Here is a 121,896-nt window from a genome sequence, read left to right as displayed (position 1 = left end):
AACAGACCCCCCCAAACACACACACACACACACACACACAATGGGCTATTACTCAGCCATAAAAAAGAAGGAAATCTGCCATTTGTGACAACATGGATGGGCCTTGGGGGCATTATGCTGAGTGAAATAAGTCAGACAGAGAAAGACTAGTGTGATTTCACTTATATGTGGAATCTTAAAAAAAAAAAAAAAAGCCTCATGGAAAAAAGAGGTTAGATTTGTAGCTACCAGAGGTGGGAGTGGGGAGAAGGAGGATTGGAGGAAGGTGGTCAGAAGGTACAAACTTTCAGTTATAAGATCATTGAATACTGGGGACATAATGCTCTGCACGATGATTCTAGCTCACACAGCCCACATGGTACATTTGAAAGTTGTTGTGAGAGTAGATTGTGAGAGTTCTCATCACAAAGAAAATGGTTTTCTCTCTCTCTCTCTCTCTCTCTTTTTTTTTTGTATCTATGTGAGATTATGGGTGTTAAGTAAACTTATTGTGGTGATCACTTTACTCTAGATGTAAGTTAAGTCATTACGCTATACAACTTAAATTTACTCAGTGCTGGATGTCAATTTTAAAAAGGGCCAAAACATTCATGAATTTGAAGGCATAGCAATAGATATGATTCAGAGAAGCAAAAATACTTGAGAGAAAGAAAGAGAGAGAAAGAGGAAGGGAGGGAGGGAGAAAGGAAGGCAGAAGGAAAGAAGGGAGGGAGGGAGGAAGGAGGAAAGGAGGAAGGAAGGAGGAAGGAAGGAAGGAGGAAGGAAGGGAGGAAGGGAAGAGGAAGGAAGGAAGGGAGGAGGAAGGAAGGAAGAAAGGAGGAAGGGAGGAAGGGAGGGAGGAGAGTGCGTCAGGGAGCTGCAGAGCAACCTCAGTCTGACGTACATAGAGAGGAAGGCCAAGAAAAATACTTGAAGAAATAGTAGGGGAACATGTTATAAGTCTGATTCACCACAGAACCTCACAGATCCAAGGAGAGCAACGAAACTCAAGCACAAGAAAATGAAACACATGTTAGACAGATTCCTCTCAGCCAGGGCTAAAGAGAAAATCTTGAAAGCAGCACGGGGAAGAAGACGCTTTGGAGAGCCTCTGGGGGACGAGACATAGGAGGGCTTTGCCCACAGAGCACGGGGGGCTGGCCAGGCCATGCGTCACGTGCCCAAAACCCGCGTGGCAGCTGGACAGTGCCCACCGGTAGCCAGAGCAGCAACGTGCTGAAAGGGGAAGAAACAGAAAACCCCACCACCCAAAATTCTTTACCCGGTGACCATATCTTAAAAAAACAAAACTGAAGGTAAAATGAAGACTGTTTCAGACGTCCAAAGGGGAAAGCATCTGTCACTAGCGGCCTTGCACTAGGAGAACTGTTAAGGGCGGAACTCGCAGCAGAAGGAGGATGACAGCAGATGGGAATCCGGATCCTTGCAAGAAAGAGATGGGCACCAGAAAGAGCAGGTGTGTGAGTTATAACTGCTCTCCCATGGTGGGCGTAGCTCCCTTCTGGTACCACATCTGCAGTCATGGCAGGGAAGCGTAGGTCCCGATGCTAGGCCTGGACATAAACACGCCCGTGACACGTGGTACCAGAAGTTTCTGAGCAGTGGGAGAGGACCAAGGTTTTAAAATGTATGTGCCACAGCTGGCCTGGGAGTATGTTTTCCACCCGTCAGATGTATAAAATATAAGTGGAGGGTTCTGTTCCCTTCGACAAGTGCTCAAATGGAAATTTTCTACATTTAGTCCTATAACTGATGTAGCCATGTTTATAGTTACAAATGTAACATATTTTTATATGTGCAATTTCTGAGAAAGAATTTTATCATAATGGTGTTTGTAGGGCACCAACCTGTAGCAATTCTATGAATATCTAATATAACCTTGTGTGGATCTGCTAATTATATACATATCCCAACATTTCAAACTGCATCAGGATATCTGACAGGGTTTTTTTTTTTTTTTTTTTTTTTCTGATGAAGTCTCGTACTTCTAGAAAAAAAGAGCCTTGCAAAAGCACCATCAATGCAGTTAAGCTGAGGAAGCAAGAGTTCTAGCAACAGAACTCCTACACATACCCACCAACAGATGATTGTATGCAGCAGAAGAGTAACTTGATTCGACGTTATGTAGTTCAGTACAACAGGGCGGCAATTTAAAGTGCTTTTGGATTACTCTTGTGCAGGCTTTAATTTCAGATTAATTTTCTAAATTATCAATAATTAAAAACAAATGACAGCCGTAGTGAGGAATAGCTGAATTATCTTTTTATTTTCTCTATCGAAAACTACATTATGAGAGCTTCATCATAGGAAGAGAAGATCCAGTGTATTCAGCCAGAAACTGTAGGAAAGAAAGAATATTCCAAAGGGTATTAGAAATTTAGTAATAAGATATTATGTTATTTTCTGGAATTTATGATACATTTGTCAGTTTTTAAAAATTGATAATTTGCTTTTATCTTATTTTCTAAGTGCACATTTATTTTTATATGCCATTTTGCATTTGTTATTTTGATTATATTTCTTAGGACTTGACTTTAATTGGATAATCTTTCAGCCCCACAAAACCTGTATCTCTACAACACAGCCCCAGTAGGCATTAAACTTTGGTGTGCTATCTCCCTGTACGTATTTTAAAATGTAGCTCTTACGTTAGACACTCTTTTTTTTTTTTTTAAAGATTTTATTGATTTATTTGACAGAGAGAGACACAGTGAGAGAGCGAGCACAAGCAGAGGGAGTGGGAGAGGGAGAAGCAGGCTTCCCGCGGAGCAGGGAGCCCGATGCGGGGCTCGATCCCAGGACCCTGGGATCATGACCTGAACCGAAGGCAGACGCTTAACCATCTGAGCCACCCAGGCGCCCCCGTTAGACACTTTTGATGGAGGTTTTATTGTCTCTCTTCCTCAGGTAATTATATTGGGGATAGTATAGTAAAATCTATCCAAAATGAAGAATTATTTGTTAGAGAAAGGAAGATGAATTAACAAGAGATCCTGGGTCTTATCAAACTGAATGGTGATTATTGGATGAACGGATCATACACAAAGAAATTTAACATTTGCATACTCGGGAGTGAAAGCAAAACTCTGTGATTCAAAGTCTATTTTTATTTTCCTGCCAGCCATGATCATGCTTTCCTCGGATAATGCAGGTGTCTTCTGGAGCTCTGGGTCCTTTGGAAAGGTAGGTTTTCTCCAACCGTCCTTCCCTCCCGTACCTACGATTTCTCTGCCTCGAGAGATTTATCCTTATGCCAATAGTCTCCATTTATCTCTGATCACTCAGGTAAATCCTGCCTCTCTCCACATTTCCACAAAATGTTCATTCATCCTGTAACTTTAATGAACCACCTTGGGAGAAGCTGGGACATTGACCAGCTGTAATTCTAGTCCCATCTTTCACCTGAGTATAGATAAATGGAACTTTTTTGACAGGTTCCAGATAGAAACATAGCTCCATGAAAAACTGATGAACCCGATGGTCCCAATGTCTTAGTGTGAAAGATTACTTTTGTCCATTATACCGGACATGGTGGGAGGAAATTTGCTTCTGTTTCGCCCAGGGACATTGCTCTGGAATTACAAGTTCTCAGATGCCCATCCTTGAGCCACCAGGGACGTAGCCCCAGATGCTCATAAAAGATTCTCTTATCTATTCCTAAGCTTGTACAAGTCTTCACTGTGTTGATTTCCTGGTTAAGTCAGTAACTTATCAGGTAAGTAAAATGATCTACCACCAGATAATGAATGGAAGCAGAATTTACCATCCCTTTAAGTTAGTGAAGGTCGAACAGAAGCAGGGCCTGGTTGGCTTATTCCACAGTTCAGAGGAATGGAAGGTTTTCTTCCTTCTCTGGGGTCCAGAGGAGAAGCAGTGCTTTGGAAAGATGACTGGGTGGGAGATTATAAATTTCCTGCTGAGCTTTGAAGTTCGATCTCCTTTAAAAAAAGCTTAAATTTGTTGGTGATACTTTTCCACCTTCCAGAAACCTATAATAGATACTCTAAGATGATCACTTTGATCTAGTCTTTCTGTGTGTAGAAATGTTATGTGCGGAGACGCTTGTGATTGACATCACATAGGAAAGGGGTATAATAGGACTTGTCTGGGGATTGCTACTCCCTTCAAAGTTAGGACAGGCCTAGGCCCCTCAAGTCATGAAATGTTTGCTATTTCTGAGCCAAACTAATACTTTACTGAGTGCCATTTCTAATCTGAAACACTTTTTTTTTTTTATTTGTCTCAGAGGTAGAATTTTGTGATTCATTAGTTGCATGTAACACCCAGTGCTCATTACATCTACTTATTTTTTTAGGGAGACAGAGAACTTAAGTGGGAGGGGCCGAGGGAGAGAGGGAGAGCATCCGAAACAGACTCCGCACTGAGCGCAGAGCCCAAAAAGGGGCTCGAACTCGTGACCCTGAGATCATGACCTGAGCCAAAAGCAAGTCAGAGGCGTAACCAACTGCACCCCCCAGGCACCCCTTGAACACGTTCTGATGAGCCGGTTACAAAGCCCAAAGGAGACACATCTTGTGTGACGGGTAGGTTCGTGCCTGCATTTCCCAGGAACACACAGGTACAGAAGAGAATACTTATCATCACTTCTTCTACCAGATACGAGTTCTGAGGCTGCTACTCAATACTCTTAACCCTGTGTTGTTTGAAAGGAACACCTTGGTCTGTTTGGACATTCATTTGTAGTTAAAGAGACGACATTTGTATTTCATTTATTTGGAGCTAGGGATTTCTGTAGGTGGCATACAACTGCATAGATGTGTCTGTTCATTATTTATGTAAGTGAATCATTTCTCCTGCTGCCCATTGCTAACTGAACGTAATTTGGAGAATGAAGCAACCTTTGGGCAGGTTAAAATAGAACCAGAAAACAGTTCTCTTGTGGTTCACACGGACTTCTTGCTCGTCTCTTAGTGGGTCTGTTTATTTAGGATGACTGTGAACCAACATCGGATAATGTTTACTATGTACTCCACCCTCTCGCTGCTCCCATCCCAGCCTACATAGACTGAATGGCTATTGGAGAATTTGACACCGGGAGAACTACTACTTTCCAACTATGATGTGTACAGGGGATTTTTAAAAATGGAGAAAAGTCTAGTTTATGCAAAAATTGCTTCACCATCTGCTTGCCCTTGTGCCCGAAATTACTGCAATGGGTATTACATAAATGGTAAGACTTTGTGTATTTATTTCTAAGCAAAATATCCATCACTGACCCAACAGTTTATCCATTTAGCCAGCAGAAACCAGAATGATTCCATACTTTTATACCTAGTGTCTTAACTCAGTATAAAGAAGGAGTTTAGAACAGGTGCTTTGCTTTTAAAAGGTCGTGATTTAATCTACAGACCTAACCTTGTATACACTTGTGCTTTCTCATATGATGAAATCCCTTTCTATCAGTTCCTCCTGACTTTGGCTTTGATTACTCAACTCCATGTGACTTTGGATCTTGCCTTGACTCATTTTTGTCTAAATATCAGTAATTTCCTCTGTCCCAAAAGTCAATTCTCCAAGAACATTTTAACTTGTTTTCTGGCCTTGATTTTGATGATTTGGCTCTCTTTTCTATAATATCAGAGATTAAAAAAAAACAAAAAAACAAAAAACTGTAGCTAGGACAGCTTCCTCCTCTGACACCTGGAGTTTTGCAAGTTTATGGATGCAATGAGAAATGGAGAGAGAGATTTTAATTCAGAAGACGTCAGGGGGAAATGAATGGCTTGGAGAACACTAGTGGTATGTCAACAGAGAAAGATTGTTCATCCTTGGGAGAAGGTAGGAATCCAGAATACATTTTGTCAGTTTGGTTATTGCCAGGTAGAGACCTAGCCCTAAGTGGGTACTGACCCTGTGGAGTCCAGACTCCCCCATGTGCTAAGCCCAGGCTTGGAGGATTTCTACAGGGTTTGCCAGATGTTTCCAAGTAGGTGATTCCTACCAGTAAATATCGCAACTCTGCCCCAACTGCTTGTAAGGGAGTCACCCACAGTGTTTGTCTCTTTTTAATTTGCTTGGAGACCCTAACCTCCCTAAAGCAGTCCCCCTCACTGGTGGTCTCTGGGCTTTGGGAGCCTCTGAGCGTCTCCACAGTCTGCATAGTTTTGAAGCAAGAATAAGAGCCTTCCTTGCTCCTTCCTCTCAGCCCAAGTGTCTTCCCTTTTGTGAGAATCTTGACCTGTTGTTGGGTATAGATCAGGACTTCCTCCTCTTTGTCAAGGTTCGTATGTGTCTCTAGCCACATCGTAGTTATTCCTTGCTTACCTGTGTGCCCCAGGTCTACCACACCATCGGAAATGAGTGCTGTATTCATTTCCAAAGCCTTCCTGACCCAGGGCCTGGTGAATAATAGGTCCTTAAGAATACTTATCGAGTGAATTGACTCTAACAATCTTTTGGACTTGCGTAACATGTTTTCCAAAGCTTCTAAGGTAAACGTTTAACTTATTTAATAATATTGCTATTCTTTAGAAGTGGCGTATGTATAAGAATGTGGAAGTCTCTGAAATTGGTCTCAAAAAACATTTTATTTCCTGTTTCCTGTTTGTGATTTGGTTTCGCAGTGTCATTTCTTTGTTGTTCCTTTTCATTGCAGAAAAAGCTAGGAAAAAGAGGCTCCTAGAATCACATCTTTATCTTTTGGAATTATTCAATGGAATATTCTGGAAAAAAGCCTTATGGCTACATTATACTTTTTCAGCTATAATCATACTTACTCAATCTGTGGTAGTTATATATAAAAAAAAAATGATTGGCACAGATAAGAGCATTTCCTATCTACTTCCACAACTGAATTTCCTGATTTTTATCTGACAAGATGTGTTATGTTGACAAGGTTTAGAATAAAACCTGTTATCCATTGCTCACTTTTCCCAGTACATTCCTCTTGTGGTACATAAGTCTTCTTGCTCTGGGTTTCTTCACACTTGAACTTGGAGAGTGCAGTGGATGTCTGAAGTCTAGTTATACTACCAGAGATTGACTAAACAAAATAAGGGTCCTGAGCAGCTGCCTGAACTTGCACTCTTTCCAAGGGCAAATTCTTCTAAGTTATTGTATTGATTTAATTTGCATTCAAATTGCTCAGAATTTTGGCGGTGTGTTTTCACTTGAATGATTTGCTATCAAGTGGAGAATGAATACATGACATGTACAGGCTCAAGTGTGGAGCTGAATTTTAAAATATTTACTGATTTTAATAGAACCATATTAATACCATAACAAAGGATAAACTATTGCAGCAAACGGTGGGTTAGCATTATTTCTTAAAGAAATCCTAGAAGGAGGCATTGACTGTGAATTATCTTAATGAATTTGGTTTTACTTAGCATAAACATGCATGTTACAGTTTTGTTAATTTTATGTTGTTGAGTTTAAATTATTAATTTTTCATTGTACTGAAATTATAATTTAAATCCGTAGTTCCTTTTGATGCCTATTAACCACAGGATGCAATAACTATCATTTAAATGTTCATTTTATAATCTGTGATGTATATTTAATGTGTGATATGTTTATTATTCTAACCATCTGACTGCTTAAAATACAAATAGAAAAAAACCTTTCACTGCGTGTTTTGGCATTCTTGTCAGTAGTTAAACCTGCCTTGGGGCCTACTGAAAATTTTAATAGTCAGTAATATTTGCACTGTCATCTGTCACCACATGGTGTCAAATCCTGTCCATGTAGCGATTGCTCTTGGCTTTTCTGGGTTAAGAGAATACTAGTGTTTCCTAGAGCAAATAAATACACTGAGACTGCATGTAGATCCCGTTGGACTGTATTCAGGCTAAGGTGAACTTTGTCTATAGTGATATATGTGTCTATAAGTGAAATGGAAAATGGGTTTGTCTTTTCAGGAACTTACTCCTTTTTGCTAGTGTTGAGGCAATATACTGGAGAAGAAAAATGTCTCTATTTTATGGGGTGGCAGATGGCATTTAACAGGTGCTCAAATATTTTATAAATAAATAAAAGGAGGAAACATGAATAAATGAAGTCAGCAGAGACACACAGTGGAAATACACCGGGCTCCTGACCCCACGGTAGAGAGATGGAAATTAAACTCTTCTTGTTTCTTCTTCAAGGTAAAAGACAAGAAATGAGCACATTAAGTTGTTAACAGTTAAAAGGAATAAATAAAATCACAACAGTAAGTATTGTGTATTTGGAACCTACAGTGTACCTAGAATTACATATTTAATCCTCAAAGACCTCTTGGTAGAAGCTACTGATGTTGCCATTTTGATGAATTTGGGAAGGCTTTGGTGATTTTTCTCTATGCTGCATTTTAATTAAGCCCGGAATCACAAACAAGTCTGTCATATAGCCCCACTCGTAGAACATTTGCTTCCTCCTTCATATAACACTTGAGCCAATATTTATGATTTAATTGGTTAGTTATAACTAACATACTCCTAAGAGAATGCTGCTTTTGAGTTGCTCCATTTCCTGATTCCTTTGACTGACTACTTCAGAATTGGAGGTAAATATGAACCATATATCTGCTCTGACATTGCTGGGGGAAAATGGACTAAGCAGTTACTGAGGGAAACCATGGCACATCAGAGAAGTGTCAAGAAATGACGATGCAGAGTGCATGGGGGGACATTGTGGGCATCAGGGCTTACAGAATCATAAGCATTGAATTATAACTTGGTAACTTGGCAGAGCGTTTTGCATCCTAGATGTTTGTACATTGAACTCAGTCTTTCTAGAATTAAAAACAAAACAAAACAAACAAAAACAAACCAAAAAGCCTTAAGGAATGCAAGGTTAATTTTGTTATTTTATGAATTCGTTAAAATTCTCAGACCTATAACATAAATTCTATTCCTGAAATAGTTCTCAAATCATTAAGCAACTTGGCTTAGTTGGAAAAATATCTTCCTTTTCTAATGAGTATCTATACAATAAGAAGATAATTACAAACATTGGATAAAGTCCATTAAACTTAAAGAAGCCTTGTGGAGAGCTGGGAGCCACTGAAAGAGACTCTAGAAAGGCATGAGAGTGACCACAGGATGTGGGGGCATATGGTGGGCTGTGGCGTTACTGAAAGTCCTGGGTGGGTTATGGATTTTTCTGGGAGGTAACAAACTATGTTTAGGTGTGATTACAGATTATTGAACTTTGTCCATGTGACTAGTTTAATTTTTACAAAATATTGTTCTCAAAATATCACATAGAAGATGTGACTTGTGTATCCAGAGATTTTATTTGCTTTTTGTTTGCAGGAGTAATATATGTCAAGAACGAAGCGACTCAGATGATGGAAGGGTGGAGCAGGGATTGAAGATTCAGGATGAATTAAAGAGGTTAGTCAAGAACCTTCTCTGTTGGGAAAAGTGAGTTTTTACTGTAAATCGTCTCCATCTCCTTAATACAAGACACCTTTCATTACTTCCTAGCTAGACTAATTGTTTTCCAAGCTGAAGTGATTTTCTGAGACACCTCTGATCAAGAAATCCTTTGTTCAAGAAGCTTCAATGGTTTCCATTGTATATTGAACAAAGGTACGGAGGAGGAAATAGATTTATTGAATTTCTAGACACTTAATGTAATCTCATTTAACCTTAAGCAAAACTCTATGAAGTAGGTTAGATTGTATAGAGGAGAAAAGAAAAAAAAAAAAAAAAAAGGAAAGCACGCTGCCAGGAACCTCTGGGAAGGAGATACTCATGTATCTTGCTCATGTCTCCAGGATCCACTAATGTCTGGGAGACTTTCCAGACATTATCTGTTGAATGAATGAATTTTACAGGACTGCTTTTATACTCTTTACATTGGTCTATACTCTGTTTTGTGAATTTCATATCCCCATGTAACAGTCATTTACTTACTAGACCTACTATGTACATGTCGTACATTATATAAGCAAGATTGGGAAAATATTTGGCTGTTTTTTCCTAATGGACTTCTGAGGTCTAGCTCCACTAATACCTTACTGAAATTATACAGATGGAATTTTCTTCACCAATCTTTGATTTAGGTCCAAGAGTTTCAAGCCGTGTTTCCTGCACCATGTATGATTTCCTGTTTTGACTTAAAGGCATGTGTGAGGCAATCGGAATTCAGAATCCCTCCAGGTTTTATAGTTTTCCCTGTTCTTTAACAGTTGTTTTGCCTATAAATAATCCCATGATGATTATTGTAGCAATTCACACTTATTGAATCTTGACAAAATATTCAACTTAATTCATAAAGCAATAGCTACCTTTCTTTTTATACTCATTATAAGAATACACAAACACAAATTGGTATAAAAGGTTGTGCATATGGGGAAAAGAAAACACAGCTGACATGGGGTGAGCATACAAACGCACGCCTCACCTCTCCTTCTGCCTGTGGTGACTTTGTTGAGCTAGGACTAGGGCAGGCTCTGTGGTGACCCGGTCTTGATTTACCCCACACAGGGAACACCTCTACTTTCCAGACACCTTCATCACTGATGGAGTAGTAGTAAGGAATATTGCAATGGCCTCTGTACTGGTAGTAAGTAGTAAGGAAAGTGGTAGTAAGGATACTCTTTTAGTATAAAGAGTGAATTTAAAAATTGTGCTTTTTAAAATCGTGTAAGTAAAACGAATTATTGAGGAAAAGTTGAAATTTCTCTGCAGAATTTACACCGCATCTCTAGTACCCAAATCTAATACAACCAGTTGTTTTCCTACCAGAGTTTGGGATTTTCCAGCAAGCAGATATGGGCACTGAGGAATGCAAACAGTGTTCTGGGTCAAGCAACGCATCTTGACCCAGATTCACTTCTGAACAGGAAAGAATGTGAAATGAGTAACAAACAGTAATGTCTAGACACATGGGAACAGATTTTAGGGTTCTGATAAAACCCGGTTTGGGGCGCCTGGGTGGCTCAGTCGTTAAGCGTCTGCCTTCGGCTCAGGTCATGATCCCGGGGTCCTGGGATCAAGCCCCCCATCAGGCTCCTGCTCTGCGGGAAGCCTGCTTCTCCCTCTCCCACTGCCCCTGCTTGTGTTCCTTCTCTCACTGTTGTCTCTGTCAAATAAATAAATAAAATCTTTAAAAAACAAAATAACAAAAAAACCCCTCGGTTTTAGATATACTTAATCAAGTATGACAATGATGGCAGTAATTATTATAATAATTGAGAGGCAGAATGGTGTATGGGTAAGAATAATAACTGAGAAATTAGAAGACTGAAATTTCTGTTGCAGACCTGTGGCTCTGTGACGGGCATGTAGCCCAGACCTCTGATAAGCCTCTGTGCGTGTATTTGCATACTGAGAGGGAACGACTAGGCTCCTCTTAGTTGTACCACTGTGATTCTATGGGATCCATGGCAAACTCTATGCCCACTCTTGCAAGAAGCATACCTAACAACCTTTAGTAGTAAAAGCTTTTTTCTTTTTACAAAGACCACATTCCCTTCTTTCTTGGTTTTATATATTACCTCACCCTTATGCATTAATTAAAAAGAGAGATAGGAAATATGCTAGACACTTTCCTTCCCTTCATGAACATAATATATGCTCTACAGTAAGGAAGTTATGTGAAGACACACACACAAAAGCCAGATAAGGTAAGTATGAGGAGTGTTTGATAGATAGTCCTGATTCTAGAGCACTCAGAATTTAAACACAAGCTGCCTGGCTTTATGCGAGGGGGTCAGAGAATGTGTGTATGAAGGTTTTAAGATCTGCTCAGAGGCTTGGAAGACAGGAAAGGATTTAAGATCCTGGGGGTAGGGGTGGAGAGTGGGGGGTACACTCGAAGTGGGGAAATAGCACACTTTAGAGATCTGTTTAAGGAAACAATCCTTAAATATTTTTCTCTGGCCATATTTCCTCCCTTCATTCCTCTACCTCTCAGCCCCTTTTGTCTTTTTAAATCTCACTTTTATCTTCAAAGCAAATTTATATATAATTTTCTATTTAAAGCCTCACATAAGCCCTAGACCATGGCTTCCTGGAGTGTGTTTCCTCAAAAACTATTCCAACCCATGACAATAGGCATACCATAGAAAAAACTAATCATTCTATTGTAAGGATTAGCTGTATACATAGTGAAATCACCAAAAAATTAGGGCAGTAGAACGGTTGCAGAAAATGACACTGAATCTTGAGCTAAAGTCTTTAAGAAATGAAGGACAGTTGTCCCTAGGGTTAGTAGATGACTCAGATAAGGAGCTTTAATTTCATGATAAGGGATTCAAAGTTGGAGTTTTTGGGAAGGACGGGAGGGGACACTTGCCATACTACAGGCCCAAGGGTAGAGGAGAAGAGTGGAGGCATTCTCTGGTCATGCCAGCTTAGAACAAGGGACACCTACCCCAATCCAGGTCCAGAGGTGAGAAGGGTATGGGAGAACAAACAGTCCATTTTTGAGAGCCCTCCAGAAAGCAGGATCATCAGTAACACACTAAGTTTAATTACTACATTAAGGAGATTGAAATGTTAGAGAGAGGACTGGGTATGCAGGGGATCCTACTGATGACTGACTAGAGGGGCCGAAGAAAGGGACTCTGGATCTCGACAAGTAGAAGCTTACGGGGTGAGTAGGAAGATGTGCCGAGTTATATGGATTTGGCCATATAAGTATGAGTATTGATGGTTTGGATTTGCACACTTTTCTTAGTTAATGGGAATGGAAGCCCAGTTAGAGGGGAATGGGAAAGATTGAGAGGTGAGGAAAAGGAGACAGTGACCATGGCCTCCACCTGAAAAACAGAGAGAAGGGGCATTAGCTCAGAGGAAATGTGAGGTGTTACTGCTTTTTTTCAACTGGGAGTATGTTTATAGATGATACAAATTACCTTGAAGTAAAAGATAAATACCTTACATAGGAGAAGGAAAATGAAGTGACAAGAGAGAGGTTTTTGAGTGGATGAGAGAAGTTAGACTCCAAAGCTAAAGTGTATGGATTAGGCTTTGACTGAAGGCGGCATACTCTATTTGAGTACTTTATACAGTTTTTATTTAATTCCAAGAAAAACTGAGTAATATTGGTATAATTATGATCCTCATTTCACAGATGAGGAAATTGAGTCATGAAAAGATTAAGTAAAAATGCACCCAGTGTCACATAACCAGTAAATAGTAGAGTGAGGATTCAAATCTGGGTTGGTTTGAATCCAGATCATGACTCTTCAATATGGCAACTATCGTTTGGTTAAAGGTCACAAGGAGAATACCTATAAAAGTCAAAGCTGGGGCGCCTGGGTGGCTCAGTTGGTTAGGCGGCTGCCTTCGGCTCAGGTCATGGTCCCAGAGTCCTGGGATCGAGCCCCGCGTCGGGCTCCCTGCTCGGTGGAGAGCCTGCTTCTCCCTCTCCCTCTGCCTGCCTTTCTGCCTACTTGTGCTCTCTCTCTCTCTCTGTCAAATAAAAAAAAAAAAAAGTCAAATTCTATGCTGACAAATTTGTAAATGGCTCTGATAATGACTAGTATTATTAACATTTTTGAAAAATCTCATTTTGCCTCTAATCTATTCAGTTGTTTTATTCAACATGTTATTATACTACTAATAGAACAACTAATCAACATATAAGTACACCCATCCTGATAGAATATGGCATTCTGTGAAAGCGCAGGTTGCTTATAAAATCAGTGTAATTGATTCTCTAGAGAAGAAGCTGAACTAAGGGAAAACGAAAATTCCTAAACTGGATTAGAGACCATGCTGTGGGTTCCTCAAGAGTCCTATGGCCTTTTTCTTCTGGAAAGAGGTAGAGGGTGTACATAGAGAGAGAATGCTGTTCTTTCAACCAGTTCAAACTTAAATATGCCTTGCCTTACTACTGTAGCTACAAATATTTTCATAATTCTACAGTTTAATTACTTACAAATTCAAATGTATCTTTAGTAGTTGAAATTTGAGACCACAGGAGATTAAAAGAATGCACAATATAGACTGTAAAATGATTTTCAAAAGAAGAGCAGCAAATGACTTCAGTTACATTGGCAACTTTGGAGAACATGCATTACACAGAAGGAAACAAACAGCATGCAGTTTTATAAACTTTGATGTATTTGTTAAACCTCAGTCATCTTGTTACATGTCCGTATCTCAGAACGTGCTTTAGAACCCAATCTAGCAGCATGTGTTGATGTGTATGGTTTTGGAGAGCTGAGGCAATGTCTGTCTTTTCTATTGTTTTATTATTAGCACCTATTGTACTGCTTAATATTAGGTACCCAATATATATTTATTAAATTACAGAACAGTGCACACTTTCATTAACAAGAAATCTGTAATTTTGCAATAGTTTTAGCTTTAGGGTGATTTCTGGGAATTATGTCTCATTTCATTTTACTCTAAGGGGTCATATGTATCTACCAAATGAATAAAATCCATCTGGGAGCAACATTAAGTGTTGAGGGCAGATGTTAAAAAAACTGTGTCAGTATAATTTTCATGGGACAGGGATTCATTCATTTCAAAAACAAAATTCAAAATGAAAGAATTGGGAATTGTGTGTGTATCAGAAATATTTTTCTGTTTGATGTGCTCAGTTTCCATTTAGATGTTAGTAAAACAAATAGAATAATTCATTTTCTCATTTGTTGATCCATTCGTTCACAGAAAGATACAATCTAGGAAAACAGTGAATTAATTTCAAAATAATCAAAACAGAAACATTTTTATGATTAAAGGCACAATACAGAAGGAAGCAGAGAATTCTTGTTTCTATACCATTGCTTCTGATCACAGAGAATACAATGATAATGAAATTTAAATGAAATTTGGTATGAAGTTATATTAGAATAAGATATTTATAATACTATCAAAAATACCCCAAACTTTACACAATGTTAGAGTTTTTATTTTATTCAGGGAAATGGATATTACAAGAAACTCAAACTTATGCAATAGAACATTCAGATAAATCTTGAATTTACACAATCAAAATAATGTGAAAATCCCAAAGATGAGGAAAATACTTAACATTTAACATTCTTTTGGAAATGTTTGACTCATCCATCTGTTTCATGCTTCTAATTATGCTAAATATTTATAATTGATTTTCAAGGAATCGATTTCCTGACCAAGAGTTGACTTTTCTGAGAAACAAAAACTTTCATTGGACTTTGGAATAGTAAAGACTATGAATACAACACAAAATCAGAAGAATCAGTTACATCAAATGGCCAATATATTTTATAACATGCAGTCCAAAATTACTCAGTTTTATGTTGACAATAGAACTTCATTTTGCTAATATTATTAGCCATAAATTAATATTCTAAAAGGGGCTACCACAATAATTTTGTCATGTTAGGTAGACATAGACTTTTCTATCCTTTGTCTATTAAATATAAATTCAATGTATCATGGCTACAGAGGTCTCACTGACAGGGATACTGTTCCTAATTAATTGTCTTACTTATCTTAGATCAATTCAGGTTTGGAAATCTTTGTTATAATTTTTGAGTTATTTCTTAGTGGTTGACCTACGACTTACAATAAACATCTTCACCTATCAGAATTGACTTCACTCTTATATTCCCTTAGATCCAATTAAATATAAAAATTTTAGTCCTATATTGTTCCATTACTGCAAATCCTTTTTGTATTAATACTATTAATATGAAAATAAGCTATTAAGAATATCATTTAGAATTTAGGAATGCCTGACTGGCTCAATGTGAAGAGCATGTGACTCTTGATCTTGGGGAGGTGAGTGCAAACCCCATGTTGGGTGTAGAGATTGCCTAAAATAAATAAAATTTAAAAAGAACAGCACTTAGAATTTAAAAATAATTAAACATTGACTTGAATTAAATAGTGTTACACACTTAACAATACATTGATATAATTATTACTTTATATAATCATATCTTTTAAAGGAGTTGAGAAAATAGAGCATGTATGTACTTACAGAATTTGTTTTATTAACATCTTATTTACCATTTCTAGCTCTATTAATTCCTTCCTGTAGCTTTTACATTCCCTCTTGTGTCATTTCCTTACTCCTTTACTCTCACCTATCCCCTTTGCACTATTGTCAAATATGTTACTTTTCTATATATGATAGACCAAATAATATAATTACATATGTACTGTTTATATAATTCCTTTTTAAATGAGTCAAGAAAAGAGAAGAAATATACATTGTCTTCCATTAATTATATGTATACTCACCTTTTCTTGTACCTTTTTTTCTTTTCATATAGATTTAAGTTACTGTTCAGTGTCACTTGCTTTCAGCCTGAAGAACTTCCTATTGTTGTTTCTGGAAGTCATGTATACTAGCAATGAATTCTCTCAGCTTTTTTACATCTGGAGATGTCTTTAGCCTTTCTTTTTTAAGTTAGTTTTCCTAAAAAAAAAAAAAAAGATTTTGATTGGCATTTTTTCACTTTCAGCATTTTGAATATGTTCTCCAATTCCCTTTGGCCTCCATATCTTTCTATTCAGAAGTCAGCTGCACTCTTGTTGGGGTTCATTATACATATGAGTCATTTTTCTCTTATTACACTCAGGATCATTTTCTTCCTCTCTGGCTTTCAACCCTGTGACTATGAAGTGTCTGTAAATCTCTTTGTGTCTATCCTACCTGGAGTTCACTAAGCTTCTTGGATGTGTAGTCTGAGGTTTTCCATCCAACTTGGGAAGTTTTGAGCCAGTATTTCTTTAAAATTTTAATATATTTTTTTCTTTGTCTCTTCTCCTGATACTCCCATTACACATGGGGTGAACTTACTAGTGCATCACACTTCTCTAAGGCTCTTCTTACCTCTCTACCCTTTCTTCTTTCTGTGCTTCATATTGCATACTCTCCATTGCTCTGTCTTCAAGTTTGCTAATTCTTTCTTTTGCCAGCACCAATCTGATGCTAACCTCTCCCAGTGAGTTTATCATTTGGGTTATTATACTTCCAAATCCAGAATTTTCATTTGGCTCTTCTTTATAATTTATATATCTTTATTTATGTTCTCTGGCAAAACATTGTCATCACATCTTCCTTTAACTCTTTAAACATGGTTTCCGTTGTTTTCTTGAACATATTTACAATCACTGCTTTGAAATCTTTGTTTCTTGAACATATTTGCATTCACTGCTTTGAAATTTTTGTTTTCTAGATCTACCTGTGGACCCCTGCAAAGGTACTTTCTATTACCAAATTATTTTCTGTGTATGGATTATATTTTCCCCATTTCTTTGTATGCCTCATACACTTTTTTTTTTTTTTTTTTGGTTAAAAATTAGATAATACACTGTAGAAACACTGGATGCTGATTCCCTCTCCTCATCCTCCCATCCTTAGGAGTTGTTGTAGCTGCTGTTCGCTTGAACCTCTGTTTATTTGTTTAATGACTTGGCTAAACTAATCATGCAGTTTATTTCCACAGCAGTGTGTGGTCTCTGATATTGCAGTTCAGATTTATTTTTCTTGTTTTTAGGTTTTGATCTGGCTACCTATGTTTTGCCCGTAGGTATGCCACTTACTGGTCAAAGATTAGATTTTTACCCTTTATTTGTACGTGTGTGATTTGGAGTCTGCTGTCATGGTTCAGGGAGTTTCTATTTTTGCCTCCCATTCAGCCAGTGATTAGTAGTCTCAATGTTCCATCTTTGTTTTTTCTGGGTTTTTTGTTTTGTTTTGTGTGTGACAGGACATAGTCTTCAGGGATGAGTGTGATTTATCAGGAGTTTTGTTTAAGCTGCTTATTCCATAGAGGATTCATCCTCTGTTGATAGTCTGTGTGCAGTTTGGGGAAAGCTTTCAAGTCTGTTGTACATGCCATTTGAACTCCTTCTGAGCAGGTGCAGTCTAATGTGTACAGGGACTTCCCAACCCCCAGAGTGACTGTGATCCCAGGAGGCTCTTCTTGACTGTTTCTTTTCTTGGTTCTAATAAAAATAGGACTGTTCTGCTATTTTTCTTATATCATGGAGCTTCAGCCTTCTCTTAATTGCTTTCTACAAGATCTTCATCATTTTTGACAAGTCCCTTAAGCATGGAGTTCTCCACTCTTCCTACCAAATGAAGTCAGTCCCCTCTGGTAGAGCTTTGTAACTGTTGGTTCTTATGGTCTTTATTCCTAGGCAGGCACTCCGTGCACGGAAACTGAGGATGGGGACCTGCTACTCCTGGAGTGACATCCCTGCTTTCCAAGTAGGTAGTGAAGTGGGTGGTTGGCACATTCTGGTCTTGTTTTACCTATCCCAGAATAGAGCCTTCCTCCTGTTAGTGGGCTGGGGGTAGTGATGATCAGTGCTCAATTGTTCTCAGCTTGCTACACCTGGTGTAGAGCTTCTGCTCTATGAGTGGAGCCTGGGTGGGGGAAGGGAGAGCTTGTCCTCTTGACCACAATTTTCTGGAAAAGAAGTTTCAGCAAAAATGGACTGGTAGAGCTGTAAAGCACCACTGATAGTCTGCCCCTCCTTGGGTAAAACCATAGTGAGACTGGCAAACTGGCATGAGAAGAAACTCCAGTGTTCCTGGCCATACCTTGCTGGAGTAGAGCATCTGTGGTTGAACTTCCATAACACAAGAGTTGTGGTGGTAAATGAGCTGAGTGTAGCTCTAGTACCACAGATTCTCACTGTTCTTACTGAGAACTAATGTTTGAACTAATGTTATTCCTTTGGCTATATGCCCTTAGGACAATTCCCAGAGACTTTAATGATAGATTGTTTTATAATTTTCATTAGTTATATTGTTGTTTTGCTGGGAGAAGTTCTGCTAAATGACTCTAGTAGCAGCTGGTCCATTGTTTTTTAAATGAATTTCTTTTTACTTTTCTTGAAAGATTCTATCTATTTCAGAGAGAGGGAGTGAGTGGGGAGAGGAGCAGAGGGGGAGGACGAGGGAGCGGGAGAGAATTTTAAGCACACTCCACACTGAGTGTGGAGCCCAATGCAGGGCTCGATCTCACAACCCTGAGATCATGACCTGAGACGAAACCAAGAGTCAGACACTTAAGTGACTGAGCCACCCAAGTGCCCCTGGTCAATTTTTTTGACAAATCTTACATGCTTATTCACCGCATTAAAGATTGTCCTTCTAATAACTGGTCCTGGAGCAATTGAATATTCATGTACAAAAAAAATCTTGAACCATTAATTCACATCATCTCTAAATAATGAGGTGACATGGATCATAGCCTTAAACATAAAATATAAAACTATAAATCTCCTAGAAGAATACTTAGAAGAAAATCACTGTGGTTTGGGACTAGGCAACCCCTTTTTAGGAAAGTTCCCAAATCATGAAGCATAAAAGAAATATTGCTAAATTGTGCTTTGGCAATAGTAAAAACTCCTGTTTGAATTCTACTGTTAAGAAAATGAAATGAAAAATCACAAACTAGTAGGAGAATCTCTTCACAAAGCATAGGCCAGAATAAATAGAAAATCTTTAAACTCTATAATCAAAAGGCCAGGAACCCAACTCTAAATGGATAAAATAATGGACAGACACTTCTAAGTCTTATGTATGCTGATAAGCCAACTATAAGTTGTTCAACTTCATTAGTCATCAGAGGATTGCGAATTAAAATCATAATGAGGAGATACCACCTCACAGCAGTCAGAATGGCTAAAATTAACAACTCAGGAAACAACAGATGTTGGTGAGGAGGCAGAGAAAGGGGAACCCTCTTACACTGTTGGTGGGAATACAGCCTGGTGCAGCCACTCTGGAAAAAATATGGAGTTTCCTCAAAAAGTTGAAAATAGAGCTACCTACCCTATGACCCAGCAAATTTTTTTTTTTAATTTTTATTTAAATTCTAGTTGGTTAACATATAGTGCAATATTGGTTTCAGGAAGTGAAGTTAGTGATTCCTCACATATGACACCCAGTGCTTATCATAATAAGTGCCCTCCTTCATGCCCATCACCCATTTAGCCCATCCCCCACCCACAACGCACTTCCCTCCATCAAGCTTCATTTTTTCTCTTTAGTTAAGAGTCTCTTATGGTTTGCTTCCTTCTCTCTCTCTTTTTTACCCTTCCCATATATTCATCTGTTTTGTTTCTTAACTTCCTCATATGAGTGAGATCATATGGTATTTGTCTTTCTCTGACTGACTTATTTACAATTTCTTGTAAAGATAAACACTTACCTTTTAATCTAGCAACATCCTTCATAGATATTTACCCAGAGGGATGAAAACACCTATCTGCACAAAAACTTGCCCATGAATTTAATAGTAGCTTTATTTCTAATAAGCAAAACATGAAAATAATCTACATGTCCAGTAACAGATGAGTGGATAAACAAAATGTGGTTTAATCCATTCAGTGAAATACTACTCAGTGATACATAAATGCATGCCACAACATGAACAAACCTCAAAATCATTATCTGGAAACAAAAACAAATTGTCACAAAAACAGATTGTCACAATTATATATTGTGATTCCATTCATATGCAATTCTAAAGTGACAAAACTAATCTATGGTGATAGGAAGCATATCAGTGATTATTTATGGCTGAAGGTAGGAGATTTAACTGCAAAAAAATATGAGGGGACATTATATGGTGATAAAAATGGGTTTTGGAATGGGTTGTGTTGGTGTCTGTATTTACCAAAATTCATTAACTATATACTTAAAATGGCGGCATTTTTAATATAAAGTATACCTGAATAAGTTGATTTTTAAATCAGGTAATATGTTATAGGTATTAAAAAATCAGAGTAAGATAATTACAAACTGTTTTATTACATTGAAATTTGAAGCATACTTCACTAAATTTTTCAAATGATACTTAATAAAACAACAAAAATGTGTTTTAGCTGGAGACAGAAATGTACTTATGCAAAGCTAAGTTACACTCATAAGTAAAAATGGAATTTGAATAAAACCATTCCTCATTTGAGAGTCTCATGAGCATTTGGGGGAGAAAAGGTGAATAAATTAATAAAAACTGTGTGTTATTTGTACCATGTTTTTATAAAGAAAATGTCTAGTCTATTTGGAGTTCTATAAATTTAGTTCATGGCTCAATCGTAATTTGCACCTGTGACTTGAAGTTGTTTTCATAATGATGATAAATATCTCCAAGTTTATTATGTTTTTGATTATTATGGTGCTTTTGTTTTCATTTCAAATCTCTAAGATGCCAAATAATTTTAAATAATATTTTTCTCAGGTGTATAATTAATATGTTTTGCACACACATTTGTGGACTGCAGGAACTAAATGCAGGTTTTAACAAGAGGATTTGGTTCTTTTTGACTCTAGTTATTAAAATGAATAAACTTTGAGTAAGCCATCTATGCCCTAATGGTGATTCTTGTTCTATCCCTTTTCTTATTATAATATCCAGATGTGAAAGAAAAATAGCATTTAGATTCCTTGTCCTTTCTAGACTACTTAAAAGAAACAAATCTGATGGGCAAAATAGGTAAAGGGATTAAGAGAGAAGAAGAGGAAGGGGAGGGAGAAATCCATGTGGAAAATGATCCTTTGCTCTTTCTAGGAAGGAATAAGGGCAAGCTAATGCATAAATGTTGGAACTGAGAACACAGTTTTGAAACTGGGACACAAATGTTCAGACCATTGCAATATTATTTAGGATTGTTATTTAATATGTTAAATTATTCTTGCCCTTAGAATACATCTCTAGCCCCTCAAGCCTGAGTTAGGAGCCATCTGGTATATTATGAAACCCTGTGTATAGCCTGTTCATCACACTTCTCACATTTGATTATAATTATACTTTAAAAAGTTTATCTTTTCACTAGGCTGTGAAGGTAGGAGTAAAGTTTTACTCATCTCCCCAATTCTAGAACTACTACATGGCCTGGAACATTGAACTGATATATATATCTTCCTGAATTTCTGGGAGAAGAGCCTGTAGAATAAAGCAGTCATAATCCAGTAAGAACGTAGTTGGGTAGAGGCTGGTTAGGGGGTTTTCTATTGATGAGATTTAAGAACCAAATGCATCATCACCAAGTTCTCAACTAATGCCACTATCAGTTTTCAAGCAAAACCTTCTTTCTGCACCCTCACCGTCAATTTTATGTGACATGATCACAACAGGTATTTATGATATTTATTTTTTACTATAATAGGAAATAGCATGAATATGAGGTCTTAATTCATTTAGTAGAAGCAACATAGGGTAGTAGAATAGTTATTTTCTTTTATAATTGTAAGAGCTAGAGTTCATCAGACCAGATTATTAGAGATTATTAAAATAAAAAGATTGTCTATAAAACTGCTTTCCCATAGCCTTTGAAACATAATGTATTAATTATAAATCCCGATGTTTATACAGTGGCTCAAATTCCCAAATACCAGTTGTAACTGAAATAATAAACAAGGGCTAAGTTGGTTGAGCAACCAACTCTTGGTTTTGGCTCAGGTCATGATCTCAGGGTCATGAGATTGAGCCTCACATCAGGCTCTGCACTCAGCTGGCAGTCTGCTTGAGATTCTCTCTCTCCCTCTCCCTCTGCCCCTCCCACTCCTGCTCTCTCTCTCTGTCTCTCAAATAAATAAATAAATAAATAAATAAATAAATAAATAATAAATCTTTAAAAAAAGAAATAATAAACAGTGGTTACCATTGTTCCCATAAATATGGTGGTTGGTATTATATAATGGTTAAGAGCTTGACCACTGGAACCAGATGAGTGTAGTTGCTTATTTGAATGATAACACCTACTAGCCATGTTGTCTTAAAGAAATTACTTAGCCATTCTGAATCTCAGTCTTCTTACTATAAAATGGGATAATAATAGTTCCTGTATCTTGGGATCGTTGGTAGGGTTGGTAGGTTAAATAGCCTAATGCATTCCGTAAGTTATTTGGCACAATACCTGACAAGAAATGCTCCATACCTTTAGTGTCTATTGTTATTATTTTAAAAATATTCTAATGCATAACTAATGTAAAGGAAAGGGCATAAAATTTAAATGAAAGTTTAATAAATTATTATAAAATAAACATTAGTGTCAAGAAAGGAACCCCTGGGTCAAGAATGAGCAGTGAATGCAACCCAGGAGCTTGTGTTTGTAGCCTTCTGGTTACAACTTCCTTCCTCCCCTCTAGCTTTAACAACTCTCCAGACTTGTATAGAAAACATTTTCCACTTTGTTTCAGTTTTTCTACCCGTGTACGCATTCCTAAATAATATTTCCTGTTGTTGACCTTTATATAGTAAAGAAATCTCAAAAGTCAACAATGGAAAAAAACAAACAAAAATCTAATTAGAAAATCATCAAAGTACATGAAGAGACATTTCACTGAAGAGAGTGTACAGATGGCAAATAAGCACATGAAACGATGTTCAGCATTGCTAACCATTAGGGAATTGCAAATTAAGACCATTAGGAGATATCATTACACAACTATTGAAACAGCTAAAAATTAAAAAAAGAAATGACCGTAGCAATTTCTGGTGAGGAGGTCGAGTAACTGGATCTTTCATACATTGTAGGTGCAAATATAAAATGGTACAGCCAGTTTGAATAATACTTTGGCAGTTTCTTAGAAACCAAACATACACTTTCCCTACCACCTATCAGTTGCACTCCATTTGTCCTGGAGAAATGAAAATTTATGTCTACACTAACACCTGTATGTGATTGTTCATAGCAGTTTTATCTGTTAGAGCCTCAAACTGCAAATGACCTAGATGTCCTTCAGGGTGTGAATGTTTAAATGAACTGTGGTACGTCCCAACCATAGACTACTACTCAGCAATAAAAGGGAGTGAACTCTTGATAGACACAACAACTTGGTGGCTCCCGAGGGTATCGTGCTGATTTCTAAAGGTCACGTACTATTTATATTACATTCTCAGGGACAAGATCATATAGATGAAAAATAGATTAGTTAGTTGCCAGGGATTAGGAATCATAATGGGTTGGGGGGTTTGGGCTGAGTGTGACTTCAAAGGCGGAGTACAGACGGTATCTTTGTGGTGATGGAACAGTGTTGTTACACAACCATACATGGGCGTAGATACAAACACACATGTTATTCTAACATCAGTTTCTGGGTTTTGAAACGTACACCATGTTATCACAACACTGATGAGAGAGCAAGTCACGGCACCTTCACAGGATTCTCACAGATGTGTTTGGACCAAAACGGGTTACCAAGTAAGACTGGCCATTTTGACCCACTGTTCAGATTTCCACAATTTCAACTGATGGGCAGTTCGATTAAACAAAAATTAAAACTGCCATCGCTGTTTTCTTTGACTTTCTCCTCCTCTTTCATTTTTAAGGCAAATTGCTCTAACTCAGAAAAACAAATTAGCTGAAATACTATGCCTGCCGTGAGTGGCTACCCGAGTTCTGTAAAATCACTGAATGCTCCAAGGCTCGCTTTCTCCATCCCTGAAACTGACTAAATTTACCTACTCTCACAGTCTTCCTAGAGAAATTGCAATAGAATAATTTACCCTTAAATATGTGTGTTAGTGTGGCTTTTCCTCATTTTCTCAATCACTCAATAAAGAGTGATCTAGCCCTCACATATTCTGTTCCATAGGCTCATGGAGTTCATTTAGGTGGTTGGGCTGATGAGCTGTTACCCCTTTTATCATTTACGATTCTTTGAAAATTCCTAATGTGTCTTCGTGTTTATTGAAATGGCTCTTGATTCTTCTGAACTGAGGCTTATTACATGTATGATCACTGAAGAAACTCTGAACAAATTATGCCTGCCCTTAATTTAGATTTGTTGTTTCTATTGTTGGCTAAAGACTGGAGTTTTCTAAATAAACAGACATCAGTAGGAAATTCATTAATTAAGTTTATCTTAACAACTCTTTTTAATTATTAAACACTGATGGGCTGTGTATTAAGATTTCTTTGGCTCGTTTGCAGTCTTTGGTGGCCTGGCATAAAGAGAGAACAGAGTCAAGTTTTTCATTTTACATCTCTTGATGTAAATTAGTCACATGTCACGCTTCCACACAATAGCAATTAGGATCGGGGTTAAATGCACATGCTAGCCATCCCTTTCCTTTTTCTTTTTTTACAGATTTTATTTATTTATTTGACAGAGAGAGACACAGCGAGAGAGGGAACACAAGCAGGGGGAGTGGGAGAGGGAGAGCAGTCTTCCCACGGAGCAGGGAGCCCGATGCGGGGCTCAATCCCAGGACCCCGGGATCATGACCTGAGCCGAAGGCAGACGCTTAACGACTGAGCCACCCAGGCGCCCCAAGCCATCCCTTTTCTATGCAACCGTAAATAGTACTTCCATTGATAAATGTAGCAATTGCTCTTGTCTCTTCTGTGGTATAATTGCTGTCTGTTCTTCACTGTAGAGTTCCATCTAGGATGACTAATGTTCTTTGAATCCAGTATACTTGTGGCTAATTTAGGAGGTAGCAACTGTAGAATAGCCCACAGACATTGGTGTGAGATTTTTTTTTTTTAAAGATTTTATTTATTTGACAGAGAGAGAGAACAAGAGAGGGAACACAAGCAGGGGGAGTGGGAGAGGGAGAAGCAGGCTCCCTACTGAGCAGGGAGCCCGATGCGGGGCTCCATCCCAGGACCCCGGGATCATGACCTGAGCCGAAGCCAGACGCTTAACGACCGAGCCCCCCAGGCGCCCCTGGTGTGAGATTTTCTGAAGCCACCCACCAACTATAGCCATGAGACTGGGGCAGGTTATTAAAGCTAAGCTGCGAGTTCTTCAATGTTAGAATGGAGGTACCAGTAACTTTTCCGGGATTTTGTAAAGACTGAAAAGACAATGCATGTGAAGCGTTCAGCAGTAGCTCAGGAAATGCCACCAATGATGAGAGTGATTACTAATATTTCTAATACTGCTATTATTATTTTTCTTAGTCTCTAAGTTTTCAAAAGGCAGGAAGGAATCTCATGTACACACAGAACTGTTTAAAGTGCTCCTAGCTAATGTCACTAAGTCAATATTTTGTTTTTGACAGTTTTTTTTCCCTAGATAGTGCTGTCGGTCCCAATTTGTAACCTCTTACAGGGATGGAGCCATATGTATTTATCTTGCTCAATAAATCCACATCACTCTAACAAATATTTCTTGATTATGCTGCTGATTCAGCTGTCTTGTTTCCCCTAATCCAGTTGAGGATATTCCAGCATGCCTTCTCTTTTTGAACACACATTAATTCAAAATGAAAGAAAGATCATCGCTGGCTCAATTGGCTTGGCCTAATACAACCCCTGAGCTTAATTTTTGGATGAACACTGGTACTTCTGCCATGTCATTCTTTCTTTGGCTCCTTCTGCTGGGTATGATTTCAAGATGACAATTCCCTCTGGACTTTTGGCTGAAGGCACTTGTCACTTCCAATTCATTATTTCCTTGATATTTGCTCACTGCTGGATGTACATCTTTGTAATAGCAAGACAAATACAATGCCTGATTATAAGTTTAGGAACATACAGGAGGGTTATTTTACAGTTTTCAGAACCTTCCCTGGATATATCTTATTTATGCTGCTATTTGAATTTCTAGCAGGTATATTGTCTATGACATATCTCTGTGGAACAACATTAGTCATGGAAGGCAAGTCTGCTCTGCAGATGTTCTTCCTAGTACTGCCTCCTGCATCATGTGGTCTGACTTAAAATGATATAAGCTGGAAAGTTGCACATCTTTAAATAAACAAAGGTTGGCATTTCTTGCAGGAGGGAATACGTAAACAAAAATATCTATGAACGTACCTCATGAATTTTTTTTGACTCATGACACTTCTTGCTAAATTTTGTTTGTATTTCTCATTAAAAAAATGTTCAGGACTGCCAACGACTCTCTTCTCAAGCAGGTCACCAGTTAAATGTTCATAGTCCAGAAGCTATTGGCTTTCATATCAATTAATTCTGCAAAAGACAAAATTCTGGACTGTTGGACAAGTTATTACAGCCCATGAAGCCCCAAACAATTGACAGTGTAGCATGTTATTGTGGGGAGAACAGTGAAGTTAGAATCAGGAGTCTGAACACTTCTGTCTCCTGAATTTGTGACCTTAGTCAGTAGCCTTCTTTGGGCCTATGAAATACCTGCTTTCCCTGGATGATAGGGATCTTGGAAGATCTATAAAAAGTGATAGTATTTAATGTATTTACAAGTATTTTAAAGTACACAGTATTTAATGTACACTGAAAGTATTTAATGTACATAGCACATTTGTCCTCTTGTGATCTAATGCACGAAAGAGTTCAATATTTTAATTTTTTTTTTCTTGGCAATTACAGCCTCCATCCTCTACCAAGCATTCCTTGTGCTTTACTTTTAAGAACAAGAATTCAGTAATTCATTTGATGCACATTTTTTAGTACCTTCTGGTATGAGGCCCTGTGCATGCAGCAAAATCAAAATAGCAGGATCAAAACTAAACACAGAAAGGACTCTTTAATAGGGACAGCATATGGATGTTGTTAAGTTTCAGTGTGTTACAGCTTCATTAGTTGCTGTATTAGTTTATTAATTCATGAATTTTAGGCTAAAATAGATAAACTACAAACAATTATAGTGCAACAAAGATAAAGCTTAACTTAAAGGAACAACTAAATTGAAATAAAAATAGTAACATGAGATTTACCTTGAGAAAGATGAATATTTTAAAAGCTGTTTTCTACATTATGAAAGAAAACCAAAACCGAAAACTCATGTGGCTATAAATTGAGAAATTCAGTTTATTAGCCAGATGTTCATTGTGAAAATGTGAAGGGATCTGGAAACCATGGTATTTGTCCCATTCTGCCATGTTTTGATAAAGCTGGATGTCTGGAAGGCTAGGGAGCAATTAGCTGATGATGGAAGAGCACTTTCCACTTTTCATCAACACATGTGGATTTCCTTGAGAAGACATGTAAATAAAGGTTTACAATGTGTGGTTTGCCCCTCCACACTGTGATGGGCATGAACAGTATGGTCCTCGGGCCGACAGTGGTCCATTAGACTGGACGTCTTTTCCCAGGTCATCCCATTACTTAGCACACGCTAGTTGAGCTGCGGTATTTTTTACCTATTTTCCTTGAGAGAAAAGCTGCTGATGGAGCTTGAACCCTCAGTCCGAGAAGATGCTCAGCCTCTTTGTACTGTGGACCATACGGAAAGTCAAGGTGGAGCCATGGCTGCTCATATGACAAGGTTCCCTTCCTTTCGAAATCTCTAAGGGGTTTAATTTTCTCTGTCTACATATTGCCTTCAACAGAAACTTGACAGCAAGCTTTGTGTGGATTTTGGGTGAGGAAACTTACAAATGACTTCCACCATCTGCATCTTTCTGGTTCTGGAGATGAGAGTGAGGGTGTGCAGTTCACCAGAAGTGAGGTCTTATTCAAATACCCTGACCTTCTGACTCTCTGTTTCATTTTCTGTAACACATCTCTTAGCTCACTTGAACTCAGTGAGTATTTTTTGAGCAGCCAGGTGCTGAGGATACAAGAGTTCCTGGAATTCTCTAAGTCATTAGTATGCTTTCAAGGGCACAAATAAATAATTTCCTATTATTCTAGGAAATGCAGGCTCAGTCAGGTGTGGCATCTCACTATTTGCAACATACAACATGCTTCTCTCTCCTCCTCATTTTTTTTTTTTTTTTGTAGTGTCTTCTTTATCTGGCATCTCCATCCTACCTAAATATGTAAATGCCATCCATATGTTAGGGACATAGCTCAAATCTTACCCATTCCATAAATCTCTCCCATTTTGAACTATTTCAATCCATGAAGTTCAATTCAATGTATCATCTTACTATTTAGTTCCCCTTTAATTGTTTCAGGTATGTTAGTTTGTTTTTTTTTTTTCCAGTTAGACTGTAAACACCTTTAGGTTATAAATTATATCCTATATCTCTTTTGCTGATCCACAGAATTTATCAAAGAGTTAACTACACAATGCATATCTAATAAATACCAATTCTAATTGCTTAGTTAATAGGTTTTTGGCTTTCAGCACCCAAAATGCTCCAACAGACGAATCAAGTATTGTTTCCCAAAATAATGCATTTGATGAACTTAAGTTACTCTTAAGTAGATCCAGTATATCTCCTCTCATTTCTAAATTTAAAAAGCAACATTTACAGTATTATTTTTATGCTTACTATTTCAAGACATGAAGTAATTAACCAGAGATTCTCTTTTAGCTGTTGCAACCAAGTCCAAGTTTAAAGGTGTTACACTACATGACATTATAATTTTGCCCAATGATAAATTGTTTCTAACTTGAGCCCCAGTGAGGAATTTGACCTTTCAGTAAATTTTTACTTTTTAAATAAAAGCCTGCTTGCTAGGAAAATGTTGCAGCAAGTTGCACAAAGAAGAAAGGAAATCCCTTACAAAGTTAAGAAACAAAGCAGGTAGCAAACGTTTCTGAGTAACATATTGAAGGCATCAAAAAAGTCATTGAAAATCTAAAATTTGGAAACTGATGCATAGCCAGACTAACCGAGTATTAAGAGCTCTCACAGGAAGGCAACACTGGAGAGACCAGCACAGGACAGAGTGCTGGGGGGCAACGGAAGGAACTTGCTCTGTCCATCCTTAAAGTGAGGGACTCTCCATGCTGCCCACACCCTTAGACAAGGTATGCATACATGTTTCTCCCTGGGTGAATTCATCTGTCAAGCCTCTGGCGCCCTGGGAGAACAAATTCAGGTAACAGGTGTTACCTCAGAGGATGTCGTGTTAATAGGAGTTATTCATCAAGCAGCAACTACAATTATATAGATTTTACTGTAGATTATGAATCATAGTTTATTAATTAACTGATTCATTCACTAAGGCCCTTATATCTTGCCTTCTATCAAAAATTAACTTGTGATGGCTAAGTCAAGAAAAATGTTCTTTAATTTTGACTCTGCTACAAACCAGGGCCTTTGGGCAATTCAGTCATTCTTTCTCGAACTCAGTTTCCACATCTGAAAATAAAGGAATGGAGTGAAATGATCCATGAAATCTCTCCTTGCATCTCTTTACAACGCTCTGATTTCTTTAATATGCTTAGCAGGAATTTCCAGAAAGGGCGTGTTGTGAATAAAGTATCAGATGAAGAAGGAGGCTATATAAATGCAAAGTAATAATAATAGAAACGCAAAATAATAATTATCCCTGAGATCTGGCTCTTTACTACCAGTGGTGTCATTGGTAGGAAGGTGATTCACAGAAGCATAACCACCATGATTAAGGCAATAAGGAGAATGACTTAGAAGAAGCAGAGCTAAGTGAACACACAGCACAAATAAGCAATCACTAAGTGGTGGTAAACTATTTAAAAGTCAAAGCTACAAGGAAAGAATGAATTTTTGGTATCACAGGATGTAACTTGTGCCCCAGTGAGGAATTTGACCTTTCAGTAAATTTTTACTTTTAAATAAAAGCCTGCTTGCTAGGAAAATGTTGCAGCAAGTTGCACAAAGAAGAAAGGAAATCCCTTACAAAGTTAAGAAACAAAGCAAGTAGCAAACGTTTCTGAGTAACATATTGAAGGCATCGAAAAAGTCATTGAAAATCTAAAATTTGGAAACTGGTGCATAGCCAGACTAACCGAGTATTAAGAGCTCTCACAGGAAGGCAACACTGGAGAGACCAGCACAGGACAGAGTGCTGTGGGGCAACAGAAGGAACTTGCTCTGTCCATCCATCACAGGATGTAATGAATAGAAATTTGGAAGAAAAATGTAGGCTAAATTTGATAAAATCTCCACAATAATGTAAAGTCCTAAATCTTTGGAGAGCTCAGAATTGTATACATTGCTTCAAATAGTAAGACCGTTGGAGAACTTGCAAGATTCCACAACCAGTTTATCCTGAGATAGAACAATCCTTGTTAATGGCTTCCTTACCTCCGTCAGGGCATTGGCAGATTCCCTAATGAGGGTCCAAAGCTGTTAACCTGGCGCCTCAGGCTCTACTTGATGCTAATGGTCTCAGACCAAAATACTTTTCCTTCCTAGCACTCTGGCTCAGTGACCTGGCTTTCCTTTCTCAATCCTACAAAACACACCTTGAGACTTCAACTTCCTTCAATGTGTGGCAGTGGGACTGTTAAAGGTGGAGATGGGGATGGAGAGGGGTGGGGGAATGAGAGGGAGGTACACACACTAATTCCTGTTTGACTTGACCAATGTCCAGTTAATAAATCACCATGCAGATGGAAACATTCTCCTCGGACATCAGGATGGCAACCCTTGCAGCCTATTCTCTGCTCTTGGATAAACCTGCTTGAGGAACTGCAGGTCGAGTTTACTTGATGATCTTTGTGAGGAGAACTTTTCTTACAGTAGGGGCTCTTTACCTGTTAGAGAGTTTTATATGTGCTATCATATTAATTCCTGTAGTTATTCATTTAAAAAAAACAGAGTGTAGACAATGTTATTGAAGGCCATTTAGTCAAGTGCTTGAGTTTTTGTCTCAAATATGCCAACAATAATTAATTCAGTCAAATCAGCAAAAAAATTAATGAAATTCAGTTAAATTACTATTTGGCAAGATTGTATTTAAAAAAATCTTTGGTGGAAATTTTTACACTTTAGTTAATTGTTTTGGCATATTGTAAGAGTCATTTACAGATTTTAATTCAATAATTGCATTTTATATTTAAAGTATATAATTACAACAAATATTAGTTTCTAGTTTGATATTCATATTTCTTCCTATTCTTGCCCATATCTTTTGGGAGATTAGTCATACACTTGGAAGGATTATCTCTTTTTTAAAAATAATTTATTGTAGGATAAAACAAAAATACACAAAACCACACCAATCAACTGTATGGTGAAGCCAAAAAGTCAAGAAAGTAACTGCCAGTCCCTCTAGAAGGCTCTTTCCTGTGACCCATTCTAATTACTCCCCACACATAACCAGTATCCTGATTTTTATAGTAATCACTTTTGTGTGTGTGTGTGTATGTGTGTGTGTGTTTGATCCATGCATGCATTCCTAGACACCATAGATTAAACTCACCATTTTAAAATTTCAATTTAATGTATGCTTTAGGTAAGCATTTAGTTCTTTGCCTGCAGGATATTATCTGTACAGTTTTCCATAGACTTTGGGTTTTGCAGGTTAATATTTATGGTACAGTCCTTGTAAGAAAATATTCCAGAACAATATGATATCCCTTTCTCCCTCCCTCACACCCTCCCTCTCGCCTTCGTTTTTTCTCTCACTGAGGAAAGATTATGCCAGCACATGAGAAGAGGGTGGCGGTCAGTCACTCAATGAGAGAGACCTCACCAGGTGCTAACCCTGCGGGCTCCGTAGCTGCACTTTCCCAGAGCTGTGAGAATAAATGTCTTTTGTTTAAGCCCCCCAAACTGGGGTATTGCTATGAGCCCAGCCAGGGCAGACCAAGACAGTAAATGTTGACCAACCACCTTTCTGAAAACCAACCAAACCAAAACAAAAATGATTTGTAGCATTTGCCAATCTCCTGGCCATGAGTGGCCAAATTCAAGCTACCCAGGTGAAATCCTTGGAAAGAGTTGCAAAGAAATGCTTCTAAGTGGTCCTCATGAGCTACCTTAGCTGTGACTATCATCATTATGCACAACCTCTTTCCCTTGGAACCTTCTTCGTTCTTAAACATATTAAACTATATGTTTAATATTTATCACTAACATTTGTGTCACTGACTCTTCTAGTTGTTTGGGTTGTCTGGGGCCCATCCGCTCAGAGTTCTCAGGAAGAGTGCTTTGCAACAATGTTTCCTGAATTCTGGCAGGAAGATACCGTTATTCTGTGCTCTTCATATTAAAGTAATTTGCTGGGTATGACGCCCTGGACTCATGTTTTTGCCCCTCCCAACCCCCAAGAATCTAAAATCTGCTACTCCCGTTTTCTTGCGGCATAAAGTGATATCAATGAAAAGTTTGATGATAACCAACTCATTGTCTTTCTTTTAGAAGTCACATGCCTTCACCCCCAGAATCTTTCTTTTTTTTTTTTTTAAAGATTTTATTTATTTATTTGAGAGAGAGAGAATGAGAGAGAGCACATGAGAGGGAGGAGGGTCAGAGGGAGAAGCAGACCCCCCGCCGAGCAGGGAGCCCGACGCGGGACTCGATCCAGGGACTCCAGGATCATGACCTGAGCCGAAGGCAGTCGCTTAACCAACTGAGCCACCCAGGCGCCCTTTCTCGTTCTTTAAATTAAAACAAATTTAGTAGAATATATTTTGCTTTTTTTTCCTGGCCAGGTCAAGTATTCTCAGATATGTGGTGTATTCTTTCAATATATAGTTTCTTTTTTTATTTCAAGAGATTTTTATTAAATTATATTGCCTACTATTTATTTTCTTTAGCTTCTTTCCTCAGAGACTTCTGTTTTCTGTATGTTGAATTGTTTTTGTCTACCATCAGTATTTGTACCTTTCACATAATTTTGATCACTTTCTTTGTTTTTAAACATGTTCTCATTTTTATTTTTTTCTACATTTTCTGATGTATTCATTCCTGTGTTCCTTCTATTTTATTCTTTCCACCTAAAGTGATCATTTTTTCTTTTATATCTAGTTATGTCCTGTGTCCTGCCATCTCATAATGAGTTTGTAAATTGTAATTTAGCTCATTTTGAAATAATAGTCACACTTTGAGTTTCATTTTTGAGCGTGTTTGTCTGGGTGCTGGGTGTGCTTATTGCTAGGAGCGCCTTGTTGTCTCTTGTCCTTTATTTTTATGATAATACATATGGGATTTAAGCTTATGCATTTCTGTTGTTCTTTCTGATGTGGTATCAGTTTTGCTGAACTTTGGAAGGCGATGTGTTTCCGGGAAGATTTGTTAGCTTCACAGAACTTCCGTTGTTCTGTATAGTGCTCAGAAATGTGGGGACTTTATTGTGAGAAGGCTGAGCTCTGCTTCACTCCCACCCATGCTCCCCTTTTCCCCCTGGATAGTCTCTTTCTTCCTCCTCCACTATCCCAGCTTGTTCAATTTGGATCCCACTTCCAGCAGACTTTCCTCAGTATTAGATCCTATCCTCTAAAAGAAGGGGGGGAAGCCCGTGTTGAAGTGGACGTCCCCTTTCCCATGTTACGGTGGGCCCAGATGGACCCGATGTGTTTTCTAGCAAATCCTCGTTGCTATTGTCAGATTCTTCTGTTTCAGGTCCATCATCCTCCTTGGTTGGTTTCCTCTTTTTCCCGTGCAGTTGCTACTGACTCTCAGGGCTTGTAGCTGAGAATGTGTTTTGCTGTGTTCTCCACAGAGTTTTGATTTTGTCATCTAGATTCTGTGACTGCTTTGTATGTGGGGATTTGGAGAGATTCAAAAATGATGCGACCACCACTGTCGCCTTCTCACAATCCATCAGTACTGGCTCCTTAACTTAAATATTCTTGCAATTCTTCAGATGCTTATTTTTTAGTACCATGTCACCTATGGACATTTGGTTGTGAATCATGAGATGTGATCATCTCTTTGCCCACAGCGACAGAGTATGGTGTTCACTTAGGTAAGAGGTCCTGACATCAAATTAAAAGGAAAATTGAGGGACACCTGGGTGGCTCAGTCGTTTGAGCGTCTGACTCTTGATTTTGGCTCAGGTCACAATCTCAGGGTCCTGGGATCAAGCCCTGTGTCAGGTTCCACACTTAGCAGGGAGCCTGCTTCTCCTTCTCCCTCTGTCCCTCCCCCTGCTCTCTCTCTCTGTCTCTCTCAAATAAATAAATAAATCTTTAATCATTAAGATTCTTAGGCCTAGGTTTTAAACAAACAAACAAACAAACCGAAAAGGAAAAATGACATTGCAGCAGATGGGACAGCAAATAGAACATGGCTGAAACTAGAGAAACCATTTCTCAAGTGCAGTTTAATAGGCATTTAAATCTGACTTGTACTTTTAAGAGATTGTTGAAAAACTAGGGATGCCTGGGTGGCTCAGTTGGTGAAGTGTGACTTCAGCTCCAGTCATGATCTTGGGGTCCTGGGATTGAGCCCCGCATTGAGCACCCCACTGAGTGGGGGGGAGTGGCTTCTCCCTCTCCCTTGGCCCCTCCCCCCACTTGTGCTCTCTGTCTCTCTCTCAAATAAATAAGACCTTAAAAAAAAAAAGAAATTGTTGCAAAAATAATCAGACACATACACAGAGATGTGTTGAGAACTTTCAGCACAGTTCAGGATAAATAGATAAACATTAATAGATAAATGGACACATATTAGAAGTGACTTATATGTCCATCAGTAGGAGACAAGTGAAAATATGTTAGGCATTTAAAATGATGATTTTTTTTTAAAGATTTTATTTATTTATTTGAGACAGAGGGAATGAGAGAGAGAGAGCACATGAGAGGGGGGAGGGTCAGAGGGAGAAGCGGGCTCCCTGCTCGACTCGATCCAGGGACTCCAGGATCATGACCTGAGCCGAAGGCAGTCGCTTAACCAACTGAGCCACCCAGGTGCCCTAAAATGATGATGTTTAAGTATACTTAATACTTAAGGGAAAGAGGTCTATAATTACCCTTCTCCAGAATTATTAAAGCAGGATGATGTTTTCACAGGCATTATGTAGATATGCACATAGTTACATATATATAGAAAGATGACATTAACTTATGATGATATGATTTTCATTGATTAAAAATTGTTTGGACAAAATTTTTTGTATGGCTCTTTTTCTACATGGAATGCATTACTCTTATAACCAAGAGAAAGAGACAAGGAACACAGACAGTGGGCATGCATTGGTGTTCAAAAGATAGAATATCAAATACAGTCATCATCATTATTTATAGATCCTGTGTTTGCAAATTTGCCTATATGCTAAAATTTATTTGTTACCCCAAAGTCAATTCTCAAGACACTTTCCCAGTTGCTCACAGACACGTGCAGGGTGGTGAAATATTTGAGCTGCCCAAAGAGCATGTTCCTAGTTGACAGTGAACAAGTTGACAATTTGTCTTCTTATTTCAGCTCTCGTAGTGTAAACAGCTGTCCTTTTTGTGGTCTCTTTAGTGCTGTGTCTTTATCATTTTGTGTTTTTTGTTGGTAACTTCTCTGTTTGGCCCTGAGCATAGAGCCGAAATGGTGTCTAGCATTCTTAAGTGCAAGAAGGCTGTCATGTACCTTACAGAGAAAATACATGTGTTAGATAAGCTTCATTCAAGCATGAGTCCTTGTTTGCCACGAATTCATTGTCAACATATCAATAATATACGTTAAATAAGTTATCTTTAAACAGAAACACTTACAAAACAAAGTTAAGTATTGGTCAGTCAATAAAAACATTGTGGCCAGAGGCTTGCAGGAACATAAACCTATATTTCCCCTAGGAGCAAGGAAGAGTTCCTGATTTGCTAAGTGGCCACAGGATCTTTCTAGAACATAACAACTATGAATAATGAGAATCAACTGTACTGACTTGTCCAGGGCTACTTAGCCTCTCCAAAACTACTTCCACGTGTGCAAAATGGTACAGTGGTTCTTACGTCTTGGGATAGCTCTGACTATTAAATGTCATTGTATACAGAAAGCCATGTTTTATGGTTGACACTGAGCCCGTGGGAGACTTGACTCACTCCCTTCTTGAAATGCTCACACCATCATTTATACTGATGATTTTTAACTCTGTATGCTCATACTGTAAATAATTGTTACCAATAATGTATTTTATCTTTGTTGGAACTTCCAGAGTCTCTCGCATATTTACAGAACTTCACACAGTAAATCATATTAGATAATGTAAAAGTTATAGGAATTATTTATGTTTAATAAAGTTGTTGTACATGTTTGATATAGGAAACTATTCCCGAGAGCTGCCCCATGAGGAGAACTTAGTCAATGATACTTGTTTCTGCTTAAAATTCTGCTACTTTTTTTGTCTTTGAATTTGCCAGGAATGACTTGCTTCTTTGTGGGCAGTTCTGAACCCTCGGTTTCAATGTGACCAATTCTGACTGATGAGTAGCAGATGTGTCTCTGAGTGCAGAGAGGGAAATAATGACTCAACTCCTAAAAATCCCTGAAGATGAGGCTAGAACTAAAGCTAAAAAGAGCCATTTACGACCTACCATTCCTTTGAGGCCCGATTTCTTAGACACCAGCAGGGAGCTGAACCCTTGGTAGCCCCTGATTCCAGGAGTTCCACAGCTGGTGAGATTTGGATGGAAGATTCTGGGGATAATTTAGTCAGTGCCATAAAGAAATATGACCACGTAGAATCCCATCCTACTTCATAATTCTTTAGTGCCTTCTAAGTTATTTCAAAAAACTCTTCTTTCATAAAGTTACCTTGGCCAGTGGGTCAAATGGCCATACATATATGGTCATATTTTCTTCCAGATTTAGAATTTTCCTGAATTACTGCGTATTAAGGTATATCTTAGAGAAAAACAGGGATTAGGAACATTAACTATGGCCTAGGGCAGAACGTATATACAGTAATTTAGTACCAACATATGCTGGGACTATAAAGATCCATTCATACATTTATAACTTGCCAGGTATTAAGTATATCATATGTTGAAAAAAAATGCCTTAGTTCCTTCACCTTACTTGTTTTTTCTTTACCTTATTTTTTTCACCTTACTTTAAATATAATCATATGAGTAACAAAACATATTCTTTAGGACTTTTATGGTCTTAAACTGTGAAAAGAATGTGTTCTGTCTTTGATCAATCAAAATCTTAACCTCTGTTGAGACAACTAATGCAGATAGATTCTCCAAATGAAGAAAATAGGAGTTTAGATGTGAATATAAGGGAAGAGGATGGTTTGGTGGATGTGAAATGATGGAGTAATTGGTGGTAAACAAAGGGTCTTGATCTGTGACATACGTGCATATGTATATTGACAGAATGAAGGAGAGAACAAACTTCTAGAGTAAAGGGACAGAAGAGATTGGAATCATGGAGGTAATCAAAGGGTATGATACAGCAAAATGCATCATGAAACTGCAAAGTTGAATCTAGAACAGAAGTATCTGATAATTAACAGTTAACTTTTGAAAAGTTAAATAGAATGTATCTTTAGGAATCCTTCCTATTTTATACAGTGGTGCTAAATGTGCCTTTTGGAATTCTGGTCAGCGTCACAATAAAACATTGGACTTTCTTTGTCTTAAGATGAAAGAGAGTTGAAATTGCTATTGGATTGTTGCGCTCCTGGCTATTCTAGGCTAATGTATCAAGTCATTCTGAGGATATTATTTTGTACTACTTGTGTAAGAATAATTTTTTATTGGATATTAGTGAGACAGTTTTCAGTTGCCAGTAAAAAAAAATACTTCCAGAAGTCATTGGTACATGTGTCCTTTCATTGGATGGAGGTGCTCCTAGCAAAAACTGGGGAGACAGGATATTCAACTATGGTCAGGGCAGGACAAGTACACAGCACATTCTTAATTTTAGGAACATTTTCTTCATTTATCATTCAGAAGGATTTTTAATATATCCGTTTTGTTGTAAACTCAGTATCAAGCACAGGAGAAATCATATAAAAGAAATAGAAGACAGTCATTATCCTCAAAAAGTTTATTACAAGAACTGAGTGTTACAACACTTTAGCACAGCAAGGTCATCTTGACCCTGAAATTTTAATTTATTTTATTTTTTAAAAAGACTTTATTCATTTATTTGAGAGAGAGAGACAGCAAACATGAGCAGGGGGAGAGGCAGAGGCAGAGGGAGAAGCAGATCCCCCACTGAGCAGGGAGCCCATCATGGGGCTCCATCCCAGGATCCCGAGGTCATGACCTGAGCCGAAGGCAGACACTTAACCGACTGACCCCCCCAGGTGCCTCTGAAATTTTACTAGTTTTTAAAGATTTATTCATTTACTTATTTGAAAGAGAGAGAGAGGACAGGGGTGGGGGGAAGGGAGAGAGAGAGAGAGAATCTGAAGCAGACTCTATGCTGAGCACAGAGGCTGACACACTGGGCTTAGTCCCAGGACCCTGAGATCATGACCTGAGCCTGAATCAAGAGCCGGCCACTTAGCCAGTTGCGCCACCCAGGTTCCCCCTAACCCTGGAATTTTAGTGAAATTATATTAAATGCCCACCCAAGATGTAATACTATTACCCAATAATCTGCACTTTTCTACACCCCCCCCCTTAAAAAAAAAATCTCTGGATATTTTTGGTCCATCTAGCAACTTCCGGCTTGGATTTCCAGCTTCTACAGAATTCTCATTTAATTTACAACATGCTACGGTAGGTTTACCATGCCCTGGTGTGGCCCATCCATGGACTATGGCTCTCTTCAGTACTCTGATTCGTGCCCTCCCTACATTATCATTCATAGAAGAGGCTGTGCTTGGGTTTAAGGCAATCCAGTGACAGTCATTATCACAGATCCACAGAGAAGATGAATTAAAATTGAGTATCAGATGTTTCCAGGTAAGGAGAGTGGACTGGCCACTTGTGTTTATCCCTTTCCTAACTATATTCAATGATACTAATTCAACATACATAGTTTATGTATATATTATGTACATATGAACTCACATATGTACTAATTCAACATACATAGTTTATGTATATATTATGTACATATGAACTCATATGAATAAAAAGAGATTATTTCACTATCTTAAATAAATTTTATTATAACAGTTGCAGATTTACAAAAAAATTACCATGATAGTGCAAATTTTGCCACATGCCTCATGCCCAGTTTCCAGACTAAGGAAGCAGAAACACCTGCATTTTTCATTATTTGGTGAAATAAAAGGAGATATTTTAACTCTAAAATAAGAATAGGATGCTATTTGAAACAGCAACAGAGAGCAAAAATAAACTTTTGGAACTCAAAATATACACATTTTATTTTATTAATGATTTTATTTATTTATTTGAGAGAGAGAGGAAGCAAGGTCTCTGGTCTCCTCTTCTAAGGACACTAATCCTATCAGGTCAGGGCCCTACCCTTATGACCTCATTTAACATTAACTATTTCTTTTATTTTTAAGATTTTATTTATTTGAGAGAGAGCATGAGCGAGAGAGAGATCGATCACGAGCGGGGGCGGGGGGGGAGGGGTAGAGGGAGGAGACTCCCCGCTGAGCAGGGAGCCCGACTGGAGGCTCGATCCCAGGACCCCAAGATCATGACCTGAGCTGAAGGCAAACGGTTAACCGAATGAGCCACCCAGGCGCCCCTATTATACACATTAAAAAAAAAAATAGATTTCAAGTAAAGAGTTCATGAGTAAGGTTGTGGAGTTTTTCCACGGAATAGAATATATTCATGTATATTTGCAGATGGAAAAGATAAAATATAAAAGTTAAAAGCTAATTCTAGGAGGTGAAACATGTGAATGATAGGCATTCCAAGAGAGAACACAGAGGACACAAAGCAAAACTCGGCAAAGAAATAATTAAAACATTCTGAATTTTTAGAGTAAAAGGGGCCATTGAGGACAAGCACAATGCATAAAACGATCACCCAGGCGCATGGGAGGTAAATGTTAGAGCCCCGAGGAAAAAGAAATATTCTCAAAATTTTCCAGAGAGAGAAAAAGCAGCCTACATGGAAAGAGTCAAGAATCAAATTGGCTCCAGAGGTCAACTCTGCACTGGAAGCTGCAACATTAAAAAAGACATAGCTTCAAATTCTCGAAGGACAATTACTTCCAAAAAGGTATTTTGTTCACCGGAAACTACTATTTAAGTGTGAGTAAAGACCGACTGGACCTTGTGCAGAGGAGCAAGGCTCCATTTAGCCTCCACACATCCTTTCCTAGGAAGCCATCGAAACCCGTGTTCCATCATCCCCCCCCCCCAAACACAAAAAGGGAAAGAAAGCCGAAAAGGAGAAGGAGCGGGCCCCGGGCAGGGGCACCCTGCGGCAGGCGTCCGTCCTGGCAGCCGAGGGGGTCCGCAAGGCCCCGGGGGCGCCCCTCGGCCTCTGCTGGAAGAGCGCAAGAGCCGCCGCGGGGCATCGGCTCCCTGGGACGGCGCGCGGCCCTGGGCACCTGCGCGAAGGGCCGGCCGGCCCCGGCCCGGCCTTCCTTCCCCTGTGGACACAGCGTCGCGGGACGGCCGGGCCCGGGCTGCGCCTCCGGGAAGGCACGCGGGCGCAGCGAGCGCGGCCGGCCGCACTGCGTGGCTGCCGGGCCGGGCGCGTCCTGCTGGCGGCCACGCGGAGGACGGGCGCGGAGGCGCCGAGCGCGCAGCGGGGCGGTCAGGCCTGAGGCGCCGCAGCCGGCGGTCCTGCGGGGCACGCCGGCTTCCGCGGGGCCGGGCCGTCTCCAGCCCGCACGCCCGCAACGGGGAGCACCTGCCGGCCAGGTGCCAGGGGCGCCTCGTCGCAGGCTCCGCGCCCCGCCCGGCGAGCAACCTCACGGCTCCCGGAGCCCTCGCGCGCCTAAAGCCCCAATCAGAGCCAGTCGGTGGGGCAGCTGGCCCACGGGCCCGGCCCGGCCTGGCCGGGGGCGGCGGGGGCGGCGGGGGCGGCGGGCGGAGAAGGGCTGTGGCCGGAACTCGGAGCAGCCCGGCAGTGAGGTGCGCCCGCGCGCGGGCGGCCCGGCCCGGCACCAAGGCCTGGAAGGGGCGCCGGGGGCCGGGGGAGCGCGAGGGGCCCGCGGGCGCAAACCGGCCCCAGCCCAGCTTCGGCGACCGTGCCGGAGGGGCGCATCGAGGACACAGTCTGCAGGCGCCCCGGGGTCCCCTTGGTGGGCGCTGCCGTCCTCGGGGCGCGCGGCTCCGTCCTGCGGCGCCTGCCCCCAGGAGCGGCGCGTTAAGGCCCCTCGTGCCAGCCCAGCGCCCTGCGCGCAGTTACTCCCCGGACGGTTTCGTAACTGCGGCTTTTTCCGCGTGCGGAGCTGGGCCCCTGGGGCGGTTGTATGTTCACCCCTGAGGGTCTGCAAGCCCTGGGGGCGGCCGCACTGCTCCCGGTTCCTGGAGCGCCGGGGAGACTGAGGACGGAGCCGGACCGCCCAGCTCGGTAGGTGGCATGGGCCAGAAGCACGAGGACTCCGTGGGGACTCCGTGCGCGGCTGGTCCTGGGCGCCTGCAACACAGCAGACCTCCCTCCTGCGCCCCGGGATCTTGGGGCCTGCACAGAGGCCGTCCCCGGCTCGTCTGCCACGCAGATGGTCTCGTGAGCACCTTCCTCTCCCAGGGCCGTGTGCTTGCGACAGTCCCGGTGTAGGGACGCTGGACGAAGCCAACACAGCAAGGACGGGACGGGGAGGAGCCTCGGATTGCCAGAGTCCAGCGCATGGTCATCCCGCGGCCACGTCCCCTCGCGGACTTCCTCCAGCCTCCCTCTCTGTGTGTATCTCAACCTGTTACCGGTCAGGATACCGAAGAGTTCGGTGCGTACTTTGGACGGTGAACAGGGATACTTTCCTTTGCATTTAATAGTCCAGTGGGATGCCCCATGGGTTTTTAGAACGTGTGCTCGTTCGGTCTCCTGTCATGCATGGAGTGACTCCTGTACCAAGTCATGCCCAGGCACCTGCGCTGTGAAGGGAAATGGGGTCAATACATGCGACCTAAGAGTTCAGGGGGTGGTAGGGGAGGCAGTTGTAATTGTAACCATGGGATGCTGGATATAAGAAAAAGGTAGATGCAGGTGACAGTGCTGTGGGGTGCATCTGAAAATCAGGAGTGGGGAGTTTTGGGAGACTGTTGAAGAATGAGCATCAGTTTGCCAGAACTTTAAACTTGGAGGACAGCTCATAGCGCAAAGGCATGAAACAACTAGTTTCTTTGGTCAAATGCAAGAGATTTTATATAGTTCTTGAATATGGTGGGAATGTGATTTGGGATTTGAGTGGGGGTAGGGGCAAAGAAGCAGTGTTGAGTGGGTTTGGGGGTGTCTGTATAAACCTTACGATCTTGAAGATCCTGATAAACTCATGTATCAGGTCATGGAGAATCCTTAAACCGAGCCTTGGGTAACTGATGTTTCAGCATACTTAGAATTTATCCAGACTTTCCTTGATTAGTCCTAACTTGTTCACATTTCACTCTTGTTCCCTTTGAGTATTCTTAACTCTTCATGCCAGTCTCTCTCATTTTTTAAAATTTTGTTACTTAACATATTGTGTAATATTGGTTTCAGGAGTAGAATTCAGTGATTCATCACTTACACAGAACACCCAGTGCACATCACAAGTGCCCTCCTTGATGCCCATCACCCATCTAGCCCATCCCCCACCCACCTCCCTCCATCAGTCTTCAGTTTGTTCTCAGTTAAGTCTTATGGATTGCTTCCCTCTCTCCTCTTTTTCTTTTTTTCTCCCTTCACATGTGTGCATCTGTTTTGTTTCTTAAATTCCACCTATGAGTGAAATCATATGGTATTTGTCTTTCTCTGACTTATTTCACTTAGCATAGTACTCTCTAACTCCATCCACGTCATTACATATGGCAAGATTTCATTCTTTTTGATGGCTGAGTAGTATTCCATTGTGTGTGTGTGTGTGTGTGTGTGTGTGTGTCACATCTTCTTTATCCATTCATCTGTCGATGGACATCTGGGCTCTTTCCCTAGTTTGGCTATTGTAGACATCGCTCCTATAAACACTGGGGTTCAGGTGCCCCGTTGGATCACTACATTTGTATCTTTGGGGATAAATACCTAGTAGTACAATTGCTGGGTCATAGGGTAGCTCTATTTTCAACTTTTTGAGGAAACTCCACACTGTTCTCCAGAGTGGCTGCACCAGCTTGCATTCCCACCAACAGTATAAGAGGGTTCCCCTTTTTCCGCATCCTCGCCAACATCTGTTGTTTCTTGTGTTGTTAAATTTAGCCGTACTGACAGGTGTGAAGTGGTATCTCATTGTGGTTTTGATTTGTATTTCCCTGATGGTGAGTGAACATCTATTCTCATTTTAACTCTTTGGTATTTTTCAAAAGTTTTGTTTTGGATATACATTTCTGGATTCCAGAAGGTTCCTAGAATCCTGGGTCTCTGGATCTCCTGGATTCAGGGTATCTGGGGCTGTTTCTTTCTTTCTTTCTTTCTTTTTTTTTTTTAATGATTTTATTTATTTGAGGGGGGGGAGAGAGAGAGAGAGAGAGAGAGAGCACAAGTAGGGGGAGGGGCAGAGGGAGAGGGAGAAGCAGACTCCCCACTGAGCAGGGAGCCCCACCCAGGGCTCCATCCCAGGGCCCCAGGATCGTGACCTGAGCCAAAGGCAGATGCTTACCCAGCTGAGCCACCCAGGTGCCCCAGGGGCTGCTTTTGACCATTAATGTTTATGTTAGGTGATGTAATAGAAGTAACTTTTTTTTTTTTGCAATAACACTGATCTATAGGGGGACCACAGGCAAATCCCACAAATGTTTAAAATTGCTACTGTGTTTTCATTTCCTGGTTACCAGTAGCATACTGGGTCACTCTAACAAGTATACAGTTACATTTTCAATTTTACGTATAGGACAGATGTTGATTTAGATACGTTGTTGTTTTCCCATACATTGCTATTTTGAAATTTTAAAAGTAATTTATGATTAACTTGCAGACTTTCCAAAATAAAACAAAGACCCAAAGCCCTCAAATAATATTAGATGTAGTTCCAGTGTTAAAGTTGACATCTAAAGAGCCTTATTCAGTGGTAATATCTTTTATATGATTAAATGAAATAACTTTCTAGCATCTTGAACACTCCATGGAATGAAGTATACATTATTTTCCTGCTCTTTCTTTTTAAGGTTTTGTTTGAGAGAGAGTGCTAGAGCCTGCAGGAGTCAGGGGGAGGGGCAGAGGGAGAGGGACAAGCAGATTTCCTGCTGAGTGTGGAGCCTGATGTGGGGCTCAATGTGGGGGCTCCATCCAAGGACCCTGAGATCATGACCTGAGCCCAAGGCAGATGCTTAACCTACTGAACCACCCAGGTGCCCCTCTTTTCCTGTTAAAAGTTGAGAGGTATCACTAATCAAGACAATTTCTAGGTAATTGAGAAAATACAAGAATCAAGGAATATACGTTTTGACAGTATGCTTTAATTTTGCACAAAAACGTAAGTCTTTTAAAAATATGAAGTATTTCAAAAGGTGAAGATTTTTTTGCTGTTCATATAATAATCCTTAATAAAGTCATTACCTTCATTGGTATTCTGAGGAGTGCATTCTTGTTTCAGGATCTGAAGCCATGGGTGAAATTAGTGCAGTACACTGCATTTAGTGAGAACTTAATAAATAGTAATTGATTGATGAGGTGTCAAAGCAGCTTTATTTTTCTCCCTTTATCAGGCTGTATCTACGCCAAAATACCAAATGGAAAAATACAACTATTCAGTTGTTACATTATACCCATGCGAAAAATTAAATTTAAATGGATTTAAAAATCAATTATTTTATGAGAATTGAGTCAACTTGATTTGTATACATAGACCCCCTCCAGAATATAGGCATACTTGTCTTTAGTTAGGATACATCTGGTTATGAGGTCACTTTATTATTTCCCAAGCTGTATCTTAACTTTATATCAAGGAATTACCATTTGACCAGGGTTAAGTTTTGCAAATCGTGAGAATTTATAGGTAACAGTTATTCACAAAGGCTATGTCAAAAGAAATGATTGTCACAGGGTGTTGAAGATGACTGATTAGTACTATAATTCTTTTCATCAGAATTTGTAAATGCTGACTTTCCCTATTGTAGGCTTTTATATTACTTTTCAGAAATAAAAATTTAATTAATATGATCAATTAGCATCAGCGCAGTATGGTAGGTAAGGGCATAGTCTTCGGAGCCAGGTATCCGGGCTTGAATCCTGGCTCTGCTGCTTTCTACATGTAAGACCCCGAGCACGCTATTTAGCCTCTGTGCCTCGGTTTCTTCTTTCGTTAAAAAAAAAAAAAATAGATATAGCAGTATTTTATGGTGTATGTCTGAAAATTGAGTTAATGTTTGTAAAGCTCTTAGAATAATCCTTGGAATGTCGTAAACTCTATGTAAATGTTTTTCCTGTAATAAAACAGGGAAATGAATAAATTCTCAGTGAACAAAGTTCTCACAATCCTGAAAATTATAAAGAGGGAAGCAATGAATTACACACACTGAAAGAAAAAAATCTCATCACCAAGATATAACATTCTGTGAAGCATTATTTCAGAATTTTCTCTGAATATGTATAAAATAATAGATCAGAACCTAGAAAGGAAAACAACTTCATAAGACGTATTATTGCACATGGTTTTTAAAAATCAAAAAGCATTAAATACAATTTTATTTGAATTTAATAGATGAAAGTGTAATTGATGGACTTGGCAAACTTCGGATAAATGGTTATTCAACACCAGTTAATATTTAACAAAGAACCCTTCTTTTAAGAAAAGAGATTATAAAAATCATTAACATGTTAGAATCTTTATTTTTTCTTTTTAAGATTTTATTTTTATTTATTTGACAGAGAGACACAGCGAGAGAGGGAACACAAGCAGGGGGAGCGGGAGAGGGAGAAGCAGGCTTCCCGCAGAGCAGGGAGCCCGATGCGGGGCTCGATCCCAGGACCCTGGGATCGTGACCTGAGCCGAAGGCAGACGCTTAACGACTGAGCCACCCAGGTGCCTCAGAATCTTTATTTTTTTAATGTCTCTTTTAAACTACTTGCTCCAAGAAGTGAACTGATTAACATTCCCATTCATTTTTTTATCCTCCCCCTCACCAGTATTTCCTCCTTTCATCTCAGTGATTTAACCAGAATATATCTTGAAATTAATCAACTTAGATACTCCTGATTGGTGTGTTTTGTTGTATTTTGCAGCTTCATTTCTCCCTTGTGTCAGTGGGCATTTGTGATCACTTTTCCTGGGACGTGTGTTCATGACTCTTTATTTAAAATATAAGAATTACGTTCATGTGGAGTCATTCTCTGTCATCTTTCCGATCATTTTCATTCATTTTACTTCATTTTTTGCCTCTGTAGTTACTGAGATTACTCTTACTGATTCTCCTTCTCATTGATTTGATTTTAGACTTGAGCTTAGCCAAAAGGCGGAGAAGCAGTCATTGATTGTATTTTTAGGAGTGTCGGTTGTTTCTCATTGTCACTTATTAGGTAGGACACAATGCTGTGCGTGCTCTCAACATTTTCCCTTGTCCACTACTTATCTTGTCATTCCCATTGTATTATCTTTTTTCTTTCTTGAGGTCTGATTTTGTTTGTTACATTTACATTTTTGGGAAGTTATCTAACATGAGGCAGTTGCAAAAAAACTTCTCTTGCTTGAGTTATCTTTTCTTCCCGGACTGGTTCTTCATTTTTCCTTTGTCTGTCATTCTCTTCTGACTTATGATTTCTGCTGCGCCATGCGTGTAATTGGCATGCTGTTTCTTCTCATCTTGCTTCTGCTCTGATTCTAGCCCTCTCCTTGGTAAGATTATAGGTAAATTCTCCTCGACACAGCCCCCATTTATGCTGTGATCAATTTATCATCCTGTTTTTGAGCCACAGGCGCTAGACCCAGCCGTTCTGCAGTGTGGGGGTGTGCGAGGGGCAGAGAAGGTGCTCGGCTGACTGAGCACCTGGTGTTGGCTCTCTCTTCTGAGATCCTGTTAGGTGTGACTCCACACAGTGCTTCATCAGGGCTCAGCTCTGGGAGCTGGGCCCTGGAAACTGGCGAGTCCTGGTTAGCATTCCTTTTACTACTAAGATGTTTCTAGGACATGTAGGGCCTTCTAATGTATATTAAGGGGTTTGCCTTATTTTTTTTTAAAGATTTTATTTATCTATGTGACAGAGAGAGACCCAGTGAGAGAGGGAACACAAGCAGGGGGAGTGGGAGTGGGAGAAGCAGGCTTCCCGCGGAGCAGGGAGCCCAATGCGGGGCTCGATCCCAGGACCCTGGGATCATGACCTGAGCCGAAGGCAGACTATTCACTGACTGAGCCACCCAGGCGCCCCAAGGGGTTTGCCTTATTGATTTAGTGTTTTAGAATTTCCTATTCTTTCCCTTGGCCTATCTCTACAAATTGGAGCAAATTCAACGAAAACTCTGAATTTTTTCAGTTACAAATCTTCTGTAATAATGTTTCTTCCCTTTCTTTAATTGCTGCACATATTAAAAAAAAATCTATCCATTCATCCTTCCATCTGCCCATCAATGTTTTAATGAAAGGAAATTCTGTAATACTAATTTAGTTTGCCATCTTTAGTCCCATTTTATTTCTCTCTCTCTTTTTTTTATTCCCCAGTTCTTTTTTCTTAATTGCCCCTGTTATAATATGGCTTGGGATTTGGTCTATTTGAAGTAAACAATGCAAATAAATATCATGTTTCTTGACTCCAAAGATTTAAACAGTGATTTAAAGACACTGCTTTTAGCCAAAATACATAAACAACCTTGAACCTCGAGGACTTGTGAATTATTAGATACCTCTGTGAGGTCAGTGCAGTAATCCATTACAGTGGATTATCCAGTCCATTATCCAGTCCATTACAAGGGTGAGCATGAGGGGACTGGAAGCTGAGTTGTTCCTGACAGATCTTTCCCAGGGAGAGAGATTGCACCATCTCTTCATGCTTCAGGATATATTAAGTGTTGCTTCAGTTCATACTGATTAGAAACACAGATGACTTTTGGGAACAATTCTAGAATTTATTCTGATGCTTTCAGTGTTTAGATGTCTAAGAAGTATAAGTATGGTATAATGGAATAATCAAAGATTTTTCTGAGTCACACAGACTTGTATTTGAACCCTCGATCTATTAGCTGTGATCCTTTGTAAATTGTTTTTCGTATGTCCTCTATATAACATAATGATAGCTATTTGCAAGCATTAAATTAGATTGTTTAAATGTGTACAGTACTTGAAACATTGTAGATGCCCAATAAATACTGTCTTCCTCACTATTCATTTATGACTATTTTTAGGATTGTTAGCGACTGCCTGTCCGTTCCCCTATACTGTGGTAGAGAAAAACAATAATTGGTCTTTTTTCTCAATACTGTCTTAGGCCGTTATAGAGTTTGGCATCAAGGAGAGCAAAACTTGAGATTTGATCTGTTCTTCTGCCTAATCACCATGCTGTCCTGGGGGTTCTCAGGACCCTGTTGCCTCTTAGAGTTTGACACAGTCTGCACATAGGCTCTTGGTCCCAAAGGTGCAGTTAAAAGGACGGTAGTTAAGAGCTCAGATTTTGGAATCAGACCTCGTGAGTTTCATTCCAGGCCACACCCGCTTGTACTTTGGTCATGTTACTCTTACACTCTTGCCTCAAATTTTTCAGCTGTACAATGGGAAAATAGTTGTGAATTCATACGGTTTTATGAGTACTAATTGAGCTAATTCATGTGAAATGCTTAGAGTGATGTGTGACTTCGGGGCACTTTTAATAAATGTTATTGTCTCTTACTCCTAGAGGATATTAATAGGGAGACTTAGCTCAAGATTGTTGACTATCTCCATGGCGAGGTAGAAGGAACCGCTCTCTCCATGTAGCCCCATCTGATGTGGCAAATACGGCCGTGATAGCACATTTCACGTTTTATCACGCCTTACAATTTACCTATTGTCTCCTGCTATTAGCCTGCATATCTTAAAGGGCAAATACTTCATTATTCATCTGTGGATCTTTGACACTTAACACAGCCTAGTATGTAGTGTGCTTGATACGTGCCATGCAGTGATTAGGAGTGGAAACTCTGCAGTCAGCCTACCGTGGTTTAAATGCTGGTTTGCTCGTAGACTAGCTGTGTGACCAGAGGGCAATTACTTAACGTCCCTGTGCCTCACTTCCCGTTTGGTAAAATAAAGAGGGTTCGGCTCAGGTCATGATCCCAGGGTCTTGGGATCGAGTCGCACGTCAGGCTCCCTGCTCAGTGGGGAGTCTGCTTCTCCCTCTGCCCCCCACCCCCACTAGTGTGCACTCTCTCTCTCAAATAAATAAAATCTTAAAAAACATTAATCCATACATGTGCATTGATTAGAACAGGGCTTGGCCTATTTTGAGAGCTCAATAAATAATAGATTTTTAGACAATTCTCTATTGTTGTAAAATTGAATTGGTAAATAAAAGGAAAATGATAAGCGATGTTATGGTCTTACACATATATATGAAAGTTTCAAGTTCTTACTATCATGGGAGGATTAGAAGAGATTTCCTTATGACCAGAACACGTACAGAGTCCATATTCAAAAGACTTTCTTCATTTCTTTTTTTCTTCCTCTGGGAAGGAGCTGTTTTTGATTATTTAATATGAACAAAGGCAGGGAAATCTCCGGGTAGACATTCTCTTCTCTGCTCTCTGAGTACCTACTCAAAATCCCACAGCTCTACTCTGAGTAGGCCTGCTGCCTCTTCCTAGCATCAGACTCTCCTGATATCAAGACCTAAATATTTTCCTAGAGACATTAGTCTTTCCCATTGCATTCTTTATTGACTTCACAGATTGGGCTTTACCCAATGAAGAGACCCACTGGCTGTTTCAGGTTGCTGAGCTTTAATTTCATGGTCCACTAGGATGAAGATTCTTTGATGTTATTCCTAGTAGCCATTGGAATAGGGTGAAGCAGGGTGAACAGAGCAATAGAGGAGATTTATGTTGACTTGTAATTTCTAATAGCTGGCAGTTTGTGGCAAACAATAATAGACAATTCCTTAGTGGAACAATTTTAATCGAATGCAAGCAGTATTACCTTCTGATTTTTTTTCTTGACTATTTTCAATTTATATTAGTTCTCAGTATCAGTGGGTCAGAGTTGAGACTATTACAGTTTTAAAAATATTCTTATTTCCGATCTCTCTTTTATCTGTGGACATACATAAATATACATGTGTGTTTTCTTTTTTAAGTGAATGAGCCCAAAGAGGTCAATTATTTTGAGGGCAGGAGTCCTACCATTTATTTCACCATCCCTCGCATCTAGCATAGTACCTGATATAGGATAAGCACACTCAGTACATGCTTATCAACTGAATGAACACACATTTTCTGTAAGATAGTACCTTTCTATTCACCTAGCATTTTTTGAATATTTGTTCTAAGGCTAGTAGTAAGCAGTTTCTTGCTCATTTCCCAGCTAGTCCTCATCACAGTCTTCCCATGGATGAAATCTGTTAGTCTTCTTTTATAGAAAGTGAAAAATAGACCAACTCGTTTAAAGTAACATTCCCAGGACCCAAATTAGGGTATATTTATAAATGAAGATGGCAAAAGAATTCAGGATTTCTTATGTTCTTTCAGTAATACAACTTCATGTACATATAGAAAAGGCAAGCTCAGTGAAAGCACTTATATTTGCCTGAGTTAATTGTGCAAGTGGATACCTGGGAACTCTAGAGCAGGAAGTCTGCCAAAGTGGTGGGAATTAGCTGTGTGTGTACACATGCCCATGTAGGCATGATTGTACATTTTAGGTGAGTTTTTGTAAGTAAATGATTGGTTAGACTGGAGGGAGGACCCAGTTGACGTACAATGAATGATGATGGATGGACAGAAAGAAGGTTAATAAAGATCTTAAATTCTAGGCTCAAAAGTTGCCATTTTATGAGAATGGGTAAATTCAGGATGGGATCTTGAGCAGTGCATTAACAGTATGAATAATGCATCAGAAGGGTGTTCTGATCCTTACACACTGTAAAGGTCTTCCGGTGAAACTTAAAGCTACTGCCTGGCCTTGGTTTGCTTCTGGTTCATTGTACTTCATCGCATTGTGCTGACTTAGCATAGAGGTCTTCTTTTTCTCTTGCATATCAATATTTCAAGTATTTAGTAAACTTTTACATATGTTTGGCCTGATATCTACTTGAGCTTGTGTTTCCAGAGCATAGTCCTAAGCAATCAGCAGTCCCTAAATGACGGTCCAGGAACTTGTGAGGATGCTCACAGCCCAGTGAGCTGGAAGAATTTCCTGAAGGACTAGAAGCATATTGTAAGACCAGCTTTTAGGATCCTTGTGGTTTGTCATGCATTCCTGAGTAAAATAGATTGCATAAAATGTTCACTTAATCCAACTTTGTTTCATGCCTTTGGGGAGGTTATATCCCACTGTAATTATTATTAGCAGACCGTACATCATACCTTGAATTTAATCAACAGAAAGGTAATTACAGACGTACAGGATTTAAAATTATAGCCTCACCAGAACGTTTAGTCTCACCAGAACGAACAGTTAGCAGAGAGGGGATTTTGAGGCCATGGATAACCTAACTGTTGGCCTAAGGAACACTGCCAAGTGGGAAACTATACGTTCTGTTTTTCTGTTGCTATTGCTGTAACTAAGTCCCTTTGAGACCATAATTCTCCATGATTTAGTCCTTTTTCACCCCATTCCTTACTCTCTCTTACACTTTATGTTCCCAGTGACACTGTATAGAATTTTCCATAAGTTCTATGCTGTCTCTTGCTTTAGTATCCATAATAATACTGTCCTTTCTGCTGGGAATGTTCTTTCTTCTCCTCCTTTCAGATTCAACTCAGTTTGTCATCTCTTGGAGTCTTCCATGACCATGAAGATTAGGCACGTCCTCTTTTGACCCAATAGTTGGTTCTCACTACTATTTTTGTAATTGTCATATATCTACTTTTCATGTATGTATGTGTGTGTGTGTGTGTGTTTTTTTTTTTTTTTTTCCAGGTCGGAGTCTCATATTTTTCACTCTCAGTGTCTAAAACAATTGTAGGCACCATCTTGGGGCTCAATAATTGTTTGTTGAGTCATTAACTTCAGGTAGTCCCCATTGCATGAGGAATTCCAACTTAAATATTCAAGGAGATGTTTTTGGAAGACTTAATAGACAAATCTTTTTCCTCCATCTTAACTGATTAGATCCCAGAGTTCTGTCAGGGAGACAACAGGGTATGATGCTTACGTAGCAGAGTAAGGTCTTCATAATTTTCACTTGCTAGTAGGGAATAGTAAAGTCATAGGCATAGGTGAGGGCCAGATACAAAGTGTTGGTCACGACACCAACATTTAGTCTGGGAAGGATGATTAGAGTCTTAGGGATGCTGGGACCTCATTCGTGCATGACACCTGTGAAAGTTAGATCCATTATAAAATTTAAGGTAAAAAATCTGGCAAAAGTTAACTGGGAGACATGGATGGCAAGGCAGTGAAATGATGCAAGGTGGATTCAGTACATTTTTGTGGACAGATGTTTTTGAGCATTTTTTGGACGGCCTAGTGTCCTGATCCTGAAGAGTCTACCAGGTTTAAAATTGTGGTGATCATGGAGCCTTGATCTGACAGGATCATGGCAGGCTAGAACATGCCAGTATAAGGAGGAGGGGTCTGATTCCGGCCAGAGTCCCTTGTAGGGTTCCATGCTGAGGGCTTCTGGACTTTCGGGATTCTAGCCTATGAATGCAGACTTGAATGACCAGTGTGGAAAGGCTGTGTTGGGGGTTAGAAGAAAGGAATTGAGATTCCAGAGAAAATCTCCAGTGGTCATTTTCTTGGGGTCCATCCAACATGGTTGCTGGAGATGTGGCTGTGGTTAAAACTCTTGATAACACAACAAATAGACCAGAAGGGACACACCTGAAGAGATTCGCTCAGTATGTGTTAGATGCAACCGTGACTTCCCGGGACCACCTTCTCCTGCTGTGCTTTACCGTTACAGGTGATGTTCTTTCCTCCTTGCTGAGTTTCTTAAAGGAACCATGAAAAGGGCCCCCCAGACTTAGAGCCAGGTTACCAAAGAAAGTCTTCAGCAGATCAACTCTGTGGTGTCACATACAGAGTATCAGGGAGGGCCCTGTGACGTACATCATCTTTTATGGTAAATATGGGAAGACACAAATCTTCTCAGCTTGGTGCTGCCATGGATACCGTTTTTGCTTTACTATGTGTCTGTTGGAAACGGGGGCTCCTCACCCATCTGACTTGACTTTCTTCCTGCTCTAGCTTCGACAGCAGCCTCGCTTGCTTAGATCATTAACTGACATTATTTCTTCCATCTGTCGCCCTATTCTAATCATGCTCTATAATTTTTTCACATATTTTAGGACTGTGATTCTACTTGACTGTTTAAAACTTTTGATGACTACAAGGTGACTTTTAATTTGTTTGACAATACCCATTAATTAGTATAATTTTTTTTAAGATTTATTTATTTATTTGAGAGAGCGAGAATGAGAGAGAGTACATGAGAGGGGGGAGGGTCAGAGGGAGAAGCAGGCTCCTCGCCGAGCAGGGAGCCCGATGTGGGACTCGATCCAGGGACTCCAGGATCATGACCTGAGCCGAAGGCAGTCGCTTAACCAACTGAGCCACCCAGGCGCCCTAATTAGTATAATTTACTGAGTAAATACTTTGTCACCTGTGTCCCCGACGCCCCAGGAGGGCTTGCTTTTGTGTAAGCTGTCCTCCGGGAGGCCGGATAGAAAAGTCATAAACTAAAGAAAACCTTGGGATGTTACTGACTTGGTAAAATCTAGATTGATAGCTGATAGTTCATATTTTGATAAAGTTCTGAGACGTTCTCTCTACATATCTAAAATACATGGAAAAATTAATATAAATACAAAGTGCCAAAGAAAAAATTAAAAAAAGAGTTTGTCTAGGTCTTTAAAAGCCTTTTCTTAAAAAAGCTCTTCCTTCTCCATGGGAAGCACGGAGGCCCAGATTTGTTAATTGAGTTCTCTTGGACTGAGCAGTTAGTCAGAAGTCAAGTCAGGCAGAGACAGCAGGGCTCCTGTCTCCACGTTCTGGAACCAAAGAGCTAGCTGGGGTCCTTTATCTGTGCCTCCCAAGTTTGAGCTGAGAGTGTGAAAGAAGTTCCATTCTTCATAATGAAAGAGTTTGTTTCTTCTGTGTAGTGTTACAGTTCCTTTGTAGCTCTAAGAATCTGTTGTAGAAAATATATCGTTCCCAACTGCAGCAGCAGAAACGATAAAACACACGGAAACGCTACAGTTTTTCTAGGTTACCTGAGCTGCCAGTGTGCACAATTGGAATAGACTTCCTCTTTGGGGCTAAAACCTGGGTTCTGTAACATTCTTGGATTTCATGCAGCTCACTCAGTTTTAAAGTATGCAGCGTGTATACTGAGAGGCGTTTCTGTTTCTCTTTTTTAAGGCCTGTTAGGAAATTGTGGAGATGTTAATTGAATAATTTAGGAAACACATTAGTACATTTGAAGATCGGCTTGAAGATCATTAGAAATTTGTGTTTTGTCATTAATTCACTTATGTAGAAAAATCTGGAGAAAGCAATGCCCAAATAATCACGCATCAAGCTATAGTAAAAAAAATATTGCTAGTTGCTAAATTGTTTTAATTTTAATTTTTTCGTTATTGTGAGTTCCAAAGCAATCTCTTATGATCTTTATTACAACCTATTTCTCTTCTTAAATGCCTTTCATAGATTTTATTCCTGTTTTCAAAGGTTGAGCAAAAGCCCCAAGTAGACAGGCAGGTAAGCTTTATTAAGCTTTACAGTATGTAATATATTTTATATTATGCCTTAGCCTGAGGCAGACGTCGTAGTGTGGGAATTAGGTCTCTTACTGACAGCGTACGACTGCTCTGTCTACAGGCTTCACATACAATCACAAATAATGTTGCATTAGGCAAAGAAATTAAGTAGAAATGTACGTTTTACATTTCTGATGCTGCGTGACACATTCTGCCTGCATACCTGTGCCTTTGGTTATAAAATAACATGTGATAGGGATGAAAGTTAGCTGAAGAATTACTTTTTGCAATTGGAATTCCCCATTTTTGATGAATTGGAATTAGTTTTGGACGCATGCTATGTTGAATAGAAACTCTCAGGAGGTAAGTGCGGAGTGTGGCTCCTTCTGTCCTGTACCATCCTTAAGATTTTCCCCAAACCTTCAGTCTTGCCCCCTTCACTCCCGTGAATGAGCTACAGTGACTATGTTATCTCAGATAGGGATCCTTTAGGAGATATTTTCAAGAAAACGTTTTCCAAATGGCTTACTTAACTAAAATGTTACTTCCCCATCATAGATTGCTTTAATTTTTTACATATTAAAACAATAAAATGAATTATTAGGAAATTAATATCACCCTGTGTTGCTTATTTCTTCTAAGCATTTTAATACTGTGATACCTTGGATTGTCATGGAAATCATTTTATCATATATTGCGTATTCTACTGAAGTGCATTTTTAGAAATTGTTTGACTTAGTCAGATATGACTCAGTTATTTCTTCATTATCTCCTAGTTTAGCTGCCTATTTTTATATAAGAAATCATTTCTTATTGTTTCTATTGATTATTTTACTATTGAGACCCGAAACAAAAATAATGGAAATTTCCACTGGGATGGAAAAAATGCTAATCTTCACAGGAATGAGAAAAGAAGAAATAAAGGCTGTGGTGTTCATCCTACAGCCAATTATAAAGTAAAACAGCAAATTTGATTGCACAGTTTACCAGATTATTTTGAAGGCTTTAACAATTTAACAATTATTAGGTATTTCCCTGTGTCTGTAAGCTCGTCCGTGGTTCATGGATTTTACGTGTCCAATCCTGCTGTTTCTGGAAATAACTCTCTACTTCAAAATGTATTCTAATCCCCGATCAAATTGTTCGAGTTCAAGAAAAATCATCATCATAATAAAAACAGCAGCTGCGTTCCAAAACTAATTTTTCTTCTTGAAGAGAAGGGGGCATGTGACTAGCAAGCTTTGTCAGTCATATGCTGGCTTTTAAACAGTTATGGGATATAGACAGAGTTGATTTATTGTAACTTTTGAACCGAAATTCACGATCTCGTTACCCCTGCTTCAGGTTAGACCACCCCTCCAGTCCACCTCCGGAAGCGACTCCAAACCCTCTGTCTAGCTTCCCCCGACGCGCTAACCGAAGATAGTTGCCGTGTTTTGTTGTTAAATATTGGAATGTTTAATGATATATCAAATAATAGCAATAATCCTAACGTTCGGAGCGGTAGGCATTGTACCGGTCAGTATATTATGTGTTATTTAATCATCACAGAAATTCTGTGAGACAGTTGCATTATTCTCATTTCTCAGTGGGGAATTTAGGTCCAGAAAGGTGAATCTACTGGCCCAAGATCGTAAGACAGGGAGCTCCAGAGCTGGGGTTCACATTTAGGGCCGACTCATTCTGGAGTCCATTGTCCATCTCAATTAGGGATCAATGAAACATGAGGCTAATCAAATCATCGAAAGGCTATGTGAACTGTTTTATGAAGTACTAATGACGGTTTTCGTCCCCTGGGGGGTGATTTGGAGACACATAGATGACTTTTTGGTTGTGGCAATGGTTATGAGGGGTGCACCTGGTACTTGGTGCTCTTGGTGGAAGTGGAGGTAGGGGGAGTGTTTGGCAAGGGTGCTGGATGTCCTGCACTTCTTGAGACATTTTCATCCAACCAAGAGCTTCCGCATGACCTGCTGAATTTTGAAATTCAGATATACATGAAGGTGAAAATGTTTTCACTTTTATCGGAGCCTAAAGCCTAATCCCACCTTACATGTATGCGCACAGTGTTTTAGTTTCTTGCATGACTTTAATATACACTAAATTTTCAAGGATGCAATCACCATACAAATTGGAAGGGAGAGCATGCTTTTTTTTTGAGGGGCTGGAGTTTTGTTAAGTGTTGTTCATGGATCGCAAACTGCTTGTGGCATTTAGGATGCCAATAAGGCTCGCTCATACCTTTCTGTCTTTGAAGCTCTCACATCCCCGTGATTCTACTTAGAGGGGCAAGAATCTGCTTAGTCCATCATTTTACCTAGGATAGTCATGCCTGATAATTTATACAATGTAATGCATATTTTTTTTCTAAATGGTTTTCATTTACTTCTCCTGTAAGTTATAGTAAGAGCATAATATTGTCCTTTAAAGAAACTAAGTGGGTATTTAAATTATGTTATATGCTAACTTCATTTTTGCACAAAGTAAGTAAAACAAAATATTACATGAAATATTTAACACGGTAAAGGGTGTTGGGTCTGACAGGCTGAAAACCACGTGTTATTCTGTCCACAGGAGGAGCAGGTGATCAGGTAGTAGCAGCCGCTGATTATGAGAGCAGTCCCTGTCGTATCTCGGGTTCTGTCGAGGCTCCCTTGGTGTCTTTTTCTCTGTCCCTGGTAGGAATGTTTCAGGGTCCTTCAGTATTCCAGCTGCTTATTCATTGCTCAGTTGTATTCTAGGGATGATGGTGGTCTGGAGCCTGAGAAATTATGTTTAAATGCTAGTTTCCATGCTTTTCACTTTGGAGGCTGCACAATCCTTTTCAATTTTTATGAAGCGTGTTTTCTTCATTTAAAATAAAGCTAGGAGCCATTTATCTATCTGACAAGAGTGTGGTAAACAAGAAACAATAACTATTTGTCTATAAACAGTAACTGGCAATAACATACATACACATATATGCCACAGAGCCTGACAGTTCTTCGTTATTTTATTATCATTAGAGTTTTTCTGTCTTTGCTGACATCCTTAGAAGCGTACTTGCACTCTGAAAGCTCTCGTCGGTTCACTTTAAATTAATGACATGACACAGTTAGTCCTGAATCCAACCCAGGAGATAGTTCTCCACTCCCGTAGCCCTGTCCGCGTGTGCGTTTCTCGTGTTCTCTCGTTCCGCGCGCAGCCTGTGATCCGCCCTCTCTCTCAGGAGCCCCCGGCCGTGTGACTTTGCCGTGGCCCCTTTTGCACTTCTGTTGATGCTCAGGTGCTTCCTGACATGTAGCTCACCGGCCCAACAGTTTTCCCTGACACTTTGCTGTCTGGGGAGTGGGAGGGTATTTTGTCCTCTTGACAAAGGAGCAGGATATACTCTTTTCCTAATTTCCATTCCCAGCCGGGAAACCATTTCCACAGGTTTCAAAACAGGCTCATTGTCTCATATGCAAATGATATCCCAGCCCCAGAAAAGCAGCCATACTTTGAAGTCATTGAGGGAATGTGGAAGGAAGGTGTGACAGCTGGGGGCGCAGATCGCATAAACCTTTCGCCTTTTACACAGCTATTTTATTCTGAAACCTTCACTTAGGGTCATTTCATGTGAAAAAGTATACATGGAATAGCAGTCCTTCAGCAGTACTAATAACGACAATAACAATAACAAAGATGGTGACCCTTTCTTGAGTCTGGGTGTCAGGCAGGTAGTTAATCACTTAAATAATGATTTAAGTTAATTCAGTTCAAATTAAGTTAAGTTAATTTCAGTTCAGATTAAGTTAAGTTAATTTCAGTTAATATATAATGAATAAGTAAGGTAATGAATGCTGCCCCCATTCTACAAATAAGGAAATGTGCCTACGTCCACTTGTTTTATAAACTCCAGGACTGAGATTTGATCCTAGGTCTCTGTGACTCCAAAACTCCTATGCCTTACTGTTAGGATGGAAATGCAGATGTCCCCGTTATAGTACAAGAAGTTCAAGTCTGTAACTTTGGTCATGTCACTTATGAATGAATAGATTCTTCCAGTTGCTGGGTTTAGGAAATAAATTGTTAATTGACCTTTTATTGACATCCATAGTGACTTTATAGACATTTCCCAAAATGGCTTTAAGTGAACAAAATTTCATATGTCTCAGAAAAATACACTGATAAAGTAGTAATTCCAAAACCCAATGCACTGACGTAACAGAAAAAAAAATGAAATAGCAATTTTGATTGTAAAAGCATAAAGAAATTGAATTCAGCTTCAAAGGGATGCTGTGAAGGACTTTAAGGGTACCACCAAGATTTTATTAGACCACAGTGATCTGCTTTGGAAGTCTTTGAAGGTAAATACCCCTATGAAACTTGAAAGCATACAGCTTAGAACCCAGAATAAAACTGCTTGGGACCTCTAATCATCTACTTATATGAATTTTTGAATTGCAAAAGAAAATCATATTTGGACATTGTGCATGCATGTTACTCAGAACAAACCACAGAGAATTGAGAAATTGTTGAAACTTAAACTAGGTCTCTCCATAAACAAGCTCATCTTGATTAGATAAAACATTACTCTCTCCTTACGCAGTGGAGACTTGTGTCCAGGAGCGTGGGCCTAACCCTTAACCATGCAGCTCATTGGCTGGGTGGCCTCGGGCAAGTGACTTAACCTCTTAGAATCTAGATGTTTCCATCTTTACACCAGGGTACCAGTCCCTACCTTCCACTATGGGTAAAGATGAAGTGAAATTAATAATGTCAAGTCCTGGGAATAGTGAAGAGCATACAGTGTATCTTCAAGAGATCATTATGAAGTATGCTTTTTCAGATTCAGAAATTCAGCAATAAAATCAGACTGTTTGAGATGCATCAGAGTCCAGAGAAAACTCCCAAGTGTCATTCTGCCTGATTTTATTCTTAGCATTCTTTTTCACTTAACATTTATTTTTCATCCCAATATAATGCATAGAACATAATAGAAAGGACTTATTCATTTGTCAGTTCTTGTGTTCTCCCCTTTATTTGGGAAATTAGCTGATACGTATTTTGAGATACAAAGTATATTTTTGTATTACAAACTCTTGCCATAGAAAGTTTGAAAACTTGGAAAATAGAGAAAAAAATCCCATTCCCATTACTCCAAAATAAGTCTTTTTAAAAAATGTATTATTTTTAAAGATTTTATTTGAGAGTGCACAAATGGGAGTGGGGGGTGAGGAAAGGGCAGAGGGAGAAGGAGAAGCAGACTTCTCAGTGGGGAGGGAGCCAGACCCCAGGGTCCTGGGATCATGACCCGAGCAGACGCTTAACCAACTGAGCCACCCAGGCACCCCCCAAAATAAGTCTTTTTAAACATTTTTATGGGCTTCTTTTCATTTCTTTTTATGTATTTGCGCATGGTTAGTTGAATAAATATTTGATTAGCCATTTAACAGTCCTGAACCATTAACCTAGGACAGTGATTCACTGCCTGTTTTTACTCCCCATTTTCACAGTATAATTCAGGGCTTATCTTTCAATCCGCACAGTTACTGACAGTGTATAGGAGCATAGATTTGGAACGTTCCTTGCAAGTTATTCACATAGTTCCTTTGGTTTTCTTGCTTCTTCCATGTAAATGGGATTAATTTCCTTTGACTCTCTTTGGAAGTCTCATATAAAATGTCTTTTAGCTGTCATTCTGTGCTGCCTCCCCCCCCCCCCCGATTTTTGGTGGCTTGTGGTCTCCTAAATGTGGGTCTTTAATCTGGCCAGCCCACCTCCTGTTAACCGGCTCAGGTACTAGCAAAAACCATTGGTGTGCTTAGCTAAGGCCTGATTCAGCCTCCTTAAAACTACTGCAAAACCTCTGACATTCTGGACTATGTTTGGTAATTTTACAGTCACTTTTCCTGTTTTTTTTCCTATGGTGTATGCTCACGATTTACCTTCTTTTATTACGATATGTGCAAATAATTCTACTCCATTAACACTGATCTAACCAAATTGAATCCCCACCCCCATGCCCCAGCCCCCAATCCTCCACCCCCAGCTAAAACTTTTACCTGAGTCTTGAGCTGTGCCTTAGGGAAGCTTTTATTCTGATCAAGCTAGTAATTCTGTTCGTAGCCAAATAAGATCTTCCTTCCAGAATTGTATTATAGACTCCTGTCCTCCTGGTATCAAAATCAAGTCACTTTATAGGGAATAAAAAGGAGCAGCTGGGAGATCATAAATGCCAAGTTTAATTAAAAAACTTTTCATTTTCAAGTACTCTATATACATGATTGTGGATTCTCTGTAAATCTAGAGGTTTCCTAATTACTCTGCTTAGTAATATCAGGGCAGGCTTCATTTCTGCCTGGAAGTGTAGATGCCAATCCAATTACTGTTGTTTCCCCAGTGAGGATTATTAATCTACTGTAGGATAGTTCTACAAGCTAAGTATCTGGTTCACAAATCTGATTTCCATATAGATTTCACAGTTACAGTCTTGTTTACTGAAAACACAGCATATTTGGGAACTATGTCACAACACATAGACTTGGGTTATAACTTGACAAGCAGGGCTCAATTATACAAGCCCCAAATATTCAGAATTTGTGAAATTCTAGTGTTGTAAGACACCATAGAGATCATCTGTCCCTTCTGGAGCCCCATAAGGGAAGTTACATATCCATAATCACAGATCTAGTAAGCGGTAAAGCCAGGCCTTGAACTCAGATCACCTAACGATGTTGGACTCTGGGTCCAGCATATACCCCTCCAATTAGATTTGCTTTGATTTATATCCCTTTCATGTACAGATTCTGGGAGCTGGCTCTTCTCGCTCATATATTATAAGTAAGGCAGGAAAATATATCTGACCCCATTCTATATCAGAATTTTATAGAGAGCTAGAATAATATTTTGCATGTGATTTGTATTAATGAGGGAACATTGCATAATAAAAAATAGAAGAATGGTAATTGGAAAAGATTTACTGTTCACGAAGCAAAGCATTCATATTTTCTTCACAACACCAAAAGGGAACCGTTTGTCCTTAGTTTGTGATAAAATTGTGCAGTATGCTTTGGAACAACCTTGGAATTGAGGCACCTGAAAGGTGTGCTCGCTTTGCTATTTCAGCTACTCAACACTACCACCCGTGTTCTTGTAAATTCTACTTACTAAGTGAACAGCATTCAAATACACTTCTTTTATTTGGCCTTAACACAGATACCGCACATCTGCTTTCATGACTTTTCTTGATTTTAAGAATTATACTTTTATTTACAGAGCAAATGTAAAGGAGGTAAACATATACTTTCTGTTTTCTTTCAAAGTTGGGTCTTTATGCAGTGTAAGAGTCAATACTCATAGAATGTTTTTGTTTGAAAATGTATCTAACTGAATGCATCGTAACATTAAATCACTTTTTACCTTATAGATAGGCTTGATTGGTTTAGTTTTTTTTTTTTTTAAGATTTTTTTATTTTTTATTAGAGAGTAAGCACAAACAGGGGGAGAGGCAGAGGGAGAGGGAGAAGCAAGCTCCCTGCTCAGCAGGGAGCCCGATGTGGGACTTGATCCCAGGACTCTGGGATCATGACCTGAGCCGAAGGCAGATGCTTAACCGTCTGAGCCACCCAGGCGCCCCTTGACTGGTTTAGTTTGCAGGGACTTTGTTAGATTCATCAGCCTAGAACAATTTTTGTTGATTTTCCTCTTTTCTCATCATGGTATTAACTAATATAGTCCTCTTAAAGCCCTAATCAGCTTAGCACAGGAAAGAACATGGGTGATAAGAGGGGAAAGGAGTCATATGGCATTGCCTAACTGAGGTTCCTGCCTTCCTGTGACCATCAGTCAGGTTTAGACTCCTGAGGGATATTGCATAAGGGATAAATAAGCAAATATCCTAGTATTGTTCTAAAGCATGGTTTATTCCATAAGTCCATGATACTTTCTTAACATTGTGATTTAGATTCCGTGATCTAGTAAGGAGCTGGTATAACATAGGGATTGAGCAGTTGATATTGAAGCTGAGATGGAGAGTTTGAATTCCAATTCTATTTTGTATTTTTCATTGGACTTGCATGTGATTTTAACCCTTTGGGTCTAAAATATTTACCAGCTTCCTAGAGTTGTTGTCAGAACTAAATGGGGTAATCCATGCAGAATGCTTAGCACATGCATGGGACAGGGTAATAATAGAGTAAGGTATAATGAGGATGAGGAGGATTCAGAAGGAACTGCTTCTAACCTTAAGCATTGAATCCCAGAGAGCTTGTGTGTAAAACCCCCTTCTGCTCTTGGAAAATGTCCTGCTGTGTTTGCTGGACTGAGTGCCTGCACCAAAATAGGGGGATAGAAAGAGAGGGAGGCATTTGACTGGAGGGAGAGAGGGTTTTATCAGGATCTATAAAATAAGACTGTGTGCTTGAGTCCTGATACCTGTAAAGAATTCTTCATCCTGCTTGTGAGAGTTACATTTCTCTAGGGAATACTGTGGTGGGTGAGGATCTTAAAAATTGTATGGAGTGACCTTTACACTTGTAAAGAAAACTAGGGGAAGAAGGGAAAAGAAAACCTCCAATTGTCAATAAGGACCACAGTGCTTAGGAGCAGCTAACTCTGTCTCTCAAATTGAAAAATACAGTTTATAAAGCATTGAAAGGCTTCCAAAGAATGAAAAAGCTAAATCCTAAAATTTAGTTTTAAGAGGGACAAACGACTAAATATAAGTTTTGTTTTGTTTTACAAAAGGCACTCTCTTTGCGTATAATCTCAGCAAGGACATGGAGTTACAGATACTTTACGGGCTTTGGTTTATTTGAACATATAAACTGGATTCAGCCAAGCGAATATTTTGTCATATGTATCCTAATTTTGTTGTTACAGTGTTTACCAGGAGGGAGACTTGTAGATTTGTTAAGCTCTCAAACATTTATTGAATAACAAGTGTGTGGTAGGGTACCGCTCAATGCCTGAGTACAGAGCACCTTACCTTCTAGAGGGGCAACACAAAGTCTGTTCCCATAGCACTCTGTACACGCTGATTTTAGGGCACACTTCGATAATATTGTCGGGAACCGTCTGGGTATCTGTTGCACACAATGAACTCTGCATTTTTAAGGCACGGTGTTATGCTTTTCTCATTGTTGTTTCCCAGAATCTGACATAGCAGAGCTCCTTTTTAAAAAAAATTTTAAGATTTTATTTATTTATTTGACAGAGAGACACAGCGAGAGAGGAAACAAGCAGGGGGAGTGGGAGAGGGAGAAGCAGACCCCCTGCCGAGCAGGGAGCCCGATGCGGGGCTCGATCCCGGGACTCCAGGATCATGACCTGAGCCGAAGGCAGTCGCTTAACCAACTGAGCCACCTAGGCGCCCTTACCTTAACTTTTTTAACACCCTGGAGCATCAGTGGATAATGGATCTCAGACTCCTTTCCTACAAGATGAAAAAGTAATCCTGAGGTTTAGGATACTTAGCAAGTAATGAGTGGAAGATCCCACAGCTGAGTGCATTTCCTGTACATATTGTCAGTTCATCATAGCTTCCATATTAGTATCTCATAAACTGCTTATCTCTATCCATTTACAGAACCTCTGTAGACCAGTAGTGACCGGTATAGAGTATGCTTTTATAATCTTGAATGTTCAGATTGGTGAATTGCATTTATGTATTAGCTCTTTTTCCCTCTTCTCTCTCATCCGTTTGTTAATATCTGTGGATATATCGTGTGCATCACATGTAATTCTACAATGTGCCAACGAAATTTGTATCAGTTGTTATTGTGCTTCTCTTTCTATTCCAACTCTACGTTTTAAGTGTTTGTAATTATCATGGGAAAAATACCTTCCCAATCTAAACTAAGACATTCAGAGAAAGAGAAAAAAAAATTTGATGCCATAGGATGAGTGTTGCTTGAGATTTTCCTATCTTTGGCTATACAAGTAATACGATACAGTCGAGTTTCCTCATCTATAGATTGAGGAAAGTATTTGGTTTGACCATTTCTAAGGTACTTTTCAAACCTTAAAGTTGATAGCACATTGATGTTCTCTTCATTTGGGGCTTGTTTTTAGACACATTTGTGCCTGGAAGTTGCTTTTGTAAGTATATGGCTCTCAGATTAAATCACCAGTATATATGCTGTCATTTGCGGGCATAGGCAATGCTGATATTTTCAAACACTGGAAAAAGCAAGTGAAAAAAGAGCAAGTAGTTACAAACAATAGTTCTTTATTACGTGACACCAAATAAACAGGTTTACAAAACATGAAGCTCTCTAAGCTGTAGACTGTATTGAATAAACACATTTCCAGGTAAGGAGTTTTTCTATAAATGAATATAAAAATTGACCAGACAGTGCAATGTTTAACACAGTGACTTGAGTAGAGTAGCTGTGTTTCTTACTCTTTGTTCTAGAAGCAAAACCAATATTAGTCATTACTAACATTATTTTACATACTAGCAAACATTAATTATAGATTTGCAGTTAAGAATTAATTTCTCGGGCGCCTGGGTGGCTCAGTTGGTTAAGCGACTGCCTTCGGCTCAGGTCATAATCCTGGAGTCCCAGGATCGAGTCCCGCATCAGGCTCCCTGCTCGGCAGGGAGTCTGCTTCTCCCTCTGACCCTCCTCCCTCTCATGCTCTCTGTCTCTCATTCTCTCTCTCTCAAATAAATAAATAAAAAATCTTTAAAAAAAAAAAAGAATTAATTTCTCAAAAAAGCAATTTTTAAAACCGTTTTTATTTGCTGGAGTGCCTGGGTGGCTCAGTAGCTTAAGCATCTGTCTTTGGCTCAGGTCATGATCTCAGGGTCCTGGGATCGAGTCCCGCATCGGGCTCCTTCCTCAGTGGGGAGTCTGCTTTTCACTCTGCCTCTGCCCCTTCCCTTGCTTATGCTCTCTCTCTCTCAAATAAATAAATTAAAATATTTTTTAAAACATTTTTATTTCCTACTAGAATAGTATATCTACCACTAAACAAAACATAAAAAAGTAAATAAATGAAACTAGATACCTGGTTATGAATGAAATTTAACCAGTTTTTTTCTAAAACATTTATTAAATTACTTTTCTTGAATAGATATTAATCTAACTTGTAGTATTTGCTTTACACTGAATTTGGAATATTTAGAAAACCATCTTCATGATTCTCTTCTTCATGTTATCTGAGTTGACTTAATATGGAATTTGTCCATTTCCCACTCATTGAACAATCCAATATCTGTATTAGCTGTGAAGAGGAATGAGTCATAACCATATCCAAAGCTAAAATCAATACTTTTAGAAACTTCTTACAGAGAAAAAAATGTAGTTATTGAAGTAAGTACCCTAGTTCTGTTCTTCCAGATGTTTGCCTTACACCCACAGAAATGAATGATCTGGTTAAGAAAATTTGCACTTAAGAAATCAGCAGTCAGGAGGAGTAAATGCAAAGGCAAACTTGGGATCAGACGGTCATTGGCCGTGGTCAGAGGCAATGTGGGCAGCAGAGGATCTCTGGTGAGAGTCAAAGACGGATCCTCCTGAGGAGTCCTGAAAGCTCTCAGTCCCTGCTGTCAAGGAAACTGAGTGTCCCATGAACTGCAAATATGGAAGAATGGGTGAATGAGGGGGTTTTTAAATTTTGATTTTACTTTTGTTTTTAAGGGTCTCGTGTTTTAACGGTTAAACCTGAACAATCGACATTTAGTTTTCAGAGTGGAAAATCATTTCTAAGTCTTTTCCCCTGACCTAATAAATTCAGTGCAAATTTATTGAACACTTACACTGTATTAGATACATTTTAAACTGGTTATAGGAAAGATGAATCCAGTGGATCTAAGAACATAGCTGAGAAGTGTTTCTTAGGCATCTTCGATAGCATTTAAAAATTACGTTACGGTAATGGGACTACAGTTTTATGCTAAGAAAATGCATATTCTGGTCACACTGTAACACTCCTTTTCATTTAGGTTCTCAGTAACTGCTGTAGGTAGAGCTCTGGGACTGGACAATGTAAGACATCTGGGCTTAAATATGTGTAGACAGGAGGTCCTTCCATGTTGGCATCCGTAACAGACACAATGACACTTATCCCATAGGGTTCTTTCAGAAATTGAAGAACCTCCTGCATGAAAATCCCTGAGCATTTTATTGGTGTGCAGAATGTTTCTGTGGTTAAATGCATGGGTCAAATAATAACGCGTAAAGGAATTTTTGAAAGTACTTAGAACTGTATGATACTAAAAGTAATACATTTCAAACTTATGTGATAAAAGCAATGCAGTATTTTTAGGGGAAATATATAGTATTAAGGGCCATATTAGAAAACATAAAAATTGAAAATTAATGAACTTATGGCTTAACTTATTTTTGGTTGGGGTGAAATTCATGTAACAGGGACATAATCATTGTGAAGTGAGGAGTTCAGTGGTGCAGAGCACCTTCCTGGATTTGCCAGACTCCATTCTCCCTCTGCTCCTCATTTCCGTGACTCCTGAGAGAACCCCGTTCCTCATAGGCAGTCCCTGTCCCTTCTGCCCTCCACCCAGGCCCTGGCAGCCACCCATGTACTTTCCGCCTCGATGGATTCACCTGTTCTACGTGTTTCATAGAAATGTCATCATAAACTAGGACATCTTTTCTGCCTGTCAAATGAAGTCATTTCTATAAGAATAACATAGGATAATAAACCTAGAGAAATTAGGACAGGTTAATAAAGTTTAAGACCGAAATCTGTGAAATTGAAATCAATGTTACTTAAGAAAAAAAAAAATCAAAATTTGTTAAAATGAATCCAGGCATGTGGGGAGAGAGAGAAAGAGACAGGAAAAGAATATTAGAAATAATTACTGGTACAATTTATAGAGACGACTCCGTCAAGTTTTTATGGTGAACTGATGAGACATAAATGAACAGACACTGAACTTGATCACTGTGCAAAGGAATGAGATAAAGAACACTGCAAGATGCCACTCAATAAGCAAAACTAAAGCGCCTGACTTTGTTAGTCACTGGAAATTCGCCTAACCAGTTTGCAAAATACTTGAGCACTTTTTTTTTTTTTTAATGAAATTGAACATGAGCATTTCTTACTCTCTGGTCATTCTTTTACTAAAAATACACCTTAAGTTTACTGTCATATTGATGTACTGGAAAATGTGCAAAAATGTTCATAGCAGTACTGAATGTAAATGAAAATAGAAAAATAAAGGAAAAATCCCTTGGTACGTCCACACATAATAGAGCGCTGCAAGTAAATGAGGCACATCTATGACGTAAGTGTGGGAGCATCATCTTAAGTGAAAGGCAGGTCACAGAAGACTGCACCCAGCATCCTAGCACACAAAACTCAACCCAGCAGTAAAGGATACACACATTTATGATTCAGAGATGGCTTTGTGATGATCAATACTGAATTTCACAGTGGTGATCATCTGGGGTTCAAGGCCAAGGGAGTAGCACAACAGTGGATTAAAGGTTATTTGTAGTATTCTTTTTCTAAGGTTGTGAGTTCACAATGGTACTTTAATTATTATAATTCATAACTTACCTAAAAGGTGTACAAGTGATATATCAGATTTTTAAATTTAAATTCAGTTAGCCAACATATAGTTTCAGATGTAGTGTTCAATAATTCATCAGTTGTGTATAACACCCAGTGCTCATCACATCACTGCCCTCCTTAATGCCCATCACCTTATTACCTCATCCCTCCAACCACTTGCTTTAAGCAACCCTCAGTTTGTTTCCCAGAGTCCAGAGTCTCTCATGGTTTGTCTCCCTCTCTGTTGGCTTCCCATTCAGTTTTCCCTCCCTTCCACTATGATCCTTCGTGCTGTTTCTTATATTCCACATATGAGTAAAACCCTATGATAACTGTCTTCCTCTGATTGACTTATTTCGCTCAGCATAATCCCCTCCAGTTCCATCCATGTTGGTGCAAATGGTAGGTATTCATCCTTTCTGATGGCTAAGTAATATTCCATTGTATATATGAACCATATATTCTTTATCTATTCATTGTTGAAGGACATCTTGGCTCCTTCCATAGTTTGGCTATTGTGGACATTGCTGCTATGAACACTGGGGTGCATATGGCCCTTCGTTTCACTACATCTGTATCTTTGGGGTAAATCCCTAGTAGTGCAATTGTTGGGTCATATGGTAACTCTATTTTTAACTGACTGTTTTCCAGAGTGGCTGCACCAGCTTGCATTCCCACCAACAGTGTAGGAGGGTTCCCCTTTCTCCACATCCTTACCAACATCTTTCATTTCCTGACTTGTTAATTTTAGCCATTCTGACGGGTGTGAGGTGGTATCTCATTGTGGTTGTGATTTGTATTTCCCTGATGCTGAGTGATGTTGAGCATTTTTTCATGTGTCTGTTGGCCATTTGTATGTCTTCTTTGAGAAGTATCTATTCATGTCTTCTGCCCAGTTTTGATTGGATTATTTATTTTTTGGGTGTTGAGTTGATAAGTTCTTTATAGATCTTGGATGCTAGCCCTTGATATGTCAGATTTTACATATTTAAAAAATAAAGTGATAATATATTTAGAAATTCATGAGGACTAAGATAATAGGGGAAATTATTTTATACTGTCATATAGTATGACTAGTAAATCTTAGCTGTTATTGTCACTTTTCTCTCAGAGGTCTTAAAGTTTTTAACTCTATTGGTAAAAACCACTTTACAGGGGCGCCTGGGTGGCTCAGTCATTAAGCGTCTGCCTTCGGCTAAGGTCATGATCCCAGGGTCCTGGGATTGAGCCCTGCATTGGGCTCCCTGCTCCGTGGGAAGCCTGCTTCTCCCTCTCCCACTCCCCCTGCTTGTGTTCCTGCTCTCACTATCTCTCTCTCTGTCAAATAAATAAAATCTTAAAAAAAAAAACCAAAACACTTTACATGGTCCTAACATATATAATCTTTAATTAAAAAAAAAAACCAAAACACTTTACATGGTCCTAACATATATAATCTTTAAATTGTTAGTACCACTACTCTAAAAATTATATTGTACCAGTATATTACATATATTATAAATGCATGAAATATATAATACAATCAAAATATAGATGAATAATATTTTTAAATTAATAAGTTTTATATATTAATGGTACATAATTCAATACTAGTGAGTGTAAATTTCTATTTCTAATGGTGCCCTAGGTACTTTAGAACCTTTTTATTTAACTTCTTTATAGAGTGTTTAGATATTTATTGTCTTCATTTCATAATGTGGGCTGACAAAAAACTCATTTTAGGACAAAAAGAGCATCAATTCTTACCTGCTTTCATATGCATTATTAGGAATTACTTTTAACGTATAGTTTCTTTACAAAGTTACTTTAAAGCTAATTGTCCATTTTTGGAGGATTAATTTCAGGAAACCTGACAAAAGGATACATAAATCTGTGTGATGGTTACAATGCGTAGCCATGTGCTCAAAACCTGTGGAGGTGTGAGGTCATCCACACCTCCAGGAATGACCACTCTTTCCGAAATTACCAGCGTGTGTTCACATGAAATAACCAACAGAGGATTCATGTTTCAATCAGAATATTAAATGTCACAAAACTTTTGTCTTTAAAATTTGGATGAAAAAAAATTTAAGTTCTAATACTTTTTTCCTGCACCAAGTGATTGTTTTGCTTGTCTTCACTTTTGTTCCTTAATTTTGTAAGTGAAGAAGCCTGGCTGACCACCCAGCACCCAGAACTCAGGAGTGGTAGCTTTTACTTTAGGGGATCACTTGTTTCCCTTTCAGAGTTTCAGTAGCCTGCTATATAGAACCCATTTGGTTCATGTATTCACTCAGCTGTTTATCAAACCATCTGTGTTTCAGGCAATGTGTTGGGTTGTGAAGAAGCATGAGACATAATCCCTGGCCCCGAGAACCTTTCAGCCTGGTGGGGAAAGCAGGTAAGTAAAGCAATTTAATGTCATTTGCTAAGCACTATTTTGAAGATATTCCTATGATGCTCTGAAGTCCGTTTACCTTCACAACCCTCTGTGAGGTCAGTAGGATGCCTACTCTTATTTCATTATTGAGGTAAAAACACTGAGATGTTATGGATTCATGTAGGCCCTCATACTGTCAACTAACTGTTCTAACCCTGTTCCTCCCACAGCTTGGTACTTGCTACGTTGATTACCTAGACCTGAGCACATCTGAGGGAAATGTTCTGCCTTTCTTTCAAAATCCCATTTATTTTGTTCTTTATGAGGATCTAAATGTGAAATTCCATATGGAAAAAAAAATCCTGATGATGTAAAGAAGGAATCATGTTGATAATCTACATGATGGGTACATGAGGGCTCATGAAGAAATAACGATTGCAAGACATCTCTGTAACAAAATGTTTTAAATGATCATCTTGAGCTAAGCTTCACAACCTCTTCTCAGAATGTAGCAGGGCCATCATAAAGAACTAAGTTCAGATATTAAGGTATCATTAGAAATCTGTCTTGCACCAGCTGGGGAAAAACAACAACAACAACTTGTTGGGTCATTTTAAGCCTGACTTTTGTGATGGTGCAATGGGCATTGTCCGCATTTTCCACTCTTGCATTGCATACTAGTCAAGACAATATAACCATATTTTCAGAAGCACTCAAGGTAGCCAGAATTTTTAAAAAGAACTGTTAATCACCCTAAAGAAATTGCAATCATTAATTAGTAAAGAAAGATCACAGTAATGAAATTATCATAAAATTTAAAGAGCATGAAAAGAACTTCAAAAACATATTTTATATATTTGAAGTGTAATAATGATTTCCTAATAAAACCTAAAGCTCTCTCAATTTGAGTATAATCTCTTCTCATGAGCTACAGCTTTTCGGTCTGTATGGGAGATTTTCAGGAGAGAATATTTCATAGAAAGTGTTTTAGCATCGAAATTTCCAAACCATCAATCTCTTCTTCATTTTCTCACATCATTTGGTTACATTCATAAATCATCTGAAATGTTAAGCTGAGGTTATTATGATCTAATGTGAAGTAAATCACCACTGAAATATTTTTTTCCCAAAATCTCATGAGTTTTTACTGAACGAAAGGATATGTGATAAGGCAAAATCCAAATATCATCTTGCATTAGGTTGATTAGGATTTAAATAAAATATTCAGCCTCTCAGTTTCTTCTGCTACACTGACTAGAAAGGAAGTTAGGAACTAAAAAGTCTCGAGGCCAGTGGGGTGGATATAAAAATGTGGCCATACTGGGATGCTCAGTGGTAGTTAGCCTGTGGCAACTAAATGTTTCCTATGTGGTTGTTACTTATCCTTTCTCGGCTAGAGTATAAAATACGTACATTTCATCAGATTTCCTGCGTACCGACTCTGATCCTGAGCCCAAACACAAAAAGAAATATCTAGGTGCTAGTGGTCTCATGGTGTCAGAGCAGAGAATCTTTAGAAACCACCTCTTTTAGCTACTTTGTATTTCAGATTAGGGAAGTTAACCCAAGTGACTCGTTGCAAAGTCCCATTGACATTTGAGGGAAGAATTAGAATTAGAACCCAGGACACTCTTAACGCAGAGCATTTTCTCCTCTGTTTTATTCCTTTCATTGGTCCTCCTTTTATTCACTATGGAGCAGATGTTCTTTAAGAGGTATGTTTGTTAAAAGGACAGACTCTGCAAATACTTCGTTTTGATTCTTTCAAGTCTCCCACACCTTTATTTTTGATGTCATGAGTAGGTGTGCTTTGACATGTTACTCTTGATGAGCGCCTTGGGGAATATGTGTTCATCCAGGCCTGTCTTCCCCTCTCAGTAGAAAACTAACATGGATTAACACACTCCACAGTGAAGTTTTCCCCTTTTTCCACCTCCCACTCGTGCACGGGTGCGTACACACGCACACACTGATTTCGCCATAACCAAAACCCTACATTTTCAACAAACAACCTGTTCCTTTGGGGAATGAGACTGCGAAGCAGAGGCAGGTACCAGACAGGACCGTGATCCCATTACAGAACTGTGAACTGTTGGTTTATGTTCAGTACGCAGAGGTCCAGTGTGTAAGTGATCCAGTGTGTGAATGAGCATGCCTGGCAAGAGCAGGAGAGCAGAGGAGCCTTCTGCTTGGCCACTTCTTGAACTCACATCTCTTTAATCTCCCACTGAAGATCCACTCCTTCTGGCAGCTTTGTGTTCTTGTGAGGTCTTAGCACTGATTTTCTGTGTCATTCTCACCGAACCTGGACCGAGCAGGTAGGACCGTCTGTATGTCTTGCAGGCTGCCCTTGACAGGTGCGGGGGCCCCTGCCTAATGGGGGAGACACTGAGCTGTGGACGGCTTTGCATCACAACCCCTCTCAAACTTCAGCACTCATGGCATATTTACAAAGTCATAATAAAACCATCATAAATGTAATGTTCTACAGGACATTTTGTTTTATTATTTAACTCTACTCATCTCTAAACTTCATATCCTATTATTGGCTTACTTTTCAAAAAAACTAAATAGCACTCTTTGTTTCAGCAATCATTTTTTTAAATAACAATTTAATTCTGATTCCATAACAAAGCTAATAACACACATTTCATGATGTGAAGTCCTTTTAAAATATCAGCATGCAGAAAATGTTCTTTACCATTTTAATTAATGTGCCTGTCATATTCTGAATATTCTGAAATACTTTCAAGGGGTGTGAAGTATTAGGTACATAAATAAATAGAAATATTCATTGTTGCATGTCATTAGCACTCAGGCAATGAATAGTAAAGGAAATTTCCATAAATTGATGTATTGAATTTTTAGGTCATTCATTTTACAGAAGCCTGTAATTTTCCATCTTGAGTATACCCTTGATCAAATAATTTACCTACTTCTTAATAAGGCCCTCATAGAAATATTGAGAACTACGGGACCTAGTAAGGGGCATGTGCCTGCGTGCGTCTGTACAGGTCTGTGGATCCGGAGTGACCTCCGTTACGGTAGAGATGATGTACAGCTGGTGTTCTGATGTACGGCACGGCTGGTCTTCTGCCCACGATGGGTGGGATGAACATTCTGGTACCAGAGTACCATACTGGTTCGCTCTCCGGAGCGGCTGCTTCTGCCCACAGCTGGGGAGATGGAAAGGAGTCTGAGACTGGAGTCCTGCTCCCATCCTCCACTGCTGGAGAGATGCAGGACTCACCTCAAAGCAGGAAGGATGTCCCCCGTTCCTCTTTCCTCTCCCTTTCAAATTTATCTGCCACTTCCTTGTGTTGGCAGAAATTGAGAAAGCCAGCTGACATGGAGGCCTGGGGTCCCAGCTCCTGAAATGCAAGGCAGAGTGAAGAAGGGTTATGTCAGGTCTGTGACGGCTCCGAGATTCTGACCCATGTACAAGAAGGGACTATGTACGTGGATATTGACCTTGCCGCTGTTTCCACTTATTAAACACTGGGAGCAGCTTAAATGTTCAACAAGATCATGGAGAAATACGGAAAAAAATGAGTAGGTTAGTGCTTCATGTGTCAAGTGGATCAACATAAAAATAGAAAGTTGAAAAAATGCAAATTGCTAAAGGGCGTGTGAAGTGCAGTTCACTTATGTAACATCACAAAACATGAATAACCCTGTGCAGACGTTCATGGAACGAGTAGGAACAAATAGAGATAGGCGGGTGCTTTTAGGAAAGCTGCTGATGAGTACGATTTAGGTAAAATTCAGAGGGGTTTTATCTGTACCTACTATGTGTGTGTTAAAAAAATATAACGGAGTCAAACGCAGTAACATTGTAGGGTTCATTGTAGATGGATGGCCAGTGCGTTAATGCTTATTATATTATTGTCTGTTATTTTTGAATATTTGAGTTATCTCATAGTTTTAAAAAAGATGCACAAAAATGTCAGGTGTCACTTGCTGTCACTACTCTCCAGCAGCTAGAGCGTGGACAGTCCCCTGTTGTCTTCAGCGTCCTCGTGAGGACTAGAGATGACAGAGATCCTGGCAGACCGTCCCCAATGGTGATGCTCCATTACTCTTACTAATAACAATTTGCCCACATGCACTACACATTCGTTAGATGGAAATCAGTGATATCGGGCCATTGGAAATCTATGTTTCTAATTTTTCATATGAAGCTTGTATTTCACAAATACTTCGAAATTTATTTCAGATCTTATGGGTAAGAAAACAGGCTCAGATCAATGAGACTGGTTTAGGGTCATGCACTCTTGTCTGCACACAATATGCTTGACTGGATTCTTTTGCCTCTAATCCTGTGCCTCCCATCAATGGGGAAGCGCAGTGCAGGGTCCATGAACAGGGATACAGAATGCAGATTCATCGTGGAGGAGTAGACATCCCTGTTTGAAAACGACAGGCTCATCTCATTCCTGTTGTCCCAGCATAATTATTATAACATCGCCTCTCAATCTTGAAAGTGTCACAGTTTGAGATATAAGTTATGTGTTTATGTTAAGATTCAGGAGAGCAATAGGCTAGTTCTTAGTTTATGCTGAGTTTGATGGCAGTATTTTAAGAGGGATCTTAACCAAATAGTCCATCAAAAAGAAAAAAAAGAGAGAGAGAGAGAGAAGACTGATAACTGTTTGAGGACTATTTGAAAAATTCAGGCATTCTTATTTTTTTAAAGATCTTATTTATCTGAGAGAGTGCGAGAGTGTGAGAGAAAGAGTGTGTGAGAGTGAGCGAGGTGAGGAGCAGAGGGAGAAGCAGGCTCCCTTAGGAATCAAGACCTGAGCCGAAGGCAGCTGCTTAACCAACTGAGCCTCCCAGGTGCCCCAGATTCAGGCATTCTTAAAAAACAAACAAACAAATAAAAAAAACAGATTTGGGGGAATGGCAAATTTTTTTTTATCAAATTAAAAAAAAAACTGTTACATGGAAGAAGATTCAGACTTATTCTATGTGGCTTCACATACTGCTGGTTGTTAAGGAGACACAACTTGCTAACAATTAGAATGGACATTATTTCTTCTGTCTGATGAATCTGTGGGGTTTCCAGGTATAGGATCGTAACACCTGTGAGTACACCTGGTTTTACTGCGTCATTTCCTTTCTAGTAAAAATGCTCTGTTTTCTGCTGATTGCTTTGACTAAAATCTCTAATAAAATGTCTGAAAAAAGGTAGTGTTACCAGACATCTTTGTCTTCTTCCTGATTTTAGCAGAAGTTCTGTCTGTGTCAGCATTAAGTAAGGAAATCTGTTTATTTTTATTAGGGAATGGGTGTTGAATTTGTTCAGTGACCTTTGACTATGGTAATCATAGTGTTTTTAACTTTAGAAGTATAGGGTTTGTTGATATGGAGCCATCCTTGTAATCCTGGAATAAACCCCATCAAATCAAGATGTATTATTTTGTAATGTGATAATATACACTAATGGGTCCTGTTTGCTCACACTTTATTTAGAATTTTACGTGTTTTTATCATTACATGGGTATTTACAATTTGGATTGGCCTTTCATTTTTTCTTATATTTATATTTAACAGTATTTATCAGGTTTGAATTGGTGTTTCAGTTAGTTACCAACAAGACTTGTGGAAAATTTCTTTTTCTTTGGTGGGAAGAGTTTAAAGAACATTGGGATTATCTGGTTGTTGATGATTTTATAGAATTCCACCGTAAAATTCCCTGGGCTAGTGTTGTAGATTTTTAGAAAGTTCTAATTTTTTTTTCCCTATAGAAATTAGTCTCTTCATACTTTCCTTCCATACTTAGGTCAGTTCTGGGAAACTATAATTTTCTATAATATTAACATTTCATCTAGGTTTGCAAGTATATTCGAATAGATTGTGTGCAGTATAGACTTTTAAATCTTGTTTCAATGGTTATTTTCCTTGTCATTTTTGTTTCTGACAGTAGAATCTTTTCCATTTATTTTTAATGAGGTTTCTACCTGTTTATCTTGTTCAGTGACTTTTTAAATGAAACAGCCTTGTGGCTTAATTATTTGATTGGGTTTTTTGTTTAACTGCTTATCTGCTTTCTATTATTTTATCTTTATTTTTTCTCTTATGCTTTCTTTCTTCTTATTCAAAAAGATATAACTTATTTTTATTTTTATTTCTTCCTAATTTCTCTTGATTTGAGTATTTTAAATTATGAATTTAAAATTATGAATCTTGTATATCACTGCTTTAATTTTATTCCATATATTATGATTTATGTATTACCTTTATCATTATTTTCTAGAAAGGCTGCATGTAAGTTTTTATACTTCTGTTAACTCAAGCTAATACACACATGCATAACACATATACACATATAAATTTCTAAGAAAGATGGTTTCTTTTTTTGTTTCTTTGGGATTTCTATAATTTTTAATTTATGATAGTTATTGGGGCTTTTTAATAACCCTAATAAATGTTAAAATTTTAAAATATTTAGTATGGATTTGAAAGTTATAATTTATCATAGGATGCAAAGCTAGATATATGTTCATAATATCTATTTTCCTTACTCTGTGCTTTGTGACTTCTATATGTTTTTACTGTTTTTGTCCATGTGATGTGTCTCGGACTGAGTGGCATGTTAAGTACAATTATTGGTGCTATTCTAGATTCTTTTCCTTGCATCTCTTGCAATTTCTGTTCTTAAATTTCTGCTCTTGATGGACATTTGGGTTATTTCCAGCCTTTAGTTATTATGGATAAAAGTGCTATGGATTGGGTGCCTGGGTGGCTCAGTCGGTTAAGTGTCTGCCTTGAGCTCAGGTCATGATTCCAGCGTCTTGGGATCCGGTCCCATGTCAGGATCCCTGATCAGTGGGGAGCCTGCTTCTCCCTCTGCCCCTCCCCCCACTTGTTCTCTCAATCTCTCACTCTCTCTCAAATAAATAAAATCTTGAAAGTGCTATGGATATTCATACATATATATATATATATATATATATGTCTTTATATGCATTTGTACTTCTCTTGGTTGAAAATTAAGAGTGAATTTCCAAGTAATACAGCAAGCATATATTTTTCTTTATAAGAAACTATGAAGCTTCTTTTCCAAGGTGGTTGAAACATTTTATATCTTTTCCAATGTAAAAAAAAAAAAAAAAAAAAAGTCACCGTGACTGCATGTCCATATCAACACCTGTTTTGTCAGGCTCTTAAATTCCAGCTGTTCTGATAGGTGTGCGGTAGTATCACATTGTACTTTTCATTTTCATTTTCTCAGTGACCAGTGATGCTAAGCAGCTTTGTATGTGTTTATTGACCATTAATATATCTTCTTTAATGAAATACTTGTTGTAATCTTTGTTCATGTTGTATTGGGTTGCTTGTCCTCCTGTGATTATTCATATTCTGGGTTAGGTCTTTGGACTGATAAGTGTGTGTGTGTGTGTGTGTGTGTGTGTGTAGAGAGAGAGCTTAGAAGTTTATAAATATATGAGAGAGAATATTTTCTCGCCATCTGTGAATTACCTTTTTTTTTTTTAAAGATTTTATTTATTTATTTGAGAGAGAGAATGAGAGACAGAGAGCACGAGAGGGAGGAAGGCCAGAGGGAGAAGCAGACTCCCTGCCGAGCAGGGAGCCCGATGTGGGACTCGATCCCGGGACTCCAGGATCATGACCTGAGCCGAAGGCAGTCGCTTAACCAACTGAGCCACCCAGGCGCCCTGTGAATTACCTTTTTACTTTTATCATAGTGTCTTAAAAAGAACACAAGTTTTAGGTTTTGATGATAGCACTCAGTATGGCACCCTCTGCTTCTGGGTATAAATAAACTCTACTTAGTGGTTCTTATAAAACCACAAACTTGCCACACTTTCCCTTATTAAAGGCAGGTTCTACCTGACTCTCGGAGCTTACTCTGTTGCTCTTGGCCTTTTATATCCCGTGTTACATGTAAATTTATTATCACAGCAAACTCTATCCTAGTTATACTGTAGGTATGAACTATGGGTGATCTGAATATTTGAATTGCTTTTACTGTGTACCCCACACACCCCCCCCCCCACACACGCACAGTTTAGGAATTAAAATTTAGGTTGCCTCCATTATTATACTTCTTTTCAAAATTTGAACTGTAACTAAAAATTTACCATCACATTGAAATTCACAGGGAAATTATCTCGTTTGTTATTACCACAATTTCTATAAGGTAGGGAGAGATTTAATTTTAGCTTCACTTTATAGATGAAGAAATAGAGATTCAGCACTTTTATTTCATTTACCCATGATCATCAAGTGAAAAGGGAGAGCCAGGAATTAATCATATATTCTTCTCATTCCACTGTCTTGATTCTTGATAGCTATTTTCCCTTTGGACAGTTCTAACCTATGTTAATTGAACTAAGAGGAATAATAATATTGTAAACAGAGAATGGATTGTCTATCCTGGAGCCCAGCTGAGAATTCCCAGGTAGAAAGATAGAATGAAAGGAAGAGAATCATTTTTTTTTATTATTATGTTATGTTAATCACCATACATTACATCATTAGTTTTAGATGAAGTGTTCCATGATTCATTGTTTGTGCATAACACCCAGTGCTCCATGCAGAATGTGCCCTCCTCAATACCCACCACCAGGCTAACCCATCCCCCCACCCCCCCTCCCCTCTAGAACCCTGTTTGTTTTTCAGAGTCCATCGTCTCTCATGGTTTATCTGCCCCTCCGATTTCCCCCCCTTCATCCTTCCCCTCCTGCTATCTTCTTCTTCTTTTTTTTTTCTTAACATATATTGCATTATTTGTTTCAGAGGTACAGATCTGAGATTCATCAGTCTTACACAATTCACAGCGCTCACCATAGCACATACCCTCCCCAGTGTCTATCACCCAGTCACCCCATCCCTCCCACCCCCCTCCACTCCAGCAACCCTCAGTTTGTTTCTTGAGATTAAGAACTGAAAGGAAGAGAATCAAATGTGTGTGTGTGTGTGTGTGTGTGTGTGATAAGGAAGGAGGGAGGAGGAGAATTACTGTGTGGGGATTAAGAGGTTGAGAGAAGGTTTTGATTGGTCAGATTTCGCAGTCTCGACAGTATTTTCTAATTCGTAAATTTGTTGCTTACTTTTAATTATAAGCCAAAAAAGCACACGAGCCTAAGTACAGTCGCATAGATGACCTGTGCACAAATTCTGTGGAGATTCCTTTTTCATCTTAAGTGAGGCTTTGCTAAGGGGCTTATATGACTTTTATTTTCTGAAAGTCATTTAAAGAAAAAGAAGAAATTTAGATGTTTTTAATATTACAGATACATTTATTCTTCCAGATTTAATCATGTAGATTATAAGGATTCATGAGAGAAGATAAAGGTAAGAATCATAGGAAATGAATGTCTTCTCTCCGATTCTGCACATCTGTGGGTATATAGTGGCCCATTACATAGGAATGTTTATATTCATGGGTACTTAACCTTTGACACTGATTTATAATTACAGATTCTAATGAAATGTATTTTACCTTGTTTAACTATGATTTAGAGACAAACATAGATGTCACAGTAGATCTGTGATTTCACTTAAACAATCATTTCGATCAGCTAGGTGTGCTTGATGTCTCTAGTTCAGTGGCTTTCCAACATGTCTGCATGTTATTATGCCCTCAGGAACAATTAAAAACAGCATAAAAAAACTATTCTAATGCCCCTCTCAAATTAGTTTATACTTTAGTATTGCTCGTCAGCTTTAATAGTGGTTCATTTAGGAAAGCAAGATTTTTTAAATCAAGGCTTTTGTGATGGAATAAAGATTAGGCTTATTTTACTTAGTTCAAAAATAGGAGGGTGATAAGCTCTGCATATCCGTGGAGAAAGGGTATATAGAAAAGTAAAGGTATATTGTGAGAGAAAGCTATTTTCAGGATATATGGGGATATTACAGATAGTAATAAGATACAAATCCAAATGTTTTTATAATTGCACATTCTTCTCAGATTATTCAAACTTTCTTCTTAAGGGAGGTTGTCTCATTAAATGCATGCATCTATTAAAGCTTTTTTTTAAAGATTATATTTATTTGAGAGAGAGGGAGGGAACAAGTGAGAGCAAGAACAGGGGAGGAGGGGCAGAGGTAGAGGGAGAAGCAGACTCTGTGCTGAGCAGGGAGCCGGACTCGGGGCCTGATCCCAGGAGCCCGGGATCATGCATGACTTGAGCCCAAGGCAGATGCCTAACTGACTGAGCGACCCAGATGCCCCTATTAAAGATTTTCTTAAAGGTTTTCTTTCTACCACCAAATTATAGAATCAAATAAACTATGTGTCAAATTATTTAGACCTTTAAGCTATAATGATGTCACATATTTCTTTTTATGGAATCATTATATAGTGAGAGGGATAGAAAACCCACATTCATTCTTCGAGGATAGGTGACTACTACAGAAGAATGAATCCCGACTTGATAATGTGACTCTGAAAACCACAAATCAAGATCATGAATAACTCTTTGGAAACCAGTAGGTCTGGCATTACAAAATCTTTTCCATTTGATCCGTTGCCTCCCCTGGGAGTATCCAGTTGTGGTTCTTCGTAACTATCTGAAGAGGGAAGATCATGGCTCCACATTCTTTGTTTTATGAAGATTGCCATAAAGGTTAGTCTCTTACCACATCGGTACTTGCAGAAAATGCTTCTGCTGTTGTGTTTCTGATTGAAGAAAGTGTGATATTTAGTGAAGTGAATAAAGCCTTCTCGTAGTGTATCTGTACGCCAAAAACACTGGTCCTCTCGCCATCCACGTGACAGGATGTCCGGATCAGTATTGCTCAGCAGTTTGTTGTCACAAAGATTCATGCTACACAGTAGCTGGTTCTGTATTCATATGCGTAGCTCCTTGCTCAGGTTAGCGTAACGAGAAGGGGTAAGTTAGCTGTTGCATTTTGATTGATTGTTTTCTGTCATGCAGCGTTTCAATTTAGAGAATCATGGAAAACAACTACAAACACAAAATACTCGGGCGCCTGGGTGGCTCAGTTGGTGAAGCGACTGCCTTCGGCTCAGGTCATGATCCTGGAGTCCCGGGATCGAGTCCCGCATCGGGCTCCCTGCTCGGCGGGGAGCCTGCTTCTCCCTCTGACCCTCCCCCCTCTCATGTGTTCTCTCTCAAATAAATAAATAAAAATCTTTAAAAAAAAATACTCATATTTAGGTCTTGTTTATTTAAATTATTTGTCTAACCTGATCATGTGAAGTAGCTGATTATGTTTTGTACTGAGCAGATGTAACTTCAGAGAAAGCAGTAATTGTATCTTCCAAAATTTTACTGTCAGAATGGGAATACCTGAAATTAGATCAGCCCTTGCCAAAATCAAATGTACATTAGAAATAGAGAAACTGTTTTGCTGGTAAAGGTTTTAGTGGAAGAGTGAAAAATAAACTTTAGCTTAGGCTAATACAAAATAGACCCAGTGATCAGAGACCATAGTGTGTTTTCCCCTCACCTGATTCCCTGTGGGTTTTCTTTGTGAGGAAGCCAGTGGGCAGGACGTAGGTGCACAGCCCTGAAATGAGCTTTGGCAACCCCATCAGGCTGTCCTGTATGGCTTCCTTTCTGGTCTGCCGTCTGAGTTGGCCTGGCCAAATATAGTCTTCTGAGGCTTTATCTGCAGAGGATTAAAGAAAGGTGACCTCGTTTAAAAGAAAATCCTGGCTAGAAAGTGAGTTTTCCATTTATATCAACCTATTTGCAAACTACATAAACCCTAGATAGAAAGAACTTTGCAAGGGGGACTCAGTCTGAACATGGCATTCTAGTGTTTGAACACTTGGAAACTTTTTGACCACAAAAGTTTGGGGGGGAAAAAAGGAAGCAATATATTTTCTTAAGAATGGTTCAGAGAAATACTAAAATTACCATTTCTGTAAAGAAGTAGGCTTAGCAGAAAGTTTTATTTCTAACTCTTAAAAATCCCCTTCATTTGTTTTAAGCAAAAAAGCTGGGATACACTCATGGTGTATCTTTATTTACAAAACTTTTAAATCTACAAATAGTATTAGAAATACTGTACTGTGAAAACACCACAATCGAGTGTTTTTTTCCCCTAAATTCAGTTTTGTAAACTAGAACAGAGTGCTCATGTGTAAACCGGGGAATAATAGTACCTACGTCCCTGGTGGTTGTGAGCATTCAGGGAGCTGGTTCATGTAACATACTTGGGGTGCCTCGTTCGGGACAAGGCGATATTTGCAATTATCATTTTTATTTTAAAGAGTCATTTCAGGAATGCCTGGGTGGCTCAGTGGGTTAAGCGTCTGCCTTCAGCTCAGGTCATGATCCCGGGGTCCTGGGATCGAGCCCCGCATCGGGCTCCCTGCTCAGTGTGGAGTATGCCTCTCCCTCTCTCTCTCTCTCTCTCACTATCTCCGTCTCGCTCTCTTTCTCAAATAAATAAATAAATAAATCTTAAAAAAAAAAAAGTCATTTGAAATCCTAACTTGAACGGGTAAGAAGGGGATAGAGAAAGAGATCTTAATTTTGGAGTTTGGGCCACTGCTCTGAGAGGGATAATCGTTAATACGGCAGCCTTGTCCCCAAACCACTAGCCATGGGGGAGTCACAGATTGAGCCCTGGACCCACACTAGAATCAAATTATATTCCATTTCTCAATTTGGCCTGCGCCCAGTTTTGTCTTTTGCTGTCAGCAATTTTGCTCAGAAAGGATGAAAGAAAATTATTGAAGTCAAATTCATATTCTATTGATTGCACTTCAAGTGAAGATGTCCTTTGTGGTGAAATAAGCATTTTTATAATTAGAAAGCAAAATAAAAATGGATTTGGGGATAAGTGAAAAACAATTTTAAATGATGGAACCAAAAAGGCCATCACCTTCCTTTTGGAGAAGCCTGAAAACAAATACTCATTCAAGAATGATTATTAGGGCGCCTGGGTGGTTCAGTCAGTTAGGCGACTGCCTTCGGCTCAGGTCATGATCCTGGAGTCCCGGGATCGAGTCCCGCATCGGGCTCCCTGCTCAGCAGGGGGTCTGCTTCTCCCTCTGACCCTCCCCCTCTCATGTGCTCTCTTTCTCATTCTCTCTCTCAAATAAATAAAATCTTTAAAAAATAATGATATCAAAAAAGTATGATTGAAGACCCAGTAAATTCTGCTAAGGACAGATGATGACAGCGCCACTGTTGAATACTGGAGCGGGATGTGTGCCAATGCATTTTTTTTTTTTTAAAGATTTTATTTATTTATTCATGAGAGACAGAGAGAGAGAGAGAGGCAGAGGGAGAAGCAGGCCCCCAAGGAGCAGGGAACCCAATGTGGGACTCGATCCCAGGACCCTGGGATCATGACCTGAGCCAAAGGCAGACGCTTAACCATCTGAGCCACCCAGGCGCCCGTGTGCCAATGCATTTTTAAATAAAATATATCTTTATGTGAAAAATATCACATTTTTTTCAGATCCTTAAATTGAATAACAAAATATGATAAACATTTTTGTATTCTTCTGGTTTGCAGAGGGTCTTGGAGATACAGTTTGATGTAACAGGTACAGACATTTTTAGACCCTTTCAATTTTTGATGTGTAAGGGGAAATATGGGGGGGGGATGGGATAAAATTTAGGGCATCTGGATTGTCCTGGACAATAAAAGACATATGTTCTTAGGAGCTGGTTACTGATACTTCTGTATAACAGACACAGTATTGTGGGTTTACTGGAGATCAGTCCAGCCTTAAGAAAATGTTATTATTCCTGATTGTGTTTTGGCTGTGGGTTTGAATCAGATTTAGCTTCCCTGCTTTTCTCAGTTTTAAACTACAAGTGATTCAATTTTCAGGAGTTCTCTGTGGAATATTATAGAGTAATAGCTAATACTTCTCAAGGGTGCCTTTCCTTATATGATCTCTGGGAGGGGCTTATATGATACAGCTCTTAGAGGGAAGTATGTTTCTTTCTTGACCTACTTACAATATTCTCTGGTAGGATTTGATTAAAATTCCATCCCATGCCTGACAGCCATGGTTAAATTCATAAATGTACCACCTGATGTCCTTGGTAATACCCATTGCTTTAGAAGCACTTAGACACAGGCTATGTTAGGAAATTATCTAGCTGAAAAGAATGTCCAGTTAATTGGATTAAGAAAACTTTGTGAAAAAACACATGACTATGGTTTATTGATTTATGACAAAATTTCTTTTAGGGCTTAGATATTTGCCATGATTCTTTAGTAACTCCTACTAAAGATTGCCAGTTTACATAGGGTTAGTAGTTGCAAATAACAGAAACCATTTCTGGTTTGCACAAAAAATAAAACAGGTGTTGAGTAGATCATGGTATTTATCTGAATGCTCCAGAACCAGGTTTGGGGGCAAGATCCAGTCAGAGAAATAGTCTGCTTAGGATGCCACCATTAAGCTCTTACTTCCAAGTTATTGGAGCCTGTAATCTAAATCTACTAATTCACTGAATCTACTAATACACTTATATCTGAAACCATATACTCTCTCTTCCTATTTTGATGGATGGGTTATCTGTTCTTGTGTTTGCGCCGAGCCCTTTCGAATGAGCATTGGGTCCCAGAGTCTTGCCTACTCAAAGACTTTGATCCTGGAATTATTTTCTATCTTTTCTGCATGATTATCATTTTCCCTGAATAGGATAATGCTCATCATTGTATAAATATATTCTAATATCTATGAGAGATATTAAAACATGTTGACCAAATACCCAGTTGAATGACTGCCACTGAAGTTCTCTGCCTTTCTTTTTCTTTTTCTTCCTTTCCTTTCCTTTCCTTTCCTTTCCTTTCCTTTCCTTTCCTTTCCTTTCCTTTCCTTTCCTTCCCTTCCCTTCCCTTCCCTTCCCTTCCCTTCCCTTCCCTTCCCTTCCCTTCCCTTTCCTTTCCTTTCCTTTCCTTTCCTTTCCTGCCAATACTTACTGTATCTACTTTATCTTCTCATTTTTCTTTTGAATCTAGCCCAGTGATTCTTCCTTCTTCATCATGAAACTATCTTTTTTTTGGTAATCCCTAATGACCCATGTAGTATCTAATCCAATCACCAATATTCCATCCTTGTCTTACTAAAGTCATCCAAAGCATTTGCCACAGTTGATCAGTTGTTGACTCATTTTCTTCATTTAGCTTTGATTGTTTTTCCCTCCTCATTGGCCACTCTTTGTCTTCTCCATTCTTTTTATCTTGCCAGCCTCTAAATATTGTTTAAAGGTTTTATTTATTTATTTGAGAGAGAGAGCGAGCATGAGCAGGGAGAGAGGGAGAAGCAGGATGCGGAACTCCATCCCATGACCCTGTGGTCATGACCTGAGCTGAAGGCAGACACTTAACTGACTGAGCCCGCCCCCAGGTGCCCCCCAGCCCCTAAATATCATAATAGTCCAACGCCAGTCCTTGGACATCCTGTCTTCTCTGTCTGCTCTCACTTCCTGAGAGATCTTCTCCAGCCTCAAAGATTTCCCTTTCATAGCTATGCTGAAGACTTTCATCTACTCTTAATTCTAGTCCTATACTCTTTTTCTTCTCACACCTCTTATTTTAGTAACATCCATCTCATTCTCAAAACACTTTTAGTCATTCTTGACTTCCATTTTTCATTCACAGTCCAAACTCAAACCATCAAGGAAAAAATATTTGAATGTAGTCAGCATCTTAGCATTTCTAACCACTCCCTGCCACCTCTGACTGATCCACCTTCATCTCTAAACCTAGAAGTTCCAATAGCCTTCTAAAATTATCCCCTTGCTTCTATCCTTGCCCCACTACAGAACATACTCCACACAGAAGTGTGAGAGATCTTTGAAGCTCTAACTTAGCTCATGTTGCTCCTCAATTCAGAATCTTCCAGTGGCTTCGTATATCACTCAGAATGAATTAGAGATCCTCACCAGACCCGTATTATCCTAAGAGGTGTGGGTCCTATTAGTGTTCTTGTCTTTTTATTCTGCCATTTTCCTCCCCACCGCCCATTTTATTCTAACTACAATGGGTTCCTTACTGTCTCATGTTCGTATCAATCCCACTTCTACAGCAAAGTCATTGCATGGCTCTTATCTCCTACCTCTGGTTTTTCCTACCCTTACCCTACCCTATTCATGGTATCTTGTGGCTCCTTCGTTCCCTCCCTCCCTCCCTCCCTCCCTTCCTTCCTTCCTTCTGGATTTTGCTCCAATGCCATCGTATCATATGACCTTTCCCTGATCAATCTGTCCAAAGCATACCACCCTCATGCCTCAACTCTGGTGTTCTTTGTCCTCTTTCTTGTAAGAGACCCTCCCCTGCCACATAAAGAAGGCACCCCGTGAGCTCACTGGCTTTCTATCTTTTTCTTTAGCAGCCAGCACCTAGCACAGTAGATAGAAAAATGTTTCTTAAATGAATAATACTGGGCCGTAAAATCAATACATCACCTATATCTAATGTAGTGTTAAAAAATTCTTTCCTTATGAATTGTTTTCAACTAAACAATTACTGTGAGGAGCTGGGAACTCAGAACTGTACTCATGTAATAAAGTAGGAAGATTTTGAACTTGAATGTCCCACTCGACCTATGGAACATGTTTAGGCTACATGCTCTCAGGAATAAAGATTCTTTTCATATTGCATTTAAAAGCTAGTTATCTGCTTTAATATTATGCTGTGAGCTTTTATCAAACCAGGACTGCATCTGCGTTCCTGCTGTAGAAGCAGGTGTCTCCATGATCAGCCCCTGGAATAAATATGCTCTTTGGGCTTTTTGTTTGTTTGCTTTTAGCAACCCTGAAGCAAATTCAAAAAACTTGAAGTTCTAGATTCTAAAGTGAGACAAGTTAGGCAGTAGGAAGAAAGCGAATCTTAAAGGGCATTATTCATCACACACTGAAGCCCCACAGTGCAGACCACACCGTGTCCCAGTTCACCGGCTATTAGAGGGTCACTTGTTAAATACACATTGTTGCATACCTAGTTGTTTAGTTATTGTGCTAAAGACTGACAGAGACTTGAAGTGATTATAATTCGGTAAGAATTCCTGGGAAGTTAGAAGGAAGTGCTTCTAACTTCTAATTCTTCAGTAAGAATTCCTGGGAAGTTAGAAGGAAGTGCTTCTAACTTCTAATTCTTCGGTAAGAATTCCTGGAAAGTTAGAAGGAAGTGCTTCTAACTATAATTCGGTAAGAATTCCTGGGAAGTGCTACATGTTGAGGTGATTCTAAGGCAATTAAGACACAAAACATATTTCTTGACCATATAAAACTTGTTCTTAAATGTTTACACATGAGTGAGAGACAGATACATATGTATATACACCCAGTGTGGACTGTGACGAGAACAGTAATAGGTAAAAGACTGAGGGATTCACAGGAGGGCGAGGCCAGCTCTGAGCGCGTGATGAGAGCAGGCTTCATGAGGAAGTATCTTTTCTATCTATTTTTGAAAAGAACATGTTGTAATTTCGTAGGTTAAGATAGAGATACTGAAATTGAGTAGGAACAAAGGGAAAGAAATTTCTAGGTATGCCTTTTAAGAACATTAAAGATTAGAGAATCTGTGGCAAAGACCATTCTGTAAGGGTGCAGGAAGCCATTATCAATAATGCCCAGTTTATTTAATTTTTATTAAAAATGTGTATGCCTGAATGTATTTGTAATAGAGTGCTCATACCCACATGATCATGTACCATTCTCATTCCTTGTCAGGAAATACAGTAGAGATTTATATTAATTTTATGTTAGTATTGTTAGCATTAATTGCCAATTATTCAGTAATTAACATTAGGAATTAATTACTAATATTACCTTGATAGTCAGTGAAACATAATGCAGTTCACCTAAGGATATTGGGTTGCTGTTAGAGAAGAAAGTATACTGAACTTATCTATCTGTCTATCTATCCATCCATCTATGTATGTGTGTATGTATGTATGTATGTATGTATGTATGTATTTATAAGTATGCTCCATGCCCAGCATGGAGCCCAGGGTGGGGCTTGAACTCAGGACCCTGAGATCAAGACTTGAGCAGAGATCAAGAGTCAGATGCTTAACTGACTGAACTGCTCAGGCACCCCTACCCAGCTTAATTTTTAATATTATAGGGTAACTAAAGTTTTTTTTAATTATTGTTATTTTGACATGTAGAAAGTTGGATTTTTGTTCTCAGGGTTATCAAATGTATATGAACTCCTTAGCTTTACAAGGGAAAACATATGTCTTTTATATGCTATTACTTCATATATTTATTCAGTAATACCTTACTAGGTGCCAGTGTAGGACAAAATGTCCTTTAGAATAACTGTAATGCTTGAAAATTGATCCCCCAAAATGCTTCTTGAATAAATGAAGAAATTAATTGATAAGCATGACCATTGAGAAGTTAAGAAAGACATATCAAATAACAATTTCATGACATATTTTACCCACTGTACTGGAGAAAAAAGTCATTTCCAAATCTGGCAAATGCGTATAGAAATGAGCCTTATCACAAATAATCTATGGGAATGTAAAGTCCTGCAGGAATTTTGGAAAGGAATTTGTAAGTATTCAAACTTAAGATGTATATAACCTTTGACACATTTTATGAAATCTTGAGGTAATAGATTTTTGGCATAAAATATTATGGGATATTATGTAGTTATAATAAAGAATGTATTTAATTCTGAATTAAGAATTTACATTTTAAAAATGCTGTTTTTTCCACAAAATAATTCAAAATACTAAAAACTAAAATACTTAAATACTAAAATACTTAAAACTAAAATTCTGGCACTAATAAAAATCTCCTTTCAAAACTCATGGTGCATTTTTTCCCCCAACTCATTTTCTGCTCAATCTAGTGCTTTTCCTTGCCGACTGAGTTCTTGATTCATTGCCATATCTTTGTAATGGACCAGTTTGCTTTTAAGATTTATCAAGGAACCCTCATGACTTACCCAAGCTGAGTACTGATAGGTAATAGGCTTTCACTTAGCAAAGCTAATTGACAGGAGTTCTAATGATGATGACAGTCTTTGTTAGAACAAATGACAAGACAATAAGCTATTCTTACTGTTTAATTACTTCTTACTTAACCTTAAAGGTAAATACCTTAGGATTCAAGAGAGTGGAACACCAAGCCATCTGTTGCCATTTCCTCTCTTGTTACTTTACTGTAACTAATGTTTGTGAATTTTGGATGCTGCCAAGATAATAGGGAGCCAAAGAGAGCTTCGAGGTCTATCAGTGTCTTGCCTTACAGGTGGATCTCTCTTGGAAAGAATAGAAACACTTATATGCTTTATTCTTCAATGAAGTTTTGAATTTCTGTGCTTTTTGACCCTAGTCATTTCCTCTTCAAAATTCTTTTTCCTATTAAAATACTATGCATACCAATGATAGTAACATTATTGAATTATATGTCTTTTTGTAATATACGATAATATTTTAAAATCCCATAGCTAATGTTGGAAATATTTGTGGTACAGGATAAAACAATGAAGTTTTCCATTGTAAATCCAAAAAATATAACTAAGTTAAATTTATTGAACAGTTAAGTGACTTATCTAAAGTATGAAAATAGACCAAGCTGCCTTTCGGAAAGTTCTCCAATGCTGTAAACCATCCTCCTAGTCGGACTAGGGTTCGTGACATCGTCAAGCTTTTCCCCACTGTAGTATTTTCCCTGTTAAATTTCTTTATTGCCCCATGTTGGTGCACAGTTAGTGCTGCCCATGAGGAAAGAAGCATGACAGACGAGGAGATAGTGGTGGGAACTTTTATTCATTTGGATAGCACCTAGTGGTATTTGTGAAAATTAGAACATGAGATACATTTCTGACTTACCTAGCTGACCGTTCATCTTAGTGGAGAAACAGGAGCAATAGAAAATTTGGAGAAGAGAAACCCTCAAATGGAGAGGGGGAAAAAAGAAAAAAGCAAATGAATTTAATCTGATATTTATGATATGAAAGGCTAGATTAATAGACTAAAATGGACAATTTTATAGAAATAAATGCAATTACTTTATATTTAGTGTACAAAAAAAAAATCTTACCCAATGCTTGATTTAAATAGTACTTCATGTATTTTTATTTTTTAAGTTGAAGTTTTTTGTGCATTGGTGGAAAATGACTGAAAAGCATAATTTAATCTAGGGCTGGACTGAGGTGTGGAGAAGCTGCCCCAGGATGGTGGGCATGGAAACATCTGGAAGGTCTGTTACCTTCATGGAGTGGAAGGTGTTTCCCCTCTGTCCCTAGATTATCACAGTAATGACAGAGGAAGATCCTGTCATTTCTGTCGTGAGTGGAGAACCTGAGACTCAGAAGCTCTGTAGATGTTCGAGGTCACCCTAGCGGGATGCTGCCAGTGCGACCCCCTTGACCTTAGGGTCTGTCACTGTCTCTGTGATCTTGCTTTGCTAGCGGCAGACACCTGCCTGTATGTTTTACAGACTTGGTACTCCCACCACGGATGTCAGTTAGAAGTGCCTGGGGGGCCACGTTCCTGTTTTAGAGTCTTCTTCTGTCATGCACAGATATAGGGCCAGCATTCAGACTCATGCCTGTCTCTGAAACCAGTGGCTTTTTCACAATACCATGTTGTTTTCCTCTGTATTCCTTCCTCTAATAAAATTGTATGATTCTGTGTCTGACATCGTATTTATGATTTTAAGCTTCTCTGACCATAAAGTAAGAGGTGCACTGTGATGTTTTGTTCTCACACTTCTGAGAATAATCTGATGAATATGATTATTAACATCACCAATGTGCTTAACTAGCATACTCTATGAGCTGGTTTTAAAACAAAGAACTTCGGAAAGCTTGGCAGAGCTATTTTTTGTTTTATTCGGTCTACCATATTTAATATTCAAAGGAAATTATTTACTCATAAATTGCCTTTATTACCCATCACTGCCGGGATATCATTTAGACACCATTAACATGTTCGTGCAATTATTTTCATTTTTGTCTCAAAGGCATTTATGATTTCATATGCTTGAAAACCCAGGAATTTTCTTTCATTTTTGTCTATATATATTATCTAATATGACTAAGCTTTCTAGACTGGATATCAAGTGGATCTCTTAAGCTTTTTTTTTTTTAAATAAATGCAGTGAAATTTGTCTTGATTGAAGAAAACAGAAAACTGTGGAGCCTAACCCCATGTGTGGGCATGATTTATTGTATTCTAGGTTATGTCAAGTAAAGCACAGCCAGAACTAAATGACATTTGTCAGTGGAGTACTTAACAAGACATTTTCTATTGGAAAATTTTGAGACCATAGAAACAAGACTATGAGCACTTCCTAGTTTAGCAATTTTCCACAAAGTGGAGAAAAAGGTGCTGCTGTCATTTTCATGATAGTTTGTCTTAGGATCCTGTTGCCTTAGAGAGTTTTATAAACCCTCCATGGGAGCAGATCCCATGTCTCTTCTATAAGTCCTTGAAAACTGGCCAATGGTCAAGGAGGGAACTCAACACCTTACAATAGTGACCCATTCATTTGGGGACATTTTTATTTCCTGGAATTTCTTTCTTATGACCATGTTACTGAATTATTTATCACTAATTGTATCCTGTTTTTACCCCGGGAATCGTGCAGGGGGACAAAAAAGCATAATCCTTAAAACTGATGTCTTTCCATTATGAAGGATGGCTTTTATTTGTAAGTCTTCTGCCCGCCCTCCTGGTTAAATAGTGCCGCCACGACAGGCAAGGCAAGGATGCCACGAGCACTTGGCACTGATGAGGATTATGTCTTGCCGTTCCTTCTCATCCAGGCCTGTAGGGAAGGATTAGAGTTAGGAGCAAGGAAACATGAAAACGGACTATGAAACAGAACAAACATGAATGGTTTACCTGTTTCAAGGAATAAAAAGAGAATATTGATTGGGTTATGCCACGTAGGAAAATATAGATAATAATAGACACTGATGTTCTGTGGCCTGGTGTTCTTTAACATGGGAGTCCTTTTTAATTTATGCTATAAATCACACCGTAGCGATGTCCCCTGCTTCAGTTGCATTTTCCAGGGGAATACGTTAGAGTGACCCTGTGGAGCCGCTTTCTCAGAAGAACACAAATCAGACTTGCTCTCTCAGTCTGTGTTTTTAATAGACATCACATGCCATTAGACCATGACAAAAACGAGGTACCTATGAAATGGAATGTTCGAGTCAAGTGACTAGACGTTTACTTGCACACATGGTTTGAGGTCCCTCCATAGAAAAGTAGGTCATTGGGACTCACTACTTCAACTTTACCCCAAAGTACACTGGTTTTACTCCCTCTTGCTTCTCAGTTGTAGGTGAGGTCCGGCCTTTTCTCACCTAACATCTTTAAGGAAATGGAAAGAAACAAATGGGAAGGGGATGTGACAGGGTCGGTGTTTACTAGTTTGTGATCATACATTCTCACTGGCATCTCCTGGCGTAGAAGTCCTTCCCACGTACAGAACTCGGTTAGGATCCCCTATCTTTGTATCTTCCCAGATGAATAAACTGAGCAGTTGGTAGAATCAGGGTGTTGATTCCATGTTCATCTCATTAGAGTGATCTGTTTTCACCCTTTCCACATCCTTACTTTCTCTTCTCCACCTCCAATAATCAGGGTTTTGTCCTCACAATTACATGCATGTCCTCACATTACAAATTACATTCTTTTTTGAATGCCATGCATGGCTTCCAAATTGATAAAACTTGGTTGTATTTGGCTCTCTTCTTGCCCATTGTTGGATCCTTCTCTGTAATGAAGTCAGTGCTCAAATGTCACCTTCTCAGAGAAGTCTTCACCTAAAAGAGATCCCACCCCCGTCGTGCTCTCTTATTACATAATGTTTCATATATTTGAGATTATACTATTTCCTTCCTTCCATTCAGTACTTGTTTGTTTATATATGTGTGGTACACACATATGTATATATGTATTTGTGTATGCACATAATTTCATCTCTCTTTTTCTGTTAGCAAGTAAATTTTAGAGAGGGGGGAAGGATCTGTTTACCTCTTCATGGCTGTGTATTCATTGCTTGTAACATGATGTGAACATAGTAGTAGGTCCTTAGTAAATATGTGATGAATAAACATGGATAGGACATGGATGTCAAGAACACATTCCTGCCATGGAATTTCATGTCGGGTAATGCTTTCTGGATTTGTTTTATATAAAAGTGCAGGTTTAATAGAAGAGTTCTTAACTGACATGATTAGAAATTCATATCCAATGAGGAGTTGTAATAATGTTAATATATAATATTGTATTAATATATAAACAATCAGAGGGCTTGGTTGAGTGATTCTATAGATTTTCCTTGAATATGACTGTATTTTGATATCACCTTTCTGGAATAAGTCATCAATGATCTTCAGTTTAAATTAATATGGAACAAACACTTTAAAAAACACTTGAAAATCAGTAATTATGCAGAGGCATCTGGATTTGTGTTCTTTTTCTACACCCAATTCAGGACCATTATTTGTGACTCAGTTTCAGTCTTTCCCCAGGATTCAACTTAATTCTCATAGACACAACAGCTCTTGGTATTGCATATCACCTTTTACATCCATTTAAATTAAACTATATACTTAAACTGCAAGTACAACAGGACTTGCAAGCAAACATCACATTCTCGGTGAATTCAGATTCAGCCGTAGAACCAGAAGTGGGGCTGTCCCCTGGCCGTTAGTACTGAATGGGCCATAGGCAGCAGAATCTGTATTTTGGGGGGAACAGAGGAGCTTTGTGAGGAGAGATTTAGTTCATTTGAGATCTTGTAAGAAAGCACCTGATGTATTACTTTAAAAAATAAAATTTTATTAATTTATATTTACTTAGATACAAAGAATATACTAAGTTGGACATTTTAATATCAGTCTTTTAACAAATTAGATTTAGGAAATTATATGACATGTAAATGGAAAATGTTTCCAGGTAGGAATGCTTTTGTAAACCATCTTAACCAGTTGTCCACTGGATGTTTCTTATGACTTCATTGTTCATTATTTTTTCAGCAAATACTTATTGAATATCTACCATTCTCATCAGTAGGAATACAAAGAAGAACAAAACACAGATATCTCTGATTCCTTGGAAAGATGTGCTGACTCTGTTCCTTGCCTGTCCATACCTGCTGTCCACCCCTTCCCACTGTGCTGTCCCATCCAGGAGCTGACCCCTGTAGACTGCATCCACTAGCACCTGCACTCTCTGGCTGCTAGTTGGCCTTTCTGAAGGGCTACCTTAGGCTGACTGTCTCTTAACACACAGACTTCTCCTGATGGCCTGTTCCACATGACTTTCTTTTTCTTAGTCCTTATAACCTTCCCTTCCCTCAGCCTTTGAAACCTGGAGGCAGGAGTTGGTCCTTTGCTACTAGTCCTGGGGATCCTTAACTATCCCATGTGATTCCTCTACCCCTGCTCTGAACCTTCTAGTAAGTCCTTCATAAATAAATGCTTCATAAATTAACCTAATTTAAGTGTTGCCATCTGTTTTCCATTGGGACTCTGGATTTAAGATTCTTGGAAAAATATTGAAGTGTCTTTTGAGACATTAGGAAAGGCTGAAACATTTTGGTAAATTTTAGTACTCATTTATCCTAAGATGGTTTGGATTGTGCTCTGAAGGCTTGACAACCAAATGAACTGTTAACTTGGTTAACTTAATTACTGAGAATGTCTGGAATAATACCTTGCATTAAAATCAAACTTGCAGAAATTTAAAGGGCTTATTGGAGCATTTGTAGAGTATGTGGAACCTAAAAAGAATATTTAATGGTTTTGCTAAGGACAAAGAACTATAGGACAGACTCACACATGAGTATAGATCCATAGTATTAAGTAAAATATTAGCAAATTGTGTTTAGTATGTATAGTGCTTTAAATATTAACAAATCATGACTAATCATGCTTTATCAGATGAATGCAAAGATGGTTCAGCATTAAGAGATCTATTAATATGATTTATTGCATTGAATTAAAAAGAAAATCCATCTGAACACACATATGCTCAAAAAACAATTAAAAAATCAAACCTCAAGCTATTCTTAAGCTGTAAATAGCCTACCTCTTGTAAATATATATATATATATATATATATATCTGCCACTAGTTTTATATTTGTTGGCTACATACTGGAAGCATGCTCAGTAATGTCATGAACAAAACAGCTGTGTCCAGGCGGCACTGGGTTGTCTAACTCTATAATGGAGCTGGAGTTATTGTAATAGATCAAGAAAAATCAACAAGAATTATAAATATTTGAAAAAGAAAGGTAAGCTTAGTCCCAGATATTATAATCTTAAAAACCTACAAAACTTAGAGAATAATTTTTTAGAATTAATTTAGAAATGGATTAATTTTGAAATAGTATCAACATAAAAAATCAATAGTTTTTTTTCATTCCATTACTAGGAATAATTAGTTGAGATCTATATGACAAAATTACCATTTATAATAACAACCAAAAATATCACATACCAAAGGATAAACATAAAAGAAAATGTGGAGAAATAATAGAAGAAATTTAAAAATATACTAAAGGTTATAGATACAGATTAATCAGTGAAAATCTCCAATATTATGATCCGTTTCTCCTAAATTTTTCTGTATATTGAATGCAATCCCAGTCACACTAAATCTCTAGACCGTGTAGAGGAGGAAATGGGGGACAATAGCAAAGTAAAACAAACAAAGAGCAACAAAGATGGTCCTATACTGAGGCATATTACAGAATTGAAGTAATGGAAACAGCATGGCAATAACAAAAGGGACTAAACAATGAGAGCAGATGAAAGCCTCTTGAATCCTATCCAATGCATGGAGTTCCTGACATGTTTTCAGAGAAATGCAATTTTGAACCAATGGAAAAAGATTGGATATTGAGGGGCAAATGCTGATCTCGTTGAATGAAACAAATTTGTGATTCATACAATATTAAAAAGTGCATACCAACATAAAACTAACTACAAAAAAATAACTAGAAGGATATACCCACAATATTTGGCTATGAGAGGCCTTTTGCAGGTTAAAAAACAGAGCATAAAGAGATATATTTTCAAAATCATGGTTGTAAGTATAAGTTTAAGCAGTTTTGTAGGAAGAAAGACACCCTGAAGTAAAACAAACAAACAACCAAGTTCTCTATCTTATAGAAAAGATGGTGAGTTAAGATCACCCTTTAGAGAGGGTTTCTCCTTAAATCAATAAGGGAAAAATAAACCACCCAGTAGCAACAACAACAATAAAAAACCAAAAAACAAAATAGGCAATGGCTGTAACTATTCACAGAAAATGACAAGTTTCTCAAACTGACCTACAGGGACAGATACATGAATTGTAATAGGATTAAGATTTTATTTAATCATCCCATTTTTAAAAGTTAGAAAATACCTGGTAACTTTGAGTTGAAACAAAAGCAAAAGTAGATTGTAACTTTCAAATGTTGATCACATCTGTTTAGAAAGGAATAAAAAATTTTTTATTGGGGCACCTGGGTGGCTCAGTTGGTTAAGCGACTGCCTTCGGCTCAGGTCATGATCCTGGAGTCTCTGGATCGAGTCCCGCATCGGGCTCCCTGCTTGGCAGGGAGTCTGCTTCTCCCTCTGACCCTCCTCCCTCTCATGCTCTCTGTCTCTCATTCTGTCTCAAATAAATAAATAAAATCTTTAAAAAAAATTTTTATTAAAATAAAAAATGTGAGTTTTCTTTCTCCCTCTCTATGAAAGAAATTACATATTTGCCCCCCCATGTTTAATCACAGCAGTTCTTCTAATAGGGAAAGTTGGAAATGACCTAAGTACCCATTAATAGGAAATGTTTAAATAGTTATTTTTTTGAGTTTGATAATATAATCAGAAGCCAATGGGAAAAAAAATGGGAAGGTGAATATATTTACCCATTTATCTATGATAGATTTCATAAATAGCTAATGTTATCTATTGTGGAGGTTGCAAAATCCCCTTAATTCATGTGCATGTGCATAAGGTTGTAGATAAATCAACGAACATGCTGAAAACATGCAGAATAATTTGGATTTTTTTCTATATATTTCCTTGTCTGTGGAGAGCCTTTTCTTCTCATGCTTTTTAAAAACATATCAAAAGCTTATGACAATATTTTTATAAATGAAGGAAAAGAACTAACTTCTTTGGTAATTCTGGTTACCTAGTGTCTGGGGTAAGTAGAGTTATCATAATCCTACTGACCACTTAGCGAACATATATAATGTACCAATTGCTGTATTTCTTCAAACTCTAAGAGATAAGAAAATTTTCTAAAGTTACAGAGCTGGTGTGTGTGAGAGATACTAAGATAGCCACTATTAATAGCTTATTTTTCTTCAAAAAATATTTAAAATTTATCTTATTTAGAGCAATTTTAGAATATGATACCATGATAGACAATTGAAAAAATATTGGAGAGAAACAAGCTCCTTTCCTTCCCATGAAAATTCTAAATTTTGTCAACCTGATTATTCAGAATAATCCTCTATGACAAGGGGAAAAATTATCTTAGCGGACATGGCATGACGTAAACTGTACTAGTCTAGATGATTCTTCATTCTCGGCTGCTTGAGTTCAGGGGTGGTCTTATATATACATAAAACATCTCAGGTTCCACCATAGTATGCTGCCTAAAACTGTATGTGTTCAGGAAGCACAGTTTAAAGATGGTGTTTGAGGTATAAGGGATTCACTGGGGATGTGGCTTGTGAAAGATGCAGGGCGGTGGGGAGGGGGAGCAGGAGTAGGTAGGGAAAAACACTGGACCATGATGTGGGGTCAGGAGGCTGGGGAGGAGGAGGGGCGGGGAGGAGGAGGGTGGGTAGGGGGAGGGCTGGGGAGGGAAAGCCTCAGACCTTGGAGCAGAGTGGGTAAAGTCTCAGTCAGCCCAATGCGGAGCTTTGGCCTGAGATTGCCTGTAGATGAGTCAACTTTTAGGAGAAATGGCCAAAGCCTGGTACCAACACCAGATGCAGACAGGCATTTTCTGTATGGCCTTGGGGGGGAGGTTAGAGTAGATCTTGAAGGTGCTGAATCTGGAGACTCTCAGTCATGGCTCCCCTTGTGGCAAGTTCACATTTCTGATGAGCGCACCTGTCTGGCCACCACACCCAATGACAGCACTTTGTGAGAACCATAGAATGTCCCTTAGTTACTGTTGTCTTGTGACTCTTCAGTCCTCATTGTGTCCAGACTGTGCTGTGACTGGGACGTGGCTGTATTTTATTTATAGTGCTTATCTAAGATAACTGTGAAAAATAAACGAATTGGTATGTTAACAATTAATGAGAGAGATTCATCTGAGGGAGCCCCCTCTGTCTTTAGACCACGAGAGTAGGGAGCGGTGTCTTGGAGAAGCCAAATCACATTTCACGTGTCTAAGGGTGTCACTTACTGTTAACCTGCTCAAAGCGTCTGGGTCAATGAGCCATGAAGCATTTGAGCAGGTGGAGAGAATTTAATTGTTTTCCTAATAAAAAGAATACATTTTGGAGAAAGGTGTGTTAGATCTCTGTAGTGCTAGTCCAGGGCTAATGGGCACATTCCTTCATATGTGTGAGAATGCTTTTTAACCATCAAATTATAAGACTGATTGCTTTAGAGATGGTTAATATTTTAGTGCCACCAAATACCTTTTTTAAAGAATAAATCACTTCAGTGATTATCTAAAGCTGGAAACTGTAATTCACTTATTTTTAGCCAAAAATCATTCCAGAGTCACAGTATGTGATCTAAATATAAAAACTGCATTATAAATTTTTATTTAATTTTGCTGGTAGATTTCAGAATTACTTTGTATTTGTTCTTTAAATATCTGTTTGTAGGTACATTGCTACTGTGGTCTGAATCCCCAAATTCCTATGTTAAAATCCGAATCCCCAGCGTGGTGATACTAGGTGTCGAGGGGTGAAGCGGTCCTGAAGGGCAGAGCCCTTGTGGGTGGGATTAGTGTCCTTATAAAAGAGGCCCCAGAGAGCGCCCCTGCCCGTTCTGCTACGGGGGCACAACAGAAGGACAATAGAAGGCAGCCCCTCACCAGACCCTCAACCTACCGGCCCCTCCATCTTGAATTTCCTAGGCGCCACAATGCGGGAAATACATTTCTGTCTTTCTTTTTTTTTTTTTTTTTAAGATTTTATTTATTTATTTGAGAGAGAGAATGAGATAGAGAGCATGAGAGGGGGGAGGGTCAGAGAGAGAGGCAGACTCCCTGCTGAGCAGGGAGCCCGACATGGGACTCGATCCCGGGACTCCAGGATCATGACCTGAGCCGAAGGCAGTCGCCCAACCGACTGAGCCACCCAGGCGCCCCATTTCTGTCTTTCTTAAGCCACTCAGTCTATGGTATTTTGTTACAGCAACCCAAAGGGACTCAGACAATTGTTTAAGTTTTAAAAATGATTTATCCCTGTCTCTACTCAATGTTGAGGACATGGCTTCATCCAGAGAATGATCAAAAAATATTTGTTAAATGAGTAGTTACCTACTTCAAATATGTAATGTGCTCATAACAACTTGTAAATGCCACAGATATCTAAGGGATATTAGAGGTGAATTTGCTTCAAAGGTTTCTTTGCCAGAATCCAATAACTATGTTATTAATTTCATGAAGAAAAGATAAAAAATGTTTAGATATATTATGTCTTTCTTCTATTAGTCATTGGGAATAGAACATTTGCCCTTCACATCCTTGTGTTTTGAAAACTGGGTATCTTTTGGTGGAAAGTGCTAAACTCAGTGAGCACTTAGCTGTGGTCTTCAAGGTAAAATCCTCTGTAAGGATTTGTAAGGAGTCCTGCAAATGACATTTCTTTCACCTTTTCTATAAATGTTGCTGTTAGTGTCACTAGTTAATATTGTGCACAGAGGTATTAGCACCTTTCTGAAAATGAATTCTCACATAGGATTCAGCATTTAAGTAACTGAATGGAATGAAATGATGTGGTAAGAGGTATGTCAGTGTTTTCCTTGTTTTAATTGCTTACCAGTAGGTTACTGTGTTTACTTGTACCTTATTGTCTTATTCTTTCCATCCTCTGTGTTGATAATATAAGAATCCCACACAGTTTACCAAATGTTTAATTGGAATTTATCAGCTAATATTGCATATCCATTTTGATAAATTTTGACACAATGAAATATAGTTCCTAGGACAATGTTAAATGTCCATTATATAATATATAAAAATATGAATAAAGTATATGTTGGAAATACAAAATATAATGCAATAAAATATATATATTCCTTCCTTTTTAACCACAGAACCTTCACCCACCAACAGAAAAAGAAAGTTATAGAAACTACTAGGTAATTTCCTTGGATTCTTCTCATATTTCCCTCATACTGCATTCCCTCTGCAGTCTTTATGTGGCTATAAACCTTGGCTTAGCACTGGGAATCTAGCTCTCATTCTGTTTTTGGCCCTGTGGTGTTTATACTTCGCCTTCCTGGAGTTTGGCTCATGGCCACAGACTTGGACTTGTCTTATGGTTTGCTTTTAGTTCCAGCCCTTGGAAGCCAGTTCAAGTGCTGGTCTGTTGACAAACTTGCCTATCAGGTCATTTTCCCTCCATCTCTCAGAGGAACATATATAGACAAATTAGGTCTGTTATTATTATCACCATTTTGTAAAGAGAGAAGTCTTCATGAGAAAGAGACTAAGGTAGTTCTCTTTTACATTGGTTATATTGAATTGGCATAAAGATCTATCTCTGGACTCAATATCCTTAGCCCTTTCCAGTAAAATACGCTTTTTCAAGATGTGTCAGTTTCATATTATTCTTGGACTCTGGGGTTCTGGCTTCTAACTTCACTGTGATTTTACTCCTTGTCTTTTTGTTGTTGGATATTGTGTCCCTGGTTACTCTGACAAGCTACTCTGGTTATCTGCAGGAAGGTAAATATTTTGTATTTAAGAACATCAGTGACTGATCCAAATACTTGAAATATGTCAAAAGATGATTAAGCCTTCTGTTTGATACTAGATAGAACTACGTTCTGTAGAGATGTTCTGCCAAAGATTTCTTCTGGCCCCTTTCCTGGCAGCCTTTAGAGAGAGGTCAGCTAGCTCGTGAGCCATGGACTGGGACAGTAGATGCTGAGTTCTGCCCTGTGTGGTCTAGGTGTCTTACCTTAAGCAAGTCACAGCACTTTTCTGTGTCTTGGTGTCCTCATCTGTCAAAGTGGTAGATGATGAGAGGGTTTTACTGCTCTTGATCCTGGAGTCTAGGCTTGGGAAAGTCAGATTTGTTCTGGAATATGGTAGTTTACTTGTGCCTCTGTGTGCCCTGAAGCCCAGAATCTTAGCTTCACTGTTAAATGCATCCCTTCTCTATTTCTGCTGCCTGGTACCATGTGTTAAGATCTTCCAGTCCACATGGAAACAATGAAATCAAAGCAAATCTTATGTCCCAGAATATGTCCTGTAAACCCAAAGAACCACAGGGTTCCAGGCGAGAGGAGCAAGGAATGTGGCTCAAAATTTAGTATGACCACGTACCTTCCTCTTTCGAGTAGACCCGTAGTTACCGTTTGCCTTGGCCACTGCCACCAGAGCTATAATGGATCAACTGTACCCATCTTTGCTGTACTCCACCAAGAAGAACGGGAAAGTTCATTTAGGACCTGTGGCTGTGGATGGGCAGTTGGGCTGTTAATGTTTCTCTTTTTTCTCTGTGTTTGTTTTTATTCCTTGCCCTCCTCCCAGCATTCCCAGTGCAGGTGTTCAGTGCTGTTGATAGGTGCTTTTCCGATTGCAGTTCTCCTATCATGCTCCAAGGGAGTCTGCACCACAATTCCTTCTTTTCCTTTTTCCTCACCTACTTCCCCGCTGAGCTGTTAGAGGGGAAGCCACACATTAAACTCATTGCATTCTAAGTAAAGGGCTCAGACTTTCTTACAATAACTTAATTTTTGATGTATCTGTTTTCAAAAAGGAATTGACATGTCACAATGAGAAATGAGAAGCTTTCTGACTTTGTAATATTCCAGATATTCAAAGTAGAAAACCATATTTTTTTTAACAGAACAGCTTTTCCAGAGCCTCATAAATCATACCATGGGCGTACCTACCACATTTGCTTACTTATACCCAGTATAGTAATGACATTTAAAAAATAATCTCTCAAATTTACCATTTTTTTCTTTTCTGCTAAAGGCCAGTTGCTAATCCTCTTGTATACCTTCATATTTAATCCATTTCTTTTACTTTTGTCTCCACAGTGGAAGCTTTGTCTTTAAACCCAGGAATTTTAATGATATTCTGCTGTTTTGGAATGACTGTGTTTTTAAGGTTTTAGTATTCTGGGAAACTTGAAAACTATGTTAAATCAAAATTTGAAATGTCCACTAAGCACTTCTTTATGAAATTCCATTTGAAAAAACATCTTAATACTCAGCTCTTAGGGTAATCTCCCACTCAGGCCAAGAGAACACAACCTTTAAAAGCTTTCAGCACCATGTCTCTCCATTATTACTGACAAAGTTAATGATGATGATACCTTGACTAGCTAGAATTGTGTGGAGTTGTTTTTAAAAACTGCTCGAGTTATCTTATCCTGTTGTCTTCCTTTTTTTCTATTTACCCTGGCAGAAGAAATTGCTGTTTCTACCAAAGGAATCATTTTAGTCGGGAATGAAAATTTGATTAGAGATGGGTCATTGTGGCCGTGACAAAAGGGTGCCACTGAACTTTGTATAAAAAGCACTTGTGAGAACTCTCTGCTCTTTGTTGGCAACAGGATCACGCTCTTCACCATCAGACCCACCACTGACCCGAGAAACCAGGGCGAACAGTGAACAGTCTCAAGATGAACCACGTGTGGTGGTTTTAATAGTACCCTATCACTTTTCAACAGGACTCATCACCATCCTTCCATATTCTAGTCAGTTCATGTAATCCACCATTCCATTTTGTAAAATTTATTTTTAATTTTCCCTCTTCATCTGTTATCATTGTATTTTCCCTTTTCCTTATGCCAAGCTATCTATTAACCCAGAAGTATGATCAAGTTTAAGAGGTATGTTTATTTTGATTTTAGGTGTCTGGTTTACAGTATTCTTGAGGCCATAGGTATCTTTTTTTAAAACAATATTTAAAAAAATTTTTTTAAAGATTTTATTTGTTTGTGAGAGAGAGAGAGGCCATGAGCAGGCAGAAGGAGAGAGAGAAGCAGGCTCCCCACTGAGCAGGGAGCCCGATGCGGGGCTCGATCCCAGGACCCTGGGATCATGATCTGAGCCGAAGGCAGACGCTCAACCCACTTGAGCCATCCAGACGCTCCCTTTAGGTATCTTTTATAGTTTTTCTGAGATCCCTATGAAACAGATACTCTTATTGTTCCAGTTCCATAATAAAAATTGAGAATCAGAATGTTAAATAAGGTGTTCAAGCTCACAGCAAGATTAGAGAGTTTCTGATTCTGACTTCTGTGATCTTAGCCATTAGAGTGTTTTGTGTGTGTGGTGGTGTGACAGGTGCTAGCAAGGGGGAGAGGGGTGACTTAATCTTCTTTATCTAGGTAGAGAGAATAGGATCTTTGAGGTTGGAAGCTAGGCTTCAGCCCTCAGCATTTATAAAGCTGCTTTTATCTTTTTAAAAAAGGCCATTCGCTTTCTGTCCTGTGAAGGATGAGTGTCTTATCTCTAAGTGACTGAGGACAGGGATTTGGGAAGAGGATGGTCTGTTTGCGGAGCTGTTTTTCAGTTGAGGCTAAATGGTAGCTCCGAGAGAGCGGGCTCAAGATCCCCGTGTCCTGTGCGGAGTCCCACGCTCCTAGCACATGGCAGACACGTGGGGGTGTTACCTGAGTGAGGGGGGCAAGTCAGAGGAGATGATGGTGGAAAGAAAGCCTGGCCCATGCCTGTTCACGACGTCATGATTCGGGTCACAAAATGTTCAGAATTAGGGGTGCATTACTAAATTCTGAATTTTTCTGAGCTTTCCTTGGATGGTACTGAACACACATACACACCTTATAAAACATAATCACTAAAAGGGAATACTAATCACTTGAGTTGTTAGAAGCATCACAATAATGGAAGGAATGATCATGTGGACAGTGATTAGCTGCTGTATGAATTCCTATGTTATACCCTAAGGCAAAGATAGTATGGCTCAGCCTTTGGAAGTATTAAAAAACTAATTAAGAAGGATTATATCTTTAATATTTAGGTTTTACCAAATATAAAAGCAATCTAGGAAAATATAAAAGATTAATGTTAAATTTTTTTTTATTTCTCCTCCTGAGGCTCCCCACCACCTCTGCCATTCACCAATATTTGGCCCATTTGCTCTTCTAAAACCTTGCTTGATGCTCTCCCTTGACCATAATTTTTTTCCTAAGCGGTGAGCCATTTGAGAATTACAGCTAGCAAGTAATAATCCCCAGAACTCATGGGAATAACGTCCCCAGTGTTTCTTTACTTGTCAAGCCATTAGTTTTGCCAAATTATTTTTAGACTTGTGTGCAGATAATAATTTATTTTCCAAATTAATTGGACAAATTCCAGTTCTGGCTGAAAAAAAAAGATACTCATTTTTTAACACAGTTTTTTAAAGAGCACTTTTAGATTCACAGCAAAATTGAGGGGCAGGTACAGAGATTTATATAAGACATCGCAAATGCATAGACTTCCCCATTATCAACATCCCCCATTAGAGCCATAAGTGTATTACAGCTGAATCTACGTTCATGTGTCATAACCACCCCAAGTCCATGGTTTACTCTAAGGTTCATTCTTGGGTTGTACATTCTGTGGGTTCGGACAAGTGTGTAAATGATACCTATGCATCATTATGGTATCATATGGAGTAGTTTTATTGCCCTAAGAATCCTCTTTGCTCCTCCTGTTTGTCCCCCCATTCTGCCCCTGGCAACCACTGAGCTTCTTACTGTCTCCATGGCTTTGCCTCTTGCAGAAGGTCATGTCGTTGGAAGCACGCAGCATGTAGCTTTTCCAGATCGGCTCCTTTCCTAATATGCATTTAAGCTTCCTCTGTGTCTTTATGGCTTTGTAGCTCCTATCCTTTTAGTGCAGAATAATATTCCATCATCTGGATGTATCACTCACCTACTGAAGGACGTCTCGCCAGGGTTTGGCAATCGTGAATAAAGCTGTTCTAAACATCTGTGTGCAGGTTTTTGTGTGAACATCAGTTTTCAGTGCCTTTGGGTGATTGTGAACCAGATGGTAAGGACATCTTTAGTTTTGTAAGAAACTGCTAACCTCTCTTCCAGACTCTCTGTACCATGTTGGGTTTCCACCACTGACGGATGAGCGTTCCTGTTGCTCCGCATCCTCCCCAGGGTTTGTGCTGTCAGTGTTCGGGTTTTGGTTGTTCTAATAGGAGTGTGGTGGCATCTCATGTTACTTAAATCTTCATTTCCTTGATGACAGATGATGTGGAACATCTTTTCATATGCTTATTTGTCATCTGTGTATCTTCTTTGGCCAGGTGTCTGTTAAGGTCTTTGGCCTACTTCTTAACTGGCTTATTTGTTTTCTTATTGTTGAACTTCAAGAGTTCTTTGTATATTTTGAATGAATCCTTTTTCCGAAGTGCGTTTTGCAATTTTTTCTCCCAGTATCTGGCTTGTCTTCTCATTCTCTTGATGTTGACTTCCTCAGAGCAGAAGTTTCTAATTTTAATGAAGTCCATCTTATCAGTTATTTATTTCATGGATCATACCTTTGGTGTGTTGTATCTAATAAAAGTCATTGCTGTACCTTGGTAATCTAGGTTTTCTCTCCATTTTTATTTAAAGACAAGTAAATATTAAGTGAAATTATATCCTTTATAAAATCTTCGAAATCACATTTGAGTCCTTTTTCTTAGAGCACAAGATAAAAAGAGGACAACATATATTTAATAATTCATACCACAATGCAGTAGTATCAGGAATATATGCAACACAGTGTAAATTTAATAGTCAAGCTATGAAGCTGAGTGGTCTGTTTCATTTCCTAAATTTTAGAATACAAAACAGAAGGAATTAATATTACTTATTTTATCATGTTAACATTTTGGTAAGATGCACAGTGGAGATATTCTTCATGTACTGATGATTATAACAGTGCTGAAAATAAAGAGTACTGAAGTTCCCCTTTATGCTTTTTAAACATATGTTCACTTCATGTAGCTTCCACAGCAGCACTGTGATGGAGATATTGTTATGTCCACTTTAAAGATGACAGTAGAGTTGGATTTCACAGAGGTTAACTGACACTCCCAAGGAGACAGGACTACAGAATGGTGATTAGTGGTTATTGAAGGCAGTGGTGTGACTGTCAGCAGAAGATGTGTTTGGGTTTAAATGGCCACAGGGGCTTCAGTTTTCTCAGAGAAAACAGTACAGATGTGGATAGTTGCTGGCATTGCCTTTTGGCGGCTTGAGAATAACAGGGCTGACTTCTCTGTGACTCTCTGTTCCTTTTCCTCCTGGCGACAGAGTGGCAGTGTAGCTCCAGCCCTTATGCTTGTCTTCCTGGCAGCATAAAGAAGAAGGAGTAGAGAAAAGAATGCTTCCAGTATCAGGGAAGTAAAGTCTTTTTCTGACCTTTCCAGCACACTTCTGTGGAGACCTAGCCGACCATGATTGGGCCACATTGCAATCTCTAGCCTCAGATGATCCTGGGAAGGTTAGTGTTTAACTTTTCAGGGTCCACGATAAAGGACAGCAATGAAAAGGTGATTGTCAATGGGGACATGAGGGCCAAACTGTACCTGCCACAGTGGTAAATGCAGGTCCTGAATTCTGGTGTAAGAGATCCAGCTGTCTTTCTTTTAACACTTAATGCCTTCCAGAAATACACATACTGTCCTCGAATGCTAAAATTAAAATAATAAAGCAAAATGTAATTGTTATTATCCAAAAGAATTCTTGTTTCCCCCTTTTACAAGTACTTATCTCCTGTACATTAAATATAAACATGATTTAATTATTGCATTTGAATGTCTTAAGATCCCAAGCATAATTTTTTTTTATTGAGGTATAATTAACATATAATATCCTATTAGTTTCAGGTATAGATCACAGTGATTTGATATTTCTCTACATTATGAAATGATCCCTTGCTAAGTCTGGTTACCACTATCACCATGTAAAAGGTATTAGTATATTAGTGACTCTATTCCCCGTACTGTATTTTTTATCCCCATGACTTACTTTATAACTGTAAGCTGGTATCTCATAATCCCCATCACCTAGTTCAACCATCCTCCCCACCTCCCCCTTCTGGTAACCGGCAGTCTGTTTCCTGTATCTATGAGTCTGTTTCTGTTTTATGTATCTGGTTTCTTTTTCAGATTCCACATACATGTGACATCACATGCCGTCTGCCTTTCTCTGTCTCAGTGCACTTAGCATAATACCCTCTTGGTCTGGCCATGTTGGCAGATGGCAAGATCTCATTCCTTTTGATGGCTAAAAGGGAGAGGTGTGTGGTACTTTGTGTTGCTGAATCTGCTAATGGCTCACAGTCCTGTCTCCTCTTCTTACTGGTCCCATAACCAGATGCCTTTGTTCAGCTTCCCTGGCCGTTAGCTGTGGCCATATGAACACACTCCAGCTGGTGCAAGTTGCCCAGAAGTGATGTGTGCCGTGTTTCAGGTTGAACCCTATGAACCCTATAAACGTTTCATGCATGTCCGTCATGTTGCTCACCCCCCTGCCCCACTGGTGTGGTGGACTCGGGGGTTCTCAGAAGTAGTGGAGCTGAAAGATGGAAAGAGCCATCTGCAAAGAAGAAACACTGACATTGGTCTCTCAAGTGAGCAGAGCATTAACATTTTTTGTGTTAGGCTGAAATTTGGGGGTTTTCCAATGAGAGCATTTATAGCACCACAGAAACGGATATGTTTGGATAAGTACAGAAGGTAAGAAGAGCTTGTTTGCACTTTGCAATTTGGCCATGACCCAGCCTTCTGTAGAATCACGAGAGTAGCCCTCCAATCAAGGTTGGTGGTGTCCACTCAAGTGGGAACATACCTTTGAACATCCCTGCTCAGCTCAGTCTGCGCAGAGCTTTCAAGTCTGTCCCACTGAAGCTTTCTTTAAAAATTAGCTCATGCTGGGGCGCCTGGGTCGATTAAGCATCTGCCTTGGGCTCAGGTCATGATCTCAGGGTCCTGGGATCGAGCCCCACGTCAGACTCCCTGCTCAGCGGGGAGCCTGCTTCTCCCTCTGCCTCTACCCCTCCCCCTGATCGTGCTCTCTCTCTCTCTGTCAAATAAATAAATAAAATCTTTATTATTTTTTTTATTTTTTTATTTTTTAAAGATTTTATTTATTTGACAGAGAGACAGCATGAGAGGGAACACAAGCAGGGGAAGTGGGAAGGAGAAGCAGGCTTCCCGCAGAGCAGGGAGCCCGATGTGGGGCTCGATCCCAGGACCCTGGGATCACGACCTGAGCTGAAGGCAGACGCTTAACAACTGAGCCACCCAGGCGCCCAATAAAATCTTTATTAAAAAATTAAAATAAAGGTTAGCTCATGTTCACAACTATTTAAGTAAATTACTATACAGTGATAGGTCAGTTGGATTTTCCAGGCCCAGGAGCTAGACAAGTAAAATCTGTGACTAGATAAAAGTATATGCTTTTTTAATCATTTTTATCATAGAGATTATTTTATCTATCACTTTTATCATACAGATGTTTACAAGTATCTGTTTGAAAAAAATACTTTGTAAAGTGTATGTTTCATGACCTTTCATATCCCAGCTGTTAGGGCCCTGCATTTCCTATAGGGATTACATAATGTCTAGACATTTATGAACCACTAGATATCAAATTAAATGCCATCATGATAAAAATATTCTTGTCAATGTCCTTCTGAAGAAGGCTGCCTTGAATCTCTTTCACAGGGCATGTAAAGCTCAGGTTGATACTATACTTCCTTACTTTGGAAGAACACCTGCCCCTCCACAATGGACCACTAGCTCCTGCAGGATGAGAAGCTTGTGTGTCGATGAGGTGCTCTTTGAATCCAGGCTCTTTGTAGACATACTATTTTCAAGGGGTTTCTTGCATGTGTTTAATGTTCTTTAAAGGGCCCACATGTGTGTGCAAGTGCACAATTTTATAAAGAACTGTCTGTATAGTTCTTTATAAAAGAAAGTACGGATAGATCAAAATCATGAAGGCAAGGCAAATGGAAAGTGGAAAACAGATTTCTGGGTTAAACTTAATTTTCCAGCGTTATATTGGGCATGCCTCTCTTGCCCCCGCTCTTGTTTTCCTCTCTTAAGTAAGCCCATATCCACGATGATTGGTGTGTGTAGGGGGAGGAGAAGCTTCTGCAGGAGCTGTTGGAGGGGAGTCAAATGAAGTGGCTGAAGTGACTCATCCAGCCCAGCTGCTTCTCTTAATTGATACCCAAGCATTGCACCAGGATAGAAAGAGGAGCAAAGTCCTCCTGCCAGTTTGTCTTCATTTTCCTCTAGGGTGTGTTTGTGTGTGTCTCTCTGTGTGCGCGTGCACACACGTATGTGTATCTGTGTGTATGTATGTGTGCACATGTGTGAATGCATCTGTGTGTATGTGTGTATGTATGTGTGTATATGTGTGTATATGTGTATGTATGTGTGCACGTGTGTGCGGACGTGTGTGTATGTATGTGTGCACGTGTGTGCATCTGTGTTTGTGTGCACGTGTGTGTGCATCTCTGTGTGTATGTGTGCACGTGTGTGTATGTATGTGTGTACGTGTGTTTATCTGTGTATGTGTGTATATCTCTGTGTGTATGTATGTGTGTGCGTCTGTGTGTATTTGTGTGTGCATGTGTGCGTGTGCATGTCTCTATGTATGTGTGCGTATGTTTGCATCTGTGTATGTGTGTGTGCGTGCACACATGTATGTGTATGTGTGTATGTATGTGTGCACATGTGTGAATACATCTGTGTGTATGTGTGTATATGTGTGCATCTGTGTATGTATGTGTGCACGTGTGTGCATCTGTGTTTGTGTGCACGTGTGTGGATGTGTGTGTGCATCTCTGTGTGTATGTGTGCACGTGTGTGTATGTATGTGTGTACGTGTGTGTATCTGTGTATGTGTGTATATCTCTGTGTGTATGTGTGTGTGTATTTGTGTGTGCATGTTGCGTGTGCATGTCTCTCTGTGTGTATGTATGTGTGCGTATGTTTGCATCTGTGTGTGTATGTGTGCGCACACGTGCGTGTGGGTGTGTGTATGCACATATGTACCTAGCACTCAGCACCCCTACACTCAGAAGACAGAACGTTTCTTCCTTCCGGAGCTGTCAAAGTGATTTACCCAGGGTCTATTAAAGTCTCTGGTGAGGAAGAAATAAATCAATCCACCATGCCTCTCACTTGTTCCCCAGGCTTGATGGTGGACAGATTTTTTTCCCCCGATTCTTCTTAGCCTAATGAAGAAGCCCACTTATTTTTGTGCCTCGCTCATTTTTGCAGGATAGTGAAAATTCTACGTACCTCACTGGCGTGCATTTCTTCACTGCTTTGCTGTACAGAAAGCTTTAATATCCAGGCTTGCCTCCTAGCTGAACTGTCTCTCCATCTGATGGTTTCATTCTCTGTCCAACTTTATATGTTTGAATTCTCACCGTATCATAGATTCATTATCAGATTTATAAAATAGACAATTACACGTCATTGTTGATGTTATTTTGTTTTTTATTTGCATACATGTGCTTATGTATGTATGTATGCATATTATGTGAACTGTATCAGTTTTATGCTTTTATTCTTGAAATTTTCAGAGGGTTAAGTTGATTCTGAATTAACAAATATTTACAGTTATCCTAGGTTAGCAAATAAGTAAATTTAGCAAGCGAATTTTCTCCTTGTAATAGGAAAACCCATCCATGATTTCACGTCACCCACAGAGTCAAGTAGAGTTATTTTTTATTTTATTTTATTTATTTTAAGATTTTATTTATTTGAGAGACAGAGTGTGAGAGAGAGAGAGAACGAGTGGGGAGGGAGGGAGAGGGAGAAGCAGACTCTCCTGTCGAGCAGGGAGCCTGATGCGGAGCTCGATCCCAGGACCCTGGGATCATGACCTGAGCTGAAGGCAGGCGCTCAACTGGCTGAGCCACCCAGTTGCCCCAGGGTTCTTTTTTCAGAATGGCACAATGACTATGCCCCCAACTTCTTCCCAGGTACGTAATGTGTTCTCCACTGTGCAATATCACTGTTTCCTCTGAAACTTCATTGTGACATTTAACCTGTTTCATTACCCCGTGTGTATGTACGTGCTGGTCCTCCTCAAAACTCGAACTTACTAGAGAGGCCTCTGTCTTGGTGTTGCCATTCCCACTAGCATGGTGGCTGACACGTGGAAACCGCTCACATGAGGCTCAGAAAACTGTCTGATACATTCCTCTTGTTGACTGAAACACAGATGAAGAAAAACAATGATCAGAGAACTTGTTCAAGTTTTCTCTTAGATGCTAATAATGAGAAAGTAAGCTTTCTGAAACCTGGCAGGCAGAGAGATTCCTGTGGAGCATGACCTTCAGAATGGATTCCCGGGGCCCAGGCAGCGAGGCCAGCGTGCAGCTCCCCAGCCCCATGTGAAATGTCACTTCTTGTTCTGGAGCAAGGATCTTGCTCTCACCATTTCAAAAGAAGGGGTAACGCACAAAAAGCAGAGTAGCCTCCTTTTGGAGCCAAATCAACACAGGTGGGTAGAAGGGAAGTGGGAGGATAAGGATGAGAGGGAAGGATAGAGAGAAGCAGCAGGCAAAAACACTGCAGCCGTATATATATATTATATATTATATATATATATATATTTGTGTGTGTGTGTGAAATGTGAAGTAGTTCATTTCATTTTGAACTGAAATGTGGCATGTTACCGAGCAGCATCTGATGCCAGGTGGGATGGTTCCGATACCAGCTCTCATCACGGTTTTGCCCCCGTGAGGCGATGTGCCGGGGGGTGAGGCTCCTCGTACACAGTATCCGCTGAGGTCCCCAGTACACGGATTCTGCTCCGCTCCGAGCCTCTGTGCACTTTGACCTCAACTCGACCGAAAAAGAGGAGTCTACATCTCTTTTCCTAGCTGGTAGACAAAAAAGCATTTGGAGTACATATTTTCCCCCAGTGATGGCTCTTTTCATGTGCTCACTTGTTTTTATTCTCTGAATCCAGATGTCTCATTTTCTGCTGCATCTGCTTCCAGCTGGATCCCTCTGCCCAGGGAAGCAGGATGCCGGCAGTAAGCGCCATGGGACCTATCGGCTCCTGTGCTCTGTCCAGAGTCTGAGAGCCCCGCAGACGCACTTCTGGGAAGACAGCCCCTTTGAGGGATGGTACCAGTTGGCAATAACTGAGCCTTTGCTCTGTGCTGGGCAGAGTTTGGAATGCTCCGCACGTAGGGCCTAGTTTAGTCCTCAACATGATGCTGTGACCACTGTCTCCATTTCACACATGGGCGAGGAGGGGCACAGACAAAGGCAGGGGAAATATGTCATGTCAAAGATTAAGGAACATGGATTCAAAACTAGACAAGTCTAATCCCGGAAGCTGAACTCTCACCGTCCACTGCGCTGCTTCCTCTGAAGGAATGCACCGGCTCTTCCTTCCTGCATCCTCCCCTCCCTCCTCCTCTTTCTTCTGTCCCCTCTCCCTCCCTCTCTACCTCCTTGCTTCTCTTCCTTCTTCTCCTCTCCCTCCCTCCCTCCTTCTCTTTCACCCTTCCTTCCCTATTCTTTGTCCCTTCCCCTCTTCTTTCCTTCCCTCTTTCTCCAACCCTCTCTTCCTGGCCCCCTTTCTTTATCTTTTCCTTTTTAAAATCTCTTACATTTTCTTGTTTTAGATAAAGGAATGTGTTTTAATTTTTTATTTTTATTTTTTATTTTTTTTGAGAAAGAGAGACTGAGAGAGAGAGAGCATGAAAGGGGGGAGGGTCGGAGGGAGAAGCAGACTCCCCGCCGAGCAGGGAGCCCGATGCGGGACTCGATCCCGGGACTCCAGGATCATGACCTGAGCCGAAGGCAGTCGCTTAACCAACTGAGCCACCCAGGCACCCCGAAATGTGTTTTAAAAATATGAAACGTGTTGGAGCACCTGGGTGGCTCAGTCAGTTAAGCGTCTGCCTTCAGCTCAGGTCATGATCCCAGGGTCCTGGGATCGAGTCCCGCATCGGGCTCCCTGCTTAGCGGGGGAGTCTGCGTCTCCCTCTCCCTCTCTCTCTGCTGCTCCCCCTGCTTGTGCTTGCTCTCTCTCTCTTTCAAATAAATAAATAAAATCTTTTAAAAAATGTGAAACATGTGAAGAGAAAGTAACATTTTTTTGAGTGTGCCAGGCAGCATGTCAGACACATGGATATTTCACCTCTGTGCCCTCATCCACATTTTTACTGAGTGTGCTTAGTCTGGTTTATAGGCAATGACCTGAGACACAGAGGGACCTCTGTTCTGTGTTGGGGGGTGGATCCTATTGGTTGTTGTTGCATATTCATTTTAGGTAAGGAGGTGTCATCCTGGGTATGCACGTCGCAAAAATACTCTAAGCTTCAGATTTTGTTATTGCAGTGAACAGCTGAGGCTGTAACTACTGAGCCCTAGAGACAGATCAGCAGGAGAATAGCCACAGGAGGAGAAGTACGAAGAAGAAGAGAGAAATGACTCATAGTCTCTCCAACTTAAAACATTTTATAGACATACTTTTTGACATTTATCTTGTAGTTCCTAAAGGTCCTTAGGCACAAACAATGAACATTTCTTGATCCATTAAAATAGCTCTGTGGTTAGCTCATTATATGCTAGGAAAAAGCACTTTCACTGGATCCATCTCTTTAATTTACAATTGTTGCAAATTCTGGTCCTTATTTCACAGTCTTCATAGAAAAAAAATTCTAGCCTGAAGGGAAGAGGAAATGATTATCAGTGGGATACTTGGCCGCAGTCTATAGAACATACAGTAAAATATGACATAACACAGAAGTCAGGGGCAAGAAGGGGTCTAACAGTGAAAAGCTTTTATTATAAGAATATATTGAGAGCCCACTTGCATGCTGTCAGCAGATCAATAAAACCCTGTTGGCTACACTATTAAGATGTACAGTCAAGTTTGTTTGTTTTAGCTATATAGCCTATTACAATTCATCCAGATAAGAATCTGATGACACAAATTCCATTTCTCTGTCATTCAGTAATTATGATTCTCTTTTATCATTGTAAAGCTGGACTGGACTGTACAATTTGGTAACTAATAGCCACTTGTGACTATTAAGCAGTTGACAGGTAGCTTTGTGAATTGAGAAATTCTGTAAATGTAAAATACACACTGGATATTGAAGACTTACTATGAAATACTTTAGAATTTCTCATTAGTAATGATTTTTTGTATTTACAATACAAATAATTGTATCATGAAAATTATGAAATGATAATATTTTGGATATATTGGGTTCAATAAAATATATTATTAAAATTATTTTTATGTTTCTTTTACTTTTTAGATGGCTACCAGAGAATTTAAAATCACATGTGTGATGCACATTATGTGACTCATATATTTGTTGGAAAACACTGCTCTAGATTTTCCTTTTATTTCTGTCCAGCTACTTATAAATATTTTGAGTAATAAGTAGAGTGGTGTGAGATGGTTTGGATCAGTGGCTCAATACATCTTTATTTGACTCATGGGGGAAAAAAAGCTCAAAAAATTGACCTATTGATAGATGGAATGTTTTGCTCTTTGTAGAAAACAAAATACAGACATTTCAACAAATATCTTTATATTTTATTATTTAAAATTTTTAAAATTGGAGTATAGTTGAGGTATATATTATATTAGTTTCAGGTGTACAACACAGTGAAATCAACATTCACATAATTATGAAACACTTACAGCAATAAGTGTAGTTACCATCTGTCACCGTACAAAGTTAGATTACATATTCTATGCTGTACTTTTTAACTCTGTGACTTATTTATTTTAAAGCTAGAAGTTTGTACTGGTTAATCCCTTTCACCTATTTAACTCATATCCCCTTCCATCCCCTCTGGTAACTACCAGTTTGTTCTCTGTATTTATGAGTCTGTTTCTGTTTTGTTTGTTTGTTCATTTGTTTTGTGTTTTAGATTCCACATATAAATGGAATTATATGGCATTTGTCATCCTCTAACGTATTTCACTTAGTATAATATCCTCTAGTTCCATCCATGTTGTTGCAAATGGCAAGATTTCCTTCTTTTTGATGGCTGAGTAATATTCCATTATGTATAAATACCACATCATCTATATCCATTCATCAGTTGATGGGCATTTGGCTCTTTACGTAATTTGTTTATTGTTGATGATGATGCTATAAACATTGGGGTGCATGTATCCCTTCCAATCTGCATTTTTGTATCCTTTGGGTAAATACCTAGTGAAATTGCTGAGTCATAGAGTAGTTCTATTTTTAACTTCTTGAGGAATCTCCAAACTGTTTTCCAGAGTGACTGGACCAGTTTTCATTCACACCAATAGTGTAAATGGGTTCCCCTTTCTCCACATCCTTGCCAACACCCATTGTTTCCTGTGTTGTTAATTTTAGCCATCCTGCTAGGTGTGAGGTAGTATCTCATCGTGGTTTTGATTTGTATTTCCCTGATGATGAATGATGTTGGTCATCTTCTCATGTATCTGTTAGCCATCTGGATGTCTTCTCTGACAAAATGTCTATTCATGTCCTCTGCCCATTTCTTAACTGGATCATTTGTTTGTTGGGTGTTGAGTGTGTATAGTGTGTATAGATCCAAAATCTATAAAGATCTTCGGTTGCTAATCCTTTATCAAATTTGTCATTTGCAATACCCTGTCCCATTCTGTAGGCTACCATTTAGTTTTGTTGATTGTTTCCTTCACTATGCAGAAGGTTTTTATCTTGATGAAGTCCCAATAGTTCATTTTTGCTTTTGTTTCCCTTGGCTCCAGAGACTTGTCTAGTAAGAAGTTGCTACAGCTAATCAGGGTAGAAGATGTTGCTGCCTGTGTTCTCCCCTAGGATTTTGATATTTTCCTGTCTCACATTTAGGTCTTTCATCCATTTTAAAGTTATTTTTGTGTATGGTGTAAGAAAGTGGTCCAGTTTTATTCTTCTGCATGTTGTTGTCCAGTTTTCCCAACACCATTTGTTGAAGAGATTGTCTTTTTTCCATTGGATAGTCTTTCCTGCTTTGTCAGAGATAAGTTGAGTATAAGTTCTTTGTATATATTGGATACTAGTCCTTTATCAGATATATCATTTGCAAATAGCTTCTCCCATTTAGTAGTTTGCCTTTCAGTTTTGTTGATTGATACTTGGCTGTGCAGAAGCTTTTAATTTTGATGTAGTCCCAATGGTTTCTTTTTGCTTTTGTTTTCCTTACCTCAGGAGACGTAACAAGAAAGATGTTGCTATGACCAATGCCAGAGAAGTTACTGCCTGTGGGCTCTTCTAGGATTTTTATGGTTTCACATCTCACATTTAGGTCCTTAATCCATTTTGAGTTTATTTTTGTGGATGGTGTGATAAAGGGGTCCAGTTTTATTCTTCTGCATGTGGCTGTCCAGTTTTCCTAACAACTTTTTTGAAGAGAATATCTTTTTCTCATTGCATATTCTCCTGCTTTATGAAAGATTAATTAACTATATAGTTGTGGATTTATTTTTGGGTTTTCTCTTCTGTTCCATTGATTTATGTGTCTAGTTTTATGCCAATACCATACTGTTTTGATTACTGTAGCTTTGTAGTATAACTTGAAATCTGGAGTTGTGATACCTCCAGTTTTGTTTTTCTTTTTCTAGCTTGCTTTGTTTCCATACAAATTTTAGGATTGCTTCTTCTAGTTCTATGAAAAATGCTGTTGGTATTTTGATAGGGATTGCATTAAATTTGTATATCACTTTCAGTAAATTTGTAGATCACTTCAGTATGGATGTTTTAACAATATTTGCTCTCCCAATCCATGAACATGGAATGTCTTTCCATTTCTTTGTGTTTTCTTGAAATTCTTTCATCATTGTTTTATACTTTTCAGAGTACAAGTCTTTCACCTCTTTGGTTAGGTTTATTCCTCCGTATTTTATTATTTTGGTGCAATTTTAAGTGAGATTGTTTTCTTAATTTCTCTTTCTGCTGCTTCATTATTAGTGTACAGAAATACAATGGATTTCTATACATTGATTTTGTATCCTGTGACCTTACTGAATTCATTTATCAGTGCTAGTAGTTTTTTTGGTGGAGTCTTCAGGGTTTTCTACAAATAGTATCACATCATCTACAAATAGTGAAAGTTTTACTTCTTCCTTACCACTTTGGATGCCATTTATTTCTTTTTGTTGTCTGATACCTGTGGCAAGGATTTCCAGTACTGTATTGAATAAAAGTGGTAAGAGTAGACATCCTTGTTTTGTTCCTGACCTTAGGGGAAAATTGGGAGTTTTCCGCCATTGAGTATGATGTTAACTGTGGGTTTTTCAGATAGGGCCTTTATTATGTTGACATTATGTTTCCTTTAAACCTACTTTGTTGAGGGTTTTTAATCATGAATGGATGTTGTACTTTATACAATGCTTTTTCTGCATCTATTGAAATGATCATATAAATTTTATCCTTTCTCTTACTGATGTGATGGATCACTCCGATTGATTTGTGAAAACTGAACAAATCTTGCACCCTGGCAGTAAATCCCACTTGATTGTGTTGAATATATATATATATTTGATGTATTGTTGGATTTGGTTTGCTGATATTTTGTTGAGGATTTTTGCATCTGTGCTCATTAGATTTATTTGCCTGTAGCTCTCTCTCTGTGTCTCTGTCTCTCTGTGTCTCTCTCTTTTTTTTTTTTTTTTTTTGTAGTGTATCTGGTTTTGGTATCAGGGTACTGCTGGCCTCATAGAATGAATTTGGAAGTTTTCCTTCCTTTTCTTTCTTTTCCTTCCTTCATTTTCTTTCTTCCTTTCCTTTCTGCCCTTCCCTTCCCTCCCTTTTTTTAGAAGAAGAATAGGTATTAATTCTTTCAATTTTTGGTAGAGTTCACCTGTGAAGCCATCTGGCCCTGGACTTTTGTTTGTTGGGAGTAATCAGGTGCTCAGATTTTCTATTTCTGCTGCTTCAGTTTTGGTAGGTTATATGTTTGTGGGAATTTATCTATTTCTTCTAGGTTGTCCAATATGTTGGCATATAATTTTCCATAATATTCTCTTAAAATCAATTGTATTTCTGTGATGTCAGTTGTTATTTCTCCTCTTTCATTTCTGGTTTTGTTTATTAAGTCCTTCCCCCCTTTTTTAAATGAGTCCGGATAGAGGTTTATTAATTTTGTCAATCTCTTCAAAGAACCAGCTCCTGTTTCATTGATCTGTTCATTTTATATTATATATATATATATATATATATATAATGCAGTTCTGCTCTGATCGTTATTATTTTCTTCCTTCTGTTGGTTTGGGTTTTGTTTGTTCTTTTTCTAGCTCTTTTAGATGTAGGGTTAGGTTGTTCATTGAGATTTTTCTTGCTTTTTGAGGTAGGCCTGTATTGCTATAAGCCACTCTTAGAACCACTTTTGCTGCATCCGAAAAGATTTTGCACCATTGTGTTTTCATTCTCAATTCTCTCCATATAAGTTGTGATTTCCTCTTTGATTTCTCTGTTGATCCATTGGTTGTTTAGTAGCATGTTATTTAGCCTTTATGTATTTGTGCTCTTCCCAGATTTTTTCTTGTGGTTTACTTCTAGTTTCATAGTGTTGTGGTCAGAAAGGAGGAATAGCATGACTTTGATCTTTTTGAATTTGTTGAAACTTGTTTAGTGGCCCAATATGTGATCTATTTTGGAGAATGTTCCTTGTACACTTGAAGAGAATGTGTATTCTGCTGTTTTAGGATGGAATATTCTGAATATGTCTGTGCTGTGAAGTCCATCTGGTCCAGTGTGTCATTCAAAGCCATTGTTTCCTTGTTGATTTTCTGCTTGGATCATCTGTCCATTGATGTAAGTGGCGTATTAATGTCCCCCTCTATTAATGTATTATCATCAATTAATTCCTTTATGTTTGTTATTATCTGTTTAATGTATTTGGGTACTCCCATGTTGGATGCATAAATATTTACAAATGTTATATCTTTTTATTATTTTATAGTATTCTTCTTTGTCTCTGGTTACAATCCTTTTTATTTATTTATTTATTTATTTAGAGAGCAAGGATGGGGGCTGGTGCAGAGGGAGAGGGAGAGAGAGAATCTCAAACAAACTCCCTCCTGAGTGCAGAGTCTGATGCAGGGCTCAATCTCCTGACCCCAAGATCATGACTTGAGCCAAAGTCAAGAGTCAGATGCTTAACCCCGGTGCCCCTACAGTCCTTGTTTGAAGTCTGTTTTGTCCAATGTAAGTGTTGCTACTCTGGCTTTATTTTAACATCCATTCACATGATAGATGTTTATCTATCCCTCACTTTCAATCTGCAGGTGTCTTTAGGTCTGAAATGAGTCTTTGTAGGCAGCATATAGATGGGTCTTGTTCTTTTATCTATTCTGTCACATATGTCTTTCGATTGGAGCATTTAGTCCACTCACATTGAAAACAATTATCGATAGATTTTTTTTTTCTATTTTATTACTTGTGTTGTTGTTGTTTTTGTAGTTTTCCCCTGATTCTTCTCTTGCTCTCTTTCATGGTTCACTGGATTTCTTAGGTGATCTACTTGGATTCCTTTTTCTTCTTTGCATATCTATTACTGGGTTTTGATTTGTGGTTACCATTAGGTTTGGATATAAATCTTCTGTATATAGCAGTCTGTATTAGGTTGATTGGCACATAAGCTTGGACCCATTCTTAACTCCTCTCCATCCCACATTTTAGGTATATGGTGTTGTATTTTACATCCTTTTACTTTGTGAATCCCTTCACTGGTTTTTGCAGATATATTTATTTTTACTGCTTTTATAATTCCTACTTTTTGTAGTCTTACGTATGGTCTTTTCTTTCCATTCAGAGAGTCCCCTTTAACATTTCACATAGGGCTGGTTTAGGCATCATGAACTCCTTTAGCTTTTGTTGGTCTGGGAAACTCTTTATCTCTCCTTCTATTCTGAATGATAGAGCATTCTTGGATGCATATTTTTACAAGTCAGCACTTTTTTAAAAGATTTTATTTATTTATTTGAGAGAGCACACAAGTAGGGGAGGAAGGGACAGAGGGAGAGGGAGAAGAAGACTCCCCACTGAGCAGGGAGCCCAACACAGGTCTTAATCCCAGGACCCTGGGATCATGACCTGAGCCGAAGGCAGACACTTAACCAGTTGAGCCACCCAGATGCCCCATAAATGAGAACTTTTTTTTTTTAAGATTTTATTTATTTGAGAGAGAGAGATGGACAGATAGCAACAGAGATAGCGAGAGAGAGCACAAGTGGGGAAGAGAGGATGAAGCAGGGAGCCTGACGTGGGGCTCAATCCCAGGACTCTGGGATCATGACCTGAGCTGAAGGCAGATGCTTAACTGATGGAACCACCCAGGCACCCCCACATAAGTCAGCACTTTGAATATATCCTGCCTCTCTATTCTGGCCTGCAAAATTTCTCTTAAAAAATCTGTCTTATGGGGTTTCCCTTTTATGTAATGGTCTCCTTTTCTCTTGTTCTGTTAAAATTCTTTCTTTATCACTACTTTTTGTCATTTTAGTTACCGTGTCTGTTGGTGTGGATCTCCTTAGATTGATTTTATTGGGGGCTTTCTGTACCTCCTGGATCTCAATTTATTTTTCCTTCCACAGATTTGGGAAATTTTAAGCTATTATTTCTTCAAAAAAATTTTCTGCCCCTTTTCTCTCTCTTCTTCTGGGATCCATATAATATGAATGCTATCACACTGATGGAGTTGCTGAGTTCCCTATATTTTCATTTTGCATATTTTTTTCTCTCTCCTCCTCAGCTTGAATACTTTCTATTACTCTTTCAGATCATTCATTCATTCC

At 38.9% G+C, this 121,896-nt stretch overlaps 1 long non-coding RNA gene across 2 annotated transcripts; it reads left to right on the top strand.

The window, feature by feature from the left end:
* The first annotated feature begins 906 nt into the window (after positions 1-906).
* Positions 907-71,924, top strand: LOC135362434 (uncharacterized). Of its 2 annotated transcripts, XR_010407131.1 has the most exons (8): positions 907-2,907; positions 3,122-3,183; positions 4,316-6,452; positions 7,881-8,108; positions 9,258-9,338; positions 18,048-18,117; positions 70,966-71,042; positions 71,252-71,924. It is a non-coding gene; the product is annotated as an uncharacterized LOC135362434 (long non-coding RNA). The 2 variants fall into 2 exon arrangements; XR_010407130.1 differs by lacking the exon at positions 18,048-18,117 and having other exon boundaries at positions 907-1,456.
* The last annotated feature ends 49,972 nt before the right edge of the window (positions 71,925-121,896 follow it).

This window comes from Mirounga angustirostris, unplaced genomic scaffold (genome assembly GCF_029215605.1).
Source record: "Mirounga angustirostris isolate CCGP_5_RB_7025 unplaced genomic scaffold, mMirAng1.0.hap1 SCAF_13, whole genome shotgun sequence".
Classification (NCBI taxonomy): domain Eukaryota; kingdom Metazoa; phylum Chordata; class Mammalia; order Carnivora; family Phocidae; genus Mirounga; species Mirounga angustirostris.
Note: the sequence above shows the minus strand (reverse complement) of the source record. Positions and strands in the feature narration are given on the sequence as shown.